We start from the raw sequence: 144,179 nt of genomic DNA, 5'->3' as shown, positions 1-144,179 counted from the left end.
CAAGATACATATTATTCTCTGTTCTGTAACTCTTTATATGAATGGAAAGGTGTGATACCCTTAAAGGTCAGAGCCTTGAGAATGGGCTCTCCTGTATATTTCAGGTTATAGGCAACATTCTTTTACAAAAGGTGCAGAACCAGCATGACTAAGCACCAGAAACAGAGCACAGGGTTAGAGCTAAAGAAACGGATCTAGTCTGGGGTCAGATTTGTTCTTCCTATTATAGCAATGCTGGAAAAGTAGACAGGGGCCAGAGAGACAGAGAGGTGCAGACTTGCCTAAGGACACACAGAAGTCGCGACCCAGGAATTAGATGGCACTCCCGGGATGGCGGGTCTGTCCATTTTACTAGGCTGCGTTGTGTTCACTAAGAAATCAGAGGCAAAATCACCAACACCAGATTGTCTCCAAAATGAACTTGGTGATTCTTCCTGCAATGATCTCACCTGAATTTTTACTCCTCATGGCTTACTCCTTACCCACCTCAGAGCATTTCTGATACTGAGGCTATCAGACCAAAACAAACCAAAAAAAAAGACTTGGGGGAGCTGGGAGGGCCCCTACAAGTATATCCACATCAGGCAGCTTAAAGTGGAAGAAACGGATCACTTGAAATCACAGACTCTGCTCTGCATATGCCTTCTCCATCTGCTACTGTGTGACTCAGGACAATTTTCCTAACATCTCTGTGCCTCCCCTGCAAGTAGACGTAAGCTCATAATGCTACCTTGCTGGATGATTTCAAAATAAAGCATATAACGTGGAAAAGGGCCTAAGTCATGGCTGACACACACAGTAGGTGCTCAGTAATGATTAGCCTCCTCTCATCTCTTCCATACACTCTCTCTTGCACAATAGATCAAAAGATTAAGTGAAGATGTATTGGCCAAATAATCAACTGCGTTTGTCTGCATTTCTCAGCCCAGTTGCTTCACATGATTATTTCCATGAGGCTAATACCTCATTACAATAACACTGCACTCTAATACCAGTGGGCCCATAAACAGAGGCCCAACTAAAATAAAACCATTATAATCACGGCCCAGATTTAATCACTGGCTAGTGAGCTCCACAGTGGTTTGACCAAGAGCCAGGCAACAGTCAAATAATCAAACTACAGAGGCAGGGATAGCAAATCGGCTTAAATTGAAGCAGCGGCAGAGACCCAAACTACAGAGAGGGGGAAAGAGAGATGAGGAGGGGGAGGCGTGGTCTTACACAATGTTGGCATCTCCCCTCCATGGCCTCCCAAGTTAACTGTCCCATAAAATAACCAGGCTTGTTAACGAATAGTAGGCTCATTCCTGAGAGGTACCTGGGTCAAGCGGTCACTTGGGGCCTGCTGGCTGTTGACTCTGCTCTTGGAGCTGAAAGGAACCCCCGGGTGACATGAAGGCAGAGGCACCGTGATCTCTGTCCCACTGACTGCCCATGGGTGCTTTGCTACTTGGAAAGAGGATTCTGAGTCATGGAACCAGTCATGAGAGAGAGGGAAAGAGGTCAGTTTGGGGAGCCTGCAGCTTACACAGTTGGGGGCTCTCTTTGAGAAAAGTCAAACAAAACCATGTCTACAATATATGCTCGTCCATCCAATACCACCTGGAAGGAAAGAGTGGTCACCCCAACCCTACCCAACCCAAGAAGTGTGAGGGAGGGGATGCGGGGTGGAAAGAGCCTGCAGATTTAGCCCACTGCAGCTAAAATAACTTCCTTTTCTGAGGGTTCTTGGGAGGATGTGTACTTACGGCTTCCAGCAGCCATCTTCCTCCATCACAGGGAGTTAACCTGTCTGTAGGAGGAGAAAACAAGGCCAATGCAGAGAGAAAAGAGCAAAGGGTTGAAGAAAAAGAAGATGAGTGAGGCCTGGATCCAACTATGCCTGAAACCTAATTGGACTTCCCAGTTATGTGGGCCAGCAACTTTTACTTTTTCCTTAAGCTAATTTGACTTAGGTGGGGGTTTTTTGTCACTTTTATCAAAAAGAGTCCTAATACACTTGCCATAATATACACTCTTGACTGAACATTTTTGGCATCATTTGGGCAGATGGGTCACCATTGGGCAGCATTCTCCCACATTGCTCCATACTCAAAAGTGGTCATTCTCCCTGGTTGTCCAGTCCTCGGCTGCCAAGTGGCATGGGTGGCATCACACCTACAGCCCTCTGTGAAGTACACTGCCCACACCACAGCGTTTAAAGCAGGAAAAGCCAAGTTGAGGCTACTCTTCTTCAGTCTATTCCAGGCACCTTTAAACTTGCAAAGGTAGTTACCTGAGGGAGTCTGCCAGCTGAACAGGTTCAGCAAGAGGGAGTGGTTGAAGAGTTCCTGCCACCCCCATAGCTGGCTTCCAAAGCTGGTACTGCATGTCTAGGGTTTGCTCTGGAGAGAGACGCAGTTCGTCTGTCTTGGCTCCTCTGTGCTGAGGGGTGGTTGGGGGGGAGGAGCCAGCACCTCTATTCACAGGACACAGAGAAGTGAAGTCAGCTTGATTTGAAGACTGTCCAAGCCCTCTGACTTGGGGCCAGAGGGCACTGGCTCCTGGGGGAAACACATTCCCACGTGTTTGTTTGACGGCCCAGTGCAAATGAAACAGAGCCACTGCTGGCCCCCCGCGTCACCACCCCAGCCTTGTTGGTGACGGCACATCTGGGAAACAAGAAAGCAGAACTGGATGGCATTTCCTGCCCTTTTAACCTGTGAGAGGCTTTCACAGATGTCAGCTCAACTGTGTCCCCCCGCCAAGCTTAAGAACAGGAGGAGGGGACTGGGCAGGGGTAAGTCTCTTCCAGGTTTTACGTGGGAAGACTGAGGTTACAAGAGATTAAAAGCCACACTGCCAGGCCCGTGCCTCAATTTCCTCGCCTCAGCCCTTCCCAACTGTACCTTATCTTGGCCCACTGATCCAACCACCCCGAAACCCATGAAGGCTTGAGCAATCCCTGCAGTGTCCTGCCTGACCAGCTTGGCATGAGGCAGGAACTTTTTCAACACACAAATACCCACACACATGCACACACAGGTATAAACTCATTCCACGTCTATATGCGTGCACATATACACATGCATTCATGCACCTGGGCTTATCACAGACACATATGCAAACACCCATGCAGATACACAACAAAAGATACACACATTCACCTCTGGTGGAGTTAGTCCCCTGGCACGCCGCCTTAGGCAACTTCACAACACGGACCCCTGGAACTGATGCCTGCTTTCCTCCAGTGAGCTGTGTCTTCCAGCCTGTGACCCCCTCCCCTCCACCCTCAAAGTCCAGTGATTTCATCTGGGATTAAGATCTGAGCTGTTCTTTACTTAGAGTCTCTCCCTGAGGCTCCGGGGCTATAGTTCCGTCACAACAGACGGAACAAAATGTGTCACTAACATGTGTGGAAATGCAATGGAGAGGAGGTGTGATCCAGTGGAAAGACCAGGACCTCATTCACTTGTGCCAAAACCAGACAAGAAGAGGATGTGAATCAAAACCCATGGTCCATATTCACCAAAATAGATGATAAATAACAAATAAACATTAACAGATCAGATTTAGCTCTATAATAAAAGAAATACAAGAATCATGAAGTAAGATGTCTATTATTGAAATTCATTACATGAACTCATTCAAAACTACTTATTGTATTATTTGAACACTTACTCTTTGCCAATTGGCTCAAGAAGAGAGCAATAGCACAAAATAGATGGAGGAATACGATCAAGCCTACAAATATATTACTGGATCAGGAGACTCCAGAGACAGACCCATATATAGAAATATACATACTTTTTAGATAAAGGTGACAATTCAAATCAGAAAGGAAAAAGACTATCCAATACATGGTATTGACACAATTGCTCATTTACAACGGAAAAAATAAAATTAGATCCTACTCAATGCCATTCAAAGTAATAGATCCCAGATGCTTTAGACATCAACATAAAAACCAAAACTACAGAGTATGCCCCAGAACAAATGAATTTAGATGTAGCACAGCCAGTGATTGGCAATTAATCCTCATCTTCAGCCCACCAACACCAACCCCACATCTTAAGTCACAAAGTTTTGGGCCCCGTTTCCAGGATCATGGGGTTTAAGTATAGCAGAACAGAACACAGGAGAATATTTTTACAACCTTGAGTTGGGGGAGAAGAACTTCATAAATAAAACACAGAACACAGAAGCTCTAAAGGAAAGACTGACAGATATGAGTACATTAGAATTTAAAGTCCTGTTACATTAACGCCAAGTGAAGTTCAAAGGCAAAGAGCTACAGATAATCCAGACATTTTCAATGGAGAAATCACTAATAAATTTGATTACATAATTTATCATACAGTCATTTTATAGAATCTTACTAGTGCTTACCAAAAAAATGATGCAAAGTTATTTATATACAAGTATGGAAAAATTTCCAAGACATCGGGCTGTGTCAAAAATGAGTCACAGAACTGGCTAGATGGATAAAGAGATAGAGAGATGACAGATCCCATTCACATTTTTTAAGTGTGGTGAAAATTAATACGGAACTCCATAGGAAATGGACAACACTCACTCATAATGAACTTAATGTTAACAGTTGTTTATGTCTGAAGAAGAGAGTGGGGTCAACAGGTAAGAGATAAATTTCATTTTTCACTCCATATGCTTCTGAATTACTGAGTTTCTACAAAAAGAATGCATTCATGCATCTCATGTAATACGTAAGAGACAAAGAAAATCACAACGTGTGGAATCAGTCATCCCAGCTCCAGCGTGTATCGGCTTTGTGAGCTCGGGCAATGGGCCCAGTCAAAATGGGGTAAGAACACCTCCCTCATGATAATGTTCTGAGCACTGGATAAGTTATAACTATTGGTTATTGAGCACCTACTGCATACCATGCTTATTAAATGCACTATTGCCTTTAAAATACAGTATCACACTGAACTGTATTAACAGCCTCATAGCTATTGTTCTGCATATAAGGAAACTGAGGCCCAGAGAGGTGAAGTAATTCGCCCAAGGTCACAGAGCCCTTAAGCAGCGGACTTCTGGGGAAACCTAGATCTTTTCAGCTCTAAAATCAATGCCATTTCCTCTCATTTTCGCCACTCCGGGCCCTTTTGTCTTCTCTCTCAGCGGGGTGGTGCTTGCACTGGGCTTAGGCAACACTCTAGAATAAATCTCAGCCCAGCTCCAGGACAGCCCCCAGCCTAGACCCTGCAGGAAGAGGACCAGGAATTACTGACTCACAGTCGCAGTCTATTGCTCATAGGCAGTGTCTGGAAGCCCCCATCTCCCACTTCCTCTGAAACAGATAATGACAGCTATTTTAGCCCAGAAGGCCCCTGGCACAGACACACGGAATGATAAACCCGGACTGAAAAAAACTTGTAAAATAGCAGTCAGGGACTTGCAGTGCAAACCCCCTTACCCTGCTACAGCCAGCTGGGACCCCTACTCTGGAGACCCACTGCCAAAGAAAGAAGAGGAAGAGCTGGAGATGGAGACCCCAGACAGAACCAGGGCTAATTAGAACCTTTAGTGGCAGAAGCTGAACAGAGGTAATTAGCCGGGAATGGCTAATTGGATACTTGAATGGTCTACGGCAGGGTACAGATTTCCCTCCATGACCCCAAAATTTTCAGTAGACCTACACATATTAACTAACCCCTTATTATCTGCCAGGAACTGTTCTAGGAATTTCCACAAATTAATCCATCTAATCCCCACAACAACTTCATTGTTATCTCAATTTTCCAGGTGAGGAAACTGAGGCACAGAAGAGTTAAGAAAGTCGTCCAAGTTCCCTAAGTTAGTAAGTGACAGACCTGGGCAGTCTGACTTCAGAGTCCGTGCTCTCACCGCCAGGCCACACTGCCTCTCAAACACTTGGCATGCGTGTGGGGAGGGGGTGTGCTCTGCACTGAAATCAGAGTAGGAGCTGAAAGTCAGTAGGAGCTGAAAGTTTATGTAGCTCAGGGAAGTTAGTCTCAAGGCAAAAATGCCCTTGAGGGTGTTAAAAATATTCAGGAGTCAGAAGAGAGTTGGACTCCCCAGGGAATGGAATGAGGTTTCAAACTGATCCTGTCTGGATCTTATTCCAGAAAGGTAGGTGTTGTCTGAGTTATGTTTCTGGAGGGCTTTACCACTTTCTATCCCCCAGGTGTCTTTCGGGGTCAAGAATTCCTAACATGCTCGGGTCCTGGCATCCTCTCATCCTTGGCAGCTGGACCCGTCCCTCCCAGTTCCCCTTTTAGCTCCCACTTCTATTATACCGTTGTCTTTGCTTGGCTGTGTTAGGATTCGAAGGGATCCACCTCACTTCTGCTCCATTGCTCCCAGGGCAAAATACATCTAGAACTGTTAATATAGAAGTCAGGTGGAGACTAGACTGCCAACTGTGTTACTGATATTGTCCAGTTGGAGAACATGGCTGATCCTCCTTGGCTAATGGGATTCCTATGACTTCCCCCTCTGGCCAGCCTGGTGCTATCTGATCGAAGTTTTTATGATGATGAAAATGTCCCGAATCTGCACTGTCCAAGAGGTCACCACAAGCCACATGTGGCTATTGAGCAGTTGAAATGCGGCTAGTACAACGGAGGAAGTAAATGTCCAATTTGTACTTAATTTTAATTTTAATAGCTACATTCGGCTAGTGGCTACTCTGTGGATAACACAGCTCTAGACCTTGGAGCACAACCCATGAAGAAGAGCCAGACACCACGGCGGAAAGAATGGGAATTGCTGCCTAAGACCAATCGAGTCTGTATTAGTATCTTACTGCTGCTGGAACAAATTGCCAAAACGTTGTGCCTTTAAAGGCACGCAAATTTATCTTACAGCCCTGGATGTCAGAAACCCAACATGTATTTATTTTATTGGACTAAAATCATGTTGTCACAGGGCTGCGTTCCTTTCTGGAGGCTCCAGAATCTGTCCTGCTTTCCTTGGCTCACAACCCCTTCCTCTATCTTCAAAACCACCAGCATAGCATCTTCAAGTCTCTCTTTCCTCATCACATCACTTTTCGTCTTATAAGGACCCTGTGATGACATCGGGCCAAACCAAATAATCCAGGACAAGCTTCTCATCTCAAGATCTTTAACTTAATCACATCTGCAGAGTTCCTTTTGCCATATAAGGTAACAAATTCAGAGATCCTGGGGATTAGGACATGGACATCTTTGGGAGTGGGCAGCCATCATTCTGGCCGTGAACAGAGTCCTGTACTGGTATAGCAAGAGATGGACTTCTAGACCTGCCTCTAAAAGCTGTCTCTGAACCCTACTCCAGGGCTGTTTACTCCAATGGCAGCTGGAGTTGAAGGAGAATGCAGGGCTAGCACCCTGCTCAACTCTAGGGAGTGCCTTTTCCCCCCTTTATAAAGGACCGCATGGAGTTTTGCAGTGTACAACATGAGCAGCTACATGTGGAGGCGCTGGGAGAAAGCTTCCATCCTGCATGTGAAAGGAGAAAGAGAGGAAGAGGTGAGCGTACACAGTCACTTCCTTCTCCTGGTCTGCCCAAACAGATTAGATCCTTCACCCCTTGGGGGAAGATTCAGTGAGCAAAAGATAGGAAATTCATTTCCAAATACTTTCTCCTCCGGAAAAGTGGGGCAAAAGTTCCCCATGGAAAGAAACATGAGGACAGAAGAAAAAGTTTCTCCTGAAGGGCTTCATGGCTTAAAGCATTCAGCTGCTAGTTGGCCACAGTGAGATTCCACCCCTCAGCCCACATACCCAACACTTCCACACCCCAAACGCTCCTCGGACTGATGCAGCCAGAAGACCAATAAGTCCAAAAGTCCCTCGACATGGCTAAGAGAGTGTGATTTGCTTTGAAATCAACTGGCCCACAAAAATGTCCTGTGGCGTTGGCCTTTCCCCACTGCGGAGGGCTGAGTGAAATCAACATTCCTTACAGTGCTCTCTGCCTCAGTCCAGTTCACCAGACCCCACTTCCCTTAAAGAAGAGGATTGGTCATTTTAGCCACAGTCTTCCCCTCTAGCCAGTACCAGTAACAAACAGAATTTCTCTGGCTCCATCCCTACACAGTCAGGGGAGCTCCAACCACCAACAGATTCCATGCAGTGAGTTGCCAGAGTCCTCAGCGAGGTCTCAAGTGTGCTCACCAATGTCCCCTCCCAGCCACCAGGTAGCAATGGCCACTCTCTTTCTCCTGCTCCCGCAATGACATCTGGCCCTCCTGATGTCTGGGGACATCACATCCTCTCCTTCTTCTCTGACTGCGTGGCCCGCTGGAGCAGCTCACAGCCTGATTCGCTCTTTGTTCCAGCCCCTCTCACAAAGGCTACAGCGCTGAGCTGCCTTGAGTCCCTGGGGTCTGACGATAGTTACTGACATGGTTTCCTTAACATTTCCCACTATTTTGTTACCACGTCCTCTCTCTAGGGCCCTGCCTTAGACTGTGATGAGTGTTAGGAAGATGATGAAACAGGGAGATGCTAAGCGTGTGACTTGAGGGCAAAAGGAGGGCAACTTGAGTCACATGGACATGACGGACATGACGTCTTCTCTGAGGAACAAGTTTGGAGCTTAGACCTGCCTGAAGGATGAGAGGAACAGCTATGCAAAGTGCTTGGAGAAAGAGTGCTCCTCATAGAAGGAAGAGGTTGTGCAAAGACCCTGAGGCCAGGTTGGCTTTTGTCTTAGGAACAGAAAGAAGCCCAGTGTGTCTGGAGCTAAGTGAGTGAGGAGGAGAGAGCCGGAGACAAGTTTGGAAAGTGGAAGAGTAGAAAGTGATCAGACAATGTGGGGCTTTGTGGACCATGGCAAGGCATCTGAATGACTCCTAAGTTTGGGGACCTTAGAAAGTAAGTAGAAAGGGAACCATTTACTACGATGGAGAAGTGGGAGGGGAAAAGAATAGGTTTGGGATGATTGTGAGGTGGAGTCAAAAGTTCTGCCAATGGAGACAATAGGGACTGACCTTCAGGAGACCGGACACTTGGGATCGTTTGCCCAGTAAGAAAGATGGTCACCCACTGTCTGCCCCCACGTCCCTCCATAAGTAGCCAGATAACATTCTGGATGCAAAAATAGGATGAAACCCACAGATGCACTGATAAATGAAATTCTCACTTGCTTCATTAACCCTAGTCCCTCAGCTAACAAACTACATCCAAAATATTAAATCAGCCACAGCCTAAGTTGAATCATATTGTGCTCCTGCTGAAAATCTTCTAATGGCCTTCCATGCACTTTAAAAAAAACAAAAACAAACAAACAAACAAAACCCTCCATGCTCCTTATCCAAGTGTTAAGGCAATACTAGCAGCTGTATCAAGCAAACACCCAAATCTCAGTGGCCAAACCCAATAGAAGTTTAATTCTTGCATATATGCTATGGCTGAAGGTTTGTGTCCCCACCCACCCATCCACCCAAATTCATATGTTGAAGCCCTAATCATCAATGGGATGGTGCTTGGAGGTGGGCCTTTGAGAGGTAATCAGTTTTAGATGAGATCATGAGGGTGGAGCCCCTGTGATGGAATCACTGTCCTGCTAAGAAGAGACTAGAGTCCTCTCTGCCTCTCTCTCTCTCTCTCTCTCTCTCTCTCTCTCCCACCCCCCTCACCCCTCTCTGCCATGAGAGGGTACAGCAAGAAGGCAGCCATCTGCAAGAGAGCTGGCCCCTGATCTTGGATTTTCCAGCCTGCAGAAGTGTGAGAAATAAATGTCTCTTGTTAAAGCCACCCAGTCTGTGCTGTTCTGTTGTAGCAGCCCAGGCAGACTAAGACAATATATAAAAGCCCAGACAGGTGTTCCTGACCAGTGGGTAGCTGGCCTGCAAGTAATGATTCAGGATTCAGGCTCCTTCCAACTTTTGGTTCCACCATCTTCAATATGTGGCTTCTACGGTGACCATAGTGAAGAAAGAGCATCAAGTCCTGGGCGAGTGGGAGTGCCCTGGGCTTGAACTCAGTCACATGACCACACGAGAGGTGCGAGGGGCCAGAGCACGTGGGGCTTGGAGACCAGGAGGAGGTTGGACTTTGTTCATGGTCTTATCGGCACCTATTATGTTCCGGGCATTTTACAGACAGTCTCTCTTTAAATCTCACAGTAACCACACAAAGTTGGTGTGATGACCGCCTTGTCATAGATGAGGACAATACGACTTAGAGAGGTTACAAGATGTAACTGAATCCCACAGTAAACAGCAGAGCTGGAATTTAAATCCACATGTGTTGGACACCAAAGCCCGTGCAGCTAACCACTACATCACGCTGGGTAAAAGGATAGGATTTTAGTGGTTACAGGGCCTCTGTGTTTTCCCCTCTCCTCCCTCCTCTTCACACCCCACAGCTGCCGGTCCCTCCCCATCCCCCCACCCTACTCTTTCCCTCAAACATCTATGGTATGTGAACAATCTGAGGGCCAGGGCGAAACAGCCTCCCTAGAACTTTACATGAATCTTGCTGCCCCGAACTCAGCATCAACCAGCAGTTCTGACGACCAAAGGGGAACCTTCCTCTCTGTCCCCCTCCTTCACCTCCCCCCCAGGGAAGAAGGGGGAAATTAATCTGATTGGTGAGGTTGAAAGGAAGCCGTTTTCCCCTCCCTTCCTCCCACTGCTCTTCCCCTTCCCTTCCTCTTGGGACCATGTGGCCCACATGGAACATCCATTCTGCTCTCCTACCTCCTGGCAGGCTCGGACCGCACTGGGGTAGGTGGTCCGGAGCTGCCCCTGGCTAGTGGAGCCTTCTGTTGCAGGGTGAGTATTAGCACACCCTTTTCCCGCCCACAAACAGATCCAGGGACTTTCTCCCCCATTGTATCTAAGCCAGGATTTCTTAACCTTGGCACAATTGACATTTTGGACCAAATGATTCTTTATTGTAGCAGCATTCCTATGCATTGTAGGAGTTTAGCAACATCCGTGGCCTCCTCTCATTATGCCAGTAGCACCCCCAGAGCTGTGACAACCAAAAATGTCTCCAGACCTTGACAAATGTCCCCTGGAGGGGAAAAAGTCATCCCAGTTGAAAATCACTGATCTAGACCAAAGCCATGAATGTTCAATCCAGCAAGTAAAACTTGGTGGTAAAATGTGCAGCCTCAAACCCCAACATTGCCGAGGACACAGGATATTGGTGAAGGCCGTAACATGGGTAAAAATTGAAACAAAGCTTCCAAAGTCATCGTCATCCTCCTCCTCCTCCTCATCATCCTTAAATGTTGACTGAATGGATACAGATTACTTATGAATTGCATTCAGTTGCCACTAACACAGATGGACCTTCAAAAGAAAGAAGTTTATTTCCCTCACACACAAAAGATGTCTAGAGGTAGGCAGTCCAGGGTAAATATGGTGAACCCATGGTCACTGGGGACACGGGCATCTATCTGTCTTTCTGCTCTCTCATCTTGCTCATCCGATGGCTTTCATCCTCAAGGTCACTTCATGGTCCAGTATAAATGCCAGAATGCCTGCCATTTCATCTGCATCTGTATAGGCCAGATGAAGGGGGAAATGTGAAAGACCAGAGGGAAGGAAAAACGGTTTGTCCCCTCCCTTTTAAGGAAACTTTCCAGCAGCATCAAACAACACTTGTGATTACACCTCATTTGATATAGCTGGTCGCTTGGTCACACCTAGATGCAAAGGCCCAGTAAGAGAAGCTGGGAGACATCATCTTTCATTCAGGATGAGGTGCCCAGCTGGAAGTCAGGGTTTCGTAATGAGGAGGAATTCCTAACAGAAGCTGGGTGGACAGCTACCGTTGTCTGCCATGGGAAAAGGAAAGTAGGCTTTTTGAGCAAAAACCGTGTGCTAGCTGTTTTAACAGATTTTGCACGCCTGTTCCATGGCCATATAGCATGGGATACAATATGCAAATGGGTCAGAACTGCGTCTGGCCGGCCGCTGCCCCCATTCAATCCATCTACCCAGGGTCATCTCAACCAAGGACCACATGGGATCCACCTGCCTCTTTCCTTGGAAGGGATCTGAACCTTGACTTTGACCCAGCTGAAGTCACAGTGGGGAGAGCCCGAGTCATATGCTCAAGACTTAGGTGTCCTGGCTTCAAGTTTTATCTCTGCCCAGTGCAAGCTCAGGACTCAAGAAAGTAGCTTCACCTCCCCAGGGCCTCAGTTTCCTCACCTGTTAAATGGAGACCTTTGTAGCCCCTGCTGGATTATGAGGTGGATGAAATGAGATGAGGTAGGGTGATTTGTCACTTGTTGTGGGTCACTTTCTGGCTTCCCAGCCTCTGAAATTTCTAGGCCTATGACCCACGCCAGAACAATCAGACACACCTGCCCAGGATTTCAAATCTCCAAGTGAGGATCCACAGAAGCAGGGAAGGGGGAGAATTCATTTTGGCAGCTCTGACCAAGGCCATCTCATCTTCCAGGGCAGCAGTGCCCAGTGGCCACAGGGCAGACCTGGTGTGGTGGCAAAGCCAATGTGAGGGCAGTGCCCAGTCATGGCTGTGGCAGTCTTCTCAGTAAACAGGCTCCATGGCCTGCTTTTGGCTGAGTTCTGGCTACCCCGTATCCCTTATGTTCCCAAGCCTCCAGTTTTCCAAGCCTCATCTCCTAGACTTTCTGGAGATTATGGGAGCTGCCCCATATTCTTTCAATTCCTTTTCTGTTCAGATGAGCTGGAGTTCCTTTCTGTTCTATGCAACAGCCCTGTTTGCCACAACAGTGGCAAGGACTTGCCAGGTGCCTGGTCAGCTGCACGTACGTAGCACAGGCTCACTTCCCTCACAGTCAGTCATCTGGTCATATTAGTTTGCAAGGGCTGCCATAACAAAGTACCCCAAAGTCAAGTACAACACTCCTTTGTTAGGTGCAACCCCGATGCCCAGTTGTTATCTCATAGCTCTGTAATTCAGATGTCTGGTTTATGTGGCCAAACTCTTCTCAGGGACTCAGGAGGCTGAAATCAGGGTATTACTGGAGGTGCATTCCTTTCTGGAAGTTCTGGGAAAGAGCCCCCTTGTGAGCTCAATCAGAGTGTTGACAGTATTCAATTCCTTGCTGCTCTAGGACTAAGGTACCCATTTCCTTGACCTGTGGTCTCCTCTACCTGCAAGCCAGCAACAGCTGTTGAATTTTCATAGTTCAAATCTCTCTGATTTGATTTCCCTTCTGCTTTCTCTTTCTGCTGTTAAGGGTTCATGTGATTTATACAGGGCCCACCTGGGCCCATCTCTGTACCTTAAATTCTAAACTAACTTGAATCGCATCTGCAAAGTCCCTTTGCCTTTAGGGCTGGAACCTTACTGGTGGCTGTAATTCTGCCCACCACACCCTCCTCCCCTAAGCCACTCTGCCATGCCTCAAATTTCTCTCCTTTCTAATGAAACAGCATATAAAACATGGACAAGCTTAATCTGGTTTTACCTCCTTAAATAGGTTGATGGGTAAGTCAAACCTTGAGTTATTTTATAGGGACAGCACTGCACGTGGCAGGAAGGGAACCCAGGTCTCCAGGATGACCCAGAACCAAGAATCTTCAGTCTACAGAACTCAAAGAATAGAAATAGTGCCACAAGAGCCCTTTACGAAGCGAGAAGTGCTTCAATAAAGAAAATCTGGCTTCCCGCAGCCCGAGTAGCTAATAAGGACTGATTCACGGATAGCCAATCAGCTTCCAAGTTTGCACTGCCCCAACCCCTTAAATTTCACCCTAGATGCTGGCTCAGCTGGCTCGGGGAGATACACTTGGGAACTTTGCCTCCTGTCTCACAATACAGCTCCTTAGCTCCTTCTTTTCTCAAGAGATGGTGCCATGATGTTGGCTTCTGTGCATGTCAGGCAGGGAGCCCTTGCTAGGTGACACTAAGACTGTTGATATCTCCCAGAAAATGTTTTGAAGCAAAGCCTGATCTGCGTTTTAGAAAGACAACTCAGGTGGCTACATGCAGGAGGGAGTGAGGGAAAAGGAAAAAAGCAGTCAGGGAAATCGGCTAGCATGAGAGACAATGAGGGTGAAAACCAGGGCGCTGGCAGTAGAAACAGACGTGGCATGGAGAGTGATGGGGAACCCAACTGGAGATGGAGGGGGAGGTGGGGGAAAGAAGGGGGAAGGAGAAAGCAAGACCAGCTCTTCCCAGTTTCTGTTCTTCTCATCTGGTGCCACTAAGTGAATAGGAAGCATAAAAGTGGGGGGGACGGGGGGGAGGCGGGAAACAAGGAAGAAAAGTGGGCTTTAATTTGAGTGCATTTTGCATTTGAGAGGTCTGAAACATATTACCAGGAAAATGCATCCCCAGGCCCCAGGAGGAGGCAGAGGGACCTTGAGAAAACAAAAGCTAAAGCCAGAAACGGTGAAAGCAAGGGAGAGAAAGGGAGGGAGGAGGATCTCGGAGGGAGTGAGAAACACAGTCAAGGGAGGGAGGATAAGAAGCGTCTCAAACATACAGCCGGCACTGCTGGGGAGTCAGGTTCTGCTGGCTGTGCCCACTCCTGCACGTGACTTAAAGTTCCCATCTGCTGTGTAATCTCTGCTTCCAAAGCACGGGGCTCCTAAGCTTCCCTGTAAAGCTGCAGCCCTGCACGGGCCTGCTGTCCTGATTTTGCAGAGATAAAGGCTGCTTTGGGGTTTTATGGAACTCCAGATGGCACTCTGGAATGCCTGCCCACGTGCCTTATGCTTCCTGGGCCCAAGAGGGCTACCACAGCCTGAATTCTCCTCTGTTCCTGCCAACCATCTCCAAACGTCCTCTGCAACAGCCCCTTCCTTATCTCTCTCATTTCCCCTCTTCCTCTCCTTCCTCATGCCCCTGCCTCGTAATACAGTAGAAAGATCACAGGCTCTGAAATTCAACAGACTTAGGTAAGAATCTTAACCAGCTGTGTGGTCTTAAGCAAATCTTCATTTCTGAGGCTCAGCTCCTTCACTCATAGACTGAAATCAGAAATAACCTGTCTCAATAGACCTATCGCAAGTCAGTTGCCTAGTGTACAGTGCAAAGTGGAAATCCGATCAGGGTCAATCCCCAGCTTCCAGCCTGGCACACAAGCCTGTGGATCTCTTCTCAGGCAAAAGGGCACAGCCAAAGGCCCTGGGGCCAGAATGACGAGGGCAAGCACAAGCTTTACAGTGGAAGGGATTGAGTTGCCGTCTGTCTCTGCCACTTCTCGTTGATAGGCCCTTGGGCTCATTATCTATCTACCCTCTCTGAGCTTTGGGCTAGAGAATAGGCAGTAATGGCATGTACTTCTTAGGCTTTCCTGTGTGCCCCTCCAAATACACTCTTCACCTGTGCCGTCTGCTTTGAGCTCTTGGAAGGTGTCAGTAACATCAAAAGAACTGCCCTCTTGCTCTCGTTGAAGTTTAGCTGGGGGAGGTGGGGGGCACTGGCAGATCAGAGGAAGGAAGAAGAGCCACATAGTTTCCCAGGTCCTTCCCTGCAGCGTCACCACTGAGCAGAGTACCATGCACCAGCTGCCGCACCCAGGGGAGGGCTCTGAACACTTCGGCCCACTGCTTGGTATCAGCATGGCCAAGAAGAACACAGCACAGTCAAGAACTGGATGCACAAGGCTTTACTTAAACACAGAAAAGAGTCAGGGCAAGATCAGCTTCCAAGGGTGGGTGTGGGTCCCTCCTGGCCAGCAGGGCTGTCCCGGTGGCTAAAGCAGGGCAATTGGCCTATGGGCACCCCTCTGCCACCGCGGAAGGAACCTGTTCCCTCCCTGTGGAGGACAGGTCCAACAGTGGGGTTGGCCAATTTTGTGTGACGCACATGCTTTAGACAGAAAAGCACTCACTGCGCCTGAAGGCGGGGATGATAATCCCGCACAAAGCCGCCACGGGCCCAGCACAGCTGGGAAGGGCACTTATCTCTTGGTCAGGAAACCTTCCAGGCCCAAGGGGGCCTGTCTTATGCAGCTGAGTGGAGGTTAAAAGACTGGGCCAGAGACTGACTTTCCCAATCGTCACCTCCAGCTGGCTGCTTCCCCTGGTGACAGCTCCTGTCTTTCCAGAGCTGGGGACCTACTCCATTCTTCACACCGTCCTCGCTATCCCCAGGTACTTTGGAAATTAGCCTTTGATTAAACATCTCAAGTTATCTCGTTTCATGCCAGGACCCTGCCCCAAGCTGATAAGAAATGAATTGATTACTACATGCAAAAGCTTAGAAATTTTTCTGGTATAAACACTAAGTGTTACATAAGCGTTAGCTCTTATGTTTATTTCATAGGGTTTCTCATGAAAATTCAATGAGATCACTTTTGTCAAGTGCTTAGTGGTGTGTCTGACACCACAATTAACAACTGTACGAGGGGAATGTTTATTCCTCTTGTTTTGACAAAGGGGAGGGAACTTTTCTACTTAACAGAAGGGAATAATAGTAAGAGGGACCCATTTCATCTTTCTCTTTACCCCTTTCTGTCCTGCGGCAAAGAATGATTATTTAGTTGGTGAGACCACAAAAGGGGCATAGGGCAAGCTCACCCGAGGCCATTTTGGAGTCACTCTCTTGCTCGGCATCTGCCCACCAGAGTCCCAGGCTCTTCCCTCGGTCCCAGATGAGGCACACTGGGGGGACGGTAGTGGGCGGGCTGTGTTCATCCAGCTTCTCTGTCTCTCACTGCTAGACAAGTTTACCTGAATGAGAAGAAGCAAGAAGCCCCATATGATCTAAGGGCCAAGCCGGAGTCTCTAATTTTGCTTGATCATCAATAAAGCTAACACCTGGGTCAGTTTCCCAATAGAATCAGAACCTGGAGCAGAAAAATTAAAATTACTTGTTACCCTTTCAACTAGAAGTTTATTTGGTATCATTATTAGCCTACTAAGAGAGAAATTGCAAACAAAAGAGAAGCTGCATTCATTGCTTGGCTTTTTGAGGAAATAGGCCATAGGAGCCTCTTTGGCAGAACCTGTCCAGCCTGGGGCTTCCCATGCAGGTGGGAACCGAAGAGGCTGTGTGTTCAAACTTAACCTTCCCTAATATGGTCAACACTATGGATATTTGTCATCCTACCTGGCTGCCTAACATCTTTGAACGTTCATCCTTTGTCCAAAGAAGTCCCCCTCTTATGAGGCTTGGTGCAAGGGAGGAGTTACTATAGAAACCAGATAATCTCTTCCCTTGCCATTGGGTACAGGCACGTGACCCAGTCCCCAGCAATTAGACAAATCCAGGCCGAGCTTTGATCCAGGTGCAGACCCCACATAGTCTATTCTAGGAAGGGAGGTGGCAGCTACCTCCAATTTTCAGAGGTATTTGTGACAAATATTGTATCGTTAGTGGTCTGTTCCCAGCATCACCCTGTTAGATGTTGGCAGGGCAAGGGGCAATGTCTGTGACCACTGGGGCTGGCCCAGGGAGTCTCCACCAGACCAATTATACGACAGAATTCTGTTTCTGCACCTGCAGTCTCAAAGTCTGGCCCTCCTGAAGGTTCTGTGTTTACCAAATAGCCTTTAATTTCCATTTTTGCATAAAAGAACCAAAACTTGTTTCTAATGTTTGATGCTAAGAACTCTGACTGATACAGCCATTGAAATGACAGCCCCTTGGACTGTGAACAGCATGAGGGCAGAGGCCAAGTTTATCCTAATCACCACTGTATCACTGAGAGTTTCCTTTGGCTTTTTGTCCCAGGTTATGCTCAAAAACTGTATCAGTCAAGAATTCTTTGGTTGCAAGTGACAAAAATTCAAATCAAATTAATTAAGCCAAAAAAAGGGACTAACTCTCATAACTGAAGTCTTGAGTTAGTGTTGGCTCTAGGGACAGCTGGACCCAGAAGTTCAAACTGCTACAGTGCACAGTTCATCTGCTTTCTTAGTTTTTTTGTTTTTTTGTTTTTCCTTTTTCTCACTTGGCTTTACTCTCAGGCCATCTTTCTTCTCACTTGGTTATAAAAGTGCCACCATTCATATGTCTAGATCTATATCATTCTCATGGTAATACCAAAAAGAAAAGGAAAAAGAGCACAAACCCTTTTCCACCAATGTACACACCTGAGCACCCAAATGGCACTGACTGGCCTTTGGGTTTGGGAGTAAACCTCGGGCCAATCATTGGGTCCAGAAGAAAGAGAATGGCAACCAGTTAGAGTGGATGAAGAGCTCACCCCTGTATTGTAGAAGGTAATTAGAGCTGGGTGATGCCCTGGTGTCACAGTGCACAGGGAGGACTGTTCCCCCAAAAGAAGTGATGCAGAACATGCAGAAATGACCAAAACAGCAGATTTCCACCCCAGAACCATAAGCGGCACAGAGTCTGTGTTCAATAAAAGCTACTAGAATGGCAACTAAGTCTTCTAAGATTAATACATTTCTCTCCTTCCTGTCTCGCTATCCCACGTACACACACAAGGAAGAGGATTCAAGCAGCCCTGGGGCAGAGGGTCAATCCCACTATTACTCAGGGGACAAAGCTAAAGTCTCCTGTTACGTCAGGAGGAAAAGGAAAACCACGAACTGAAGCATAAACTTCCTAATCGTGAGGACCATGATTGGCAGGCAGTGAATACCTCCTTCTCACTCTCAAATAGACCATAAGCTTCAGGAAGCCGTCAGTAAATATCCTATTATACTGACATGAATAAAGTTGAGAAGCGGTGGGCTGTGCTGAGGCAGGAGGGCCTGAAAGAGAAAACCTTGTTTCTGATGTCCTTTTGTATCTCACTCTCACCCAGATACTGAAATTGAACCACCACCATGAGCCAAGGATCATATTCCCCAAATATCTGCCAGACATTCTTGCCATTTCAGCTTTATTGAATTACTACGTAGTGCAGCCTTAGAAATAGAAATCATGGAGAAGCAGGAAATGCATTTATTTCATTAACCCCTCTAGCCTTCGTTTAAAAGGCCTGCTTAAGCCTCTCTTAGGAATAGCTTTGCAACCTCACCCTGCAAATACACTGCATTTTGTTTTCTAGCATCAACGAATCTGATGAGAGACTACCACTTAATTCCTGCTTCTCCTCCAAAGTCCTTTCTTTCCCATTTAGTAGCCCAGATGGAGTGCAGAGATTTAAGATGAGACCATCTTTGAATGTTTTTGTTCATCATTTCTTGGTCTCCTGGGCAGTGTTGGCCAGACTTGCTTTTCACTTCCATTCCATTCAACCAGTCCCAAAAGGGGAAGAACTCACTCCCAAGATCGGCAACAAACATCTGGATGACACGCAAGAGCCCGAAAGACCTTTGGCACAAAACTTGGTGCTCTGTGGAGGGGTTGCACATGAAAAATGCTCAATTGATTGCATGAGAAATGATGACAGGGATCATTCGGTCATAGCAAGCAACTTTGCACGCTTGGATGACAGCCGAATTTAGGATGGGGAGCCCTAGGGTTAGATGGCCTGAGTCCAGATTCAGGCCACGCACGTACCAGCGGGATGACTCGAACCTATGACTTCCCTTCTCCAAGCTTCCATCTCCTCAGCAATATTTACCCTAGAGTGTTTACCTCCAGGGACGATTGAGAGGCAGCTACAAGTTAAAAATGAGTATGGGGGGAGGGGGGCCTGTAACCTACCAGACATCACTTATTATGAGACCCAGACCCAAGAAGGCAAGGGACACATAATTAAGTGGCTCAGCTTGAGGCAAAATTTCGGAGCATCCCTCCCACTTTTCCTGGGAGAATTCCCTTGCTTTCTCATCCTGTCCCATTTCCCAAGGGGCCTATGTTCTCCATTCTTACTCTCAGCACTTAATATATCCCTCCTGAAACACTGATGCCTGGCTAGGGTTTAGCGGCTTACTGTGTGATTCCTCCCAGGGGTATTGACATTTAATAGGGAAGGAGGACCTAACTTCTCCTGGTCACTACAAGCTTCACAGAGTCCAGGGAGACATCCCAAAAATGTCACCATCATGGCCTTTTCCACATGATCACAGTCAAGGTTTGGGAGAATGAAAACGTTGAAATGCAACTCCACTCTTTCCCCATACGGTAAACAAAAGTTACCTTAAAGCGTATCGTGCATCTAAATGTAAAAACTCAACGCTCCCAGAAGAAAACTTAGAATCTTTGCACCCCTGTCTCATTGTCCTGCTTTATTTCTTGGACTCATCACCGTTCATCATATTTCTGTTTGTTTATTGCCTGTCTCCTCCACCCACTACTATTCTGGATCCCAAAAGGACCTGAGCGTGCAATAATGAGTTGTTTCTCTAAACGGGGAGGCAGCTTTCCCCAAACCCTTCATGTCTCTTAGCTCATCATCCTGGTGCCCCAAATGGTGTTTATGAGGACTCAGCCTAAGTGGTACCCACCACCAGGGACCATCTGGACTTCACAGGGATTAAACCCACAACCACAGCCTCTCCGGAGCGAACCAGCAGGCCTCGTTCAGCGCTCTGCATCTGGCTTTCTGCTTTGCACACATCCTTTTGTTTGGGCTCCAAAGCCTAATGGCTGAAGCTTCTGGAACGCCCTAGGTACTGCTGAATCAGAAGTTTTTCAGCTTCAGTGATTCACAAATTCCCATTTACAGAACTTTCTCAGGATGGCTATTTTTAGGGAGCTCCTTTTCTCCGGCTGCCTCCAAAATGAACTGTTCCCAACCCTCAGTTTCACCGCACAGTGAGGTGTTCCTCTGGAAGCCCAGTTTGGGGCCAGGCCTGTGTGATTGCCTGCTCTAGGCTCTGAAGACATGGCGATGGTCTGCTTTTTTGGGTGAGTGATGGAAGTTGCTTTCGCAGTGCCTGACCCCAGGCAGCCCAGCCCGGCATCCCATGTTTCCATGTGGTTCCAAGAAGTCGCTTTGAGCTCTCAGCCCTCTAGAAGCAGCATCCCCTGAGACACAGCAGCACAGGAAAGAATGTGTGGAGCTCTTTGTGGGGGTGCATGTGAATACACAGCTTTTGGGCAGAAGGGACCCAGCCACAGAAGGCTTGACTGTCCCCTCTACTGAGCACTAAGACACAGCAGGTTCTGCCCCATTCCACCTAGAGCAATTAAGGAATCAGTCAATTCTATTAGCTCCGTCTGCTGAGATTGGGTCTTCAAGAACCTGACGCCAGTGTTAGAGGACTGTTACTCTTCAGTCTGTGTGTGTTTGGAGAGTGCGTGGGCTTGGGCCAGGATCTTCATTCCTGACGGTATCTGCTTAGCCTCTGCAAGAAAATGCCGTTTACGGGATGGCAACAGGATGGGGCATACAGTCAAGGAGCCTGACTTGAGGAAAGACCATCCCAGGCCCACAACAGAACAATTGTCTTGGACTCAGAAGCTGGTCAGCCTGGCCTGCATTTGAATCCAGCTCCACATTTAACTGTTGAATGACCTGGGCAACTGTTTCCAACTGTCTCCTCATCTCTAAAAATGGAGATAAGGGAACATAAGGAACATTAAAAGGTGATTTATTAAAGGGTAGGCCTGCCTGCAGCTCAGTCAGCACTTGGCTCCTACTAACAATGATGATTTTTTTGTTTATGCTGGGACCCCCTCATCCATGATAAGCAGACAGAAGCTGTGTCAGAGACATTGTTATATGTCCATCTGATTCCGTTTCAGTCTGTTGATAAATTTCAATAAACTGGCAGTCAGTGGAAATATTCTCCTTTAAAATTGCATGTCTTGGCATGTCTCGTCTGGGGACCACCTGTCAAAGGAAGCAGGCATTTGTAATTAATGGTACTCAAAATCATAAATGATCACAGCCAGTTCATGCTAGAACATAGCCACATATGTTTAGCAAAACACCAGACTCCCTGGATCATGGCTTTCCTATGCCAAAGGACCAGAAATTAACCCCATAAAGTTCTGTTTTGAAGACACCATCATCTTTGTACATGCTGTTCCCTCTGCCTGGAATGCTCACTCATCACATAGCTGGTTCTTCGTCTTCAAACCTCTACCTAACAGTCACCTCTTCAGAGATGCCTTCCCTGACTACTCTTTCTGTAAGAGGTACTCCCTCCCTTAATTCTGACTCCTTCATAGGTCTTATTAAAATCTGTTATTTGGGGGGATTTTGTTTGTTGACTTGGTTTGTCATCCATTTCTCCCACTAGCCTAACTAACCATGAAATATACCCTAACTCTAAAATTCCAAATATATGTGCTAATAAAGCCCCTGCAGTGTTTAAACCAGTTTCAGCTGTATTTTCTGATCTTATACCCGATTTTACAGCTAAAATTTTCCTAACAAATGTATTTTCTCTCTGTAGTGTTATATTAGTTGTCTTTCCTATATTTTCTACATAAATCTTCTATGTGTCAGGTCTTGTATTGGGTGATTTATTTCATTTTAATCTTCACAATAACTCTGAATGTTAGGAATCACTTAATGCTACCTTACAGGTAAGGAAATTACTGTCCCAGAGTTGTAACTAACATGGGTTACTTTTTGTTAAGTCTGCATCCCTTCCTTTAGGAGAGCTGCCCTCCCCAACTCTGATTCTGAGGGAGCTGTCATTCAAGTGTACCAACCACAAGGGTAGACATGTGATCCTGGCAGGCCAATCAGAGCATCTCTGTGACTGGACTCTGTGACAGGGCCAGAGAGAGATACGTGACCTCAGCAAGCCAATCACAGTCCTCTTGGCACGTAAATGCTAGGCTAGTAAGAATCTCTCTGGCTCTAGGACCATACACTAAAAGGACCTCATAACCCTGTTACTACCAGGAGCTCCCTTGCTGCCATGCAGAGAAAGCTTGCCTAAGAATGAAGCCCACATCCAGCAAGAGTGAATGAAAAGGAGGCCGATGGCATCACTTGAATTCCTGGATCCAGCTGTACTTGAGATATACATCTTGGGCTTCTCACTTGCAAAAAGCAATAAATTCGTCTTATTACTTAACGTGGTCTGAGCTGGGTTTATACTACTTGCCGCTGAATAGGATGAAGTGAGCACCATGCAGGAGCTCGATCAATATTAGTTCTCAATTTTCCTCTTTTAAAGGGACTACTCCCATTAATCTCACCTACATATCAGTTGACATATCAACTGTGCTGATCCAGCCACCCCTACTTCCTCACTACCTCTTCTATGTCACATTTGGTCCAGCTCCTAGAACAGGCACATGCTATTCTATCTGGCTGCCAAATTATTTCTTTCCAAAGGGGTTCACGTTTAAGTGAACTTCCCTAGTCCCTTACCCCGCAAATGACTTGCTGGCTAGTTTGCTAACAGCAGCAGGGACCACAGCAAGAATTAAGAGCCTCCAGACCACGCAGGTTGCCTTTAAAGTGAATACTGCCCTGTGAAGAAAGGACTATGGTTTCCCACTCATAATGAGTTTTACTCTTAGAGTAACTTCGTAGAAATTCTCTCCTTCTTCATAGCCCTATTAAGAGTTGGGAAAAGATAGCAATTAACATACCTATGAAGCAGATGAGAAACCCAAGGCCCAAAGAGGCAAAGTAATTTGACTCAATAGCAATTGTCCAAGTCCAGACAGGCAAGTTGCAGTTTCTTTGGAAAGTCAGACTTCCTTGCATTGATCCGTAACACTGCTATGCAGTGCACAGCATGATTCTTTCATGTTTGAGACTAGGGGTGGGATTTGATGTCATTTGATATTGTGACCAGGACCCGGGAACTCCTCAGTCTTACCCTATTATTCATCCCTTTTTCCAAGAGCTTCCTGGAGGGGCTGTTCACACAGAAACAATGGCAAATGGGACGCAGGATGGCATTTTATTATAGGCAGGGCAGGGGTGGCCTTCCTCATTAGGAAACACAGCCCAGTGATCTTAGAGCAGTCATATGAGCACACTGTCTGCCTCTGGGATAGAGGGAGCGCTGGGGCAGGCCGAGGAGGCTGAAGGGGGGGGGGGGGGCAGGTGTGGCTGAGGGTTAACCTTTAGCGCTGACTCTAGTCCAGACTGCAGAAACTGGGTCAAGATCGCTTTCGGAAACCAGAACTGAGAACGTGTCAGCTTGGAAGCTGTAGGGAGAGCCACAGTGGGTCATAAAACCAGGGAGGAGAAAGCAAGGCTACAAAAGGAACAGAGCACAACTGGCATGCAAAGCGGGGCAGAAAAGAGGGCCCGCCATCCTCCTGGACCTACTGTTCCAGTTCCTGGTGCCACCTGCACTTACTTTTCTGAGAACATCAAAGAAATTCCCCTTTTGTGCCTAGGCCAGCTTGAGTGTATTTCTGTTACTTACAACCACTCTGTCATTTACTGAACTAAGAGAATAACAACCAAGTAAAGAAGCAAGGTCCCAGTTCAGGTCAGTTCATGGCAATTTATTTAATTTAAAAATAAAAACAGAAACAAACAAACAAACAAAAAACAGAAAACAAAACAAATTAGTTTCCAATGAAAATACAAACACTTTGGGTGGTTATCCAGCTTTTTTCTTTTTCCCCTATAGGCTGTTCTGGGCTCAAACCAATCAAATGAATGAAAACCAATTTTGACTGGAACCATAAAGCATGTTGCACCAATTAAATTATACCAATATATTATTATAATACCTTTGAAATGCCTTTCAGACCAATAAATAAAAAAAGACAAATTCAAATAAAAAAGTCAACTTTTTATTACCAAAAAAATAGAAATTAAATAAAAGTCACAACATGGATTAAAAAAAAATGTGCAGTCAAGTTTCTCTTTTTTTCTTCTAGGAATGATACCATGCCAGTAAATCCCTACAGAACATTTCCAGTTTGGCAATAAGCAATCAGTCAGTCATTCACATTTGTACTCAAGACAGCAGGCCTGGCCAACACTCACCTGAGTTTCACCCTGAAAGGTGCTCCTTGTCATCTGCAGAAGCAGCACCTTATAACAGGGACGGGAATTCAGAGAGTACTTAGCATTTTCATTTCACCTGGGGTCTTGATGCACTTCCTGAAAACTGATCATGCCTTGAAATTTACCTGTAAAAAGAAGTATAACTCTACTCCTTTGGCAGATGTGTAAACTAAGACACTGAAAGGCCCACGGAGGCAAGGAAAGGACCAGGAGGGCTGACCTCGAACCTCCTGCTTGGTCCACCAGGTCATCAAAGTGTCTCTCACTTGTAATTCCATGGAAATGAATCAAGCATGCCTTCCTTGGATGGGATTGCTGGTAGGGATGATAGGACTTAATCAGGAAGCAAGGGAGCTGCTTTGAGGGTTTTTCCCTCTATTCTAAGTTTTTCCTTGAAAGGACACATCTAGAATCAGAGGATGTTAGCAGAAGGTCAGAACTAGGCAGGGCCTGAGAGACCAGCTAATCCACCCCTCCAGCCCCCACTGAAGGGAAACCACAGTCCCCAAAACATCGCAGGTGCCTAAGGCCACCAGCTGGCTAGCAGCACACCAGGACTCAGAGTCTCTGCCTCTGAGTGGAGGACCGTCTTTGCCACGATCCACTGTCTGGGTCTACTGACAAAAGAGAACATACATGTGTTTTGGGAGTGGGGGAGGAGTAGGATGATTTTCCTTAATAGTATTATTTTTACTTAAAGACTAGAAGGATGGAAAATCACTGAACAGACACAATCACTTGGGCAAAAAGAAAACACGTCAACCACTAGGTTGATGTTATACATAAGTCCTACTGACAGCTACCAACTAGGCCGGCTGCCATGCACGAGGGGCCAGCAGTGCAGCAGTATAGGCTGTTCAGAAAAGGCCGCAGAAAATGAGATAGGGAGTAGGGGGCTTAGAGGTTGCAGAGCATACTCCCTGCACCCACATACCCCATATACAATTTGCTATCTACAGATTTTTTTCCCTTTGAACCTATGTTGGCGTTCAGGAAAGAAGTGGAATTGGATGAAAAGAAATCAAGAAGCTTCCCATGTTACACTACTCAGCTCAGCCTGAAGGAATGCAGAAGCCAAAACCCCAGAGCTGGTGGCAAGGGGAGAAATGGGGCCATCCCCTCAGGGAAAGGGCAATTTCATTCTAGTTAATGTTCTTGGTGCCTGAAGGTGAATTCTTTCTCATCTCCCTATGAACTATTATCTGTTGGTTTTCCCCAGGATACCCACAAGACTAGCTCTCCTGAAATATCCAGGTGGCTATCAGAAGTCAGCCATTCTCGAAACAAGAGTTTCAATTGGCTGGGGCCAGTAGAATCTGAAGTCATCCCAAAGTCCCAAATAAAACCATAAATTCCAAACTCAGTATCTCAAGATGTTCCATTGTGGGAGTGACGGTTTATCACCTGTAATCTGGATGTCTACGAGTTAAATAGCTAGTTATGTTACTTTTTAAGATAAGAGTCCTGTCACACCTCTTTTCTGCCTCCTCCAGAACCACGTGGATGAATCCAGGGAAGTGTTCCCTCTCCTGTACGCTTCCTACCAACCCACTTTGCTCTCTAGTACCTTATTCATTTGAATGGATGGAACTTCTTCCCCAAAGCCTAGGAGTTTAAACCCATGACACACAATACCTTGATTTGGGGAGAACACCTTCTGCCTGACTTTCCTCATCCAAATATCCCACCTACACACTAACTACACGCTAGAAGCAAACTCATCTACCTCTGAGGAGTCTACACTTGGTGGATGGGGAAATCGTTTACTGTGAGTAAGCAGGATAAATGGTTGAGCCAGTTACTCCTTTGGAAACCACAGCATCATGTCCAATTCAAAGCATTCATGCAGGTGAGAGCCCACAAGGCAGCATTCCAGTTAATATTGAGACGTTAAAGAAATCGAAAAGTTGCCCCCTTGCTGGTGTGGATCGATTTCCATTCAACTGCACAAAGACCACAGAGGGCCTCAAGCTCTGTTATATGCCAAAGTTTTGACCTCAGACACCACCATCTTTTCCCCTGTCCACCCTCAGGAGGTTGTGCTGAAGAGCAAGGCAGACACCAGGAAAGAAGAGGTAGACAACAAGAAGCCAAAAAATCACCATGGGCTGACTCTAAGTCCTTAGCAGTGTTCAGAGCATTCTCTCTCTGACCAAGGCCCTGTCTCCATTCAAGGTAGAATAGCAAATGAACAAATGCCACACTGGTGGCATGAAAGAGATAACACAGATCCCACAGGATCTACACTAACACTCCCAGGGCTTAGCCAGGTCAAGGATGGCAACTACGTGGCATGAGTGCTACTGCCCCGCTTCCCATCCCCACGGCAGCCATTACTATTCAATCACAGCACTCCTTCTGGTGTGTCTGGGCTACTTAAACCAGCACACCCAGCAGCCAGTATCAATCAATCACCGATTCAAGCTCATGTAGCTGAAACCTACTTGCCAACCCCATGCAGTCAGACTAAGCCTGCTAATGTGAGGAGAGAAGGAGCAAGCTCTGAGTTCACTCAAAGCAGATGGCCCCAGTCTCTCTTGCCACTCCTCCAGAAGCATGTGGATGACTTCTAGGGAAATGCTCCCTCTCCCATATGCTTCCCCCCACGCTTTAAGTGCTGGCCAACACCACCTCCCCTGGACAGCTGGTCCTCTAGGGATGCTATAAAGCAAATGCCAATTAGGATCCGAATTCTGACTGGCAGTTGGCAGGACTGGCAGAGAGCCCACTTCTCCCTTTTAGCTGCTGGCCCAAGGTTGCAAACTTGGCCAAAGCAAGACAGCACCAATCATCTTTCAGTCTCTTGTCATGGCCAGCTCCTTAGCAGTCACTGCCCCCACTCCTCCCTCGTACCCACCCCAACCCGCCCCTGTGCCTTGGGGAGCTAGTTGAGTTTGTTGCAGATCTCCAGCGCTTTCTTGTAGACCTGAGTCACGTCGTCCATGTCTGTGAGGAGGGAGAAGCTGCTGTCTCCCAGCCGGTTCCGGTACCGCTTCAGGTACTGGGGCCGGGGCCGGTTCTGGAGCCCCTCAAAGTCCTGGATCTGGAGGAAGTTTTCGGCAGAGACACAGCTGCGGATGCGCTGGCGGGCGGGGCGGTTCTCCTGCAGATCAAGCAAGTCAAAGGAGTCGCTGGAAAGGACACTGTCATCGCTAATGACGCTGGAAGGCCGGCTGTAGCTCCGGGAGAGGCCCTCGGCGGGGACACCGGGCTCCAGCAAGGACTCCAGTGTGGGCATTTCAGGGCTGGCCAGGGCCGGGTCTGTAGTGCCTGCCGAGTACTTGCTGCTATGTTTCAAGATGCCCTTCCTGCGGCAGGAGAGGCTGTGGGAAGTCACCCTGGCCGGGTCCGGGGGGCTCGGGGAGGGGATGCTGCCACCCAGCCCTTCGTTACTGTCCAACAGCTCCGAAGACTCGCTGCGCTCCGGGGACGAGTAGTAACCCGATTCTCTCTGCTGGGTCTTCTTCAAGATGCCTTTCTTAGGCATCGTGGCCGACTGTTTGGGGCTGAGTTTACCTGGCACCTCTGCCTCGGGGGAGCTCGGGAGGGGCACAGCAGTCCGGCACAAGTCCTGCTCCATCTTGAGAGCAGGGGGTAAGGCAGGACTGACAACGCCCTCAATGAAGCCAGTGCTGTGAGAGCGATGCTCGCTGTTGCTCCGCTTCTTCAGGATCCCTTTGGGCCGCTTGGAACTCAGCTTGGATGGGCTTTCAGGCGCCGAGTCCTGGCCGGACTGAGCAAAGTCATTCTCTTTCTTGGACTTCTTCAGTGACCGCTGCCGCTCCAGCATGACCTCAGTGGCCCCAGGTTTGGCCAAGCCCTTAATTTTGGCTTCAGCCTCAGCCTGCAGCCCTGTGGAACGGTGGTGCCAGTCGATAATGCGGGCCAAGAGAGGGGACTCAGAGTTGTGAAGGGCATCACAGTCGCAGACACTGCTCTTGTAGCCCCAGTTCACCCACCAGTGGTTGGCGATGTCCTCAATGGTGGCCCGGCGATCGGGGTTCACCATCAGCATCCACCGAATGAGTCCTCGAGCATCTATGGGACAAGCAAAAGGAACAGTACATCATACAGGAGCTTTGGGCTTTGTGACAGGGCTGAGGCTCCAGAAAGGGCTAAGGAGATGTGCTCACTTTAGGAAAAATCCAAATGGTCCAGCCACTTTTGACCAGGAAGCCATTGCCTGTCAGACTGTACATCAAAAAGCATCATGAAGACTCCGAGCCACAGGCCACTGCACTGTCACAGCCTGGCGTGTTTCTCCATGTGAGTGAAGAAATGTCACGAACCGCCAAGCCTTCCGTCAACTCAGATCTTTATAAAATGGGGAAGGCCAGGGAACCGGGAAAGAATCCAGACCCGACCCCAAGCAGGGCCCCACCATTCCTTTGGTGGATATCATTTCACCAAGAGGGAAAACAGGTGTGGGCTACAATGGCTTTCTTCATCCTCCAAAGGTAGGTTTGTATAAACACACAGCACTCAGGTCCCCAGAAAAGCATGTCAGCACAAAAAGGAAATCTGGGTCTGAGATGGTGAGAAAAAGGCTTCTCATCAGAGAGGGAGAGGCAGAGAAGGATGGAGAGGAGCGCATACCTGGGCAGTGAGAGAGGCCGTCCCCAAGGCTGGCCTGACTCAGGCCTTGGCCAGGCTCACACCCACACCCAGAGCTCACCACCTCTCCCCACTCTGACATAAGCCGTAGCCTACCGAGCTGTCAAATCCAAGAGCTGATCTCTACCTGCTATCCATTTACAGCCTGTCTGAAAAACTCCATTTGCAAATTTCTGCTGCCAAAGAATTAGGGGAAAGCCCCAAAGGGATGTTGAGGAGGCCACAGGAACCAACTGACTCTCACAGCTTATAAACTGCCTTTTAAGATCAAACTGTGCTCCCCCAAAGGGGGTTGAATTATACCCTGGGAAGGCGCCACCTCCCCTCAGCCACTTACGCAGGCTAATGAGTAGCTGGCAAGAGTCTGGCAACGGCACCAGGGGTGAACTACACCCCTGAAAAGTAACAGGATGTTCATTCATTCAGTCAATAAAGATTTCCTGAACCCCTGTAATGTGCCAGATACTATGCTGGCACCAGTTAGCTGGTGAGACAAAAAGACTGCCATAGAGGTCACCCTGAAATTCCTCAAAAAAGAAAAACCCTGGTTAGCTTATTGAAAAAAAAAATAGACATAGAAATCTGCATATACCTATGTCTACAGTTTACACATATAAAACAGTCCATCTTTATTATTTAGATTTTGTAGCTGTATATTTGCCTCCTTAGTAAAATATATTTGTAACCCCAAAATCAATACTCAGGGTGCTTTCCCAGTCACTTGCATATATCTTCTTCCACAGAGTGGGGAAAAAATGTGAGTTGCCCCCACGTGTGTTCTCAGCTGAGGGAGAACCTCGGCACCTCCTTCTTGTTTCTCCTCTCATACTGTAAACATGTGTCCTTTTCAGTCTGTTTTGTCCATGCTTTTCATCTATTTGCACTTTCTGTTGGTGATGTGGCTGTTTCAAATAAGCCCCAGTGTGACACTGGTGATTCTAAGGGCAAGAGGGCAGTGATGTGCCTTACAGAGAAAATGTGTGTCAGATAAGCTTCGTTCGGGCACGAGTTACAGTCCTGTTGGCCATGAGTTCGATGTTCATGAATCAACACTGTATTTTAAATGAGGTATCTTTAAGCAGAAATATACATAAAGCAAGGATATGTATTGATTGGTTGACAAAAAATGTGCCCAGAGGCTCACAGAATCCAGCCCTGTATTTCCCTAGGAGTAGTGCTTCCATATTCACTGACTCGGTGTTTATAGCAACCTTATAGAACATAACTACTGCAGATAATGAGAATCAACAGTGTGTGCGTGTGTCTATGCACATGCGTAGCATGCACGTACATGAGGTACATTCTGAAGATGGTCCCCTGTGCAGACCTCTTCTGTACCCACATGATGCCCTCCCATCAGGAGATGGAGTTTACGGCCTTGGCTGCTTTGACCAATAGAACATGGCGGCAGTGATATCATCTGGCTTCCAAGCAGACAGTAAGAAGGCCGGGCAGCTTCTTCCTCCTCTGTCTTGGAGCCCTGAGCTGCTACGTAAGAAGTCCAGGCTCCCTCCTGGAGAGAGAGACCTGAGGAGGCAGCTCATGGGAGAGAGCTCGCACAGAGGTATCCACCATTGGCCCCAGTACCCACTGATTGCAACTGTAGGAGAAGCCCCAAGCAAGGCCTGAAGAGCTCTAACCAACCCAGGGAATCGAGAGATACAGTTAATGGATGTTTAAACCACTGAGTTTGGAGAAGGCAGGCAGGGGATGGGATGGAGTTGTTCTGCAGCAGGAAGTAATGAAACAGCGCCCACGCGCTATACCCCCCGGTGGGGCACCAGGATGGAGAAGAGCAGCCGCCATCCTCATGCACTGACAGTCTAGTGGCAGGGATTTGAGCCTACATGGACCAGAAGGGACTTCACGTAATTCTCTTTCCAAAATGGGAATTTATAGTGGAGAAGCTGAATCCAAACAGGGTAAGGGACTTGCCCAAGTTCACACAGCAAGCAAACAGCACTCCCAGTCCACCGCGTGGAACAACTGTTCTGAAAATGTCACTTGGGAAGGTTTAGGGAGAGCAGCCGAACAAGCAGCTCTGCCAGAAGGCAAAGATCTGGGGAGACGAAAGAGAAAAAGCAGGCAGCTCCTTACGGACAGACAAGGACACAAGCAGAAAGTGTGAGCTGGGCAGGTGAGCTGACCTCTCCCGGCTCAACCGCTGGCCCCGCGCGGGCACACACCTGAGGGCTGCGTGGGCTCCCGGTACTCTCCGCTGCTGATCTGCCGTATGAGGTTTTTGTGATCGAAACCATCAAAGGGCATGGTTCCATAGACGAGGGTGTAAAGCAAGACTCCCAGGGCCCAGCTGTCCACCTGCAGCAGAGACAGGACATACAGGAGCTGGGAAGCAGATTCCGGGATGCCTTTCAAACCATTAGTCTCACAGACCATGAGCAGCCACCCTCAACGACCCCAGGAACTGAGTGCAGCACCTGGCAGACAGGTCCCACCGCAGTCTGACACCTGAGATGCAATGCACCTGCAGCCTGCTTCAGGGCCTGACCTTTCTGTTTCAAAACAAGACCAACAGTTCCAACCTGGAGAAGAACTTTCTTGAATAGATTATCTTCTTTGATCCTCACTATAATTTTGTTAAACATGTAGGGCCTGGGTTATTTTCAGCCCCATCTGACAGATGAGAAAACTGAGGCCTAAGGAAGCTAAATGGTTTCTCTGGAAGCTCCCACCCCAGTGATGGAACTAAGACTGGGACACTAAGGCTCTTGACTCCTAATCCAGGAATCAGTTCCTTCCTGCACCTTCTTCAAATGGATCAGGGGTTGCCAATCCGAATGCTTACAAGAGCCAGGTAGACCACAAACATGAACAAAGAGAGAAGGTGGGCTACAACGAGGAGTGCTGGGGATGCAGACAAACTGTAGAGGGCAGTCACCCGTTGCCTCCTCCGGCAAGTTGCTGCCACACAGGAATATAGGCCCAGCACTGCGAGCATCTTTGGTTTTTCAGGAGAAGTCAGAAACCAGGGTTTTATGTGACAGCTCCCACTTATTAAATGTTTGTTAAATTTTTCTAGAAGGACTAATGTGGCCAAAATGAAGCATGCTTGTTGGCCAGATCATAGGCTGCCAGCTTGTAACCTCGGAAACAGATCATCAGAGACCAAGGCAGCCTTCATTATCCATGACAAATTTACAGTGTCGAGTTTCTGCAACTTTGTAAACTGAATCTTAGGCTCCTCCCCTACATTCTTATTTTAGGAAGACTTCCTCTTCACTGTAGTTGATAGAGGCTCTTGGCATCTTTCTCTTTACCCTCCAGCCCTGCTCCCAAACACTCTTAAATAGATAAATATTTGGAAGGAAACATTTTAATCCACTGAGAGGCTGCATTTAAAGGATCTTGAGTGGATGAATCTCTCCGTAAATAGAACTATCTTTTTTAAAATGAATAATCACGCACAACTCACTCATTTTCAAAATGACATTTTCACATACACATCTCTAACAGTGGCCCTGAAAGCTCTGGGCATATAGAGAAATGAATTTCTCATGAATCAGAAGATGCAATTAATGTATTTCCTTAATCAAAGATGCATGCTGTCAAAAATATACTCAGAAGATATTTACTGCAGAGTTAGGTTGCTCGCTTTCTGTGTTGCCTGTTTTATTATAATACGAAAAACTGAAAACAATCTACCTAAATCTAGGGAAATGACTAAGTACAATACATTCATACAATAAAAAGTTACGTCATCATTAAAGACCATGTTTTTAATAATACCGAATTCAGAAAATCTAACAATATAACTTTAAGTTAATAAAAGGCAGATATACACATACATATATAGTGATCTCAATTATTTTTGAAATACAAAGATCTACATTGGAAAAATGTCTAAAGTCACATAAATATTAAGTGGCTATCTCTCATGGGGGGAGACTGCAGGCAACTTTATTTTCTCTTTTAGATTTTTCTGGATTTTTCCAATTTTCTTTCAGGTGCCCCAGGTATGTATATTATGGTTTTTATAATCATATAAGGAAAAGTTTTTTATTTGCTTGCTTTTGTGGGTTTTTTTTTAAGGTATTCCTAGGTCCAGTTCTTTTCTCCCCCACCAAGCGCCCCCCCACCACCCCCATACACCAGGCAAGCTGCTCACCTCTGGGCCTCGGTAAGGTCTCCCATTGACAATTTCAGGAGAGGCATAGAGCGGGCTCCCGCAAAACGTTTGCAAGAACTTGTCCTTCTGGTACAGGTTGGAAAGCCCAAAGTCGGCAATCTACAAAAAGACACAAGACCCAGGGAGGCCTGTCAGCATGGAGGTCAGTGTCTGCACTGGCTCAGCTTACACCACCCAGACTAAAGCAGCTGAGGCGCCCTGGGGCAGCTCTGCCAGCTGGGTCCCCCTTCTCTCTCCAGCCCTGAGTCTTCACAAAATGACCAGTCGACACAACCGGGCCACTGATTCCTGACTGCAGTCCTTGGCATCATCACAAGTTCTGCTGTATCTGCACACAGCATGCTCTATTACTCACTTAAAATCACTCCATACATAACCTCTGTTTTCACTTCAGTGTAGACCTGCCCTGAGAAATAGCCACAGAATCACATTTGTGATGGTCAAATGAACACTGTATATAAACTATTCATCTGAAAACTGTTCCTCTGCAGCCTACCTAAAATCACACTGCATCCACCCACAGTGGTGTGTGCACCACACCCTGGAAAACCCTGACCTACCTGTGCAATAGACATCACCGCCTTTTATCCGCCCACAAACTCATCGGAACTGTATTTTGGCCACCTCGTGACACTAGAGAAAATGGACCCTGAGCACTGGGTTTGGAGAAATCATATTGCAGCCCAAACCCTGTGTGGCACAGAGCAGACGACTTAGCTACTCTGAGCCTCAGTTTACCCACCAGAAAACAGAAACCCATGATCCCTATCCTGTTTGAGATCACAGGATTATTGGGAGAATGAGAAGAAAAAAATTAATCAAGATGAGTCCATGGATGCAAAAGTGCTTTGTAACGTTCAAGTCTTCAAGTTCCATGCAAATGTTCTACCTGACCTTGCTTCTCTTGTATCACAAACCCTTTGGAATCACTCTCTTTGGTTTCTTGAAGTGTTTTATAATCCTTTAAGGCAGCATTCTTCAGCATGTGCGTGTGTGTGCGCACCTATTCATATATACATGTAAGGTATATATTATACATGTATATGCTTATTATCATATACACATGTAATGTATATATTACATATGCACATACATATCACATCACATATATATGTACCTATGTATATACAAATGTATATTCACCTTGCCTTCTAGACTGAGTCCCCTGAGGCAGGTGGCAGGTTCCACATCTGCCCCTCATCTTTGCAACATCCACTGCTTAGCACCTGCCCTCACCCAAGAAACACTCGTCATCAGAAGAGGCATTATATTTTGAAAAGCATAAGGTAATTAGTCAATGATACAAAATAATGATAAACTTAGTTACCACTTACTGAACAACCTACAATGACCAGGTACAGTTCTAAGCACTTTACAGTCTCTAACCCTATCTACAATCCCATTTACACAGTGTGAATGTACTTCATGCCACTGTACTGAGCACCTAAAAACGATAAAAACAGTAAACTCTGTGTTAGGGATATTTTATCACCCCTAACAGATAAGGAAACTGAGGTTTAGGGAAATGAGGTTATTCATCTCAAGAGAACTAACTAGCCAGCAACAGTGTAACCCAGGTGTCTTTACAGCTTCAAACCACTGCCCAACCTAGCCCCGGGGTGATCTGCAAATTTCACCCAGTCTGAGCCAGCCTTACACACTGAGCCGCTGTGGACTTCTGCCATCCCCAAAACCGACTGCCACCTGAGGCTTCTAAATAGGATGAGTGAATCACATACATGCCCAGCTGAGGCTGTTTTGAATGCGGTGCCCAGAATAAGCCCATCTTGTAACAGGCGTCCCTGAATGAATGGAATGGCACTGAAAGCAGCTGGTGAACAACCGCCCTCAGAAAACACATTCTCAGGGCTCAGATTGCACTTAATTGCCCAGAATTCCATTTTCTTATCAAAGCCCCCAACTGGCTTACAGGAAGTTGGCTGGAAGCTTTATGAAGTGTGCCCTGTCAATCAGAAGAGGCAAGGAACGGCTGCAGCCCTGAAACATCCCGAGAAGGCCCTGGGCTTCGTCCTCTCAGCCCACAGCTAAGGAGGCACTCACACAGCACAGCGCACGTCCTGAGGAAAACACATTCCCTTCCCACCCTGCAATGTCAGCGGCATCTGGAGCACTGCGCGACCCTACACACACACACACACACACACGTGAGAGGCACCCAGCACCACCACGTGCAAATCCCCACACACCCATGCCCACTGGAAGTGCTCCAAGTCTTGGCACACTTGCTTTCTTTGTAGGCCTTCTGAGAAGTGTGTTTATGTTATGGCCCACACCCATCCTCACAGACTGATGTTTATCAGCCTCTCCCAGTAAAACTGTCATTGCCACTGACATAAGATTAATAGAAATCTAGATTAGTCCATGTGCTTGGCACTTCAACGGAAAAGCAATATTAATCAACACACACACACACACAGTTCTCCATCCTTGAGCCACTTAAACTTGGGCTGAAGCTCTAAGAGTCCACTTCGTATGGAGTTTGTAAGAACTAGAAGATGGGAAATGGCCACTGGTCATAAAACTTCTCAAAGCCTCAATTTCCCATCTGTAAAATGGGGGTAGGAGCAGTATCCACCCCTACCGTGTCATGGTGAAAATTAAATGACAGAAAGTATGTGAAATGCTTAAAATAGTAATTGGCACAAAGTTGGGGCTCAATATGTGTGCCACCTTAAATCCACGTAAGTAACTTTATTAACGTCATGATTCTCAATGATTCTGGTTTTTCATTGAAGGTAATTATGTCAGGTTTCTTTTTCAGATACATATAATTTTTCAAAGTGAATTAAACTAAATAAAATTAAGTGAAATAGGATGGAAGATACTGGGAAAAGGCAAAATCGATGAAGAGATAAAAGAAAAGAAATTTAGGAAGTTGGAGAAAGCTGAAATTTGGGAAATAACAATTTTTAAACATAATAAAACAAAAAAACCAAATCTGAGAAGTGGTTCCAACCTGGAAGAGTCTTACGGGGTGAGCTAATCCTGCACCTCACCCTGTAAGTGAGGCACTTGAGGGTCAGAGGACTTAAGCTCTGCCGAAGGTCACAGAGACAGAACAGCTTCAGGAATGTGAGGTTCGGTGCGGTTCTCTAGAACAGAACATCAGCTGTGTATCAAGGGTGACTCTCCACCAAGGAGGCATCCAGCTTTACTTTCAAAGTCGGGTTTTGCCGGCACACTGGTAACCTTTGGAGAAAGATAACTACCTTTTTTTGCTGGTGAGAGACTGTTCTACTGCTCTGTTCAGAACCCCCCTCTGTCCCCACACTGGGGCACTGTGTTCAGCCTGGACTCTGAGAAGGAACCTGGGATGTCAACACTCATGTCCTCAGTTTAAGTTTTTGTCAGCAAGCCTTTCTAGAGGTAGGCCCCACTGGATGAAAATCAGAGTTAGAAAGAAAAACTGGGAAGCGATTATTCACATGTCAAAAGAATTAACCTCACTACAACATGGATGAACTATGGAGACATTGTGCTCTGTGAAACAAGCCAGACACAAAAGGATAAATATATGATTCCACTCACATGAGGTACTTAGAGGAGTCAAGTTCAGAGACAGAAGGTAGAAGGGTGGTTGCCTGGGGCTGGGAGTGGGGGGGAATGGGGAGTTAGTGTTGAATGGGGACAGAGTTTCCATTTGGGAAGATGCAAATGTTCTGGAGATGGGTGGTGGTGATGGTTGCACAACAATGTGGATGTACTTATGCTACTAAACCGAAAACCTAAAAATGGTAAACTTTATGTTACATACATTTTACCACCATTTAAACAAAAGGGATTAACCTTAGATCACTGTGAATAATCACTGCAAGCTCATCCAATGACAAAGGAAGTCAGCTTGCTGATGGGTAACTGCTGGGAAAGGATGCTAATGAGACTATAAGAAATGGTCTGACAGTCATGTGCAGGGTCTAAAAAGAAGCGCAGTCCACTGGACAGATCAGAGGTCAGAGCCCCGAAGAACCTGGGGCTAACCTTGGACTTGGCCCTGCTGGGTGATGGATGGGAACTAACACCAACTTCCTCCTCAGTAAAATGGGAATAATATAACAAAAAGAAGGCATTCATGGATGTACATGTACACACACACACACATAAATGGATAAATGAACAAACAGATGAATGGACTCATTACTGCATGAGTGCAGCAACCTCACATTCATACAGTTAGAGCCTGAGCTGCCCCACGGGTCTTGTTAAGCCTTGGGGGTTTCTGTCTAGTCTTATCCCTGGCCATTCAAAGCTGCTCTTCTCCGCAGCAGCGGGCATTTCCATTGTCATCAGGAGCCACAGGCCGCTTCCCCCAGGTCCCTCTACCCTGAGCCCTGGGAGTGCACCAAATTCCCAGCCCTGTCTGTGGAGGTCAGGTGACCCCGGTGCCTGACTTCTCACCATCAGGCCTTTTTACAGGAGCCTCCTATGGGAATTGTCGGCATTCCATTCTCCCAGAGGGTGGGACGTGAATCTGGCCCGTTTTTATTAATTGCGAATTAATGCTGTGCTGGGTGTCTATTTTAGTAGACATGCTTCTCCGCAGAGTACGGAATGCAACCCAAAGAAGCACATTGTTCTCATTCTTTCTGCCAACCGACTGTGTGAATATTTTTAGAAGCCACACCCTCTCGCCGTGGCCAGATGTGCTCTTTGCAAACCAACATCAGGCAGGGAAGGAGAGAGGCACATGTTGCATGGCTCACACCAAAACGGCAGCGACACAGGACAAGTTCAAACCAGGAGCGTTTTTATAGGCTTTCTGGGCAAAAGCCCTCCACCCTGGAAATACAGGAAATGCACCCACATTTGGAGAGGCATCTCACTGCTCATACTCTGGGGATTGGTAACAGACCTCCAGGGGCAATGGTCCCCTGGTCCAGACACTGACGACATGGGCTCTCAAACGTGGAGGCCAGCTTGTGGCCATGTGTCTGCCTGACTTTGCTGCAAGTGCCCTTTCTCAATATGTTTTCATCAAAATGCTGAGTCAGGAAGAGCTGAGCATATCCAGCCGGAAGACAAATCAACACCAGCTGAAACACATTTTCCAAAACCTTGGAAGTGGGTGTGAGATGATGAAAAGAGAATTTGCCTGGAAGTCAACCATGTGAGTTCTAATCCTGGCTGTCATCCCTTCACTCCAAAATCAAACTGCTTAAGAAACCCTACTGTGTGACAAGCACTGTGCCACATTCTGGGAAAACAAAGACAGAATGACATGCTGGTTCACTGTGTCTGATCTGGGGCACATCAACTTTCTGAGCCATAATCATCAAAACAAGGGGTTGGAAAATGACCCTCAAGTTTCTTTCAAGCTCTAGAATTCTCCGATCCTTGTAGCATTCCTTGAGCGAGCAGAAGGAAGGAACAGCATCAAAGGGAAGGTTTGGATGTGTGTGTGTGTGTGTTTTACTTTGGTAAATGCCAGGAGGAGAAATTCTTAAGGATTAAAAATCCTAAGGGAACAAGATCTTATGGTAGCTCACAGAAAAAAAAATGTGACAATGAATATATATATATATCTGTTAACGTATAACTGAAAAATTGTGCTCTACACTGGAATTTGACACAACATTGTAAAATGATTATAAATCAATAAAAAATGTAAAAAAAAAAAAAAAAAAAGAATCCTAAGGGAAAAAATAAGACCAAAACCTTAATTCTTATAATGTTCTACATGGCTCCTATTTCCCTCCATAATGGACAGGGCCCCCGATGAAGGACTTGGTCCTGGGAGCCAGGAGGCCCAACATCACTGCCCTATTGCTTTATGCAAATAAGCCATTCTCCTGGGCTCCTGCCCATTGTTCCAGCACAATTGCTTTCAGAATGCTAACCATTCTTCTCCTCCATTGGGGAATTCAATGACTCCATAGGAAGCTATGTGCCTTATCACTTCTGGAACTACATCATGGAACTAGAGGTCAAGCTGTACCATAGAACCCAATCCCCAAGTGAGAGGCTCACATTCCAGGCCTTGTAAAGAACTCCACTTCATTTTGAGAGCTCTGGGGGCAGGTGGCAGGAAGAGTTCGCAAAGAAAGTTACCAGAGTGGATGACACAAGCCCTCAGAATGTGCCCCTCAGACCAGAAGCCAATTCTCCAGCCGTGGCCTGACCACCACACACCTCAGGCCCCGGGCACTGTCAGAGCAGCTGGCTTCCTATTCAACTTCCCTAGTGGCCAGCCATGTAAGCAGGTGTCTTGGGTATTAAAAGTTGAGTGCTAAGTGCTTTGACTATATACTGTCTAAAATCCTCACCTTTGTCATCGACTCTCCAGGACTGAGCACAGGGCCTGCTGGCACGGAGTAACTGCTCAGCAAATACTCATTTAAAAAATGACCAGATCAACAACCTCCCCAAGTGATGGAGACTAGACAGTGGAGGAAACTGAGGCTTAGATGCGTGAGTCATTCATCCAAAACACTGCCACTAGTAAGGGGCAGGGTTACATTTCAAACCCAGACCATCCAACTCCAAAGCCACTGCTCTTAACCTTGGCTCACAGCACAGTGCTCAGCACTTGATACAGCTAATCACGGAGCATATCCTTTAGTCTTCAAAACAAGCCTGTGGGCACTGCCGTCTCCCCATTTTATGGTCAAGGAAACAGGGTGAAGTGGTTCCCCCAATGTCAAGCGGCTAGTAAACCACACAGGATGGAATTTTCTAACTCTGCAGCCACTGCTCCTTCTAGAATAATCCAGCCACTTTGCCAGAAATGCAGAGACCCTGAGATTTCACTTCCTGTTCCTAGAAAGGCTACTTTGACCAACTCTTTCCTCCTTACTCTGTGGACTGTATAGAAATATGTGATCATGGTCAACCACTCACTAAAAACTAGGTCTCCCCAACGTGGTTTCCAGGGTCCTTTCAGAGGATGATGGTGACTAATGGTTGCCACCATGATCTGGGGACAGAATCCAAACACAAGGCAGCCCCATTGGTCCCAGCAAGGAAATAGTCTTGTGATGCACTCCCTCAACTGAGAGCAACCACAACAACAAAAAAGGGGATGATGCAAGGTCATTCCCATGCTTGGTCTGGGGACCAGGGACGAGGCACTAACGTCACCAGCAGCCAATGAGAGGGACCCCTGGTGCTGGGAGTACGGAGGCTATTTCATAATGAAACCCATGCAGTGAGCTCTGTTTATTTTGAAACCGTATTTGCTTATTCTGCAGCCATGATCAAAAGGCCATTTGGAGTGCTCTGCAGGAGGCACTTGAACTCCGTTGGCCAGGACAGCTTTCTCCAGCCCTGGCAGCAGCCCGCAGTAATACTCGCCGCCACTTGACGGCACGCTCCTTCCCGACAGCAATCACCACCACCTTTTCAGTCAGCTCCCCAGTTCCAGGGCTGCTTTGGGGGGTGGGAGGGGTGGAAGGGAGAAGCAGGAGACGTGGGGTGGGAGTGACAGAAGTGGCAGGGATAGGGTTCCAACTCCAAAATAACTGGGGACCCTGCTGGCATATCCAGCAGAGTGGTCCAAACTTGGGCTCAGTGGGTCAGAGAGACATGGGTTCAAACCCCCACTCCGCTGCTTACCACTGTGTTACCTTGGGAAAGTTACTTAATGTCTCTGTGCCTCAGTTTCCCTATCAGTGAAATGATGTAAATAATAATATCTATCTCATACGGTTGTTGTGAAAATTGAATTTAAGTGATATTAGGCTAATGTGATACAAGATACAAATGCACTGTTACTGTATTTTTATGGTAAAAACTGTCGACTATGAGTTTCCCAAGGACAGGGACTGTAGTTTGGTCATCTTTGAGGACAATGTCTAGCACGTTGCTGGAGATCGATAAATGCTTGTTGAATTTAACCGTTTGAACTGAGCAGAGGGCTCAAGCCCAGTGACTCCCCCCACCCGCCTGCTGGGAAGGAAGGGCCGCCTTATTTGTATGCTGCAGCTCAGAGCAGCAGAAGCCCCCAACCAGCTGCAGTCCCCAGGTCCGGCATATCAATCAATGAGGCAAGAGCTTTACCTTAATATTACAGTTGTCATCGAGCAGTATATTTTCCAGCTTCAAGTCCCGGTGGACCACACCATTCTGAAATGAGAAGACAGGCAGGGAATTGAATGGGAGCAGTTGGGATAAGAGAGACAGAGAGGGAGAGGAAGGAGGAGGGTGAACAAAGGGAAATCTTTGACAGATTAAAGAAACGCGCCAGCCCCGGTGGTCTTCGCCCCCATCCTTCAGGATTTCTCTCACTGTCATGAAGCTCCCCGCCAGCGACCAGCGGCAGGAGAGCATTAGTCACTTGCTGTGTGGTTAAGGGAAAAATGACTGGAATCCATTCTCCCCCAGAGCCTGTAAAACAGCGGGGAGACTCTTTGTCGGAATGTAATTCCACTGTGTGAAAGCAGTATAATCCCAGGCAGTGGCAAACACTGTCTGCCTACAGACAGGATGCGATTCCCAGGGAATCAGCAGATGTCTCTGCTGGAAACTCAGAATGTGGGGCTCACACACCCGACTTGTCTGTCTGCCTGTCTACCTGTCTCCCCAGTGCCTAGCTCAATATATCCTGGTCCCTGAAGCCATGCAGACCAGTCCCAAGGAGAACAGAAGTACTCCCAAGGGTGTTTCCCAAGCAGCTGGGAGAAAAGGCTCTGAAAGTCCCTCTCTGCTGGGCAGGGCACAATGCGGGGTGAAGGGTGAAGGTGCGAGAGGCCAAAGAGACCAAAGCAGGTCGCTCCATACTGTGTGACCCTTCCATTCAAGCCAACTCTGACAAGGCTGTCCGCTGAGCTGCAGTGACAAGCAGGCAGCCAGCTGCATGGTGAAAAGAAGTCGTCAAGCAATAGGCCGTTAGTCTGTACAGCAGTAACAACAGTCCTGCTCAGTTCTTTTCAAACCCCCACAATCTTCTAAGGGAGTGGGTGGGCACGGGAAGAGAAGAGGAACTGAAAGAACCAGCTACGTGGGGCCGGGCGAGTAATAGCAGGGAAGGACGTTTTTAACATCATTCAGCACAAAGGGCGCTTGCGAAGGAAGCTGCTCTTTCAAGCAAACCAACTGGCTCGGAATTCTTTCTTTCATTCAAGATTTCTTTAGCTCGGAATCTGCATGTGTACAGCTGGTGCTTTACTGCTTATTTTCCTTTCCACCTGACAGTTCCTAGTATCTCCAAAAGCACTGACTGGAGAGGTAGAAAAAAAACATGTACTTCTAGTGCTCCTTCTAATCCAAACCTTCAAGGCTATGTTTTGAATTCAGAAATGCACAAACCAGGGCTCCTGGAGGAAAGATTCAGAAGACAAGGTAGCTGCTTTTGTTTGGTTTTAAGTATCGGGAGCAGTTTGGTTTACACTGCTGCATTGCTCGTCTTCACAGTGAGATGGAGTGAGTCTCATAAAGCCCCGTTCACACAAAGCCCAAGGACTCACACTTCAGATAGTGCAAACGGGGCTGTAGCGCTTACAATGATGGTCAGATTCCAAACAAATGCAACACACTGTGCGATCTGAGTCATCAGTGCCTTCTGAGTCAGCAAAGAGAAGTCAAATAATGTCCACATGGGTTAAGGGTTTTAGACTGTTATTAATGAGAAGATGATTATTCCAGAGTCAGTCTCATCTAACTAGACTACTTAACAAACCGGAAGGCCCCAGGCTGCCACCATCCGAATGAAGAAACTGACTCTGCTTTGGATGCTATGTTGGCTTCTAGTCACTGCTGTCTTCAAAATGAATGATTGTTCCAGGTGTGACAGTTCTGGGGAAAAGTATAAATGGGATGGAAGTCATGACTCAAATGATAAATAATAAATTCCAAGCCATATTTCAACAAATGATCTGTGAACTTCATTCCCTCTTCCAGAGATGAAGGGTAGCTAAACTGGCTGTGTTAAGAGCACGCCCCCTTAGTTGTGTTGCAATAAAGTGTAGGTGTATGTACGTACCCTCCATGGATGTAACTACGCAAGGAAAGGGAAAGAGAGAGGTTCAGAACAAAGGGCCCGCTAATTCCACTTCTGGAATTTCTCTTAAGTAAATTACTCAAATAAGAGGAAAAAAAGTTAAGGCATAAAAATGGCAATCACTGTTTATAATAACCAGAAATTGGAACCAGCCTAAACGTTCAACAATCACATTAACTATAGAGAATTTTTAGTAACACAGGAAAATGTCTGGATCCTGGAAGGGGGAAAGGTTGTTGGTGTAAAAACTGGTGAAATCTGAATAAAATTTGGAGTTTTGCTAACAGCAATGTACTAATGTGGGTGTCTTGGCTTTGAGAAATGTCCTAGAGTCCTGTAAGATGTTAGGGTTAGTTAAACTGAGTGAGAGGTACCTGGGAACTCTGTACGATCTTGGAAACTTTGCTGTAAATCTAAAATTACTCAAAATTAAAAGTTAAATAAATATGAGGAGTAGGAAGATTGGAAAGAAACAAACAAATGTCAACAGCAGGTTACCCTTGGATTCTGGCATTATGGGTGATGGTGATTTTGTTCTTTCTAGTTTATAGATTCTCCAAATATACTACAATGGACAAATGTCACCTTTATAATAGGAAAAGAATCACGTGCTGCCACAAAAAGCGATCCGTAGCGAAAGCTGTGGCGGGGCTGGGCCGTACCTTGTGACAATAGTGCACGGCGGAGACGATCTGCCGGAAGAAGTGTCTGGTCTCCCGCTCGCTGAGCCGACGCCGCTCGCTGATGTAATCATACAGCTCCCCTTTGCTGGCGTACTCCATGATGATCACAATCTTATCTTTGTTCTCAAACACTGCAGGGGGGACGGCAATACACAAACACTCTGTTTACCCGACAAGCTCATTTGTGACTCCAGAGAGCGCGAGAGGGGACGACGGAGATGTCGCTGGGCAGGGGGCACACAAGTCAGGCCATTCAATGTCACGAGGAGATGGGCAAGTTTCCCAGCCAGGTGGTCAATGACATCATCACTGCTGCTCCCAGACATGCCTCTGGAACATTAGGGAAAACGTGCCTCTCTTTTCTGAGGCCCCCACTCTCTTTACCAGGCTCATTTCTCACAAGCCCCTCCCCTGTAGGTGGGATAACACAGAATAACAAACACAGCTACCATTATTAACCATCTGATTATGAACCAGCTACCCAGACCCCAAAATGGGTGGCTGACCTCATCACCTCTTTGCTCAAAAACTTCCAGATTTTCCATCTAGCCCAAAATAAAACCCAAAGTTCCAAATGTGGCCACCAGATCCTCCATGTCCTATGGACCCCTTTTAGTCCTATTACACATCTATTCTGTGCATTTATTCTGTCTCCTCTACTAGAATGCAAATGAGGGTTGGTCTGTTTCATTCATGGATGTATCCCCAGCACTCAATGCTGTTTGGCAATATTTATTAAATGAGGGAACTCAAAGCTTCAGAAATGCATTCTGGACCATTATAGGAAATAATTACATGGCACAAAAGGCTTCTCTCCCCAGCCTTGATGTTTTCTAGCAGTGATGCTCAAATGAGTCCTAGGAGTTCCAGGCAGATACCAGTGGGGGCAGGTGAGGGGAGGCTACAAAGGACAGGCTTCGGGTCCTCAGCTCCACCTTACCCAAAGTCACTCCACTGTTCTGCTTCATGTTTGAGGCTTTCACATAAGATGTCCCTTGAGCAAAGACAAAATAATAATTGTGTTGAAATCCATCACTCTCAAGGGATAAGGTATATAAACCTTTATAGCGTACCCAAGACCCTCCTTCTCTGAAGGACCCCCACCTACCTCCCTCCATCTCATCAGATTCTACTGCTCCGTCAGGCCCCCCATGCCCACCAATGCCGGCCTATTCACTGTTTCTCACAATCACACACACATTGCTGTCTCCCACCTCCATCTCTACCCTCTGCCTTTACTCCTATCTGTCTTACCTGTCGGAAACTCCATCAGTCAAGAACGAACTGAAATACGGCTTCCATGCTGCCTCCCTTCTACCTCTCTCCGTATTAGTGAATACTCGCATCATAGCAGTTTCAACCTGCATGAGTATATTTGCTGATTTGCATATTTATTTCTTCTGCCTGGACAGTAAGCCTAGACTTTGAGAGGTAAAAACTGTAGTTTTGGAATCAGACACTCCAAAGTAGATTCCTGGATTTGCCTCTTACTGTGTGACTCTGGGAGAGTTGCCTGCCCTCTCTGTGCCTGCTTAGTCAACCGTAAAATGTAATATGTAAGTACTTCCTAGAATCGTTGAGAGGATTTATTGGTATCAGGTACATTAAATGCTCAGAACAAGACCTGTACTTATGACATACACTCAATAATATTAGTTATTATTGTTGGTATCTATACGATTGGACCCCAGGCCCTAGCACTGAGTCAGACACACAGACACACTCAGTGAACTGGAACGTGCTGCTGGCCTGGGTCCCCTGCACTCCCACACCTTGTCATTGGCTGCTAGAAGCTCAGGTCCCTCCAGTTCCTTTTTGGCTCCTTCAAGTCCAGCCAAATCTCTCTGATAAAATGAAGGGAGAAGGAGGGCAGGGAGGAAGAGGAGAGGGAACAGCCAGATAAAATTGGCTGCTCCTGCGTCTGCTGGCCTCAGTGTACCCTGTATCTTTGGCTCTTGCCAGGGATTTCAGCCTCTTGTGCACTTTTCATTAACAATAAACTTTGGAAACTGGAAAGGCTGCCTCAGGATGCATGGCTCAGACTGTAAAAATGATAGAGTGACAGGCCCTGGACAGGGCAGCGGGTTTTCTAATTTTAAAAGAAGGTCAGGGGGTTGGGGAGGAGAAGGAAAGTATTTTGGCAGAGAAATAAACAAGGAGCCTCACACGCCTCAAAAGTTTGATGTATCCCTAAAGGAGGCCAAAGCCACTGGTCCCTTTGGTGACTATCAGGAGGTGTGGGTCACTTGCAGACAAAAGGACTGTATCAGTGACCGGATTCGTCCCTTTCTAACTGGCTAACTTGGCTAACTTGGTATCAAAGAGATATAAACATAGATCAGTTCAATATGCCAAATGTTTTGCTAAACAGCTTCCATCAGTGAGTCCTGCTGGTTCTACCTCTAAATAGATCCGAATCCTGTTCACCTGTCTCATGTCCCCAGTCATCCTTTTCTGAACAGTCTCCACCCCCACCTCCACCCCCACCCGCTGCCCCTGCCTGCTCACTCTTGCTCCTCTGCTGACTGCACTTGGAGGGGCTGGGGAACTGTTCCAAATGCATGCTTCACAGAGCACTAGTCTCACAAGACATCCTGGAGGGAAAAAAAGGGTTCCACAGTCAGACACAGGTAAAATATTCAGAAAATGCTAATACTTGATCACCCTGGGAGAACCTGGTCTCTTTAACTGAGTTTTGCAGGATGATTTGGCCATTTCAGTACTCCCTCTGAACTTACTTTGAGCCAGCTGGGGAAACAGGCGGGTCGGCAGCCAGGTGAGAGAACTGTCCACGTGGCCAGGCTTGGCTCTGGGACCCCAGCCCCAGCCCTCCAGCAGGAAGCAGCTGGAGACTTACAGTCAAGGCCCTGACTATAACCCCAGATTAGCTAAATGCAAACAACAGTTATAGACTTGGAGCATCCATGATTCATCAAGGAGGCCATTTGGTGTTACACATGAAGCTTCTTGGGCCTTTCCCAATAATAGCAGTATCTACTAAAGGCCTACTATGTGCACGCACTGTGCCAATAGCATTTTGCATGAATTATATCATATGGCTCTGGTCCTAGGAGTATCCTGTTCTAGAAAGGCTGGGTACAGTGAGGTTAATAACAGCCATGGCCACAAAGCAAGCACCAGGCCTGGACCCGCAGTGTGACTGCGCACTCCACACTCCTAGCCCTTATACTATTATCCACACACATTAACCCTTCTGAACCTCAGTCTCTTCATCAGTCAAATGAAGCTAACAATTTACGGGGGATTCCGTGAGCGCATGGGTCCAGCGCCCTCAGCATGGTGCCCAGGCCGGTGCTCAGTCAATAGAAGCCATTCTCATAATTACTTCATCTGCCTCTTTGTAGCTCAGGCCAAACAAAACCCTAAGACTTTCCTCTCCCTGCCGGCATCACTCTTCTAAAACATGCAGCGGCTGCTGCAGAATCATGGGATTTTTGAGCAGGAAGAACCTTAGAGATCAGCTATTATTTTTCCAGAATCGCCCAGGATTTATAATGTAAAAGAGCAAGGCCTTGGGAATTGGTCCCAAAGAATGACCGGCTTCCGCAGCCTCGGGCCCCAGCTCCTCGCCTGCGGTCAGGTCACTATCAGCGAGGTGGTAGGAATGCGCTCAGCCATTCTTCTGGCAGAAAGGGCTGCTTCCCTTGGGCACTTTTACAACTGGTTATTTATAAGCCCAGAAATCTTGTCTGTGTTTATGTTATTAGTCACTAAGCAAAAGCTTATTTTCCACCAGTTGGGAAGGGTTTCCTTTCTGAAAAATGAAAGCCTGTGTCTCTTGGCCAGACGGTTTGACCCAGAAGCCCGGTGGCTCCAGAATGGTAAGGAAAACTATGGCCCTGGATGTGCCAGGCCTACCAGGCAAATTAAACCCCAGATAGAAACTTAGCTCAGCTTGAGTCAGCCCGCAGCACGGGGCCAGGTCCGTCTGGTGCAGATCCAGGTTTCCAGTAGAGCAACACATTTTTATAAAGCACTCACTATGTGGATGGTACTGGGGATACTAAAGAAGTCTTTACCAGAGTCAGAAGGAGAGGAAAGGCAAGCCCGACAGAGGGGGCGGCATGAGTGAGGGCAGAAACAGAGCACCGTGAGCAGAGCTACCAGCAGAGGGCAGGGGCCAGGGACTGAGACAAGAGTAAGAAGAAAGCGACTATGACGAAACGCAGAGGCCTTGAATGCCCACAAGGAGCTGGCGAGGAGCGAGGGTGGGGCGGGGGGCAATGACGGTCAGACTCATAACCAAATGTCACTGGGAACCATAAATGGATGGAACAAGGGACAGGGTAGCACCCAGGACCCTGGACCCAAAAAATGGTGTAGGGCTCACTCCACCCCAAAAGCCTCCCCAGACAATAATCCCTCCTCCCCTAGAAGGATGATTCACAGTCCTAATAGTTAACGTTTATTGGACAATTACTTCCTGCCGTGGATTGTCACATTCAATACAGGATAGGTATTCACAGTATCCCTACTTCATAAACAGGCAACCAGGGCTCAGATCAAGCAGCAACATGGCCAGTGCCCTGCAAGTACCCCTCTACGTCCTCTTCTGACACTGAACATCTCCCCAAGGACATGTACATAAGCCAGTATCATAGATCAGTCTTGGATTTTGAGTTTTCTAAAAATCGTACAGTATACAGTATATTATTTTGAGTCTGGCTTCATCCATTCAACATATATATTTGTAAGAATAATCCATGCTGTTCCATGCAGTCAAAGACTGTCCACCCTCCTTGCTGGAGAACACTCCATTTTGTGGATGTATCATGGTTACTTTTCCATTCTACTGCTGAGAGACAGCGGTGTTGTTTCCAAGTGAGGGTATTACGAAGCATGTTGCTAGGAACATTCTTGTGCATGTCTTTCAATGCTCCTCTGTACACATTTCTGTTGGGCAGATACCAGTAAGGATTTGACTCCAAACATGTGTGACTCAAAAGCTGATGTTCTTGCCACGACTCTCCACCACCTTCCTCCATCATCTGTTTACCCTCCTTGCATAATACTCATAAGGAGTCTCCTTTATCAGAGAAAACCAGCATCACTACCTTTTCTGAAAATGCTTTTTTATCAGCCTATCTGAAGCATTTATCTGAGCATTTTGCCATGTGATAAAGGGGATACCAATGTAGCATAAGACTGTCAAGGAGTTGGCTACCTAGTTGAATAAAACCAGTACGTACCAAATAAATCAAGTGGATTTATTTGTGTGATACAACCTGTGTGATACACACTTTGTTACCTAGGCGATCCGAAGGGAAGATCGGTGAGGTAGTCTGAATGGTCCTGAGAAGAGTCCCAGAGTAAACAGGCGTGGAACTGAACCATCAAAAATGACATGGGCTGTCTGCACGAGCTGGTTTTACCGTTGTCTCGGCATATCCTAAAATATCCAAATTCTCTCTTTCTTCTACTGATCTGCAGAAAGGCCTTCTTCCTAGACACCAACTTGAATTACTTTTCTTGTTTTCTGTTTATTTTCCATTTCAAGGGAGAGTGGGAATTGGTTGCTATAGTAACAGCTACTTCTCCCAATTAATTCTGAATTTCATCAGATGTTTAGTGTGACAGTCCAGTTCTGTCTTCCGATTGTCTGGCTTTCACAACCACACTAATTACCCGACTCCTAACTATTCCCTCCTGCTGCCCTCGGGGTTAATAACACAACTCGTATAGCTTGAGAAAACGTGTATGATAAAAGCAACGCTCTGGCCTGGGAGCAGCGCTGATGGGTGAGGAGAGCTTGGGATGCGAACCATCCACCAGCCATTTGAGAGCCAAGTACAAGGCCATTTAGGAGGAAAATGGGCTTGGGAGAGGAGAGGGTAGGGGGCAATTAACAGGACACTCCAGGAGGAGCACATTATTTAAAAAAAAAAAAAATGGAGGCTATCTTTCTGCTTTACATGTAATCTCAAGAGAGGAAGACTCATTTGTTGGTTTTAAGCAAAAAGGCCAAGGGCCTGGAGTGGACCCATCAGAATTCTCTTCATGCCTCTGCCTCCTGCCAACTTCATCTCCTAAATTAGTTCCAGGATGCTGCCACCCCTTCCGTGGTGTTGACTCCCCACGTGGCAGCATTTTAATTACTTTCCTAAAACCTCCGACAGAAGTACCATGCCACTCCTCAGGGGTGCTCTTTTATTAAAGTTCAGGAGGACCCTCCTAGAAAGTCTCTTTATTTTTCATTTCAGAAATGGAGTGATCTTTCCTTTGCAAGAAATGTTTGCAGCCTAATGAGGTCATTTAGTCAATACAAGATTCATTCTTCAAGAGTTCCCTCCCCAGAACTAAATTTCAAACACCTCATGGGCTCACAGCTTCATAAAATAGTCCTCTAATCCCTTATGTCTGAAAGCCCAGGGCAGTGAGAGTGAGAAAGTTAAACTTGACTGGCAGCTTTCCCATCGTCAATGAGTTGGTCAAAGTTGATTCAATGTGTTTCCTGGTTTGGACAATGAAAGGCTCTTTAGTTCCCTAACTGTCTTTTCTTAAACCAAAACTCCTTCTGGATGTTGGTTGGCATAGCCAAGGAGAACTGTAGCCAACCAGGCCACCCACTGCCAGCAGTGGACTCCACAGAAGGCAAAGGGAAAGAAAGAAAGTGTATAAGCTACCTGAGGAAGAGGGGGTGCAAAAGGCTAGCCGAGACCCATTCATTAGTGTTTGGGAAGATCAATATCAAATGCTGGGAGGGCAGAGGACACGGCCAGGATGGAGGAGTTGTGTGGGAGAAGGAATCAGGGCACTATGTTGGACCAATCATTGGCCTCCACCATCCTCCACAGCGAACTTTAAAAAGCACGTTCCCCCAATGTGGGCAGCGAAGGGGTAGAAATCTCACCCTCCATGAAGACAGCCTTAGTCTCCCTCTCCTGAAAAGCCCCACAGCGGGGCTTTGCTGCAGTTTCACCCCACCCTTATCACTTAGGGTGGAAAAGCCAGACTTGTGGTTATCACACCTCTGGTTCTAGTCACTGTTTGACCCACCAGGTACAGCTCAGGACTATCTCACCAGCCCTAAATTCTAGTCTGCTTCACTGGGCAACAGGGTGCAGAGCTTAAGAGCTTGACTCCCGGAGCCAGGCTACCTGGGTTCAAATCCAGGTTTTGCCGTTTACCCAGCTGAGTGACCTTGGCCAGTTACTTAAACTTTCTGTTGCCTATTTCTTCACCTGTGAAAATGAAGCTTCTATCCCACACTGTGAGAATTACCCCAGTGCACAGTAGTAGGCACACGTGTAAGTGTCAGCTGTTATAGTCAGGCAGCAAGTCTTCATTTAAGAAAGAAGAACAAACGAAGAAGCAGCCTGGGTCAAATTCAGAATTAGTATGGATATGTGTTGGCAGAACCCACAGTTGAGATTGCATTTGTGCCCTTGAGGGATGGGAGGGTATGGGGGCACGGAAGAGAGAGTGAACTACACCGAAGGGCTCAGCAAAGCCAGAGGTGGAGGCAAGCCTGGCTCTCTTAACAAAGGAGCATTCTTCAGTCCCCAGTGGTGTTCTTGAGCATGGATGTCAAACTCAGAGCCGTACCTACCAGATGAACTCACTGTCAGAAATCAAGGGAGAGGGCAGAGCACAAATTCCCAAATCAAAAAAATCCCAGGCTCTGAAAGTTAAAAGTTACAGTTCATCGAGTCCAATCCCCCTTTCAGTCTCCAAAGCCCCTCTGAAGGGTACAGTCATTGTAAAGACCCCATTCCTACACTTCGGGAGCCTTCCTAAATGCATGCTGTTGACGGCCTTGGCAAATTAACAGAGCCATCCCACTTCATTTCAAAGGACCCTGTGTGACATGGTAATACAGTTCTCTTTCCCTTTTTTTTCCTTTAAAAATTACCTTCAAGTACAAGTGGTATTATTTGAGGCACTGGAAAATACTGAATTCCAGGAAACCCAAGAGGGTGAGGCAGGACAGCCAGGGAGTAGCATTCGTTTTCAGTTGTTTTATTTCTAATCTCCAGCCTCTAGAAAAATGACTTGGGTGTAATCAAATGAAAACAATGAAAATAATACACTTGAAGGTCAAATAGCTAACTTCATAGGAAGCTCATTAGAAACGTGACTGGACGGATTCACATTGCAAGAGCTCATTCGCATGATTATAAGTGAACCCTCTGGTGCTGTGTGATTAGCAGAGGCGGGGGCCTTTGGTTGGATCCAGTCGGAAGAGACTTCATGTGGAACTTGGGAATCTGGCAGCAGAGGGAGTGTGTTAAAATGCTCAGCAATTCGCCATGGGTTCAAAAGAGTAAACACAAGCATAATACACTGCTTTGCCAAATTCAACAAACTGTTTCAAGGGGCTCTGAGTCCCTGATGAGGGCAGCAACCAAATGGCCAAGGAAGGAAACCCAAGCCCGGAGGTATCGCCCACGGCTCACTGGTGACGGCTGCCAGACACACGTTGTTCTCTGGAATTAACTGTTGACAAATGATCAGACCAAGACAAGATTCTAAAGCAGGACTCATTTCCTCTCAGTTGGGGGATTAGGCCCATCTTTCTCAGTCTGGTCAATTAAATTGAAGTCCCCAGGGGTGAGACCCAGGCGTCAGCATTTTTTCTTATAAACACCCCATGAGATTCTGACGTGCATCCAGAGTTCAGAATCACTGGAATGGGCAATCTGGCCTCAATCTTCTCTTCTTCTACCTCCTGATAGAAGTTTCTACTCCAGCCAGAAAGGACCTCTCAGATCCCTAACATCACATCAGGAACAGTCAATGTGGTTTATTGAGCATGTACCCGGGACGATGCTTAGCCATGTTATTCATTATCTCGTTTAATCCTCACAACCTTATCTATAAAGTAGTTGGCTATTGGTCCCATTTTAGAGCTAAGGGAACTGAGCCTCAGAGAGTTTGTCACTAGCCCAAGGTTACACGGTAGCAACTGGCAAAGCAACTGACTCGTTCAAATCTAAGCCCATTTGGACAGTAAGTACAAACTTGTCCTGCTAGAACACTACCTGGAGCATAGGTGCTCACTACATTTTTGTAAAATGGATGAATGACTAAGCAAATGAATGAGAACAGTGGGTAGTATTAGTGACCCACAGACCCTGTTAGATCAGTTCAGCTGTCCCCTGTCTTCAAAGGGGTCTAAATCGGGATCTGCTTGCTGCCTGAAAACCCTGGATTAAGGCACTTGAGCCAGAGAAGAAAAATGTGTGACTGTCTCCCCTGTTAAGTGTTTCCAAATCACTGATGCTCGCAATGCAGCCCTGTTTTGGCTTTTAACCTACTGAGCAGGGGTTTTTCTAATATGGTGGTTCTCAAACTTGAGAGTTCATCAGAGTTGCCTGGAGGGCTGGTTATTACAGAGAACACTTGGCCCACCCCTAGGGTTTCTGGCTCAGTGGGTCTAGGGAGGGGCCCAGTGATGCTGATGCAGCTGACTGGGTCCTGGGTCCCCCTCCGAGAACCGTGCTCAAATGTATTATGACGTAGTTGATTGGGTCCTGCCATCCCCAAGGGGCTGTCTCCCTGGGGAGCAATAGTTTCTGACTCCAGGATCTCAGCTGGGTTCTATGGAAGCATCCTGCACCAGCCCCACTGCCTCTGGCCAAAAGCTGGGAGGGAGGAGAAAGCAGGGGTGGCTTGTCAAAATAGTGATTTTCATCAAGAGGCAAGAATTATATCCCTTTCCAGAAAGAACTATCAAAATTTCAGGAGGTAAAGGTAGCTTGAAAAAGTATATTGTAATGCATGCTTCTAGGAGGATGGGAAGAGCTTTGAACTGATAGTAAACTCATCCAAAATGTCTTCATGATAGGAATTCAGAGAATTTCCTAGAATGCAGACTCTTTGACATCTTCTCATGAACAGCAGGTTTAAGGCTCGTGGAGCTAGGGCATGTGACTCACATGATTATTCAAAGAGACACATTTGCTTGCTATTTTGTTTCTGAAGTTTGAGAAATGCTCCCAAAGGCAAGAGATCATAGCTGACAAATGTCAAACTGCTTTCCTACTTTGTTCCAGAAAGCCAGGCTCACCCTTACCTGAGATGAGGCTGTGATGAAAGGCTGGCCAGTTCCGGCATAGCACAACACAAAGGGCCAAGAAAGAGATGTAATCTTGCAGGGCCAAGAAGAGAGATTTCCAGGACCAAAAAAAAAAAAAAAAAAGGAGTATAAAAGTGAAGGCACCAGCCCAATCTCCCCACGCCCCACCTTTTCACGTTTACGTGCCAGACTGTTACCAGATGGGGTGCTGTTTCCCTAAAGTGCTGTGCAGCAAGATGCCTGTTCGTGGTTTTGCAGATTGAGTCTCCTAGGCTTTCAAAGGGGAAATGCGGGTGAGACAACGCGCCTTTGATGTTTGAACTTGGGTCCTGAAATCAGAACCCCAGGCAAAAACTGTTTTTATCTCTTCCATCCGAGGCAACCAAGTTGAAAGCTCTGGCGGGCACTTCCTTCTCAGCTGTTCTTTCCATATTGTCAATTACCTCCCTGCTGAGAGGATGGAATTCCTTTGACTGGAAACAGGGGTCCATCTCGAGATGGTGCCAGAGATTTCTTTCTTCCTCTTCTCTCTTCATTAGGTTACCCTTAGTATCACACGCTAGAAGGTGTATGTCTATCCTCTTTCATTGACTTAGCATTCAAAGCCAGTTATGGTTTGTGTTTACACAGAGTTGACAAATTTGAGGGTCAATCACCTTCACCTACAGGTCAATAGGAGAGTAACCCCAGGGTCTGGTTGGAGAAAGAAATATTTGAAAGGAATTATTTTTGAGATTTGGTGAACAGAAGCAATGATTCAGTGAAGTCACAGATTTTATGAGCCTGCGGGTATTATGAATAACATACAAATAACTTAACACGTCCATGAACTGCAACTTAGAAAATACTTGACCTATTAGTTTACCGGATGGGAGGCCCCAAGCGTCTTCCTGAGATGTATGCATAACTGTCTTCTAAAATACCCACCAAGGTGGGATTTAATGCTCTCACATATTTAAGACAGTGACCTGTAAGAAGGCCAGGAATTCTCTGTATCACAGGGTCTAGGACAATGCTTGCCCCAGTCAGAGGTCACCGCAGACACCAACCGACCTGCTCAGTTAACAGGAGCACCAGCTGCAGAGTGTCACTGACTGAGTTAGACTCTCAGATCCACCGCTGCTTAGTAGTTGGTGTAACCCTGGATAATGCGCTTCGCCTCTAAGCTGAATTTTCCTTACCATAACATAGGGATGTTAACAATTAGTACTTCACGGATATAAAGATTAAATGAGATAATAACGTGCACATATCCTAGCACAGGAGAAACATTCAATAACTTCTAGCTATTATTAGGATTATTTTCAAGTGTCTTAAATTTAAATTTTAAAATGTTACTTCTCTCCTCAAAACCAGTGACTTTCCTCTATTCCAGTTATAAAATCCACACTCTCTCCTTTAGCCAATATGGTCAAAACCTGGCCCTCTCCAATTTCCTCTCTCCAATTTCCTCTCTCCTGCCACCCTATTGGGTCCCTCAGCCTCACAGGCCCTTTGTCACTTCTACCAAAACAAGCTGTTTTCCTCCTCTGAGCATTCGCACATACTCTTCCCTCTGCCTGGAATAAAGGACTCCTCACTCCATTCAGGTCTTAGCTCAAAAGTCACTTATCTGTTCACTTGCCTACTCACTGAATGTCAGCAACGTGAGCCCAGCGTTTGTCTTATTCATCTTTGCCCTCCTAGCGCCTAGAACAGGACCTGGCACATAGTTGGTACTTAACTAGGGGGTTTTTTAAATGAGGGAATTAGTTTTTCTCTGAAACTAGCTATTTCACTATCCCCAGATCACACAGTCCAAACTGGTGACTTCCCCTCATGAAACCCCAAAGGTCCGAAGCATAACAGGGTTAGGTGCATCACTGATTTGTCATGTTGCTGCTGCTGCAGAGTGTGTGTGTGTGTGTGTGTGTGTGTGTGTGTGTGTGTGTGTGTGTGTGTGTTTTAAGTCACAAAGGTCCTTGTTGAAGAAGAAATTGTAAACTTCATTTGGTTAAAGTCCAGTCACTTAAATGCCTGGGCATTGATTTTTCACCAAGCAAATTAATGCACTTCTGCACCAAGACTCCTGATTGGCTTGTCAAACAATCAACCAGCTTCCAGAGAGAAGGTTCCTCTTACAAAATAGGTAAGAAGACCTATGTGCCAGGGCCACCAACTAGCCAGCATAAGCTGAATGCACCTAAAAAAAATCATATGTTGAGGTCCTAACACCTAGTTCCTCAGAATGTAGCTCAATTTGAAGATAGGGTCTTTAAAGAGGCAAGTAAGTTAAAATGAGGTCATTAGGCTGGACTATAATCCAATATGACCAGTATCCTAAGAAGGAGAAATGTGGACACAGGCACATACAGATGTGAAGACACAGGGAGGAGACGCCAACTACAAGCCAAGGAGAGATGCCATATTTTTATTTATTTATTTATTTACTTTGGGCGGGGGGAGGTAATTAGAGTTTTATTTATTTTTAATTGTGGTGCTGGGGATTGAACCCAGGACCTTGTGCATGCTAGGCATGCCCTCTACCAAGGCCCCGCCCAAGGAGAGAGGCTTAGAAGAAACCAACGCTACTGACACCTTGGCCTTGGACTTCGCCTCCAAAACGGAGACAAAATAAATTCCTATTGTTTAAGCCACCCAGTCTGTGGTAGCAGCCCTAGCAAACTAACACACCTAGTGAGTCACTAACCCTCCAGAGCCTCAGTTTCCACAACTACAAAATGGGAACACCTGGCCTGCCCACCTCCCGTGTGTGCTGTAGGGATCAAATGAGACTAGAGGTGGGAGACCTTTGTAAATGACAGAGTTCTACACATGACGTTAGGATGTCTAACTTCACTCTGGAAGTGGCATCTTGGGGTCCTGGGTAGTGAAGCAGATAAGAGTCATAAGACCTGGCAATTGTGAGGTCCCAGTTAAAGGTGTAAGAGCTGAAATAGTACCTTGGTCACTGCCTGTTCCTAACCCCAGAGGACGGGAGGCGAGCTGCCCTCCTCCACAGTTATTTAGTGGATGTGGAAAAGAACTTGCGTGGGAGAAGGGAAAGAGAACAGAACAGAAACTGGAAATCTCTAAGAAATTGAAAGAAAAAGAGAGCCACATTTAAGTCCCTGGGAATTTTCTGGATTAAAACAATTCCTTTTTATTTGCATGGTACTCTTAAGGTCACAAAACACTTAAAGGTGGTGGGTTTCTTTTTAACCTGTTTGAGGTCAGGAATCCCTCTGAGAGTCTGCTAAAAGCTAAGCATTCACCCCCTACCTAGAAAAAAATAACCCATGAACTTAACACATTATACACCAACATAGTTCCATCCTGCAACGACAAAAATGTTCTATATCCACACTGTGCAGTATGGCTGCCACTAGCCCCATGTGGCTGTTGAGCCACTTGAAATGTGGCTAGTGTGACTGAGGAACTGAATTTTTAATGATTTTATTTCAATGAATTTTAATTTAAATATCCAACTGTGGTTAGTGGCTTCCGTATTGGGCAACATAGTTATAAACTATTTCAAAGGATTTACAGACCCCTGCAGCACAACCATGAAATACCCTTGTCAATGGACCCCAGGTTAAGAACCACTTGTGATGATTATGGGGTCTTCACCACAATGACCTTTCTGAGCTAACCAGTACTTGTATCAGCTCATTTTATCCTACTGACAACCCTAGGTGAGGGGTACAATGTTTATCCCCATTTATAGGTGCAGTAATTGAGGCACTGAAAGGCCCACCATCTTGCCCAGAGTCTCATGTCTGGTGTGAGAACTCAAGCTCTTTCTTGACTCCCAGTTCTAAGGGCTTTATGAACTGAATCCCAAGCTCTCTCCTGAGGCCTTGGTAGAAATCATTTCTAGTCACCCAAAGAACTTTAATTCATGCTGGTACCCATCTTTAAACTTATAAGCTAGGGCTTCTCTTCTTGAGCCTTCAGTAAAGGCTGGACTGAGGCCAATTTGTTCTTGATAATAGAATGTTTTCCCATTGAGGGTCACCTCTGGCCTTTCCTTGGGTGGGAGACAAATTCCTGTTCCCCATTCGGCCTGAAGGATTCCCAGGGCCAAAGAGGGCATGATGCTAGTGAGGAATTCACTCATCAAGTCGCTTCTCGATGCCAGACTTCAGTGACCAGACTGACTCCCAAATAAAGCACTGGATGTACAGTCTCTCTGCCTCCCTGGTAGAGAAGCCTCCTGCTTGAATGAGGCCAAGAAATCTCAAATACAGCAGAGCTCACAGAGCACATGACCCACACTGGTCCACGCTGTGCACAACCACCTTCATGTTTCCGGGGCGCTGGAAACTTCATAAAACTCACTCTCATCCTCTTATCTGGTATCTTGACTCACTTCTAACTTCTAGAATTTCTCCTAGAATTTCTCCTCAATTATCAGGCATATTCAGGTTTGTTTTTATTAGCCTAGAATTCTACTTTTGCCAAATCTTCCTCAAAAAGACTCCTTCAAGGGCCAGCCTGGATGCCATGTATTTCCATGGAAACTTCTAAGCTTGGGCCACCACGGTCACAGAATGTGTCACTCGCAACATATTCTGTTGTGTTACAGCAGGTCTATTACAGCAGGTCCTGGGTGGGGCCTGGGACTCTGCATGTCTAACCATCCCAGTTCATGCTGACGCTGCGGCTATAGGCACTGCACTTTGAGACCCACTGCATGACATGTTTGTGGAATGAATAAAAGACTGACTGAATGAAAATTTCCGTTAAAAATCCTATCCCCAAGGGACCCACTAATGAGCTTTGGAAAAATCAAGATAAAAGATATTACCAGCACCTACTTCTAGATGAGGAGCAAAAATAGAAACAGCAGGAAAAAAAGAATAGCCAAACCAGCAGAGAACCAGAAGAAGGAAAACCTGAACTATCAGAAAAATTTTAGAGTTACTATCTGCTTTCCTCTTGGCCTTTGCTGTGTAACATGACGCTCAGACCAGAAACTTAAAGTAGGTTTGCTTGTCTGACTCAACCGTATATTAAAAAATATTCTGCAGAAACATTTTGACTCAATAAGCTCAAGACTAGGAATTTTTCATAAGAAAATAATCAGAAATGAATGTAAAAAATGATGTACAAGGAGAGTCACTAAAGCCCTGTTTATAATAACCAGAAATTTGAGACAATTTATATATTTGACAAAAGGAAATAGATTCAATAAATTATGGTATGTCTATAAATAGAATACTATAAAACTTTTTAATATGTCCTTATAGAGGAATATTTATTGACATAGGAAGAGACGCATGGTATAAAAAGTGGGGGAAAAAATCAAGCTAAAACCAGTATAAACAGTATGGTCTAACTTTGGATAAAAAACACATACAGATATAAAGAATAGATAAAAATATAAATATGCTTAGAGAGCTATTTATCAAACTGAGTGTTAGAACAGAGTTTTTTTATTTTGACAGTTATATTTCAATCATTTCTGCCATAAATACATATTGCTTGTGTAATTTTTTTAAAGGATTCTTTTTAATGATAGGCTGTGGGAATTTTATACTCGCCATTTCTTCCCGTGGCGGACCAAAGAGTTGAAGCATGAGCACTTTTACAAGCTTTTCCCTCCCTGCCCTTCTACAAACACCAACAATTTGAACTACACTTGCAAAGCATCTGTCACACCAACAGATCCCTCTTTCTCAGTATTGCTTGGACCTGCTGGAAGCTAATTCCTAACTCAAAGAGGCCAACTTTGAATAACTTATGACCCCACCCCTGAAGCCTCAGCTTTCGGAAATGACACTGACAGTGGATCCACCATTCCTTGGTCACTCAGCAAACTGCCACCTTCCAGAAACCGTGGCTGTCTCACATACTGGCTTTCAATAAGGTGGGTTGCTTAGCAACCGCCAAGGAACTGGGAAGACAGAGGAAGGCACCTGGCAGAGCTATTTTATGGCCAAAGTGAGCTGTGCTATACGTGTGTGCTTGCACTCAACGTAACCAAATAAGAGATCACACCCGGCTATTTTTGCATCATGAAGAAAAATACTTGGCTCCTGCCCAGAAGGGCAATTACCTAAAGATCTTGGCAAGCCCCATGGTATGAGAAATGGTAACGGATACGGGGGTGAAAAAAAAATCACTGACCTTCATAAATACTGATGATATGAGGATGGTTGAGGGATGACATGATCTCAATCTCTCGTCTGATGTGAACCATGTCTTGTTCATCCTTAATTTTGTCCTTACGAATGGATTTTATAGCAACCTATAAAGTCAGGAAATGAAATGTTACTCAGAGAACTAAACAGATGCAAATCAGTCATTGGGAGAGTTTGGAAAATAAATACAGATGTTACATGTTGGCAGAACCGACAATAACCAAAACAAAGCTTTGAAATACCCCGTCACGTCTTTCATTTATAGCAAAAACACCCTTCTCCAGACAACAGAAAACATCAGGTTTTAACAGCCTGGGGTTTGGGATGGTGGGATTTTTTTGTTTTTTTGTTTTTTGGTTTTTTTTTTCATAAAGCAGGGGGCTGCTTCATGGGGCCAGATTCATTTACTCTAGGAATCCTGATCTTTTGAAAAAAGAAAAAAGGAGAGCTCAGTTTACAGGGTGTTGATGACTAAACATGGATAGGTGAAATTAGCATCACTCAGCCCCACCATGCAGCTGCCACAGCGATGGCTAGAAAAAGCTTTATTGCATGGTTTATCTCGAGACCAGCTCTTGGGTTCCGAGTCGCCGGCCTATGCTGTGCTGATGCCATTGCTCAGTAGCCAAATCCTCCCCACATCCCTCCTTTCACTAAGGTACCTTTGCTAGCACGTGATGTGACGGAAAGGCTCTGCTAGAGAAAAATCAGTCAAACAAGGAAGCAACAGCTAGATCCCCTGCTCAGCCCCAGTTGATTCCAAAAGCTCCATGCCAATGTCGTCTGCAAATCCAAACTGCAGAGAATTACCAGGGCCAAGGCACAGAGCAATTACTCAAAAGAAACACATAAATAAAAAGGCATTAAATGACAATGGGAATCTAATAAGGGAAAAATAGGCTTGCCAATGGATTCATCTCTGCTCATAAACAAGCTGGTTGGTAACTTAATTCGCCTTGGCTCTAAGGAGGGCAAAAACTCCTTTGGTGGGGGAGTTATCCACGAGTAACAAGGAAGCCTGCCAAGCAGTCTACTGCCAGCTCTGAAAGCCTGCTTAGTTCCCTCCAAACTGATCTCCTTGTGACCTCAGCTCTCACATTAGCACCCTTTCCTGGATGACAGGAAGTAAAAACCACCACTCTGGATTCCCAAGGCTTGAAGTGCTCTGGAGAAAAAAGTCCCTGTTATCAGCAGCCCAGGGCCACACCTCGACTATCACAGGGTCAAGCACAGGCGGCCCGGCAGGAATGCACTCCCATCTGTGAGCATCTGCAACTTCAGACTTGCACCAGATCCCCGTGCAGCACTATACATGGAAATGTTTCTAAACTACCATCTGTCCACCTATGACTCGACAAGAATTGGGAAGTTCTTCTTACTCTTGTTTTTGCTATCTGCTGATGAAATCAACTATCGGGTCCCTGTATTTCTCCTTCACAGAACCTTCCCCGCTTGTCATTAAATCCATATTGGCATCATTCCTTAACTCTACACCAGTGGGGCTCTTACTCACTGCTTCGTCTCCAGTGTGTCACGCAAGGCCTGGTGTGTGGCTGGCCTGAGAAAACATGGAGTGTGGGCAGGCAGGAAGGTAGATGGAGAGGAAAAGAGAAAAGGCAGGAAGGAAGGCGAGAGGGGAGGGGTCGATGGCACTGGGTGATATTGGCCAGACCAAGGAAGTGACAGTGGAATTGGAGCAAAAAGAACAGGAACCACTGCAGTCAAACCACACTGCCAAGCCAGGCACGTCAGGAAGATGACTTAAGACTTCTCTGGCATCCTACCTCCGTGGGCAACAGAGAAATAGAGAAGGCAGATAGGAAACACAGGACGCCCTGCTGTAAGCCCAGGGCCAGGCAGCATCCTCCCTCAGCCTGCGGGTGGACCACGTGGCCGGATGAAAGGAGGCTGCACAGAGATGAATGAGCTTCCGGACTCAAGGCCCCTTTTCAGGAGGGTGCCAGGCCCCCCAGCTACCCCAGGCCCTCATGACAACCCCATTCAGTACTCAGCAAGAAAAGCCTGCCTTTGCTTACGTCAAATGTAAAGATATGACTGGAAGGCTTTATTTCCTCTGAGTAGGGCCTACGATCCTGGGAGGCTGTTCTTAGAGGGAGCAGACAGTGAACACACACAGGCCGTGGAGGATGTGGGTGGCTCTTGGACCCACTCCTGCATTCCTCCATGAACCAAAGATGGGCAAGGGGAGAGACCACCCCTTTGATTATGCAGCCAGCTGAACTTGGCCTTGGCAAGGTCTTATTGTCAAGTGACAATAGAAATCAATTCTTTTCACCATCGAGGGCTCAGGAGAGGGTGGCAACATTCTTGGGGGGGTAAGAAAATAACCCACTTGTCAGTTCCCCCCCACAGTGGAGCAAGAGGCCAACGGTCCCATGGTGTATCTGCCAGGGGGCTGCTTGCAGCCCAGTCTGAATAGGAAAGTGCCCACATTCTAATAAAACCTCACTCGGCACTGAGGAAACTGAAAGGGCTCCACAAATGTTAATAACCATGGTGGTTGTCCTTCCACAAAAGCTTCCCTCTTCAGACAATGAATCTTCTATTGAAAATGTAAAAGAGGGCTCATTCTGTCCCCTATTTCAAAGGGGTGGTGGGAAGTCAGGAGGAGACAAATGCTAGAAATCACTTAGAACTGTGCAACTGTCAAAGCCAGAGGGAGACATTCAACTCCCAAGAGCGGTGAGATAGCTCGCCCAAGGTCACAGAGCCAATTACTGGCCAACCACGGGAACAATAAGCTAGAAATACCAGCAGGCATTCGTGAGGCACTTAATATGTAGTACAGACACCGTGCTAAGTGCTTTACATGCCGTGACCTTACGTCCTTATCACTCAAGCTTCAGCTCCATGGTCCCTTAGGGAGGCCCTCCCTGACCCCTCCAGCACATAAGGCCACTCCAGGCCTCATACTCTCTCTATACCGTTCCTGCACCATTTGAAATCATCCTGCTTCTTTGTCTGCTGCATATTCAGCCTGAGGCCAAGTCCAGTTCCCAGCATGTTTCCATAGGACCCAGAGAGCTGAGAATGGCTGTCACGTTTTTGAAGCGTTATTTTAAAAAAAGAATGAGTTCTACACATGCAACTCCTGTGATATAACACAGGGCCTCCTTTGTGAAGTTGCAGGAAGAACTGAGCTAGCACGCAGTGAAGCAGAGTGGCATGATGGTTAAGGACATGGCTGTGAGTCCTGGCTAACGCCACTCAGCAGCTGTGCCACCTTGGGCAGGTTGCATAACCTCCCTGTGCTCCAGTTTCCTCATCTGTCAAGTAGGGAAATACAGTACCTGCCTCACGGGTCCCAGGGAAGATTAAATGGCTTAGAACATGCCAGGCCCAGGATAAGTGCTCAATAAATGTCAGAATGTTTCACCCAGAGAGAATACCCCATAAATAGGGCTTTCCTTCCCTCCCTCCATCCTGGGAACACACTTGAGTTCCTCCTGATGGAGACCACATTTGTCCCCCAACGACATAAAGGGCAGGAGAATCTCTCTCCAGGGTCTAAATTGTACTCGCATCGGAAATGTCAGGAAACTCTGAGCAGCTGGGGCCCACATGAGCATTAGGGCTCCTGATTCTGAGACCAGACAGGAGGATGAACAAATGGAACTCCAAAAGCAACCTCAGGACCATTTTCCCCCTCCTGCCTCTGATGGTTGTCAGGTGAACAGGGGATCAAACGTTCCCACTTAGAAACAAAATTCTGACTCAAGATACCCACTTCAGCCTTTCTGGATTTTGACTGTTCGTTCATACACTGAATCCTTTAGAGCTCCCACCAGGTACTAATCACAGGGCCGGGATGGCATGATCCAACATGATCCTGCACCAGACATCAAGGTGGGGGCAGAAATGAGAGGACAAGGACAAGAAGCAAAAATTACACAAATAATTACATCCTTGCCCTTGTGGCCAAAGGCTACCAAAGAAACACACAGAGATGCCCAGTATCGTGGAGAAAACCTCCTCTCCAGTTTTCCTCAGCCCTCACCTACATCTACAAAGAAAGAGGGAAGGAAAGGACCCATCAGGAAGGGATTACCAAATGTCTGAAATCAGATACCCTCAAAAAAAAACAAAACGGGTCTAACTTGTTCTTGCACGAGTCAGAGAGGTTCCACTCTGCCTTCAAAATGACTGAAGCTGGGAACCCAGGTGTCTGAGCCCAGCATGCTGCACAGCCACTTCCATACGTGTTCCTAAGTCTAGACGGCACCGTGTGCCTTATAAAATGGTCTGCTTTTAAATAAGGCCACCCTATCGTTTAATGATTAAACCTTATGCAGCAGCAGGTCTGGCTGTGGATCTGCGAATTCTGCCCTGCGGTGCCTGCCTGTTTAAGAGGCAAATAGCCCAGCCAATTCCTACTCCTTGTGAAATATAAGAGGCCCAGCCTTCTCTTCTGTGGTGGTGGTTTTTCCTTTTGTGAATAATCACAAAAAAACACCTGCTCTGCAGCCTTCTGGGTGTCCTTTTCACAGTGTGAGTGCTGATAGCTCAGGGATCTGGGCAGGGTTATGGGGAACAAAGCAGTATGATGAAAGTGCACGCTTTTGCTGGCAGGGTGACCTCAAGCAAGCCTGAACCACACAGGTCTCAGTTTCCCCATCTGTAAAGTGGGGTCAACAAGTCCTAACTCTTGGACCGTTGTAAGGAGGGAAAACTATTACACGGTGACTATAACAAGGCCCGTCAAAGGGTCCTCGGCCACATTTAAGGGGGTGATGAGTCCACAGCACATCATCCCATAGGCCTCTCCCCCCGCCCCATTCCTTCCACACATGCTCCCTTTCCTGGCATTTACACAGAAGCAAGAGCAGGTTAAAATTAATATCCAGCCTTCATGCCTACACAGAGCGGGCCCTGCCTGGCCTGCTTTGGGGAGTGGGGGAAATTCCAGGCAGACTGTGTGTATGTGAGGATCCAACCAAGTGAATCACTGCCCTCTTCCCTCCACAGCCACCTCCCATGATACTCATTTATTGACATACGTCAGCCTGAAGAGAGGGTTCCAGAACAGTGAGTGCCTCTCAAAGGGGTCCTGAGTGTCTTGCCAAAATGAAGATTCTGAATCCAAAAGTCTCAGGTGGGGCCTGGGACTCTGGCTTTCTAGCAAGCTCCCAAGTGACGCCGAGGATGTCAGTCCAGGGACCATACTTTGAGCAGCAAGATCTTAGCGCTCTGTCTTTGGCCCTGACATACCAACATTTTTACAGCAGCAGCGATATTCTTAATAACAGTAGCAAATATGCATTATGTGTTAACCAGGTGCCAGTGGACCTTATCTCATTTACTCCTAACTACAACTCCATTGCACAGGGGCACCAAGAAGGTAAATACTGCCCAAAGTCACATAGCTTGTAAAAGATGGAGCCAGGACTTGAACCCAGGTGGGCTAAGCCTAGAGGCTACTGATTCTTGAGGCCACGGATTACAGTGGGAGGGACAGCAAACATGGCAGGTGACAGAATCTCTCAAAGGATCCCAAACAGTCTCCAAAGCCCAGTGCGACAGGCCTCCTCCCAGCAGATGAGTCATTTACAGGGTCATATGTGAGTCCCAGAAGGCAGGACTGGGGGACTGAGCAGCAGGGAAGAAACAGGGCCATAAACACAGCATTAGCATCACTTAGTGAGAACAAGTCTGCGTTCTAATCCCGGCTTTCAACAGGAGCTGGCAGCTTCCCCGCCATTCACAAGGTGTGATCTCACACCCCGCCACGTTCCACGGGAGCTGCAGGGCACTGAGTCAGAGGCGGCTCAGGGATCTTTTCTTAACCGATGGGCCCGGAGGCCACTTGCAGTGGGAATGGTTAGCCAAGTCAAGATGGAAGCCAGTGTAAGGGTTCCTGCTCTTGTCTGGTTGGTTGACAGTCAGAGTTCAAGCGAGGCAAGGCACAGCTCCAAATGGGCCCCACAGGTCTAAAGCTCCCCAGGACCACCAAAAGGCTTTCACTCAGAAAGGCTGTACCCGGCCACCACCACGGTGATGCCAGCCAGGAGACCGCCTTGCAGCCAAAGCCCCTAATCTGTTAAATGACCCCCAGCTCTTTGTGAGGAGTCTGGCCAACTCAGGACAACATTCTAGCAAGTTGCCGCGATGTAACGAGCCCCACAGGGACCCAAGCCAGCTCTGCCGTGAGGCCCGTGGGCCTCTTCCTCTCCAGCCTGCTGATTCTTGTCAATACAGGGGTGTTTTTTCAGACAGAAGCAGGTTGGAAGCCAGGAATTGTATCAACAGGCTCTGAGGAGAGGCACCTCGATGCCAGGAAGCACGGCATGCGTAAGAAAGAGCTTTTTCTTCAAAGAACAGCATCCTACCATCTTGTAAGAGGTTCAGAAAATACAATCCTGTTAACTCAGCTCTCAATCCTCAATTTCCCAAAACTCCCCGTGAAAGATGGTGTTTCCTCAGATGATACCAATTTTCTTTTCTCTTGCCATGTAAAAATGTGTTTTATTTCCAGAATTTAAATAGCAAATCAGATTTTTATTTGGGCCAGGGCCCGCTTCAGAGGACCTCAGAGAGGCCTGGGAAGTTGTTATCTACATGTACAGTCATTCCTTGTCCTGCACCCACGCCTCTTCAAGGGCTGAGTGAAGACTGTCATTACTGCCCATGGCGGTGCCACAGGGGAAGTGGAATTAATGACTAAGAAATCACAGGCAGATTTACATTCTCTGTACAGTAGTGCAGTTGTAAACAGGAGATAGTGGCCACAGCTGACCGGGCAAGAACCAAAAGAATGGGAAAGAAAGGGCCAATGGAAAGTTCATGCCAGTGGCCACAACAAAGCAAGCCGCAAACCCGCCCTGAGTGTGCAGTCAGACTCAAGGAGAGAGCACTTTGCCAAAGGCCGGTCAGTGTGCCACCTGCGTGAGATACCCTAGCTGGGGAGGAAGGGGGAATGCTGATTGTCAAAATGCAGATTCCAGGGCCCGCCCCAGAATCTTTTTTTACCACCTTCCCAGGTGATTCTGCTACACTCTGAAATTCGAGGACTGTCACCTGAAAGCAGAGTCAGTGTGGCTGTGATGGCACATATTCTGTAACTTAAATATTAGGCAGTCATACTAAATGCTAGGTGATTAATGAAAATTAATGAACTGCCCATCTATGAAGAGGGGAAATTAAAACAAACTACTTCCTTGAGGGGACCCAGTGACCTGGATAATCTGCACCTGGAAAACAAAAGGTTTGTTCCCAGGGGACATTTGGCTTGTCCTAGCCTGAGGCAGGCCCATGGATGCCTTGAGGTCACAGAAGCTGGCTGCTTATGGGTTACTCCACGCTCCGCAGGCAACCTGGGGCTCCCATGCCTGGTAAAAGTGAAGGTCTCTGGAAGAGGAGAGAAATAAGCTCTGGAGCCCACGTCCTGCCTGCACTGTGAGAGGGGGTCTGGGTGAGGCTGCAAGGAGCCTCCTCTTACCTGGATCCTTGAAATCTCTAATAGCCAATCCCAAGGCCCTTGACAGGAAAAGGCCGCTGGTAGCCCAAGAGATGCTACTCGGCCGGAGTCACAAAGACAGAAAATGCAAAGCTCGTTCAGCTGGGACTCGGATGGCCCAGCAAGGGTTTCTTTCTGGACTCTCACATTCTCGAAAGCCAGATGCAATACCTGCTCAGAAACCTAAAGTGCAAGCGCTTTTCCTCCAGGTTACAACCGTCCTGGGGAGAAAGGGGACAGACCAGGGGGCTGAGGCTGCTTGTAAGTTGGACGGCCTCAGGTGGCAGCATCTGGTCGCTCTGACGCTTGTTTATACCACAGCTTGGATAAGCTTAGGGTTGTGCAGCCTGATTTATCAACTTCCAAGCCCAGCCAAGCCCCAGCCAGAACTGCTCAGAAAGCCACCCTCAGCACCTTGGCGCTGGCTCCCCCGGCACGGGGAGGTACTCGGGCAAGCACGTCACAGCCTCAACGTCCTCGTCTGCAAATGAGGATGACAAGAGTAGCAACCCCACAAGGTCGCAGTGGGGATCACACAGACTGTGTATATGGGGAAGGGCGGAGAAGGCATCATCAGCATCACTGTCACCAGCAGATGTCAGAGCTGCAAGGACCCCAGAATGTCCTACGCCAACCTCCTCATCTTACAGATGTGGAAACCCAGTCCCAGAGAGGTTAAAGTGCAGGCCTGAGTTCATGAAGTTAACAGCAGCACTAGAATTGCAGCAGGAGTCCTGAGTCCCACTCCAGTCTGGGATGTGTTATACCCTGGGCAAGGATTTCTAACCAAATTCCAAACCACAGCTAGCAACAGGACTGAAAATGCTAGGGGGGAGGGGACAGTTAACACTTAACACGGAAGGCAGGCACCAGTGCAGCAAAGTCCCCAGAACTGTTGCATTATTAATAAACCAAGATGGGGAGTGACAGCTACTCCTAAGTGTGCTGGCAAATTAGGACCCGTTTCACAGCATGAATTATTTCATTTCCATCTAAGGCCAGGGAACTGTCTTTACACAGACACTCTGGGGACACTGTTTTTCAGTCCAATTCAGTCCAAACCTTATTCCAATATCTGAAACCTGATTTGATATCACACGTGAATAGGAACACCCAGGAGGTTCTTATCCCTTTGTTTCTTAATTCACTGAAAACATTGCTTTTAAATATTAACTTCAGGCTGCCACTGAATCACTGACCTTGAGAACAATGAATAAGGGACACAAAAGCACTAAGAAACAAAATTAGTTTTCCAAAGGGAAAGGAAATCAGTCAACTGAGTTCAGTTGATGCAGGTGAGCAGAACAAAGGAAAGACAAAGTTTTTAATTTCTTAAGATGTAAAATACATATAACACGCACAAAAATTTAAGGGCATTGCTTTAAATTTTATTTCACATTTTTACCGTGGGTGATTTTATAGATAAGAGAAAGAAAATTCTTCAAAAGTTACTTTTACGCTGACAGAATCCCTTTCAGTCAGGAAACTGATTAATAGCCATTAAGGTGTGCACAGACACACCAGACGGGGAAGGGACAATAGCCCGGGCTGCATTCCCGCTGAGGTCTCATCCATCATCTCCTCACAAGCAGCAGCTTCTCCCTTCCAGGGGAAGCTTTCATTGTCCATTACCCAGAGAATTAACAGGCTGGTCCCTGTTCCTCAGCCCCTCTGCACAATTCATCTGGATGCTTGTCAGCCCACTAATGACCTCCCCACAAACCTGCCAGGGACACTGTCACAGCAGCACCTCTGGCTACAAATGCACAGCCCCCACCCAGCAGTGACAGCCTGACCCTCAAGGAGCATGTCAGTCCTGGGAGGGAAGTTCCTGCCACCCCATCAGGCAGGTTGCCTCCATGAGCCTTACCTAACACCTGTCATGAGGAGATTGGGGCTGGGGTCTGTGGTCATTACTGGGACCCAAGGAGCAGGCTGGGTGCGTTCGTGCCCCTGGACGTTTGTGTCTGCCATTTTCTCAGCCAGGAGCCCTCCACACCCTACTGTTTGCAACTAACGTCCCCAGCCGACCACCTCCTCTGCATCCAACCCCTGCAATGAGCCCCCTTATCGCACACATAGGTCCTCTTTCATAACCTCCTTGCCGTTTCTTAGAGGCTTCCTTCACTCAGAGACCATTTCTGCTTTGTTCACTGCAGCATCTCCAGTGCCTAGCAGGTGACTGATGTTTTGTACATGCCAAAAAGCTGTTGCTGAAATGGACCCCAAGTACTAAAAAGGACCTTTATAAGACCAGAAAACAATAATAGGACATCTTATTCCACCTAACCTGAGCCCCAGCCACCCCTGCCACTGAGTCTTCTTTTAACTTGCTAATCTCTCAAGCAATGAATCTCTACTTGTCCCCAAATCACTAAGCCTGAACTTGCTTATCTTTAAAATGGTGTCATAACAGCGCCCACCACAGAAGGGCCAGGAGATCGTTCACGACAAGAGTTATCATAATAATGACCAGTTATCAAGCCCTTACTCTGGGCCAGGCACTGGGCACCATCCTGTTAAACCTCTCAACTGCTCACTCATTAAATTCTTGCTAAAACATTCTTATTTCTGCTTTCTCAGTGAATTTAAACTGAGTCTGAGGAGGTTAAGTAACTGGCCCTAGGGCACACAGCTAATGAGTAGCAGAGCTGGGTCTCGCTAAACCCAAAGACTCTGAAGCTCTGGACCAACCCTGACAAAGCGAGTAGCACAGTGCCTGGCATTTGGTGGATGTCTGATTAGGAGGGGAAAAAAAAGCTGAATCAGAATCTCTAGAGATCCAGGCCCCACCAAAGCCATACTGCCTCGTCCCCACCCTAAGTTTTTTTTGTTTAAGTCACTCCCATCTTCAAAAGCCCATCCACTGGCATTCCTTGCTGCTATCTGTGGGGTCAGCCAGTGCAGTTAGCCAAACAACAGAATAGGGCGGGAGGGTCTGGGAAGCATATCCCTAAAATGATAGGAAATCTGCTCTGCATAAAGTGCTGATCTGGGTCCTGCAGAACACGGACCTACCCTTCAAGTTGCTTACAATCCCACTGGAGAGGGCAGTGGACAGGCGGGCTCCTCCCTGCCCTGTACCCATGCACACTTCTACTAGTTAGGAGCACCCTGACTCTGCTCCGGGCACCACGCCTTCCCCACTGATGCAGTTTTACAGGGACTGTCAGTCAAGGTACTTCACCTTCCCTATGCCAATGGGTAGACGCATGACCTAGAGCTTAGCCAAGGAGATGTTCTTTCTAGGACTCTGAGATGCCCCCCAGCAAAGTGGTCTTTTGTGAGATCGCAGACAAAAACTGCTGAGAAGTCCTTCTGTGTATCACTCTCCCACTTCCACCCCTGAGACTCACTCACGCTCCTAAGACTAGAATTGAGCCCCACTTTGCTCAGAGTATTAATCTTCCCATCCCTGACAAGAGCCAGGAGAGAGTCTCCCCTGTCACTATTGTTTTTCCATTTTTTTCCTTCCAGTTTTATTGAGATATAATTGACATACAGCACTGTACACTTCGGGGGGATAGGGGAGGTAATTAGGTTGTATTTTTTTTTTTTTTAATGAAGGCACTGGGGATTGAACCTCGTGCTTGCTGGGCACATGCTCTGTCACTGAGCTATGCCCTCCCCTTCCCTGTCCCTTTTGCCCACTCACATCATGTGCCTTCCACTCTGTCATCTCCTCCATGAGATGGGCCTATGACTATTTCACTTGACTGGTACTAGTCGAAACACCATGTCAGGACCCACCCAGATGTAATTTTTACAATAATTTCCCTCCACACACCAACAAAGCCATAGTAAATTATTGTGGAGTGTTGTCCTTTTTTTCTGGCTGATTGGGGGTTCAGTCAGCTCATTCTGACCTATCTTGCAAGAAAGATACAGGAAGTCTAGCTATATTCTCTGCCAAATAATGTTTGCACCTGTAAAATATTTACCTGTTGTTATAAACTGAATTGTGTCCCCCTCCAAATTCACATGTTCAAGCCCTAACCTCCAATGTGACTGTATTTGGAGACAGGGCCTTTAATGAGGTCACTAAGGTTAAATGAGGTCAAAAGGGTAGAGAGTCCTGATCCAACACGACTGGCGTCCTTAGAGGAAGAGCCATCAGGAGCCTGTGCTCACTGAGGAAAGGCCATGTGAGGACATAGGGAGAAGCTGCAGCCAGGAAGGGAGGTCTCGCCAGAAACCAACCCTCCCAGCACCTGATCTTGGACTTCCAGCCTCCAGGGCTGTGAGAAAATTAATTTTTGCTGTTTCAGCCCCAGGCAGTGGTACTGTTATGGCAGCCTGAGCACAGTAACACACCTGTCATCGTTCACCCACCCAAACGACAGTCAGCACATAATCTAACAAGGGAAGGAGTCATCCATGGTCAATACCAAGGCACAGCAAGCAGAGACAGGAACCCAAACAGGCTCACTCACCCATGTCCCCCAACATCTAGGAAAGAGTCTGGTACCATAGCAGACATTCAATAAGTATTTGTTGAGCTGAATTGAATCAAACATGATGAATCTCAAGAGTCGTAATTTTTATAAGAATGCTCACCCATCCACCCACTGCCACCAACCTGGGCCAGTATCAACAGGCTGTTGAAGTCAGATTCCCGATTCCACTCTGGCCCACACTGATGGCGTACTTGCAGGTGAGACCACGGACCCATGGTTGCAATACCATCGTGTGGATATGACTCCCTACCGCGTATACAATGCCATCCCACTTTATTTTACTCTCCTCACCCATGAGACAGGGGACTTATTTTGTAGGAGAGGGAAACTTCTACTGAGGAAAGGAACAACCTAAGTCCCCACAGGTCATAAAGGCAACACCTCAAGTTCCAACCCAGGTAACTGGATTCTGGGGCCAATGCTGGGCCACTCCTGTTTCCAAGAATCATCAAATCTATAGAACCACAGGGTAGAGAAGAAGCACCCCAAGTCCTGGCACCGTGACGCTCCCTTCCTCTGTCGCTCCTGCCTTGGGGGAAACGAGCTCAGAAATCGAACTGTTAAAATGTCGTGGACAATCTGGCCGAGGAGTGAATCAGAACTCAAGCGTGCAGTTAAACGAGGACACCCCTTCCTGGACCCAGCCCGCCTTTATGGCAACACTTCATAAGAACCATTCTCTCACAACAAAACTGTCAAATCCAGCAACCGCAGGCCAGAAACATCCCAGCCGAACCCCGCCAAGCTGCTTTCTGATGTACTGTCCACACACATACCAATATTCCCCAGATGTTCTCTATGTAAAACATTTGGTTTGAGACACAGCCCTCCTTTCCCCCAAGCTCTTACATTTGTTTAATGGACTCATACAGTTCAGCTAAAATATCCTGGAGCCGACATCTGAAGCCAGCCAGGCTCTGATGCAAGCATCCCATCTGCAGAAAAGACGAAGAAGTAAATAAGACAGTTCTCCCCAAGACTGATGCTCACTGCATCTTTAAGCAGGTCATAAAATGTAAGCTATGTACAGATAATAATGTAAGTTGCTTTCAAGTGTGTTTCTGAGTCCGTTTCAGTATTAATCCAAGATGGATATTCAAAAAGAGGGTGGGTCTGGTATGACGGAGAGAGGGGGCCACATTCTGCTTCTTCCTCCCTCAGAAAAGAAGTTAAAAACACCTGTCATTTGAGCAATCTAGATGACTGAGGTGAAAGTAGGTTTTTTTCCTGGTTTTAGATTTCCACATGTAGCAATAGCTCCTTTATTCTAAAGCCACTTATCCCTTAAGCCACAATCAGACCATAGGTGAGATGGGGCAAAATGGGAAAAGCACTGGACCTTGAGTCAAGAGACCCAGCTCGGCCACATATCAAGTGACCCTGGCCGGGCCCCCTCCCCCGACAATGGCTCACTCTGTTACATGAGAAAATGGAACTTCCCTAGATTCACCGTCAGGCCCCACTCATCTGTGAAGACTGTATGAGTTAGAGAAATCAACTCTTAGAAAAGCCACCCCAAGAAATGGCATGGAATCCATCCACCAAGCCCCTGAAGATGGTCACCCAAGGCTTCCCTGCTGACACAGTGCTAATAAGCTTGGTCGTGACAAACCTGTAGGGAAGTGGAAAAGTGGAACTAGAAAGCCGTGGAGATAGGCTCACTGATAGAATCAAGGGAGGACAACTCAGTTCACCTTTCATCTTTACCTTTTCTGTGTATTGTGAGTTTCCAGTATTGAGCATGCATTATTTATGCTATAGAGAAAAGAAAATGTTATCATTTAAAAGGGTCACAAAAAGGAATGGAAGCTGGAGTAGGAGCAGATAGACAAACTATAAAACAGCAGGTTTGAAAACTCCAAAATAAGTTCCCGAAAGATGTCAAGAAAAAGTTTAACTACCTTCAAGGTACTTTGTTTTAAGAAGGCAAGAAAGTGTGCGTCCACTGGAGAAAGATTTCCATAAGAAATGGCTGTAGATTTTTTAAAGACGGTTTGTAAATGGGGGAGCTTCAATTACCTGGAAAAACATATTTAGAGTTCCCTATAACTTACTAATATCTCCACTTAACCAACGCATCAGATTAACCAGAATTCTCCATTTTCTTGACAGAGGTTCATGGCAGGTTGACCACTAAGGGCTGTTGGCTGCTCTCTGCTTTTCCCACACCCCTCTGTTCCGCTGGCCAACAATCTACCGCCATCCCAGCCCAGCCAACTGCCCCAACATGGTGGCCTCTACCGTCCCTGGGACACCTCATCTTCCAATAAGCCCAGCAAATCTCATGGCACAGTTGTAACTTCCTCCATTCAGGGATAAAGATCCTCAGATTTCAGGTTTGTTTACTCTCATCACTGCCAAGGAAAGGCAAAAAGCAACGAGACATACAGAAGACCGCTATACAGGGCCCACTAGTGCCCAACATACAGTGTATGCTCCAAAGCTGCTTTTTACAACTATTATTATGAACAAATAGGCCATACAGAGATGTGTGTAAGTAAGAATCCTACAGAGAGACCTTCAAAATACAAGTCTGAGAGGACAATGTCAGAGGACAAAGTGAGATGGGGCTTGGGAGAAAAGGAACAGCTGCAGCCTCTTTTGAAAGAGGACATTTCGGGTCACCCCAGTAAAAGAAGTCCCTCCAAATGTACTTCTGTAGCCCCCAGGGAATCAATTTTGCAGGATGGAATTATTTCTCTGAAATAAACAGACACACAAAGGTCGCTACAACTGGGGCCTAAAAAGAAAACAAGCCGGCTGCCGATTTACGGGCAGCCGCTGATGCAACAGAGCAAAAGGTCCCGGCTCACGTCCAGCGGGATGCTCTGGACGCACCAGCCCTCCCTGTAGGAAGCACGCTGGGGACAAGGTAGGGGAGGGGCCTCACCTTCCTGTGGGCAAGGTGCCAGGTTGACCAGGCCTGGATGGGGACACATTCAGGAGTGCAGCCGATTGGGCCTCTGCAGTCGCATGCTGCACTGTGGTTTCAGCTCCAGCCGTGTGCACCTAGGGGCCTACTTCAAAATGGTGCTGCCCAGACCCCATCCCCAGGGAGCTTCCAAAAGGTCCCTAGGTTATTCTAATGCTCATCCGGGACTGAGAACCAGCGGTGTCGTGGGAAGAACCCACAGTGGATCATACAGACCTGAGTTTTTAACTCCCAGGCAACCTTGATTACTTGAGCAGATCAGTTACCCTTTCTGAGCCTCAACTTCTTTAACTGCAAAGTGGGAATAATGGTCACTTCACGTCACAGTGTTGCTGACACAAGATGATGCAGATAAGTGGCCTCAGTGAGGGTGTCCTGCACACACTCAGCAGTTATTCTAGAAATGTTCCCTCCTCTCCTCTCACTCCCCTTGTTTTAAGGTTCTCCCAAGTGAGTCCCGAGTTCTGGGCATCTCCCAACTCTACAGGGTTTCCTGCCTTGCTAAGTGGGGGAAAAAAGGCTGGGGAGGGAGACACAACTTTCTTTACGTTGAACCAACCCACCACACATACAAAATACACACACTCAGAACCCCTACTGGGTGAAACAGGCATGTTCTACAGCAAAACTATATAAAAAATGGAGAGTCACAAGCAGCAAAATGAGGAAACACCCAGCTTTTAAGATTTGCTTTGCTTTTCCCATCTAAAGGAAGACCTCTGTGGGGTGCGACTCTAGCTCAGGAGGTCCCTGCCTGTGCCTCTGCCCACCTCCCATTAGCTGCAAGCCTCTTACCTGTGGCAGCACAGCACAGAGCTGGCACCTAGCAGGCCCAAGGAAAGGTCTGGCAAATGAATGAATTATGCTCCTTGAGGCCAGGGAGGGGCATCTGCAGAGCAACAGAGCTCATAATGTCCACCCGTGTTAATCCCCTAAACAGGCATGTCATAAATATCCCTGATTTTTGATTCTGAGCAACTGGCAGAAAACGATATAGAGGCACATCCAGCATGAGGGGTGGGGAGGCAGTGCAGGTGGGGGGCAGCAGCTCAAAGTCCAGTGACTGTAAGCAGCGGCACTGCAGCATTTCAGGGTTTGAGTTCCACTTATGAGTAGTGCAAATATGGGCAAGTGGCTTAATTTTCTGTGCCTCAGTTTATCCGCTGTAAAACAGGGACAATGCTGTGCATTAAATTTAATGTGCTCTTAAAGTTGCCACGAGGATAAATTAGGTCTGGGATTCAATGTGCTTAGACTACCACCTGGCACAATTCCTGCTATGTCATTGTTTGTAATATTATCACTCCATGGGAAACTAACAGGCAAAGAGACCTCAAACTACAGCTCCATTACAAAGGCCTGGGGTCTTAGGGCCCTCTAGTTATCACAAGAGAAGGTGTGGTCTGAATCAAGTGGGGTGGTGTATCCTCAGATGAACACAACTAGCTTCCCAGGGCTGTGTTTCCCAAGTATGGACCACGGACCAACCCCCGACACATTCCCTTACGTCGCTTGGTTAAAATGCAAAAGATTCCCAGGTCTCCCTAAGTCCCACCCCAGCCCTGCTGGATCAGGGTCTCAGGGGTGGGTGCCAAGGATGGTGCATTTTAACAGGCACACCCAGGAGATTCACACATCCCCGCAAAGCTAAGCGCCATTAGATCGGATAAGCTCATGTCCATTTGCTCATTATCATACCTGAGAGCCTCGCACCACGCCTGACACATACTAAGTGCTCAACAAATACCAGATGAATCCATTCAAGAGTCCCAGCTCTATAAATATTCAGTCCTTTTTTTTGAAGGCCTGCTATGTGTCAGGAGCATGCAAAGCCATGCTGGATCATTCATTCATTCTAAAAATCTTCACGGTGCTTACTATATACCAGGCACTGTTTTAGACACTGGAGATGCAGACACGATGATGAATGAGGCTGCTCAGAGATCATTACAGATGGTGACAATCGCTATGTACGCAGCTAGTAAAGCAAGGACAGGGGTGGAGCATGTCACTGCCGTCATTAAACTCAGTGAGAGCAGCGCCTTCCTTCAGAACTTTCTATGATGATGGAATGATCTTTTCCGCACTGCCCGATGGTGGCCACTAGCCCGGTACGGCCGTCGAGCACTTAACATGTGGCTAGTATGACCAAGGAACTTAAGTTTTTAATTTTAGGGACTGAAGCTTTTATTTTTATTTCATTGTAATTAATTATAACTTTAATAGCCACGTGTGTCCCTATGAGATAGTGCAGGTCAAGAGGCAGAAAGAGATAAGTAAACTAGAAATTACAACACAAGGCAATCGGTGCTACAGAGGGGAGGCGGGGTAGAGCACGCTGTGTTATCAAATGCCTCTCACCCAATTACCAGATGCCCTAACGTTCTCTGGCTCTGGGAACTGAAAGAACGAGATCAGGTACGAGGCGCTGTACTGGGGATGGAATTTTTATAGGCCATGATCAGCTGGAAGCGGTATGCAGCCCAGCCAAGGCCCGGAGACTGCAGTTCAAGAACACACCACCGTCCACAAAGCCGGCCCACAGCTGCCAGCATCATTCTGCTGATGGTCACTTTGTCCTTGGCTAGAACGTCCCACTGGGCCCTGCACGGATTTTATGAGATTTTTTCGCTTCAAGCCTAAGTACGAAGACAAGCCTCCTAAATTCCACCGGAAAATTGGTGGCTAATCCAAACATTTCATAAAATTAGAACTCATTGTGGGGCTGAAAGGAATTCAGGCTGTGCCTGCCGCCACCAGAGAAATGCAAAATATTTGTTATAATTTTTTCCTTCTTGAGCTGTTTTAAGCAGCAAGTGCTTTTTCAGCTTGAAGTTAAAGGGGAGAGTGGGAGGTGGGGGAAGGAAGGGGAGAGTTTTTGTTTTTGTTTTGTTTTCTCTGTGGTTTCCAAAATGCATCACCAGATGAAAAACTGAAGAATCCTGCCTGACTCCCTAATCCCTCAGCTAGCAGACAGAGATAATAAACTTTCCCAGTCTCAGCTGTATCTTGCCTTCATAAAGATGGTGTTTTTCCTGGAAAATGGTACTTTTGCTTCTTAATTTTCTTCTTGGGCTTTAGCCCCACAATAGTTTATATCCTGAGATTTCATCAGCAAGAGAGATACTGCAATCACTCGTTCAGGCGTGCATGCGTGCAGGGCATGAGTATTTGTCTGCTGGGCCCCGTGCTCAGCACTTGGAACACACCAATAAACAGAACTGATGAGACTCCGTGCCCAAGTAGAGCCTGCCTTCTTTCTAGTGAAGGAAGACAAACATGGGAGGAGTCAGTGACTGCCACTTTGAAGCAACCTTGGGACAATCCCCGAAGATTCACCAAGTGCAGAATCTGGAAGGGGCTGGAATGTGAGCTCCAAATCAGTCCCAGAACTCTCATTTTACAGATAAATTAGTTGAAGCCATAGCAGGGACATACCTCGCCCAAGGTCACACAGATCAAGTTGTGGCAACGATGGGATTGGCCCCCAGGTCTCCTGACAACATACCCAGACCCCTGACACTCCGCAGCCATTCCACAAACATGTACTGCCTCCTTGTTGGGCACCAGGTGCAGAACAAGGCACCGGGATGACAGAAAAGACACGGAATAATTGGGATCATGAAATAAAGTTCCTCCAATTGCTATTTTCTCAAGACTGGAGATGACGTCTCCGAGCAGTAAGTCTGGGTTCAGTGGGAGCCCACCACCCAGCGTATGGGTGAAGAACCAAAGAGGAAGCTGCAGAAGCTTCCAAGGATCTGCACCTGTGAGAGGCAGGGAGCCCAGTGGTTATGACCTTGACCCTGAAGTCAGACAGCCCAGCCCTAGATCCCAGCTCAGTGACTTTGGGCAAGTCCTCTGACCTCTCTAAGCCTCTCCTTCCTTGTCTGCAAAATGAAGGCACTAATAATACAGGCTGAAAGGAGAGAAAGCATGTAAAGTAGTTAGGACACACTCGTCACTCAGTAAATGCTTCCTGCTATCGTGACCGTTAGGGAAAGCATCCTCCTCCAGCTCTGGTCCTTCCTACACATTCAAGGAGGTGGATACAAGTCAGTGGAGATTTCCACTCCATTCTCTCCTCTCTAGGATTTCTGCCACCAGCTGCCTGCACACCCACTCACACTGGTTCCCTCCCCGAGCATTCCATTTGATTCTGCCTGGGAAACAGACACCAATTAACCATGAGGAAGATGCAAAGTGGGGTTCTCCCTGGAGCCAGGGCATCACTGCCCTGCCTTCCCATCTAAACACTTTCACGTGCTGGGCTCTGAGCTCTCCAGGTCAACCCAAAAATCAGCCTCTTACCTCCCACAGCTTCTGCTAGATGGAGAAAGAGTTCATTTTCAAATTTACCAAGCGCTATACAAGGCAGAAATGTTGTATCAAGGACCACTAAGAGCTTCTCAAAGTTTGCTGGAATCTCTTTTAATTGATACTGAGAACGTCAAGGCTGCATAATGAATGTACTTGATGTAAAGGAATGAAATTATAACAGAGTAAAACAGAAAAAAAAAATACAATGGGGAATCAGACTCCTTAAATGGATCAGCAAGGAGGGGTTAAGTGTGGACCACAAAGACTGAGGATCTAGAAATGACAAGGGGTAGATGAATGTTCTAGAACCAGAAGGTGGTTGAGCTCCTTTGGGGGAAAGGCCATATCCTGTACCCTGTTGTCCCCTGCTGCCTACACAGTGCCCAATACAGAGGAGAAGCCCAACAGATATCTGAATAAATATGCTTAAACAGGCTCCCTGGGAGAGGCAGAAGGAACATCGACCATCAGAAAAAAACGTTATCTCTACTTCTTCTTGGAAGCCATCTAGGGTCGTAGCCAAGAGCTCAGACAGACATGAGGTTCATTCCTGCCACCACCATCAGGTAACAGAGAGTGTGTCCTGGGGCCTCAGTCCCTCTGCAGTAAAGTGGGGGTTGTGACAGCATCTCTCTTCTAGGGGGAGTGGGGTCTAAGAATGACAAGGCATTCAGTGAGATGATGCAGGTAACACACCTACCCCAAGGCCTGGCCATTACAAAGTGCTCCATGGAAGTGAATTGATGGAGTGATTTCATCTTGAACGATGAAAGAGTAGTAAATCTATTAGTCAATTCTTCCCTTTAGATGAGGTTGCCAAAAACATGCCTTCCCCCAGGAGAGAGCCCCCTCTTTAGACTCTTCCTCATCCCCGGAGGCTTGCCTCCACCCACCCATCCCCAGGACGAAGGAGCTCCCTGGGTGCGGAATCCCCCCATCACTGCTAAAGCCACCGGGAGACCCAAATGCACAGCGAAGAGGAGAGGCAGCCACAGGTCTCCAGCCTCACCTGGACAAAAAGCAAAGCCCCCTAGACTCTAAGTACCTAAGAGATGAATGAAGATCCCTCCAAATTGCCCAGCAGAATATGAGTTTGCCTCCCTCTGAATCCCAAATAATCACAGCTAACATTTGTTGAGAACTGGCTACGTGTCAGGCACTGTTCTTGGCACCGTCCCTGACAACCTAGGAGGCAGGTTCTATTATCGCCCTGTTTTACAGATGAGAAAACTGATAGGTTCTTTGAAAGTGAGAATCTTCTGTCTCACACACAGCCTAGTTCAGAGCCCACCTCACTGACGTGCTTAAAAAGCAGGGCCTGCCTTGAGCTGAACAGGAGTTCAGACTCTCCTTACACTGCACCAAACAATCTGAAAAGGGTTTGGGAGTTAAAGATACTTCCACTTTCCCCAACAAAGAAACCTTTTGCCAAAAACCAGGCAACAGGAAACGAAGCCTACATTTCACCAATTTCATTCAGCAAATCCCAGGGTCCTCTTCCTGTGAGCTGGCAGGGACCTTGGAGAGCATTTTGTCTCAGCCCCTTGATTTACAGGTGAAGAAAGGAGATTCAACACCAGGTACCTACTCTGTGTGGTGCCCTGTGCCCAGGCCGCCCGAGGTACAAAGACGGCTGAGTCCCAGGCCTGCCTCTCCCAAGAGGGCTCCTTCCAAGACTAACACTCACTGTGGGCCACACACTTTCCTAAGAACTCCATGTACACCCCACTCATTTATCCTCCCAACCAGTTCCATTTCACAGATGAAGAAACTGAGTTGAGCTGCCTGTCTCAAAGGTACCCAGGAGTTTGGGAGGGGGGCTCTCCAACGCAGGCACCTGGCTCCAGAGGCAGGCTCCAAACCACCTCATGCTCCCTGTTGGATTCCTAGACTGGAGCATCCACTTCCCTTCTACCCTCCTGTAGAAGACAGAGATATGAGATCCTTTGGCAGTTGGGGCAAATCGTACACGGACTGAGCCCAACTTGCAGTGACATGACAACAGCCAGCAAGGACCCCTTCTAACCTGCACCCGTAAGCTGCCTTTGTGGCTGTTGAGCCACGTGAAAGACAAGGAGCTTGACACCACTGGGAGGGGATGGGGCCGTTAGGAATCACCAAGACAAAGAATCGGCTCTTTTTTTTTTCAATTGAGATATAGTCAGTTTACAATGTTGTGTCAATTTCCTGTGTACAGCACAATGCTTCAGTCATACATGAATATACATATATTCGTTTTCATATTCTCAGCTCCTTTTTCAAACTGGGAAATCGTTCTTGGGCCACACAGATGCAAGTTGTGCCCTAAGCCACCTGGACACCGCCCTTTCCCTCCCCTTCCAGGGAAGGAGGGAGCCTACCACAGCGGCCTCTTAGCACATTCCCACTGGAAACCTCAAGCTGCCTCTAAATACCTCTAATGAAAGTAAACGAAGTGGAATTCTTTTCTCATGTTTAAAAGGCAAATCACGATGGTGTTTTTTCCAGACATACATTAACTGTACTCCAGTTGGTTTACAATTCTTTAAGTACCTGATTTACGACCCAGGGTGAAAATGTTTTGAAAATCTTGCAAATGCATTTTGCATCTAAAGCTTGCCGACTCTGCAGAGCTGGTCACCAGGGATTCTCAGATGAGGGGCTGGAGTCTCCGGAAGTGTGGGAGTGACCTAAGGAGGCTACAGAGCTCCAAAGAACTGTGGGGAGCAGCCACCGAGGGTGGGAATCCGCTTCCCTCCTCCTCCCTCCAGCCTCAGGGCAGAGCCGCAATGGAGAGGCACCTGGCGATGCTGAGCTCTGCACAGCTGTCCATGCAGTGAGGAGAAGGGTGACCCGGAAAAGGAGGAGGAGAGGGGCCCAAGGGGCCTTCCCTGCTGCCTCCCACCTCCACAGAACTCTCCCCTCCCAGGACTGCTGCTGCACCCCTCTTCATGCAGCTGCTCATTCATTCATTTTTTCATTCTTACTGAACACCTACTATATTCCTGGTACCAGGCTACAGGCCAGGATGCAGTAGTGAGTAAGATAGGGGCCCTGTCTCGCTTCTATTCAGGGAGGAAGGGGATGCAGACAAATCATCAAACCCACATGGTTCACATGCTCTGAAGGAAATGACACAGGGCCAAGAGGGGGGAATAAGGAAGTGGGAGTTTGGACACCTAGGCAGGACTTGAAAGATGTAGCAAATCCAGAATTCGGTCCCCATGCAACCCACGGGAGGGCTTGAAGCAGGGACAAGACGACCACCAGCTCCTTGATGCTAGTACCTCTCACCAAAATAGTAATCCTAGCTCTCGTTTTCAAGGGCCTACTCTGCACAGGCTCTGCATTGGAAGCTGCCAAATCCTACTTCTCTTGGCAGTCCCACTGGGTAGGCTATCGGCAGCCACACTTTCTAGATGAGAAAACAGAAGCTCGGAAAAAACGTGCCGCTTCCCCAGGATCATCCAGCTGCCGAATTGCAGGGAGGACCTGGAACCCAAGTCTGGCTGATTCCACGCTGTGACTCCTTCCTCCGCTCCTCATTCACACACTCCCTTCCACGTTCTCAGATTACTCCAGGTGTGTTCACTGCATGGCCCCACTAACTTCTCTGTACCTCGATGGCAGACTTGTCCTCACCCGCTCTGAAATGTCCCACTGTCCTGGGCACTTGAGGAAGCCCTCATTATATACACCTGCTTTATTGCGAGATTGAAAGGAAACAGGTGCCAACCCCAGTAGAGGCTGCGTCTTTATCCTGGGAATCTTCAGCCACAGCGTGGTGACGAGTGGTAGCGATGGAGAACAGTGAGAGCCGCCATCAGGGCTGCGGAATGGGCGCCCAGGGCACCCAGCCCACACGTTCCCACCCCCTGGAGCCGCCAGCCCGGGGGGGCTTCTGTGGGGCCAGGAGACCAACCTTTTAAATTCATCCACCTAGAGAGGGGCCTTTTCCTAATAGGCACAAATGTGCCTAGACCAGCCATGGCTCTCGCTGCGTGTACTGTGCTGTGCACCTACTATATGCCAGGCTTAGGGCTAAAGGCTTACCTACATCATGTCACCTTACTGAATCCTCTCACCCATAAAGAACTCCATGAGGCCCCAGTAAGAATTCTATGAGGCCCCGGTGAGAACCCAGAGATTTAGAAGAAATGAGACCACACGGCTGTCAAGGGGTGGGATGGATCGGGGAGCCCAGCAGTCTGGTCCCAGGGCGCAGTCTTGACCGTGGCACACTGGACAAGGCTTTCCACTCCTTACAGAACACGGGAGCTCTGAAGCTGGAATCTGGGGGGCCTGATAGACACAGGTTTCTGCCTCCATCTCCACTTCCCAACCTCTCCCCAAGCCTCAGTTGGTTTCCATAGCTTTATGGAGACAGAACTCACATATCATACAATTCACACATTCAAAAATGCATAACCCAGGGGTTTCTAGCGTATTCACAGAGTTGTGCAACCATCATTACAATCAATTTTAGAACACTTTCATCACCCCAGGAAGAAACCCCGGCCCCATAAGCAGCCTCTCCTCATTTACTTCCAACCCACTCCGGCCCTAGGCAACCACTCATTTATTTCCTGTCTCTATGGATTTGCCTACGTGGGGATATTTCAGAGAAATGAAATCATCCAACATCTGATCTGTGACTGGCTTCTTTCACTCAGCATATTGCTTTCAAGGTTCACCCCTATTGCAGCACGTAGCAGTACTTCATTTCTTTTTATTCCTGAGTAATATTCCATAAATAAAATTATGGAATTGATCATAAATGTTATCCTCTAAAAGGAATGAACACACCACACTCTGTCTGTCCACCCATCAGTTGATAGACATTTGGCTTGCTTCTACTTTGGGGCTCTTAGGAACAATTCTGCTACAAACATTTGTGTGCAAGTTTCTGTGTGGACATGCGTTTGCATTCCTCCTGGGTAGACCTAGGCGGAGACTTGCCCAGCCCCAGTTTAACATGCAGTTAAAAGTTTACCGAAGAGCCTCGCCGTGAAATCAACATCTGGCCACTCCTGGGCTGTTTCCAGAGAATTTTATCGATACAGCCAGACTCGACTCACGGGTGGGTCATCTGGCCTACCTCCCCCTATGCCGGGGCCTGGGATCTTCTCATTCCTGGGCTGTATAGTGTTGTCTGGGCCAGCGGGATGATAAATGCATTCTGCTTTAAAGCAGATACTTCACAAATCATAACTTACAGATGCTCCAGGACTTTCATGTGGGAAAGACAAATGAGACTTAGGCTGTCTGACTCCAGAGCCACTGAGGACAGGAAGCCATGGCCAGGAAGTCTCTCTCCCCCTAAGGAGTGCAGGAGTAAATGGAACAGAAAGGGAATTCGTGCAGGGAAAGGTCTGCCTGTCTTTGCAGACTCAGCTACGTAACCCGCCATACATTTCCAGCCATTGTCTTTTCTTGTCCACAAGTCTCAAAGCTCCTTGAGGTCAGGGATGGTGACCCACAACCTCTATGCCTCCTAAATAGTCCCTCGCTCAAGGTATTCCTTTCCATTCCATCCCACAGGCCTTTGCTCAGGAACTACTATGTGCCTGGCACTCTGCTAGGCACCGAAAGTAGGTCCAAGACAGTTAGACGGGGCGTCCCAGTGGACAAGATACCTCAATTCATTCCTTATGTCCTGCAGCTTCGCAGGAGGAAGTGAGACCACGTCCTGGAGTGGGGTGGGTGCATATCTGTCTGCAGACAGAAAAGTAAACCTGCTCACCTCTCGAGGCCCCCCCAGGGATTCCAGAATCTGAGGCTGCTTAAGGAACAAAGAACTAAGTGTGTGTCCAGGTGGAGAGTTCCCTGACCTGCTTCATTAAAACATGCTCCTGGCCGAGGAGCAGACATCTCTCTCCCCCAACTCTGTTCGATCCTTTTCTTCTCATACCACAACTCTTGCGAAAACCTCCCAGCAGGCCTCCCCGCTCCAAGCCAGCACCCCAGACTGATGGGCTCAGAGCCTCACTATAATCAGAACCCAGCTCAGCCCACCCAGAGGACGGGAGACGGTCAAGGTCTCTGCATTCACACTGCCCGGGTCCAAACCCTGGCTCTGCTGCTGCCTGTGACCTTGGCAGGCTAGTGAACCTCTCTGTGACTCAGTCTCTTCATCCAGAAAATGATATGATTACAGGTTTGTTACGAGAATTAAATTAGTTTAATGTACCTGGCATGTTATAAGCACTCAAGAAAATTAGCTGCTATTATTATTATTATCGCTATTAAATATTATTATTATTGCCCTTATCCCATCTGACCAACCTTGCCTCCCACTGCATCCCGGCATAAGCCCTGCATCCAAGCAATCTGGCCCGCTCACCCTGGACTCTGCCCTCTTCCTGAAAGGCTCCATGTTTCAGTCTCGGGAAACCCAAATCAGGGGCCATCTTCAACAGCCCTTGCCCTCCCTAATCCCGCAGTATGCCACGTCCCCTTCTCTAGCCCCTTCCTGAATGACGCAAAAGCCCCAGGAGAAGAATCACCCATAGCTAGTCTTCTGGCACACAAGCGAAATTCCACGCCCAAATCCCAAGGTCACCCGCTGTGCATCGTAAAGAAAGTTCTCCCTTTCTCTAGCGGCGATGGGTCTCAAGCTAGGTAAGACTTGTTTGACACTGTCTAGCTGTTTGACCCTGGGCAAGTTACTTAACCTCCCCAAGCGTTGTTTTCCCCATCTGTTAAATGGTTCCAATGAGAGTGCACACCTCTCAGGGTTGTAGTGAGGATTAAGTGGGAGAAAATGTGTCTGTCAAGCACTTAACACAGCGTGACACACCCCAAACTCTCAAAAATATCAGCTGGTAGTAATAATAGCAGCGGCGGCCATACAGGGAGAGGTGCTCCTGTCCAGGACTGAGCTCAGTTTAATGAACTGAGCTTCAATGAGCTACGTTCCAACTTGAAAATCTCCAAAAATAATCAGTTTCTGGGTAAAAGAGGTACCCCTGGCCTAGCGACTGCTCCCCAGGTCTCTTCCACCAGACTATAAGTTCCTCGAGTCTTATTCATGTGTATGTACCAGAATTTAACATGGTGAGAAGCAGATGGTAATAAATGTTTGCTGACTTGAGTAGAATTAGTTCAATATTTGTAAGTACACTTTGTCTTTGCTACTAGATTACAAACTCCTTAAGAGTGAGGATCATGTCCTACGCTAGTACAGATTTATTAAATGATTGATGGAAAAATACCAAACCAAGAATCAGGTGTCTTAGACCCAACTCAGTCACTTACCAGCTGTGCAACCTCAAAAAAGTCACTCAACACTTCTGTGCCTCATTTTTCCCACTTCAAGGATAAGGAGTTTGGACCGCATGTCTGCCGAGGTCCCTTACTCCCTGAAACCAAGTGTGGGCCCTAGCTGCAACGTGGACCTCACCTCAGCCACCGTGCAGATGACAGCCATGCACCCCTGGCTTGGCAGTTCACTATTTTGCCCCCTGATCCGTAGTTTTTCAGCACCAGGCTATGAATAACTTTGAGCCAGTGTTTAAAATACCCATTTTTGGTCAAATAGGTTCCACTGCTGCGTGAGGATGCCCCATCACCCACCCAGAAACACCGTGACAAATTGGGGGCCCATTGTGCCCACAAGCCCTGCCACTCCCATGACGGACCCCTCCCAGAGACCTGCTTCCTGCTCATGCCAAACCGTGCACTGTTCACCAGAGATAACCCGGTGCAGAGGGAATGCTGAACTTAGCCCTTGATGGGGCGGTGATCGCATCACACCTTTCCCCAAAACATTGTTTGCTTTTGCTCTTGGTTTTTTGGCAATGCTGGGTGCAGCCTGAGGGTCCAGGGAGTTTGGCTCAAAGATAACACCATGTTATCACACAGAGGCTTGCTCCACTGCCCTGCCCAACACCGTATTAAAGCAAAAGTTGTGCAATAAACAAAGCCCAAATTCAAGGCTTTAGAAATGTTCTCAGCTCCTAGCAGAATCTGGCTGGCTCTCTGGGCTTCCTAGGGGTGCACTTCCCCAATTAACCTGCAAAGTTGATTATGTCCCCACCTCTCTTGGATGGACACAGGGTTAATTGTCCAATGCATCATGTCTAATGGTCTTAAAATCTATATGAAAGTCCAAGTGAGAGAAAAAACATCTGCTGAAAGAGGGAAAAAAATTTGCTAATTTCCCCCTTTGAGGCTTTCCATAGGTTATTTTATTCAATTCTCACAAGTCCATGAAGTTGGTACCATTTTACAGATGAGGAAGCAGAAGTTTCTGAAAGTTACAGCTTGCCCAAAGTCACAAAGCTAGTAAGAGATTGGTCAGGACTTGGATGTAAGCCAAGACTCTTAGCCCTCCTGCAAGACTGCCTCATTGTGGGGTTTGTTAATCTCTGGAAGAAGCCAGAGATTGGAGATCGGAGTCCTTTCTCGTGGACATGCTTAAGCAGAGGCAGCAAGACCACATTTAGGATTCAGAGAGGAGGATGCCTGGATCAGGCAGAGGCTGGACCAGCTGACTCTGTGTTCCTGATTCTACAACTCTCTTTGGAACTGCCTTTCACAGAGCGATGATGCTGCATGGTGCGTTTTGTTTGATTCACTAGGCCCTTCCAGACGTGCAATTAAAAGCCACAGCACTCTCATTCTTAAACACTTCTCCAACTCAGGAGTGCTGATTTCACAGCATCTCATGCAGCCTGATGCCCAGCACCCGACTTCAGCCACCGGTACTGGCAAAGCAGCTATAAAAGGCACTCTCCCCTCGGGAAGTGCTCTAAAAGGCGTGGGTACAAATGAAAATAAAACATCTCTTCACAATCCTACCCAAAGATCTAAAAGGCAGAATTGAGACAGCATGCTCTGAATTCTCCTTAACTGCACCTCAAAAGCAGGTTGTGAATGTTTAGTGCATCCTTGGAACCAAAAGAAAACTACGAAAACTTCAAGTTTTTCATACTTTAGATGAAAATTTCTTGCTGCTTTTGACAGCTTCTGAGTCACCACGTACTGTACAGGCAAGAACAACTTGCTGACCAATTTTGGGGGTGTTTGTTTTATTTTCTGTTCAGTCAGGCACAGGGAATTTTCCACCTGACAAATTCTGTTTCTCACTCAAGTTTTAACACCATCTGCGAGCACTGTGCTCAGCAGGAGGAGGACTCAAGACCAAAGAGGCCTTCCCTTCACCCAATCTCAGTTTTCCCATCTGCTTAATGCAAGGTTTTCACCAGATTTTGCTAACATCTTAAGCTTATCTATCAAGTCGATCGCAGTTTGGTGATTGCCTGTTTCTGGATGTGGATATGCTACCAGATTCAAAATCTTTGCATAATTTTTGAGTAAAACAAGGGATGTAGCTGAAATTAATAGCACAATGGGAAACTGCACTAGGTCTGGACAATAACGCAGCCGGACTCAAATCTTGTAGCTGTTACATGAGCCTCTTCCGTTCTCAGGGCGCCCTCTAGTGGCCATTCGACTAAATCCCGACGGAATGTTTCAGAGTCTCTGCAAATAAAGGGAAAGACACCCACAAAAAGAGAAAGGCAGGCTGCTGTCTACTGATGCAATCCCCTTCACTCTATCCTAGTCGGTGGATCAGAGAGATAGACAAATACCTGAAGCCCCAGTGACACTCAGAAAGATGTCACCCATGAGACAAGCTTTCATTCTTTCAGTTAGCGGCAGATCCCAGCCTTCAGGATCTGTATCCTCTTACAGATCCCAGACACACCCTTACCACTCAACCCCTCACAAGCTCACATCCTCAACCTGCAGCTCAAACCGCGTCTGTTTTTCATTATTCCGCTTTCCAACTTCCCAGTGCGATTCTTCAACAGCTATTAAGACAACATGAGCAAGGAGCTAGGCTTAGATTTTGCTTATTCAACATCCAGCCTGGGGAATATCACCTCAGAAGAAAAGCATGAATGAAGCGCACGTTTCTCAGCCTCCTCTCCCACAAACCTGAAAGTATGCTCCTCAAAGGACATCTCTACAACCATCTCCTCCTGAAGCACCTGCCCCAGAGTGCACTCTCAAATGCTTGCTATAGAATTTGATAGGAGACAACTTAAAAATACAATGTATAATGTCTCAAATTTCCAATTAACCCGTAACAGATTTTTTTAAGCTATAGGATAAAGCTGTATCAACCCAAAGGGTGAAGCTTAGGTAAGGGAGTAATCCAGGTATCCAAATACACAGATGCGAAAGAAAAATACCAACACCAACCTACCACTTCATTTTGTTTTTTCCCTGTGGTCATTTGTTAAGTTTATAAGCAACCCTGGGCCCCAAAACATCCCCAAAAGTGCACATAATTAGTTCCTGACTTTGGCCCTGAGTCGATTAAAATCCAACTGACATGCTTCAAATCAAAGAATCATGTTAATTTTGTGCCACACACCACACAAAATCTTTCTGCAACAGTCAGTCACTTTGAACCCAACCTTCTAGCCACAAGCAGTGTGGATTTCAAGATCCTGTTCTGCAGAAAGGAAAATGACAACAAACCAAGTTTGGGACAATGTAGAGACCCCAAAGCACTAAAGGCTCTACTTGGGGCTGTGTAAATGGTCTTAGGAACCTGGCAGGGTTTCTTTTCAGCTGTCACAAAGAGTGGGTCGGCTGAGCCAGACCCCTTAAGCAATGGAGTAGCCCTGCAGCCAGGGCCTGAACTGCAGTTGAGTCTGCAACTCAGTGTCTGTGAGGCTGTCCATGCCCTGGGCATTTCAGTCCTCCCAGAAGCCAACCCAAACTGTCACAACCCTCAGGCATGCAGCAGCCTTTATTTTTGCCCCCTAACCTCTCTTAAAAACAGGCAGGAACCGGCCCTCCCTTGCAGCGACAGTAGCATCAGGGTGATGGGAGGATGCGGCGTTGGGGGTGGGGGGTCTCATTCATCTACAGGACACTGGACTTGGGGGACCAGCTCCCAGCTGAGGATGTGGGTCTGTTTGGAGTTAGAGCAGTAAGGCATTCCAGGACATGAATGCGTGCCCGCGAGGGAGACCCCAACGGTCCCGCCGCTGCAAAGTGTTTGCAAATCATAAACACTACTTTGCTGCTGGGATCAAAACCCCCAAAATATGCGCAGACAGGATGTAACAAGTGTTTCGGGAGAAAGACACGCCTGAGCCACGGGGAGCTGGGGGGAGAATGAGGAATCTGTCCGGGGGTTCCCGGGAACCCCTCTCCAACAAGAGACCCCCTCCGCGTCCCAGACCCCGTGCCCTCGGTCCCCAGCCGCGTCTAGCCTGCGCCACCCGGGTTTTTCCCCAACTCACCACTCGACCCGAAAACCTCTCGGTAGCCCTCTTGACTTTGCCGTAGGTGCCTTTGCCCAGGGTCTCCTGCAACTCGTAGCGGTGCTTCAAGTTGTGCTTGTGGTGATGCCGCTTCACCCCGTGCGGCTTCCTGGGCTCTGGGGCCGCCGCCGAGGGGGCTGCGGTCGCCCCGGCCACCGTCTCCAGGGGAGAGCCCGGCGCCCCCGGCCTCAAGTCGGGGCCGTCCCCGGCAGCGGGCGCAGCAGCCCCCTCCATGTCTGAACGCGGGGCGAGCCGGGCTGGAGAGGGCAAGACCGGGCACAGCGCTCGGGTTCTCGGGGTCCCCGCCGAGGGAAACCGGGGCGCGCTCAAGGTCGCCCCCGCAGCATTGGGGAGGCGGCCCAATCCCGCCCGGGCTGCGGCTGGGTCACTGGCGGCGGCGGGGACGGCACATCTGGCGCCCCCCGCGCGCACAGTCCGCGCACCGCCCACCGGCCGCGGCGAGCTGCGGCGCGTCGGGCGAGGTGGCGGCGGTGGCAGGGGAGGCGGTGGTTTTCGCGGGAGGGAGGGGAGAGGGGTGGCTCCGAGCGCAGGAGGGGGAGTGTTACGTGGGGCGCCGCGCCCCCCTCCAGGGGAGGACGCGCAGACGGGGCGGGGGCGGGGACGGCGCGCTGGCCGGCCCCCGGGGAGGGGGCGAGGGGCGGCGCGACTGGGGCTTCCCCCACCTCCCGGCCGCCTCCTGGGGCCCCTGGGCCACCCCGAGCTGGGAGGGGGATGGGTACGTGTCGCGACTCGTCCTTTGTGCGGCGCAGGGTAGGCCGCAGCGGAGGCCAGAGGGCTTTGTCCTCACTCAGCCGGGACTGGGATCGCGGGGTTCCTAGCCCGGGTGCCCACTCCCCGGGCTCTCCCGCCGCCGCCGCCGCCGCCGCCGCCGCTATCGCGGGCCCTCCACCGCAGCCGCCGCGGTCTCCGCCTCCTGCTCCGGCCGCTCGGCCTCCCTTCCTGCTCGTGCCCGGGCGGCGGCTGCTCGCCGAACCCCGGAGCCGGGCTGACGAGGGCACTCGGAGCCGAGAGCCGCCCGGGGCCGCTCGCGATCCGGCCGGGGGCGCCACGGGCTTGAGCGCCCCTTCATTTTCTTTTGGGTTTCGCCGCGGCCGCCAGGCCGGAGACGGGGGAGAGGCTGGGGGAGGGGAAGCAGGGCGGGTGTTGGGTTACAGGCGGTGAGTCACGGCTCCCCTACCCCCACCGCAGTGCGCACCCCTTCCCGCCCCGCCAGGGCTGGCACCCGCTCCTTGCAGGCCCCCACCCTGAGGGCTGCTCGCCTGGGGCAGTTGCAGGCCCTGGAGAACCCCAAGAGGGACGCATTGACCCCAGCCCGGTGCCCTCCCAGAAGAAAGGCGAGTCGGGAGGAAGGGAGGCCCGGAGGCTGAACCTGGGGCCTGCCGCCCAACTGCCGACACCATCCAGGACTCCAGCCCCGGGAGTCGCTGGGAGAGGAAGAGAGTTGGGGCGCTAGTAGCTGCAGGATGGAGCTGGGCGCCCACCCTGCCCACCGAGGCTGCTTTTGGAGGTGGGCAAACCAGGGACTGTGGGAGGAGCAAGGCCCGGGGCCTGCTGGGCTAGAGGCGACGTGCAAGCCTCTTGGCCTCTAGGGCCTTTGGAGTTTTCCCTTAACTGAAATGACCAAATCCTGGAGATGATGCCAGACACCCTACCCCTACGAGCGAGGGTCAGGCAGGAAGGGCCAACCACTGCGGCGAGGCTGCGCGGGTTCTTCTAAGAAACTGCAAGATAAAATAAGGAAGAAAGCGAGAGAAAAAGAGACTTTAAGGAATTTTTTTTTTTAATAATAGTAGTGCAGTATACCAGACTGGGATGGGAAGAGTGAGGTATGAAGAATGTCTGGTGCGTTCTGCACATCGCCTAGTGGTTCTTTACTTTTTCACCCGTGCGCGGGGTCCACCCTCCTCTACAGCTCTCAGGTTCATCCCTTCTGCATTCCTGCTGTCTTCACTCCTGTCTACCCCTTATCACCTTACCTGGACTCCAGCTACAGCGTGTCCTCCCTGTAAACCCCCTCCCTGCTACCAGAGTAATGGCGTGTAACACCACAGTCGTTATATTCCCCATTTGTATGCCTCTGCCACACTCCTGTGCTTGGCATTCTCTGTCCAGACTTCTCTTCTACTGGTGCTTGACATAAGCGCCTCTGCCCCTTCCTACCTTCCTCAGGAGCACACTGGTTATTGCATTCTACAAACACAAAGGCCATGTTTATTCAATTCCTGTTCTGTCCTCCACACTTGCAGGGCCTCCCTGCCCTCATCAAGCAACTATTCTACTTTTATACAAAATCAGTAGACATTGTGTGTGTAGATTAAAAAGTCAGAGTGAATAACATGCAGGTGGAGCCTGGCTCCCCCAGGGGTTAGGCTGTGTGACCTTGGTCAAATGACTTAACCTCTCAGAACTTCAGTTTCCTCTTCTTACAGTATAGATTAGTGGATCTACTTTACAAGTAAACAAGTTATGTTTGTAGTGGTAATTAAAGCTGTTCGAATATTTTCTGGTTCTTTCCATCCCCAGGGACATGGTAGCAATCCACTACTCCATCCTCTTGAAATTAGATGTGGCCATGTGACTTGCATACACCAGTGGAATGAGAGCAGATGTGATATGCATTGCTTTTGGGCAGAAACTTTTTAGGGCCAATGGGCAAATGCCCATATCTGTCAATCCTGAAAATTCAGTATTGGCAATCATATCTTGACAACCATGAAATACAGAGATAGAGCCTCCTTCATCCAGCCTGGACCTCTGTAAAGATGGCAGAACTGTCCCAGCTAACCTACACTGAAAAAGTCATGTGAGCAAATGTTAAACTTGTGTTAAACCAGGGAGATTTGGGGGTTGTTTGTTACAGCAGCATGACCTAGCTTATTCTGGCTGATAGTGTTGCTCCCAAGTGCCTGGGACTTAATTAGTATTTGTTGAATGAATAGCAGTTACCATATGCTGATCCCATTTTGACAGTAAACCCTGTTTTCAATTGAGGAAACCATATCAGAAAGGTTAAGTAATTTGCCTGAGGTTACACAGGTTGTAAATAGCAGCACCAGGATGTAAACCCTATCTGTCTAGTTCCAGAGTTTGTACTCTTCTTCTTCCACATGTGCTGTGCTACCTTTCCTTAAATGGGAAAGATGGAAACACCCAGTACAATGCCTGGCACACAGTCATGCCCAAGAAAAGGGAGTTCCTCCAGAATGAATTCCTATAGCATTTATAGTTTGAACCATACTTCAGCACAATGTTATCATGCCTTGTGCTCAAGTGTTTTCACATAGATAAAGTGTTTCCTCCAACACGATCCCAGGCTCCTTGATTAAGAGTTTGAATTCTGGAGTCAGACTGCCTGGGTTCAAATCCCTGTTCCACCACTAGTAATTGACCGTTTTGGCCAGTTCTGTTCCCTCTCTGCCCCTCAGTTCTCTCATCTGCAAAATGGTGATGGTAATAACATAGTTGCTCTTGGCGGTGGTAATAATATGTCCCAGGGTGTTGGTGTGAGGATTAAGAGATATAATATATACACTCAATAAACCATGGCTATTAATATTATACTTACTTTTCATCTTCCTTGACTCCTACTAGAATTCAGGCAATTATGAGCAGTTTACTCATACTTCCTGATTAGACCCTGATTTCTGGCTTCATTCTGGATATGGGACCGATGTTGTAACATCTGCAGTTGGGAGCGTGACATCTACACTGTCCCACAACTTATATTTACACAAGGCTCATTACTTGCTCTTTATTACACTTTCTATTTTGAAAGCAATTTAAAAGAAAGAAAGTGTGTTTACTTTCTTGAGAAATCTTTGTTCGGAAAACATAGTAATGCCAGTTAATGTTTACTGCTGTCTACTGTCTGCCAGGACCTTTATATGTATTACTTCTAATCATTGTAAAATTGCAGGATGGGTGCTATGGTCCCCATTTGGCTGTTACCACTGAGTCTCAAAGAGGTTGAGTTGCCTGTGATCAGGCTTTGCTCTGACCCCTGCTCCAAGCTGCCTGACATCTCAGCTCACATAAGTGAATGCCTGTGCTTTGGCTGACACTAGTCTTTCCTTTTTCTAGATGAGGTTTTAGAAAATTACCTAAGGTTGTGACCTTTCTAACTCACGTATGTTGTCTGGTAAACATTTTACAATAAAAAGCAACCCAGCTTAATCTGGCAAAAAAAAATATATTCATGCTTCTCCTTCCCCACGTGAGCTGACAGACAGCTGCTCAGCTGGGCATATATTTCCCAGCCTATTGTGGCCATGTGACTGGTGATCTCTAATAGGATATGAGCAAAAGTGATGTTCATGACTTCTATACCAGGGTGTTTAAAACTGAGTGTGCCTTGCCCATGTTGCCTAGTTGGAAGCAGAGGACACCAAGGCCCCAGAGGATGGGGGAGTCACTAGATTAAAGAACCCTGTGTCCCTGCATCACCTTGAGGAATAAAAGCTACCCTCTGACCAGGACCCTGGACCAGTCCATGAGTGAGAAATAAATTTTTTTTGTGTTAAGCCCCTGAAATTAGAGAGTTTCTTTGTTACAGCAGCTAGTAGTGCTCTAACTAATACATACAGCTTATACTGTCTGTATTTGACATGGAAGAAGCAAGATGGAAGACTGCAGCAGCCATCTGAAGGGCTGGAACCGAAAATGCTACTTTCATGTTCTCTGTCCACTTGCCTATTTAAAGAGAAAGCTCATTATTTGGAGCCAGAGTTTTCCCTTTAATTTTTCCTAGATTACATGTATCAGAGATCAAACAAGAATAGTATTCAGTAGTCACAAAGCAGTAAGAGACAAATGTAGTCAATCAACAATATTTCTTGGGTTTTTTCCCACTACAGACCAGGCATCTGGGGCTGAGAATGCTCTGTGGCAAGACAGGCCTGGTGTCATCTTCCAGTCTGTGGGTAATAAATACAATTTACAGCATTCAGCTGACCTCCAGTCACCAAACTTCTTAGAAGAGTCCAGGCTATTGGAATGTGTAATATATACTTAAAAAGTAAAAATATCTGAGTCCGTTTTTTATCAAAAATCTGAAAAGAATATGAAAAGGAAAATATATATGTACAAATGAATCACTGTGCTATACACCAGAAATTAATACAACATTGTAAATCAACTATACTTCAATAAACATAAATAAATTAAAATTACTCATGGATGTAGCTCAGTGGTAGAGCACATACTTAGCATGCACAGGGTCCTGGGTTCAATCCCCAGTACTGCCATTAAATGAAGAAATAAACCTAATCACCTCCCCCACACCCCCCTAAAAAGAAAAAAAATTACTCATAAATCAAAGCAGAAAGCTGTATTTCTTCCCCTGATAAATGGCTAGAGAAGCAGTAAAAACAGTGGTTAAGAGCATAGACTCCAGAGTCAAAACCAGCTGAATTCAAATCCTGGCTCTACCACTTTCAGGCTGTGTGATCTTTGTGTCTGTTTTGCTTCTCAGTTTCCTCATCTTTAAAATGTGGACACTAATAATATCTAGCTCAAAGGGTTTTTGTTGAGGATTAATTAATTGAGTTAATGCAAAAAAAAAAAAAACACTAAGAATAACACGAGATGGCACAAGATAGCACCCAATTAATGTTGGCTGTTAATATTTTTGCCACCTTCCCATTGGTGTTACATTTTGTGCATAAAAGCATACAAGAGAAGTCCTTTTCATGAGGGCTGACAGAAGACACCAGGAAACACAATTATCAATAGAATCAGTTGATGTTACAAGGATTTAAGCAAAATAACCCAGATTAAGATCCTACTTTGAATTCTTCTCAACTGTTTGGTGATTGAGGGGGCAGAAGTTTCCTGTTGGGAAAAGCATCACTTTGGGTATCCACTGTAGTATGGGGACAACCAAATGGGACAAGAGACAGGGCTCCCAGCCCCCTCTGTACCCAGAGATGGTACTTTGGGCAGGTGCCTTCGCCTCTCTGTGGAATCATGTCATCAGGTGAGATGCTCCTTGGCACTGACAATTTGCAGGCCCTTTGGGGGATTTCAGTTTTATGTTCCCTGCACACTCCCTCTTTTGCTCCCTTCTTCGTGCAGGTGTGAAGTGAATGGCGCAAGCAGACAGTTGGTAGCAGTTCCACTTGCTTTGTTTTCTCTGTCCTAAACTTTATACTGAAAAATAAGATAGCTTCCTCCTGTGGGAATACAACAGTGGGGATTCGTTGGAAGGTTCTGTTATCGAGAAAAGAAACTGAAATGTGATAAATTCCCCATCAACAGGGAGAGCACTGGCAGGACTCCAGAAGCAGAAAACAACACCGTACCACCCTGGAAAGAGTGGCTGCCAGAAAGTCGAGAGAGTACCCATGTCACGTACAGGGATGTCATGTGGGAATAGCTCTGGCTGGCTACAGTGGAAGAGCCTTTGGGTTTCATTGAGGTTAAATGAGTGTTGGAGGGGGTGGTTCTGGGCAGCAGGGGGAAGGGGGAGATATTAAGAGCTCTTCTCTACATTTCGCTCCCTGTATGGCTGAATGTACTCAGTCGTATTAGCTAAGTGCTTACCGATCATGATTCTAGGTACTGGAGATACAGAAGTGAACAAAAACAAAGTTCCTACCCTCATTAGGTTTACAGAGAGACAAATAAAGGTTAGGTAATGGTAAGGGTTCCAGGAAGATTAAGGCAGGCTAAGGAGGTGGAGAATGATGGTAAGGAAAAGACTTTCTGATAAAGTGACATTTAAGCAGTGGCTCCAAGGAAGCGAGAGAATCTACAGTCCTGGAATCTGGGGGACAATATGGATACCTGGGGGACGAGCCTCCAAGGCATAGGGTCTAGTAAGTGCAAAGGCCCCGAGGCAGCAATATTCTTGGCATGTTGATGAAATGATGAGGAGGTCACTGTGAGTGGAATGAAATAGGAGAGTAGTATGAGTTGAGGCCAGAGAGTTAACAGGGGGCCCAACCCTGCAGGACTGTGTAGAGTGATGTGAGAACATTGGGTGGGTTTTATTCTGAGTCAGGCAGGAAATCACTGGCCAATTCTGATTACAGCAGTGAATAATCAGACTTTGGTTTGAAAGTCTCCCTCTAACCACCGTACTGAAAATAGAATTGAGGAAAGAGGGAAGTGATCTGCGGAGGGGAGGGGAGGGGTCTCTGACAAAGGCTGAGGAGAGGCACCTACAAGAATTACAGTCTCAGTGCCATCTTTCCTCCACGTGGTCACCATACTTCATTCCTAAAACATACATCTACCTGACCCTGTATCTCCCTCCTCCAAGATTCTACTGATCTCCTGTGGCCTTTGGAACCAAGTTTAAACTCCTTAGCCTGACACACAGAGCAGCTTGATACGGTAATGAGAATTAGCATCAGCAAGAACTGGATTAGAATCCTGGTCCTACTGATCACCAGCTGTGTGACTTTACCCAAGTGACTTGATCTCTCTGAACTTGGTTTCTTCTCTTTCCTTCTTGCCCTGGATATTACTACCTGCATGTCAGTTCCTTGAGGGCAGGTACTTTGTCTTGTTCCCTCTGTATATTCAGCGCCCAGAATAATACCCAGCACATAGTTGATACTCGACAAGTGTATGTGGGGTCAACGAATGAGCTGATAGAGGGAAAAGCATCTGGCATAGTGGCTGGCACACAGCTGCCCAGCAAATGCATCTTTCTCTTGTTAAGTAAGGCTCTGCTTTCCTTTCTCTGCGTGGTCTAACTCTCTGATTGGTATCCACACCACCTCCTCCCACTAAGGGCTCATCGTGCCAGGGACAGTTCTCATTGTTTCATGTCTCTCCACCTTTGCATGTGCTATGCCCAATACCCAGGACACCCCCTTCCCTGTCCTCCAGATGGCAAACTCCTCCTCCCCTCAGAGACCTAGCTTATGACATCACCCCACCTCTGATCCTGTGCCAGACGGAACCAAAGGCTCAGTTCTCTGTCCTCAGAGCACTCACTTCCTGGGTCTATCATAGCACTTACTTCGTGGCATCACAATTGTTTGATTATGTGCCCAGCTCTGCCCAGTTCCCTGAGAGCTCCAGAATAGTCAGTCTAGAACAACACCATCCAATAGAAATATAATGTGAGCCATGTATATCATTTAAATTTCTCTAGCAGCCACATTAAAAATGAGCTAAAAAATAAGAGAAATTAATGTTAATAACGTATTTTACTTAACCTAGTATATCCAAAATATTATCATTTCAATGTGCAATCAATATGTAATCAATATAAAAACTCATTGCTAAGCAATTTTACATTCTTTTTGTACTAAGTCTTCAAAAAACCTCTTGTGCAATTTACACTTAGAGTAAATCTCAATTCGGAGCTAAGTTTTCAGTGGTTAAACTGAAATGCAACCCTAGCAAAACAATAAAGTTGTATTTGACGAGAAAATATTTTCCACTGCTCCAAGGTTTTCAAATTTAAGTTTCAGTTTATTGCATAATATTAAAATTTTACTTCCCCAGCCACATGTCCCCAGCCGTACAGAGATGGAGCTTAGTCTTCTTTCTAATGGAAGTATAGATCTGGCTTGTAATGGTTGCCATATAAACATTGGACAGATGGACGGGTGGACGGATGGACGGATGGATGGATGGATTTTACTACCTTTACTTCCTCTCTAGTTTACCCTTCTGTTTCTTACTCTGGAAATGCACACTCCAGGAAAGAAAGAATGAACTTAAGGTAAAGATGAATCCATTGAAATCTTCCTTGGACTCCACTTTTTCAATCTGCCCCACTGGGCAAAGTTCAAAGCATTCAAGTTCTACTCTCTCCCCCATGTCCATGCAGCTCAGCAACCTAGCCCCTTTAACTCTTTGCTCAGATGTCACCTTGCCAGTGGGGTCTTTCCTGACCATCCTGTTTAAAATTGCAGCCCACCTTCTCCTCCCCCATCTCACCACCAGTGCTCCTGACCCCCTTTTTTCTTCACTATTGCATTAACTATCGTGTAATAGATAGTCTACTTTGTTGTGTCTGTCTGGACAAGGCAGAGATTCTTATCTGTAATTATTCACTCATGAATCCCCAGTACCTGGTAGAAAATAAGTGCTCAATAATTATTTGTTGGCTGAATGAATATGTGGATAAGTAGTTTGCATTCTAGCTCTTCCATCTGCTAGGTCTCTGACCCCAGTAAGTAATTAGAGATTAAACTTCAGTTCTCTAATCTGTAAAATGGGAACTGTATTAATACTTACCTTACAGAATTGTGTGATATGATCCTACAAGGTTCATCCTTACCTTCTAGGACTAAAGAAGATAATGTCTATTAAGTGTTTAACATAGTACCTACATAGGCTTGTGATAGGCACTCGAAAAAATATTATTAGACTTATTTTATAAGTTGTAACAACCATGTAAAGCAATTACAATTTCCCAAGGAATTCTGTCCCAAACAACAATAACAAAAAAATTAGATCAGGGAAAAGTAGTCTTGAGATCTAGATATCCTACATAATTGCCTATATTTACCTGTCCTGTTTTTATTAGTATTTCTAACTATGGGATACGGGTCCCTCGACCCTGCCCTGGCAAGATCCAGGACAGCTCAGTGTCAGGCCCCTGCATCCTTTATGTTTACTGTCACCAGGGACTTGGGCTTTAAAAGCAGGCACAAGAGGGAGAGCATTCCAGGCGTGTCACCAGCCTGCCTGTGACAACAGAAGCATTTGGCCCACCTGCACTAGAGCAGTCACCCAGGCCTCAGATGGCCCAGCGCCTGGCAGCCGGTCCCCACTGGAGCCAGGCTGCCAAGGCAGCCAGCTGGTGAGGGATGCATTAGCTGCCTTCCCAGATGAGGCATGCGCCCCACATTCTTCTCAAGGGTCTGCTACTCCCACTCCCTGCCCAGGCTCATCCTTTGAAACACTTAATTTACCAGACAGATTTCCAATCTCCCCTTCCCTTCATGATGCTCTGCCTCCACCTGATTCATTCATTCATGCAACAAATGTTACTTGAGCATCCATAAGAGGCAGTCATTGTGCCAGGACTGGGGATACAGAGTAACAGAATAGAGTCCTCTGCCCTCAGGAAGTTTCTAATACCTTCCACTGGTATCTTGCTTTACAGTTTACACAATGCCTTCACACAAAAGGTTTCTTTTCATTCTCATAATGATGTTTTACTTGGGACTAGAGATTTTTATTTTCCCCACCTTTCATTCGCCGTCCTAAGAGATTGAGTACTTTATCTAAGCTCTCACGGCTCACAAACAGGGAGCCAGGACTCAAGCTCAGGTATTCTGGCTACACCGCGGCTAGTATCCAAGCAACGTCACATCGCGCAAACAGCAGTTCTATGAAAGTCACAAAGTCAGCTCACTGAAAGATAAAGGCCATTTGACTGCATGTCTAATGGCTCCAAAAAGAATTGCATGTTATGTATGGGGAGAAGCAAGACTGACTCTCCCCAGCAAGACAGAAGGGGGCATCTGGGAAACTTCCAGAAATTTGGATGAGTTGGGAGCCTCGCCAAGTCTGTCCCTGGCTTCTCCCATGCAAGCATCCCACTCAGGATTCCTGAAACCCCTGAACTCAGAGCCCCAAGTGCCGAAATTACCAGAACGTGGACAAATGCACATGCATTTGGAGGAAACACATGCACAGCTATGAGCCACACCTCTTCTCCCCCAACCCCGAAGCGCCATTTCTCCCTTTAAACCTGAAGTTCTCTGGGAGAAGCTTCCAGGTGGCTTTATGAGAAAAAGCCTTTTCTCACAGCACCACCAAGTGGCTGGTTCTGTGCCCACTAAAATCTCTATGAAACAGGCATAAGAATCTAGTCCCCTTCCGAGCGAGCCAAGGCACAAAATATCTGATGACCGGGACTGAGAGGAAAAAAATGGCAAAAATGGAAGTGGCGTGGAGAAATTCGGGGAAGATCCAAGGACATGGATGTCCTCAGGACCAGGAGGAGCCAGGCAGTCAAAGCTCTTTATCAAGAAGCAGGTTGGCAGAAATCCATGGGAAGGGCTGCAAGTGGCCAACCCTTCCCTTGTTACAGACAGGGAAGCTGAAGCCTAGGGAAGGCCAGACTCTTCCAGCGTGATGTAAGGGTGATGATGCCGTCTGTGCACAGCGCATTACCTGTATGACATCATTTAATCCACTCCAAGTCTCAGAGGCATGACTGCTCCCCAGTTTCACAAACAAAGGTAGAGCAGGGGCCCGAACACTGTGGCCCACCACCTGTTTTTGTGCCTTACACAAGCTAAGACTGGTTTCCATGTTATTAAGTAATTGGGAAAATCAAATAAGAATAATATTTTATGATATCTGCAACTTATATGGAATTCTGATAAATGCCATAAAGACTAATTGAAACACAGCCATGCCCATTTATTTATGTATGTGTGTGGCTGCTTTTGAGCTACAAGAGCAGAACTGAGTAATTTTAACAGAGACCGTATGATCATCAAAGCCTAAAATATTTACTGTCTGGCAGGAAAAATGACCAGCTCCTAAGACAGAGACTCGGAGAACTTGAGGAACCCAGGGAGAAGTGATGTGATGGAAAGAGAATAGAACACAGAGTCAGGGGACCAGGTCTGCCACTAACTGTGTGATCTGTAAAATGGGAGATAACAATACTCTTTATCATAGATACATTGTCAAAATAGAAAAAAAAAAAAAAGGCCCTGGGGGGGGGAAGCAAGTTTGTGAAAGCCACTTGTAAAATACTTCCTATGTGGTCAGTTGCAGGGTCTTGAGGTCCTTTTTTATAATGGGATGGACTGCACGGAGCTTTCAGCCTCCAGATTGGAGTAGAAGGAGCCAGAGAAAGGACAGGACCAGGAACCTGGGTCTGGCTTCAGCTTGGCCTCCTGCTCTTTCGAGAAGAGCAGCCACCTCGATGTTCTTTTAAAAGGGCAGCTGACTGGATTCTCTGCATCTTCATTGTGCTGGAAGGGCATTTGGGCAAATTAATATGTCCCTGGGGTGTTTTCACCCAGCAGTCAGCCCCCCTTCCAGCCTCGCCCTCTGCTTCTCACCAGCCTTCTCCCATAACAGCGGGCTTTCTCTTCAGCGGCAGAGCCAGCCTCTCCCATCAGACATGGTGGGTAATGAGTGGACTCTGGCCCAAGGGACTTGTCCCCACATTGACAAAGAATGGACCGTGGGCAGTCCCCCAGGCCGTTAGGGAAGAGAGACAAGGTCTGCTGTGAGGCAGGAGCCAGTGAGCTGCCTGCTCCACCTACAAGCACCCACAGCAAGATATAGCAATTATCCAGAGAGTTTGGATCTCCTAAAATGTCCCAGCAGCTCTCACCAAATTACTTGGGTCCTGGACCTTTCTGCTGGCTCAGCACTTCACTTAACCGTGTAGCTCCTTAGTAGCCAGCTGCATCTACCTAAAACAAGCCCAGCCAAAGTCAAAGGGAACAAAGCACAGAGGAAGTCCAACATAGCAGAAGCCACGTATATGGAGAGCAAAAGCTCTGCATTTGAGTTAAATCCCAGCTCCCTCTGTTGCTAGCTGTGTGACCTTGGGCAAACTGCTTGATTTCTCTGGGCCTCAGTTTCTGCATCTAGAAAATGGGAACAATACCTAACAAATAAAACTTGGGGAGGATTATATTGAAGTATGTCTTGCATCTGACACATAACAAGGGCTCAATTAAAGGGAGGTATTTTTACGTTTTACTGTTGGAGTAGTAATTTCTCCTCATACATCTTGGTAGCCCCTTGCCCTTCAGATGAGAACTATGAAGAACCACTTGCTAAATGTGAGTGAAGGAACTAACAAGCAAAGAGCAGCATGCTTCATACAGTCTTCCTGAAAACATCCAAGAGAGGTGCTATTGCAATATTTTGTCAGTTTTCACATGAGCAGCGTGAGACCCAAGAGCCCACATCACCCATAGAAATCTGGAGTTTAAGCCAAGGGTTTAAATTTTGGCTTCTGTTTGGGCCTCTGTTTCCTCATCAATTAAACAGCTATAATCATCAAACCTGTCTCACTGGGTTACCAAAGGCAGCCAGTCAGAGGAAGGAATATGAGAACATCACTTTTGCAGCCAGTAAGTGTAAAGGTTCACTCTCCAAGGAAAATACTTAACAAGGCACAGATTGTTTGACTTTAGTCAAAAGGATGAAACTCTAATTATAGAATTTCAAGCACACCCAGATGAGCTTAAGAAACATCAGTGCATGTGAAGAACTTCCCATCACTTTCACAAATGCGTGCCATGTGGCGATGTTGGCGGGGTGAGCTCGTGCTCTAAGGGTGTCTTCCTGGATTTGTAGAGCCCAGCCTTCACCGTGGTTCTGGCCTCCTGTGTGAAACCTACAGACAACAGAGTTGCAGAAACGGTGGACCCCACAAAATACATCCGCGCTGCTTTAGCAGTATCCGGAATAGTCCCCATTAACAAGCACCCTGTCAGAGTTACCTGTTCATCTATTTGTTCTCCCCTCTAGACTGGGCAGGGTCTGGGTCTCCTTTTCACTGTGCATCACTACTGCTATTACTGTGCTTGATGCAGTTGGTGCTAAGTAAATATTGAACTAAGCTGAGCTAAAGCCCAGGTGTGTAACTATAAAGGAATGAGACTATTTTTTAATACATTAAAACACATAAATCCAAAATAAATCGTGTTTATTTCCTGCCTTTGGCTTCCCTACACTCCACCCTACTCCTAGGCTGGACGAGGGGAGTCTGTGTCTTCTTACTGTCTGCAATACTCCATCTAAACTGCTAAGGCCACCTTCACCATGCTGTATTAGGGTGATCTGTTTATGCATCTGTCTTCCCTCTTGGCACTGAGATTCTTGAGGGTGAGGACTGCATCTTATTCTTACTTTTATGTTCTCTGCCTAATAAAATGCTTTTATTTATTTATTCAACATTTCCTGAGCATGACTGATGGCAAGCACTGTACTATGTGCTGTTTCTTTATTTCTCCCATTCACACGATGTCCCAGATGATAGCAAACTTGTAAAGTTAGAATGATAGATTGTGCAAAAAATGGCCTACCATCATTCTCCTCCTTGTATCAGTTTCCCCAATCTTTGAACCTGGGCTCAGTGTGACCAATAAAATGCAGTGGAAGTGACATCCAACCAGTTCCAAGTCTGGACCTCAATGGACCTTTATCTACTTCTACTCTGTCTCTTGAGGCCTTGGACAGTTGCCACAGAACAAGCCTAGACTGGGTCAGCCTGTTGGAGGGTGGGAGGCCACATGGAGCAGAGATAAGCCAACCCACATGAGGCCATCCTAGACCAGCCAGCCACCCAGCCATCTTGCAGCTGACCACAGATGTATGAATCCAGTAGGCATAAGTCATACCTGGTCCAGATCAGAGAAACAGTCAGTCACACACAGTGTAATGAGCTAAATAAATGGCTGTTGTTTTAAGGCACTAAGTTTTAGAGTCATTTATTACACAGCAAAGGCTAACTAATACAATTGGCAACACTGACATGCATAGGATGGTAGTGAAAATTGCAAGAACCATGCACAGACTCTCATAAGAACAGAGTGAGGCAACAACCTCATCAATTAAGTCAAAGACCCCAGTACTGCCTTTTCCTTTTTGTTCTCATGCCAAAGACTGGTCATATGGTCTGCAAGATGAGAAGAGACCACGATGGCTCCAAATACTTTATGAAAATAAGCCAAATAGGCAAACAGGTATTTCATTCCAGTCTCCCAGGGATTTAACCTACTAGCTCTCAAACCCTGAGATAAATCATGCTCTGCCAAGAAATGACTACTGTGTATCCCCAAATTAGAACGTTTCAAAGAAGTGTTCAATGACTACAACAAAGTGCCAGGGAAGCCTCTTATTCTTCTTGAGGGAATGAAGCCAGTCTCTTTGGAAGTGACTTGAATCTTGGTAAGGATATTTGTCTGTTTTTCTGGTTAGTGATTAAGGACTCAGCATTTCTAGAAGGGAATGAGAACCTTGCTGTTGTCTCATCAAGTCTTGACTCCATTGGTGAGAAGGCAGAGCCGATGAGGGCGGGGAGATATACTTGAGTCAAGGCTTCCTCTCTTTCCCCTGAAATCACACTAGCAAGAGGGGGGCCTCCCCCACCTTTGCAAAGACACTTCCTCAAGCCCTCTCATGGCCATCAGGGAGCTCTGAACCCACCCCTCCTTTCCCACCAAGGCTACTATGAGGCCATGAGCACAGTAAAGGCCCTTAAGAGCCCTTCTATGCCCCCAAAATGGCCAGAAGCACCAGCTAGCCCTCTCCCAGGGCCCTTGCCCCCCAAGTAGCCCTTGAGCTCAGGTGTGGTGCCTCCCCCAAATCTCTTGCTCCCCATCTGTGAGAAGAGTCAAAGAGGGACCCAATTCTGAGGACAGCCCGGACTTCCCAGGCAACCTAGGAGTCAGGTCAAGATCTTTGGGCAAGAAGGGCAAATGCCAGGAGGGGCTGCGCCCACAGAGCCCACCAGCCCTCCCTGGAGTCATGCAGTGAGAAAAAGGAGTTTCCTATGACCCAGGTCCTCACTTCCGTATTCTCCCTGCCACCCCACCCCCACCCTACATGTGTCCAGTTCGGTCCCCTCTCTCAGGACCTGCTCTGACATCGGAGGCGCTCTCTGGCAACAACAGCAGGTCAGGTGTGGAAAAGTGTTGCCGCTCCCAGGGGTATTTACATTCCAAATAGAGGCATTGTAGAAAGGCAGCCCCGAAGAGTGCCTTTAATGGCGTGTCAGGCAGCGAGTGTCACCCTGCCCTTGCACTAGACCATAATCAACTTTCTTCTGCATGTCAAAGTAGGGTCAACCAGGGCCTGTCGGGTCACTGCCCATGGCTGCTTCTGAGAAGATCTAGCAACACTCAGAGGGAGGAACCAGCTATTAGATGGGAAATTGGGTCCCAGCAAATGAGTCCACCCTCCACCCCACTCCCCAAGTCTGCTGAACCTTCCAGAAAGCAGCAGTCAACAGCCTCTGTGGGTGGTAAACAGCCCCAGGCTTGAAAGTTTAAAATCCTGTGTTCTGCACCCAGCTGTCTCCTGATTTGCTGTGTGATGTTAGGCAAGACAAATCTCTCTGAGCCTTGTGTCATAACTGGCAATAGGAAGAGGCTGGATTAGATGGCTCCAAGTTCCCCTCCAGCTCCAGTGTGCTGTGATCTCCCTCTCCCTTCCCTCCCTTCCCCTCCCCCTGTCCTTCACACACCCCTGCCCCAAAAGAATACAAATCAAGACAGAGGCAGAGAGGCTTCTGGGAACCGCAGTAAGCCTGCGGCTCACATTTGGTGAGCCCTGGCCAGCTGTCTTAGGGGCTGAAAGAGCTTCTCTTCCCGGGTCACCCAAAGGTCCTGGCTGAGATAAAGGGCCTGCCCCACACTCAGCGTTGCAGCCCATCTCCGGGATTAAGCAGGGCTCCTCTCTGGCTCTCTGGTTTCAAAACAAAACTTTTGAAAGAGAACTACATTCAGTGGAAAATCCCCCAGTAACAAGCCTCCTGGGAGCATTATGGGAACACCATCTGTCAAGCACTGGTTCGCACAACCTGTGACCAAAAACAGACTTTTAGTGTCAATACCAATCAAGATCATCGCACCTTGCATATTTAGACAGCACTACTGACCTTTCAAAGCCCTTCATCTGGGTTCAATTTGGCCTCACGCAACTTTTGAAAGTAGGCAGAGCAAGGGACTTGCAAACAACTCAGTCCTGTGTTACAGCAGAGAAATTGAAGCCCAAAAAACAACAGAGCTGGGAAAAGAGACATTCAGAGCTGGAACTAAGCCCCTAAGCAAAGCTCAGTGAATTTCCCCCACTCTAGTGCATCCCAAATGCCATTTGCAGACAGCTGCCCAGCTGGCAGCATCACAACCATCTGGGCCCCACCACGAAGACCTTAGAGGTCCTGGATGTAACCCCCAAACAAGTATTTTTTTAGTTTCCCTAGTGATGCACAGACTTGGGGGACCACTGCCACAAACACTATGCAGTGTTCACAGAATCTGGGGATCCTGGAAACCCCAGGCTGGAGAGGTCGTCAGAGCTCCTTGAACATAAACACCAGCTCAGTGCAAAACCCCCTGCACCTCAACACATGCTCAGGAGACAGCTTCTGCCGCAGTGAGAGAGGCCACAAACAGCATGGGCTTGAGTGGAGGGGGAGCTTCTTTCTCAGGTCACAGCATACAAAAGAGGGCTGAGAGGGCAGCTCCCTGGGGTCGGGGACACAGGATTCTTCTCTGCTTTGGGTTCTTTAGGGTGTGTGGCAGTTTGGACCTCCCTGGAAAGAGACTCAGAAATGGAGGTAAGCAGGCAGGATGACACTTGTGGAAAAGGGTACACGCTCAGCTGGGCAGAGGGAGGAGTTAGGCTGTGATGCAGTCACGGCCAAGGCCTCAGCCAATGCCTTGTGGTGCCCTGTAGCTGCAACGGCTTTTCGGAGTTGTCCAAACTGAGGTCATGGAGTTGGGCCTTTAGACACACACACACACACACACGCACACGCACACGCACACGCACACACACACACACAGAGACTGGTCATTGGATATGATCTGTGCGTCCCACCCCTCCATCCCTGGAAGGCGTGTGACTTCGGAGCAGAAGACTCTCTTCAGCTGAGGGCAAGTCTCTGCAAGGGCTGATAGCTGAGGGCTGGCAGCTATGAGAATAAGCCCCTCGGTCCTGAAAAGATAATCACAGCACAGCATCCACTATGAGGTGGTTATGTGTTGGAATTGTGCCCCCCTTCCCCCAACTCCACAAATTCATATGTGGAAGTCCTAACCCCCAGTACCTCAGGATGTGACTTTATTTGAAAATAGCGTCATTGCAGATGTAATCTGTTAAGTTTAGATGAGATCATCCTGAAGCAGAGTGGGCCCCTAATCCAGTATAACTGGTGTCCTTATAAAAAGGGGGAATTTGGACCCAGAAATGCACACAGGGAGAACACCACTAAGGCAAAGACTGGGGCGATGCTTCTAAAGCCAAGGAATGCTGAAGACTGCCAGCAAACCATCAGAATCCAGGCTGGAGGCACGGAGCAGATCCTCTCTCATGTCCCCCAGGAGAGACTAACTCTGCTGACACCTTGATTTTGGACTTCTAGCCTCCAGAATAGCAAGGCAGTAAATTTCGGTTTTTCAAGCCACTAAGTTTTTGGTACCTTGTTATGGCAGCCCCAGAAAACTAACATGGAGATGTTGCCTTCATCTACATGGTCCAAAATGGTTTACCGCCATGTCTACATTTCAGCCAGTGAAAAGGATAAAGAGGAAGGGGAAGGCAGGCAGACCTCCTCTGTCATATCCCGTCACATCCCATTGGTCATAACTGGATCATATGGCCACATTTGCTGCAGGGAAAGCTGGGAAATGAAGTCTTTATTCTGGACAGCCAAGTGCCAGGTAAAAACTCTATTAAAAGAAGAATTAGACCACAAATAAAGTGAAGTTAATCCCTTCAAGGAGCTCAAGTGAGCTTAGGGAGCCATACGTAAAAACAAACACTTCTCTTAGACTGCCTTACCAAAAGGTCTCCAAGAAAGGAAAGAACAACGGACAGTGGGAGCACAGGAGCAATTTGGCCTCACTCTGCCTGAAAGCTGGGCAGGCTTCCTGAAGGAGCTGACACAGGAGCTGGGCCCTGAGGGACAGAGAAGACATTCACACAGTGTAGCCAGAAGAGAAGGGGATTGCAGGAAAGATGAAAGCATGCTCAGCGGGCAGTGTACGAGGAACTGTACATCCATTACTTCATTTCATCCTCAAAACAACCCTGCAAAGCAGCCTCTCTTCTCTCCATGTCACAGAGGAGGAATCTGAGAGCCTAAATAGAGAGGTTAAGTAACTTTGACAGGTCTCTTGGCAAAGGTCACACAACTAGTGTGACTAGGAGAGCAGGGACACAAACCTAGGTCTTCCAATTCCAAGCAATGGCTTTATCTGTAACCCAGGATGTGAACTGGGGCCCCAACCCTTGAGCTCTATATAGGACTGCTGTTGGGAGGCACAGACACAGCTAAGAACACTAATCCTGTCCAAATTGTGGGCACATTCCCAGGGATTCATTCATCCATGGTCTCCTGTCTCTGCCTCAGAAGTCCTGGGCCTTTGTGAGTGGTCTTGACCCATCCTGGCATCAAACTGGATTTAAACCCTTCACCTGTTTCCTTCATAAGCAAGTAAAATGTTCAGCTTGGAGAAGCTGGGGGTAAGGGACAAACCACTTCTCCATGACCATCTCTTAGTTTTCCCCAATGTTCTCACCACCTAGCTCTCTTTCAAGTTCCACCACTTTCTTTGAAGTTCTGGTGAGCCAGTAAACCCCTGTTCAAATCTCCCATTGACAGGGCAGGCCCATAATTTAGTGTCTTATTCTTAGCCTTGCAGCTCTCCATTCTGTACACCTGGAGTGAGATGTTTGCAAACTACATTTCCCAGGCCTCTTTGCCAGCTGGCTTCCTGCTCAGTTCCACCAATAGGAGGTGCTGGTGGGAAATCAGAGGGCAGGTGGGAGGAATTGAGAAGTTTCAGGCTCTGGCACTGGGAAGGGTGGAATTGCTGGGGCCTGCTGTGGGGACAGCAGCGGTTAGGTGATCTGGACTCCAGCCACTCTGGCAGAAGCAGCTCTATTTCAGCAGTCCCAGCCCAGACTGAGGTGGCACTTCATAAAGTGACTCATATCTCACCGCAACAACCTCCCCAACAGTGCAGTGGCTCCTGCCAGAGGTGCCAGCAACTCGGGGTGCCCAGCTGTCTTCCCTTCTGTTCTCCCCACTACCTCCTCCTTCTCATTTTTGTTTTTCAAGCCCTTTCTAGATCTTTACAAAAATGCCCTGCATTAAATTCCCTCTATCAGAAATACCTAATTTTATAAAAAAAATTTCCTGACTGAACCTCTTCAAGCTCAACATACATTTTAAGATTTTTTTCCCTTTATCTTTTGGGGAAAAAAATGAAAATATATTTGACGATTTCCCTTTGCCTCCAGTGAGTCACACTAAGATCTGCGTACATGTTTCTCAGAAAGATTTGTATTGTTAAAACAAATGGAACATAAACTACTTGGAACATTCCTATAAGTAATAGTCATCCAATAATGGGGCCATTCTTGTTTAATATTAATTTTAAAAACCTCAGAGAGACCCATTAGAGCTACCTCAGTTGAAGTTTTGGAGTTATGATCTGATGGCATCCCTCCAATAGTATTTTCCCCAGGAGGCTTTATAAAAATGTCATCTCCCTCTTTGAAGCAGATACCCATCTGCAGACAAAACTCTCTAGCTATGCCCCCATCTAAGGTGGGAGATCCCTTCAGACAGACCAAAAAGGAATACATGTCCCAAGCTGAGGACAGACATGGCGTGGTAATAGCTGAATGTTGGTCCATTTAATACTAAAGGGCTGGAAAAGTGTCTTTGAGTGGTTGTTACATCTCCTAGTGTCCAGAAGCTTCTTTGTTGCTTATTTGAAAAGATCAAAAAGTCGTGCCAAGCCTAGAAAAGGGAGCCACCCTTAAGTCTGGTGAATTCCTAATATTCTTAGTATGATATCCAAGGGGTCTCACCCCCATCAGTTTCATCAGTTCTCACAAATTAACAGGTTCTCCTCCCAAAAGGAATTCTTCTCCTGTCAGCCACTAGGACAACAGTTTTCTCCAGGTTTTATTACCATTTTAACTAGGTCACCTCCACTGCCCCAAGCAAAGTTCCATAAAGGGGGCTGTGTCATGAACACCCAGGCCTGTCTAGACTGCCCTGTGGTCAGGGAACAGCTGTCTCACCTGAAGACTCCCCATCATACAAGGGTCTGGAAAAGGCACAATCCTGTTTGATGAGACTGATCTTGCCGATTCTCTTGTACTGAGAGGCATAAAGACACAAGTTGGAACTTCAGTGCAGGCTGGAGGGCAGGGTGCGTTTGGGGGTGAAGGGGTTTGGCTGTCATTTGAATTGGGGCTGGGATTGAACGAAGAGAGAGTTGGAGAACCAACAGATGAAGTTCCAAGACAGGCTCAAAAAGTGCTTTAAAGTGGGACCCAAGAATGACCCTTATGAAAACCAGAGCATTCTAGCCCCCATAAAAGCTGGGGAAGGAAACATAACCTTCCCCTCTTCTCATACATCTTTCAAATAACAGTGATTGAATCACTCATTCCTTCATCCATTCCTTAATATTCAGAGAGGCAACAAATGTCTTACAGGCAATAGTGCCTAGCGGTTACACTTGCCTACTCTGGGTCAGCTAGACCGGAGTCTGATCTCGGCCCTGGCTCTTATCACTAATGTCTTGAGGAAATGGTTTAATCTCTCTAAGCCTCAGTCTCCTCATATTTAAAAAATGGGGGTAATAATGCCTCCTTCAAAGGGTTGCTGTGAAGATGAAATGAAATGAGTGCCAGGCACAGTGGTTTTAAAAAATCTGATCAGATCATGGCAGTAAGCACACTGCCTGTACTTAAGGGATTATTAAATGCTATTGACCGCTTGACCTGTGGGCCCCATGATCTCTCTCCAAAAACGCTGACCCAAGCAAAGCCAACTGGATTTTGTCTTTTTAAAATTTGTAAGTGGTACTCAGAAATTCAGGTCCTTCTCTGTTGGTGTTTGAACTAAGAAGACAGGTAAGAGCTGAGGCAGCTCCTGTACATCCCGTGTCCAGAGAAGCCGAGAATGTCTATGGGAAGAGGGAAAGAAGAAAAGATTCAGCAGAGGGAGAAGCAGAGACTAGAAGCCATTGAGAGGGTAGGGGTGGGGGTTTGGGGAAAATCAAAGGAGGAGTAGGGAGAGAAAGAGAGCACATACTTGGTTTTCATGAGACACTCCAGAATCCTTCCACCGAACATCCCTTTTGCTTAGACTTCTTGGTGAGCCTGATCTAAGACATCTTCTTTCAAGTCTCCCTTAGCTCATCAACTCTTCTCCCATCCCTCTGGTTATAGGCATCCTAGGTCTTCCTTCTACAGGTGAAGACGTGAAGTTTAGAGCACACATCTCGTAAGCATGAGAGTCAGGACTCAACCCTGATCACTCTGTCTCCCTGGGGAATGAGCATGGCTCCAGGAGTCAGGAGACCTTGGGTGGAAGGGTAGTTCAGCCCCTCACCAGCCACAAGACCTAATCCAGCCACTCAGTCTCTGAGCATCCCACCTGCCTGTTCTCTGAAATGGGAATAGCAATGTCTCCTCCTCAGCCCTCCAGGGGTGTGCATGAAATACTCTATGTGAACACACTTTTTAAACTGCAAAGCACTGCAAAATACTAGCCACTTATTTATTCACATATTTTCTGTATCTGTGCCTGTCTTAGGAGATTTTTAACTTGAAGATCCCATGTCTACTTGAATGCCCCCAAAAGCACCTGAAGTCTGCTGGTTCTCGGAAAATGTTAACTCCAAGCTGAGAAATCACAAACGTTTATTTTTCTAAAGCAGAGGATACAGATTTCATAAGGAAAGTAAATATGCTAAGAAATTACTCAATTTCTTCACTCACGTTCCCAGATGTTCTTTGGAAACACCGTGGATGGCATTTGGGGTGATTAACAAAGGAGAAATAATTTATGTGACTGTCTGTGTGTTGTTTCTTAAAGTAGCTATTAAAAACACAAGTGAATAGCATGTGTTTTTCCATTCTCTGGAAAGCAAGAAATACAGAGCTGTTTTTACTCAAATTTTTCCAAAACAAATCACCTTTTGTGATGGAAATTGTTGCCCTAAGGAGAGAAATTTTCAGAAGAATTCTGAGTGAGTAAAAGGAAACAGCACCAAGTGGGAGTTCGATCTCATGAGAACAAGAACCCGGGCCGGTCGGCCTGGATCCGTTTGCAGCCCGTGTCGCTCAGCGGTCATCTGTGTGGGCGCTGAAGGCAGACAGACCTGGGTTCAGATCCAGCTGTGCTTGCTAACAGAGTAGGCTGGAATAGCTCGTCACTTCTGTAAGCCTCAGCTTCCTCTTCTGTAAAATGAGTATGAAATACTTTCCTCACAGTCTTCTGGAAAGATTGAATGAGTCTGTGTATATAAAGTACCCACCCTGTTGTAAACTTTGAGTATGTCATCATTTCTCGGGTTGCACTGGACACGTTTAATCCCATGGAACATATCACACTGCCCCATGCAGCATCTTCTAGTCTAAGAACCCCGCTCTTCCAAGTGATGCCTGCTAGGATAGTCTGGTCCCCAAAACTGACATTTTAGGCCTCTCATCCTGATATCTAACAGAACAAGGATTGGACGTAGAAAAGTAAAATGATTTTTTCTCATTTTTATTTATTGTTGAAAATGACATTGCCCTATAAGCAATACAAAAAGATAACCTACAGAATGGGAGAAAATATTTGCAAATGATGAGACAGACAAGAGCTTGATTTCCAGAGTATACGGACAGCTCAGACAACTTAATAACAAAAAAAACCAAACAACCCAATCCAAAAATGGGCAGAAGACATAAACAAGCAATTCTCCAGTGAAGACATGCAAATGGCCTCATTTCAGCACTTACTTCTGAATCCTTAGAGTAAGGATGGCTTATGCTTTCTAACCCTTATTGTAGAGGTGAGAAACCAAAGTGCTGAGGGGGGTGAGATTTGTCCAGTCACCCAGCTACTAAGAGGTGGAACTGGGATACGGCCCCAGTTGTCTGACTCAGAGATCTATCGTTTTGTCCACTAACTATAGTCAACTGCTTCCAAATTCTAGAGACCTAGACTAAGAAGATAATCTCAAACTTGGAAAAAAATTTATTACATACAAAATTGTTCACCCCAGAACTAGGTACACTATTAGAGAAATGAGCACAACCTAAGTGTCTAATGGATCACATCGTGCCTTACCCAGCCTAAACCCTCAACAAACATCTTTCAAATGAACAAAAGGAAATAGTTAAAGAAATTATGGGGGACCCTTCTTGACAGAGTATTAGATGCCCTTTACTAAGTGCATTTAAGGAGAGTTTGTGATAATAGCTTAAGTGCTTATTATAAGGTTATAGGAAAAATAAGGGTACACAATTATGTGTTCTATGATCCCAATTATGTTCAAACACATTTCATGTAGACAAAAAGAACATGAGAAAATATGATATTACAGCCACTGTACTTGGCTGTTAGTTTTAGACTAGTGAAGATTTAATTTTTTCTTCTTTCCTCATTTTCCAGATGATCAGTTAAAAGTTTAATTGCTTTTATAATAAAGAGGAAACACTTTGTTTAATTTTTTGTTATTTTTAACAGCTTTATTGAAATATAATTGACAAAATTCTATAGATTCAAGGTGCACATCTTGATTTTTTAGGACCTTACTTAATTTTCCCCCCTCAAGATCTATTAAGGCACAACTTACAAATAAAAATTGTATATATTTAGGGCATACCACACTTTATTTTGTTTAAAGAAAACCTGACTTTCAGAATTCCAGTCTCAGACAATGAGGACATGGAAATGGAGCACACTGGGAAAACTGGAAAAGGGGCCCAGCTGAATGGCCAGGCCAAAAGGCAGGCGCTGGTGATGGAGGGGCAGGGGGAGCTGCTCTGGGACAAAGGCTCCAAGGAAAAAGCACAGTGGACAACACAGGCAGCAGCAGCAAGGGAGAAGGCTGTTTTTCTGGGAAATGCGGTACAGAAAGGACCTGAGGTTAAACAGGAATGGGCAGCTGCACTAACCACACAGAGTAAGCAGACAGGTGTGAATTGGGCACCTACCTCATGCTACTGTTCTCTTATCAAGCATTTACTATGTACAGGGCATAATTCACATTACCTCTTAACCCTCACTGACAGGCTGTAAGTTTTATTATTTCCATGAAAAAAAAAATAACTGATTGGAAACCATTTTAGAGGTGGAAAATACCAAAGAGTTGATTGGCACTAGGGATTTCCAGTCCTAACTGTATATCACAAACTCTGGGATACTTTTTTAAAGTATGGTGACATCACTTGACCCGGTCACTCAGCTAGCAAAGTGGCCAGGCTGATTCAAACCTTGTACCACTAAGCCATACGGTCTTCTCAAGGTATGGCACAGCATCCAGAGTTGGGGCAGCACCTCTACTTCTCTAGGTTGATGGAGAAGACCTTGCCTTCCCACAGACCCCCACCCCCAGTGACCCCAGACCCAGCACCCAAGCCTACTCTCACCAGCAGTCCTGAATTTGTATTGTGTATTTATTTACCCCATGCACACACAGTAAACTCATAGTTACGGAATATTAGAGTCAAAAGTCGTCTTAGAGAGGACCTGATTCAGCTCTCTCCTTGACGAATGAGGAAATTGACACCCAGAGAAGTAAAAGGACTTTCCCAGGGTCACACAGCTACATGGTGCCTCTAGTCCTAACTCTGACTTAGCTCTGCTAGAGCTAGAACCCAAATGCTTTGGCTTCCTGTCCCCTTTCCATTTTTCCTCTCTAGGCTTAAGTCTCCCAAGTTCCATTTCATTCTTCCAAGAAGAAGAAGAATTAGTCCCACATGGGAAAGAAGGCAAGCTTTTCTGTTCCTGAAAGATTTTATTTCCAGTATTCAAGGGATTATTGCAAATGACAATAAGTAATATCAAGTTATTAAAGCAACCCCATGAAAAATAAAAATGTCATCTCTCAGAAACTGGCTCCAAAGTCGTCCTTCAGAAATTTGGTGGGGTAGGGAGGGGAGACAAGAACTGGGCAGGAAAATCACAATTGATCCAAACTGAACACATGAAAGGTCCAGCACTCAGCCAAAAGAGGCAGAAATAGCCAATTTCTTTCAATTACCCCCATTTTCCATCCCCTAAAGTAGGAGACTGTCATTTTATTGGCTTGTCAACCTTTGGGAAACTTGACCTTGTTCTTTATTCAATTATCTCCCCAGCCTCAGCACTTAGCCAGAGAAAAGCATGTGGTCCAGCTAACTTATTTTCCCACTGGGGTTCCTCTGTTTACACTTCATTGCCCAAGGAGCTTCTCCTTTCTCTATTTGGTTACTTTTTATGTCCTGAAATCCCTGAAGTCTGTGCTCATGCCACCACGCCAAGCATGTGGACTTTGGAGTCAGCCTGAAGTTGGGTTTTAGGCCCAGCTGAGTCATAAATTCTACAGGTTGCCTGGAATATTTGAAGTCTCTTAGCCTCAGTTTCCCAGTCTATAAAATGAGGATAATAAAATTACACATGACTTTTGTGAGAAATAAATAAGATTATGCGTATAAAGTGACCGGCATATAGTAAGCCCTCGCTCGGTAAATGCTGGTTTTAGTCCACATGACACATGTATCAATCATCCTTTAGCTCAGGATACCCGACTAGTTAACATTCAGAGTACCGTAAAAGATGCCAGGTACACTAAGACTTAGAGGACACAAAGGAGAATTAGTTATCAAAAAATAAATAGGAAAGTCATCTTCCTTTTTAAAAAAAAATCAGAATTGGTAATCCTCAGAAACAGAAATGGAGATGGAGTTGGATAAGAACTCAAGGCACTGAGAAGTCCTGTAGAAAGAAATCTGTGTCCCTTGCTTAACTAAGCATTTTCTTACTTATTTGGCCAAGAAGCTTTTGTCAAGTAATACCTATTATTTCTCTCACCCCACCCCGTAAAACCCTGCATTTTCTTAACACATTTTTGGAATTGTTGTGAACTATTTTAAGAGTATTAATGGGTATCACTGGTCAAGTTGACCCCTATGCGTTACGTGTTTCAATGACTTCGCGCTCACACATACCTAAGAGCCACTGTTGCCCATGTGAGGCAGCAGTCTCTAAGGAGTTGCCCAGCATTACAGAGGCAATATAGGAAGAATGTGCACCCAAGTCTGCCCAATGCTGAAGTCCGTGGCCTTTCCCTGTTTCCATAGGCCCTCCCACTTCTAACTGATTTCTACCTCCTTCTTCCCAACCCGAGCTGCAGCTAGCCCTTCTCTCTCTTTAAGTTCTGCTAAATCAAACATTTTACCAAAACTCCATGATCAAGCAATGGAGACAGTTTGCCTTTGGTAAGCAAATATACACTGCCCAGATTTCACCTACCTCTGGATCCTTCTTTCACAGAACATCTCATGGTCCATGCTTCCAGAAATATTTCATTGGAGCCTCTATTAGAAGTCACAGTGGAGAGGGAATTCTGGTTGTTTTAGCACAGTTGAGTCCTGAAATTTTTTAAACATGTGATTGAAGTAGAAGTCAGGGACTAGGTTCTTACCCAGCTCCATCTCCAGTCATGGGTATGACCTTGAGCAAATCCTCAAGACTATCCTCTCTAGATTTCTGATGTACTGGCTATGCAATGAACAGGGTATACCCTCCTGCCAGCTAATCTTTGAGTATCAACATGCACATGAGATAATCTGGGTTTATTATTTTGTAAAGACTTAGATTCTGAAGTCCACCTGCTTGGGTTGGAATCTTGCTATACCGCTTACTGTGTGACCTTGAGCAAGTTACTTAACCTCTCTGTTCCTCAGTTCCCGCATCTGTCAAATGGGATTAAATCAGAGAACTGCTTTGAAGGGTAAAGTGATTAGAAAAATGTCATGCACATTTTAAGCCCTTGGTAAGTGTTAGATATTATACTTAGCATTAGTCTTGTTGCAAAGTGCTGCCCAAGAGCTTACAAATCCCCCAATTCCCTGGTTTCTAGACAGAGCTGACTTCTCACCCACCAAGGTCATTCCCTCCTCCCCTTCTCTCCTCCCTCCTCCTGACTCCCTCCAACTCCACCTCCACCCCCTTCTCAGCCTTAGAGTCTGAATCCCTCAAAGAGGAGTCTCCAATAAGCCTAAATGGACACCACCCTGCCTGAGGATAGAAAGGCTGACCTCTCACAGCAGGACCAGGCTCACAGTGACCAGTGGAGCCACGCAAGGTCGGGGGCTGCAGCAGGGTCAGCAGAGAGATTGGCCGGGTCGCCAACGCATTCACTAACACCTGGCACCTGCCTGTCCGCCAGCCTCGGGGGCTCCAGGGCTATTGTGAGAGAGGAGCCCTCCTGCTCTGCGAGGCTCAGCCACCTGGACCCCACAAAGGCGCTGGCCGCCCAGAGCTGCCTCCAGAAGGGACTCACACCAACGGCGGGGGCAGGGAGGGAGGGTTTCACTGCTGCAGCTGGACCAGGGAGAAGCTGGGGGGCGGGTGGGGAGCAGGAGGAGGGGATAGAGATGGGGGTGGGGAAGTGGGCAACAGTTAAACACGCTGGGATTTTCACCAGGAGCTGGGGCTTTTTACATGACAGTTAAGAGCGAGTGCTGGGAAGCAGGTGACCTCAAACACAGCTGCACTGCTGTGCCAGCTTACTGCATCCCCATGTCACCCAGGTGCTCCGTGCCTCAGCTCACTGAAAGGACTAAGTAAAAGGACACATGGAAAACACTTAGCAGACATGGCAATAAACTCGCAATAAATCTCAACTGTTACTATCAGCAATTCTTCATTTATGCCTCACAATCCTCTGAGAGAGAAATTATTACCATTTCCATTTTCACAGAGCACATAAGTTTTGGAGCCTGAGTTCAGATGCAGCTCTGTCCCCAGCGTCCACGCCGTTGCAAAGTCACCTTCTGCCCTGGGGTTTCAGACTGCCCCTCTTTAGCACATTCTTCTCGGGAAGAGACAAAAGCTGTAAAGTTTGTCTACTCGGGGAGTATCTGGGATGTGCCAGGCACTGATTACAGGGTTCAGGATGCAGTGGGCAGCAGCAGAAGTCACATCTACCCTTGTGGAGCTCTTGGTCTGTGACTGAGACATACAGATCAAGCCAGCAGGGGCGAGAAAGTGTAATTTCTACATGAGGTGAACGCTCCAAAGCTGTGCTGTCCAAAATGGTAGCCACTTGCCACATGTGGCTATTTTAATTCAATTTTGAATTAATTAAAATTAAATAAGATGAATAATTCAGTTCCTCAGTCACATCAGCCAAGTGCCCAGCAACTGGTAGGGCTAGTGGCTACCCTCCCGCTCAGCACAAATACAGAGCATTTCCATCATCACAGAAGCTTCTACTGGAGAGCCGTGCTCGAGAGGAAAGGAACCAGAACTATGGGTTGCAGGGGTTAGGACACCAAGAGGTTTCCCTGAAGAAGGGGCATTTGAGCTGAAACCAAAGGATGAAAAAAATCCAGTGGTAAAGAAGGTTGGGGAAAGGCAGGAAAGAACACCAAGCAGGGGAACCAGACCCTTAAAAGCCTGTGATGGGAAGGAACCCTGTGACTAGAATGCAAAGAGATGGAGTGGTTAGGAGTGGAATCTCTGAGGAGCCGGCTGCCTGGGTCTGAATCCCAGCTGTGTGCTATTAGACAAGTTACTGGACTTCTCTGTGCCTCACTTTCCTCACCTGTAAAGTGAGGATAATAGTACCTTCCTCCCAGGGTTGAGTATCAGCAGAGCCTGGCACAAGTTGTGCCCTGTATGGAAGTTTGCTGTTTTTCTCCTGGCATAAGATGAAGATGGAGAGGCAGGCGGGAGTCAGACTCTGCATGCCTGGTGGGCCATGGAAAGAATGTTGGTCTGTAACCCAAGAGCTATGGGAAGCCTGAAGGGTTTTAAACACGGAGGGCAGAGGGTGACTGGGCAGTGGAGCATCCCAGCCATCCGAAGGCAGCAGCCACCACTACTCAACACCATCCAGGCTGTGGAATGTGGGACAGTAAATCCAGTATCGCCAGGCCTTCCAATTTTCCAAAAGAGACAGGAAATTCAGATTTTTTTTAATGAAAATCTTCTAACTTTTAAAATTAGGCCTCTTACTCCCAAACATTTTAATATCTTGAGGGTCAACCCAAGCACCTGCCAGGACTTCTGGAAAATCCCACAATCTGTGACTCCCCAAACTTCCATAAACCAAAGTCTGTAACTAAAGCCACCTCACCTGGTGAGCCAGGTGGCTCCAGGAAAAAATCAGTGTATTTCCTAGAACCAAAGTGGCACATCAGGAGTCACCAAATTAAATCTGATCCAAATGGCTACACAAGCAAGCTAGAGGCCCTCAGGGCCTGAGTAAAAGGGCCCAGTGATGAAAGTATGCGCAAGCTGCACCACCCTTTTATTTTTCTTTTTTAACCTTTTGGTGGTAAGAAAAAATACATGTGAAAACCAGTATTCTCTTCACTCTGAGGTTGTTAAATGAATGTATTCTCAGCCCCTCCACAGAGTCCATCAGTCTGTTCAGCCCAAAAATATAAGGAACAGGTGTTCATTTGGGGGAGGGGGGTCCTGTGGTTCCTGTCATTTCCTGGTGCCAGGTTATAAAGCAAAACCACTAAATTAGGACACAGCATTGGGTGGACGAGCAGGAGAGGACGTGAAGAGTAAAGACTGGTTTGATGAATAAAAACACGGGAATGAAAACCTTACAACTGAGCGAGAATCGGGTATTTGAGGTTCTCATTCTTGAGATTGTAACCTTCATTAACCATTGTTTTTTCATAGAAATTTTTCTTCTAAAAATATTGAATGTATACTAAGAACTGGGACACAGAGCCCTGGGCCTTATCCTCAGGTAACTTAGTCAAGCAATTGGTTATTACTGTACCTTCAGATTAAGCGAGAGATGCAGCGAAGCCCTTGCTCTATGTGGTAAAACATGTGTTACAAAGACAACAAAGAAAAATGTGACTGGCTTGGCATCTTATTAACCACCCACCTTCCCTATCCACTCCCCTAGTCGGGAAGGAAAGGTGGGCCTTGGGTTCCTTAGGGAAGATTTTATGAATACCAGGAAAGTAGAGACATTGTCTGTTGAGACCGGCTTCTAGCCCTTCCTTCGAGGGTCAAGGGTCAAGGGTCAAGCTCAAAAACCTGTACTTTAGAAACACTAGATTGCTCTCTAAGAAGGAAGGGGACTTTATCAGGTGAAGTATGCCAGTTTGGGTTGGCACTGAAGAAGCTGGAGGCTGGAGCTGAGGCTGAGGGCTGCCAGCAGAGGTCCAACCTCCTTTCCACATTCCCGCATTGCCCCATCCCTCCTGTAAGGAGATGATGGAAGGCCAGAATGTGGGCTGGCTGAGGCTGCCCACATGTCTCAGTCCAGCCTGGAAAGCAGAAGATACAGAGACATGATACAGAGACATGATACAGACACAGAGGCAAAGCGCTTCCCGAGCTTAAGTCAGGGCTATCTAAATCAAGCAAGGGCAGAGTTATCAACTTGCAGTCAGTAGATCGAATCTTCCAGGGGCTCCCTGAACTTGGACAAGAAAATAATTTTATCTTAATTTTCACCAACCTCTAACCGAAATGAAGAAGGCCCTTCTATGGGGAGTGTAGGCAACAAACCCCAGGGGCATGAATGGTACCTCTGATTTTGCCACAAATTATGACCATAGATATTCTCATATCACATTTCATTTGTGGCGGAAACCTTGAAAGAACATTTACACGCATCATGGCATCAGAACCGTGGTAGTTATTAGACTCGCTGCTGGATCCTGTTATCTAAGGCATGAATAAAGAAGCACTTACAGTACTTTACCATTAACTCATTTTTTTCAGTGGGGTCCAAGGCATAAAAAGATGAATGGCCCCTGGACTAGGGGATATAAGTGTGACCTGTTGCTTAAATTTAAAGGGCGTGTTTAAAGTAGGCCAAGAAAAGGGGCAGGGGAAAGGCATTTCAGACTGGGGAGCAGCATTTGGAAAATTGCATGCTTTTCAGGCACTGTAACTGTTAGGTGAGGCTGCAGAGGGTGTCTTAAACTGGGGAGAACTGAGGGGGTTCAAAGGTTGGAAATGAATCTGGAAGTCTGTTCACCTTGGGCCTCCCCATTACAGAGGGCCCCAGATTCAGGCTTCTGATCCAAATCATCAGATGAGATTGTATCACCACTGAACTTTTCATGTATGTATTGAAAAGTGTTAGTTAACCAAAACATTTTTTAAAACCCCAATTTCCCTTACCCTATTTTAATGTCTTCATTTTGCTTCAATGCACCTCTGTGAAGTGAGGCTGGCCACGAGGAAAGGATTTACTGGAGGTGGAGAAGAAGACGCGGTCAGTGAAGTAAACAAGGGCCAGATCAGAGTTGTGACTTGATCCTGAAAATTACAGGATTTTTTTTTTTGAAAGTTTTTTTTTCACTGTCATGCAAGTGACCTAGTCAGTATAATGCTCATTTGCTAATTTCCCTGCCAACAGACACCCCCTTTCTCCCGGCAATGGTAGCTCAGATTTCTTTTGGAGTACCACCTCTGTACATCTCGTAGAGATAGGGGTAGGAAGTATGACCCTCACCCAGTCAGTCAGGGCACAGAATTCCCCCAACCCACAGTGACTGATTTAGAAGTAAGCCTATCACAGTAACTCTATCCTTCTGACTTCACAGGGATTGTTTCAGGAATGGATGTTCACCCAAGTTGGTCCAATCAGAGTGACTCTTGGGATTTTTGTAAGCACTGTTGGTAAAAGAGGGTCTTTTTTAGGCTAGATTGGACCTAGAAGGGTTTAAGCCTAGAGAAGATGGCTAAAATAGCCATATAAAGCCTGAGAATAATGCAAATAAAATGGGAAAGCAAGAAAGCAGTGTCAAGAGATGGAGAGAGATAGAGCCCTGATGGTAACACTTTACCTCTGGGGAAAGCTGGACCAAATTTATCCTGGACTTTTCAGTTAAACTATTAAACTGCCCCCCACCATTTATTTTTATTTTTATTTTTTTATTTTTTTTTTGATCTTGCATTTGTTGAGTTGGTTTTCTGGAACTTGCAACCAAGGGAGCCCTAGTGGATACGATCAGATCCGGCTTTAGGATGGGCATGCCATCTGCTGGGAGGGGCATGGTCAAGGGGATCCTGCACTGGAGGCAGGAAGCCCCAGAACTTCAGAGTTGGAGACTGGACTAACCCACCTTCCATAAGTAGGGCTGCAATAACGGACAGCCACACGCTGCCAGTGGCCAACAGCAACGATTCATTTCTCACTCCCCCTGCTTGTTGGCTGCAGGTTAGCTCTGGCTCTGTGGCTCCACTCCAAATGTCTTACCCATTCCAGGACCCAGGCTGAGGAGCTGCTCCTTAGTCTCATCGCAGAAAGTAACAGAGCAGGAACTGAACTGCACAGGGGCTCTTAAAGCTTCTGCACAATGGTGGTTCTGTCACATCTGCCCACATTCCATTTGCCAAACCAAGTCATTGGCCAAGCCCAACATCGATGGAAGTATCAAAAGCCACGTGGCAATGAGCAGGCATATATAATCTTCTCATGAGAAAGGCAGCAACTAATCAGAACGATAACAGGATCCACTGCCAAGACTTTGGAGGTGATCTGGTTCAAGCACTTCATTTAACAGATGGAGAAACTGAGTCCTGGTTAAAGGAACTTGCTCACAGTCATATGGGTCATCAGTGGCAGGGAGAGGGCAAGGACCCAGGTTTCCTGGCTCCCAGTTCAGAGTTCTTCCTGTGCCCCAGCTGGTCCCCTGCAGTTGCACTTTGGCAAGTGAGGAGAGATGTTCACGGTCCTCTGTTTTTCCTCTTCCATTTACTCACACAGTATGTCTCCCCACACTGATTGCTGGATGATGGTCAGGGCAAAAGAGAGAATTCTCCAGAATTGTTATTTGAGCTGGTTTCTCCCAGTCATTCAGTAAGAACAGAGAGCCAGTTAGGGGTGCTCAAACAGAGCCTAAGGAAATAGAATTCTGCAGCATTTTTGGACTTTAAAATGCATTTAGATTTGGAATTGGGGGCCTGGGGCTCCTTCCTTTTATTCTGATTTGGATTTTTTTTTACCACTTTTTCATCCTGCAGAGGAGAAGAAAAAGTGATGACTCTTGACCATGTAGAAGGTGTCAGACACTGAGAGACTGGATATATATGTAACCTTTATTACATGAGTTTCCCTGGGTCATTAGAAATTTTTAAAAATATTTCTCAAGTGACGTGTCTCTCTCCTCTCCCTACCCTCTTTTTGTAGCACTCCTGAGGATACACAAAATAAAAGAGAAGGCCTGTCATCACATGGTACAAACATTCAACATAAAATATTTCAAACACCTAAGTGTATAAACTGACTGTAGACATTAAGAGCTTGGAGAAGTCACAGTCTGAAACACCCATTAACCTCAGTGCCACCAGGACTGGTCTTCCAGGTCTGGGCAGGGCATTTGGGTTTGTGCCGAGACTTCCATGCCCTGGGATTCTATTGGCCCCGAAGCCACTTCCAGCAGAGATGCCCTTAGCAGAGCTGAGGAGCCCTTGTACCCCAGACTGAATACTAGAGCCAGGCAGGAACCTTCTCCAGCCTCCCCAGCTGGACCTCTAAGTCTCCAGTTGGGAAAGAGAGGGGGGACTGGGCAGCCAGTAATGGTTACTAGTTAAGGGAAATGGATACATTCTGTACCCTTCACTGGCCCTCAGCATATCTTTGCCTCTCTTCCCAGTATCTCCTCTACAGTTCTGTTGTCTCATTTTAATTTCTCCCAGAGTCACCATCGATTCTCTGAGCGTCTCTCTTTACTGAATTTTTTCATCAACTAGTACATTAGCTCATCGAACCCTCAAGATAAGCTCTGTGTGATTGATACTATTATCTCCACTATGCAGATGAGTAAGTGAGGCTCAGAAAGGAAACTGATCGATTTGGGTCACATGGTTGTGGAGCCAGCATTTGAAACCATATCTGGCAGACCCCAAAGCCATAGCTGCTGAGATTCATTCATTCACAAATAGGATAGTGTGTCTACCATCTCCAAGTCCTGTGTGAAACTGGAAATAAATGGTAGACAAGACCCCATCCTCATGTAGTTTATTCCAAATTCACTCAAATGATATTGTCTGAGCTCCCACCAAGTGCCTGGGCCATAATGGTTTATAAACTACTAGCAAATGTGGATAATTCCCAAGCAACTAACAGTGCAACTGGCTAAGTGCTACCATGATGGTAAATCAAGGGGTAGTGAGTGAGCGTCACCTTCTCTACCACTTGCTTCATACTGGGTTTGACAAACCTTGGAATAAGCCTACTCACCCCACTCTCTCTAATTCTAATCATCCCCTTACTTAGCAGCTCATCAAAAGCAAGGACCTGCAAGGGTTTAGGACATACTGGCCTTTGGCCTATCCTTTGAGCTATAGAAAAATGTACTGGAGCAGTGCCTTAGGAGAGAATTAATTTCCCTCCACAAAGCCAGGCCGTATACTTACAGCTCAGTAACAGGAGGGTGTGAGGAGAAAGCCTGAGATGGGTCTGGAGAAATCCGGAGATGGCTCTGCAGTCAATTACTGATGGTGAGTGAAAAATGAGGTCAGCTCCCCGACAGCAGGACCAAGAGAAGTAGCGAAATACCACAGAACTCCCATTCTCTGTGGCCCCGAGAATACAGCATCTAAAAATAGATACACAATACCACTGGATCTGCTGTGGATTTCACAACTGCTGGCCCAGCACAAAATATCTGGCTTGGGCCAAGTCAAGATGCAATGAAAACCAGCCGGGAAGCTGAGCACGACGAAGATCAACATTCACCAGGACGACAGCAACCCCTCTGTCCGTCAGGCCTTGACCGTGAAAGCTAAGTTAGCCAGTGCCCCAAGTTCTTGTTCAACTTGCTCTGCAACTTACAGAAAGCTTGTCTTGCAGGCCAGGGACTTTCTAAGACATTACTTCTCAGGGACACTGGGGTGGAGGTACTGGTGGACGTTTGCCCTGAGAACTGGAAAATTCGTTAAGAAATGTCCATGATTTCAGTGCAAGGAGAAACACAGCTACAGGCGTGGGTTGTGGGTGGATGGGATAAGAAAATATTTTAAAAAGAAAATAATTACAAACACATGAGAAGGAGAAAGGGTATGGCCCAGGCTAGAAATGTGTAAGAAAAGAAAACGAAAACAAGAAAAAATTTGACATTAGATTTGTGGGTTTAAAACCAATTTTGAGGTTGACAGTTCTTCTCTACTGGCAAATACTGAGTTTATAATTTAGGAGATAGTATTTACTGAGTAGGTACCATGTGCCAGAAGCTGCTCTCAACCCTATGTACTAGCTCATCTAATCCTCACACCCACCTATGGGGCAGGCACTAAGAATATTCTTTGTTTTTTTAGATAAGGAAAGCAATTCGTGCCTGTTAAAGCTTGAGCAGGCCTTAGTAATTATCTTAACCAGTGGTTCCTAGGCTGATTTGTACATCGGAATTATCTAGGAAACTCTAAGAATCTGGGGCCTTATTCACCAGCCTCAATCAGAACAGGGAGAGGAGTGGGTCCAGGAATCTGTGTTTACAGAGCACCCCAAATGATCCTCATGTACAGCCAAACCGAGACCAGAACGCTGGGCTTGCAATATAGCCATCCGATCACACACTCCTCACGGGCTCCTGAATGCTGGAAAGGTGGTTTCTTTCTCTCCCACTAAATCACTAGATTTGGCATCACATTCACCCAACTCTTGCCCAAACCCTTCAACCCAACTCAGTGCCATTAAATAAAATTTTGCTGAACACCTGCTGTGAGCTACACACTGTACTTGGTGCTAGGAATCCCATGGTAAGCAAGACTAACATGCACCCTTGTGCTCTTAAGAGCTTAAAGTGCAGCAGAAAAGAACCATCTTTTAAAACGTAACCAGCTCCTGAATGAACTGGAATCAGTAGCAATTTTCTTTTCTCACCGCTGCTTCTTCAGACCTGCTCTATCTTCCTATTCCTTGGAAAGCTTAGGTATCTTAGATGGATCCTCTATTTATTCTGGCCACACTTAGGTATTAAAGAATAACCTCACCTTTCTATCCCTTCCATCAATACCATTCCAAAGGTAATTTGTAAAGACCCATTTAGTCTAATGGCAAAGTGCCAGTCTTTCATCCAGTTACAAAGTTCTCCCCCAGCCTCGTCTTGGGACTGGCTCAGGTTCGGAGGCTGCAGTGGAGAAAGGGATTGTATGGGCTGCTTTGCTGATTCCTGCGCTTCTCCCCCACCCACTGCTTCATTAGCAGGAAGGAGAGATGGCCAAGGTAAAGAAGGTGAGAAGGTCTTATGGAGCCAGGGTCTTCTGCACTAGCTGAATGTCCTCACTAACGCAGATGTTCAAACACGGCTTCTTTCTCCCCTGGGGACTTCCTCTCTACTCCCTTCTGCCAGTGATGGAAATGGCCTCCTGTCATTCCCTGATAAGGGCCATGCCTCCCCTGGTGACCTCTCAACCCCTCGCTTCCAGCCTTCTATCCTATTCAGACAGTCACCTTGTGCCTCACAAGATATCTCTTGGATGAGGACCCCTCTCAAAATGACTCAAGTCTGGCTTCTCCTTCTAGGGGGAACATATCCAGGCTCCCATTGCCATTGGGAAGACCTTTCAGACCAGCATGGTCCTTCCTCTCTTTCTCACCAGGGCAATTCCAGTCTGACTCTCTTTAGAGTCCTCCAGGCGTACTTGTGCAGCAGTCACTGAGTCCCTTCAATGCCAGGGATTTTTCCAAGCGATTCTCGGAAGCCCTCCTCATCTGATTTGGAGGAAGGAGAGAGGAGCACGCCCCTCCCTTTCCCAACTTTGGCTACTCACTCTCCAGTCTCTCTAGATTGCTCCCCACTCCCACTCCACTGTTTGTCCCCCATGTGTCTTAGCTTATGTGGGTGATGAGCTAAGAGTTTTTTAAAATAAAAACTGGATTTCACAATCTCTTAGCGTGTACTACACAGATGGTCTCAACCCTTGAGTACTTGGCCAAAAAACCAAAAGTCAAATTTAACATCCTGTTACACAAGAAATTGCAAATTCAAAGTGCCAAGGGGGCATACAGCAAGGATGTTTGGGGCCAGCTCACTAGTTTATTGCGATCTTTCCCTCACAGCCCTCAGCTAAGGCACCAAGTCCCTCCTTCTCTAGGCCTCAATAGAGACTGGCTTTCCAGAGAACAAATGAGTAGGTCTTTGCTATAGTTCATGATTCATCCATCTCACTCCCCAAAATAACCACTGCTATGCATTTAACTTTATACACACATGGACTCTATGTACTTCTGTCCCTATCTTTAAAATCATGGATGGTAAATTCCTATGAGTTTACCTATGAGATAGTCTAGGACATCACTAGAATAATGATGATGATGATGACAACAGTGACATTGATTATGTCCTTTAACAATGATGATAATGATTAGGGGTGAAGGAGCAAAGAGAAATGATTGGCTCATATCTTTTATCTTTTCTAACTATTCATATATTTTCTAGCCTTCTAGGTACAACCCAAAAATCAATCCCTTCCGTCAATACTGTTCCAAAAATGTAAAATATTTTATTGAGTACTCCCTGTGTGTTAGAGTACATTGTAGTAGCCAGCCTCCAAGACAGTCCCCAGTGACCTTCATCTTCTGGTATTCACACCTTTGTGCAGTTCCCATCCATGTCCACCCTGAGTGGGGCTGACCTATGTTACCAAAAGAACATTGTGGAAATGATGTGTGACTTTTGAGGCTAAGTCATCTTTTTAAACTGCAGTTTCTGCCTTGATCTCTCTTTGAACATTCACGCAATAGAAAGTCAGCTGCCATGTTGTGAGGACCCTCAAGCAGCATATGGGAGAGGTCCACATGGCAAGGAATTAAGGCCTCTTGCCAATAGCCAGCACCAACTTGTCAGCCATGTTCTCAGGCCATCTGAGAATTGAGTTGTCCAGCTTCCAGGAAGGCTTCAGATGAGTGCAGCCCCAGCTGAAACTTTCACTTTGACCTTATGAGAGACCTTTAGCACCCTGAACTCCTTACTTATAGAAACTGTGTGAGATAATAAATATTCATAATCATTTTAAGCTGATAAGTTTTGGGGTAATTTGTGACACAGCAATAGATAACTAAAATATTATGGTGGTTAAAACTCAGTGTCTGGGTTCAAATCTCATCCCTATTACTGATCACTGTGTGATCTTGGACAAATAATTTAATGTCTCTGAACCTCAGTTTCCACCTCTGAAAGAGGAGGAAACAAGAACACTTGCTTCATAGACTTGGCAAAGACTAAGTTAAATGTGATGAGCCAGTAATGCACTTACCATCAGATCTGGCAAATGGAATCAGGGTGTGTGTACGTGTACACGTGTCAGCGCACGGACAGACACGCACACACATACACACACACGCACACACATACACACACACGATGCTGAAGAACAGAGTGAAAACACAGCAGAGAGGGTCCAGGGCGATGGGCCAGTGTTCTGGGGGAAGGTTGATTCTGAGCATTAGCTTCTATTCCCAAACCATCTCTGACTCATGCCTGAGCCCCAGAAACAAGGGGGCTGCATTGAAAGTCATTAAAGGAGCTGTTTTACTGAAATAATTGCAAGACTCTGAGAGTCCACAGTGGCATTGACGCAGCAGCTCAGACGGAAGTAGACAAGCCACCGAGAATGGAGAGAAAAGCAGAACATGGGGAACATCTGTGGGCAGCTAGCTGCAAGGACTGCATGAACACAGGCTTGATTTGGGGCGAGCTATTCAGAAACCATTGTGGATAACTCAGAACTGGTCTGTGGTTCCACAAAATACAAGGGGGAAGGAGTAGACAGATATCCTTTGGGACAACTTGGTGACGTCGTTTTTCTCCCGCATTGAAATGGCTTGGAACACATGGGTTGTACAATCCAGGCAGAAGAATTACCCTTTTGCAGGGACCCCAAAAGTTTCAGTCACTTAACCAAAGGCATCAAGGTGGTAAATGGCAGAACTGGGATTTGAACGCAGGTCTGCCTGGCTCCAGAGTGCACATTATTTCCTCCAAGCTGGTCCTGTCTCCCCTCCTATCACTCCTTCTCAAGTATTCTTGATCTTCTTGATCACATCTTGAGTTCCCAAACATCTGTGTCTTTGTTCATGTTGTTCCCTTTGCTGAGTGTCCCTCCCGACTCCCTCCTACTCCTGACTCCCGCCCCTGAAAAATCCCTTTCACATGAAACTTCTTCTTGCTCCATCAGAAAAACTGATTGTTCTCTTCTCTATGTTTCCATAACCCTTCATTCACGATAGATCATATCACCTTGTGAGATTGGACATTTGTCTCCCTGACTAGATAAATGATAAAATTTACTACCAATAATTATAGCTAATACGTACTGAACACTTACTGGATACTATTCCAAAGACCTAACATTTAGGTCATTTCATAACAATAACCTGTAGCAAAGGTATTATTATTATTATCGCTGTTTTACAGACATAGAAACTAAAACACAGAATTGGATCAACTTGCTCAAGGTCACCCAGCTACTAGAGGGCAGGTCTAGGATTTGAACTCCCCAGCTCAGGTTTTTAAGCCTAGGTTACAAGGCAGAGATTGTGCCTTATCGGTCTCTGCCTTCCCAGCACCTAACGCAGGGTCTGGACCTCAGTGTATACCCAGTAAATAGTCATTGCATGAATGATGGGAGAAATACCTCATCTCTCGTTGTGCACTGCTGCATCCCCATTTCCAGGTCTGGTGCCTGGACAAATGGAAGATGTCCATTCATATTTGTTTTTTGGTTAACTGACTAAATCATTTCATTTTCAGCTCTGATGCCCTGTGATGATGGGGCAGGAACACAGAAATGAAATCGTCCTCCCAGGTAACAGTTGCCACAGCTTTTGATTCCGAAACCTCTATTCTTTTCTGGGGCCATCACCACCAACAACGATTTTGAAAAGCCTAACGGGACCCAAACCCTGCCAAGTGCTTGGACTGACTCCCCGGTACACTGGGGAGCCCAGTGAGCGAATCCAGGAGGAACTGAGCAATGTAGCCTGTGAAGTTCATGCTGAAGTTATTTTCCAAGGCAGCCCCAGGGGCCTGGTCTTGAAACAAGCCAATGTTTACAAAGAGCAGACTTAGCATTCTTGAGCCACGACTTCAATAAAACAGTAATAGTGAGTTGAGAGAATAAGGGCTTCTAAGCCATTATGTGTGAACCCTTTGGCCAGCCAGGCAGCTTCAGTGTAAAACCTAGCCATCGCAAGTGATGAGGAAAGATGAATTGTGAGTACAGACGAAAAAGGAGGCCCGCTCGGCTCTCTCGGTGTTGGCCTTTTCTGGTTTTGCTGGAGGTGCTGGTCCCAGCCAGACCCACATAACGGCCCATTTTTCCTAACCTGGCTTTGATTGACCACCACGGTCCCAGGAGCACTTTTTTACCTGCCAGGTGTGCTGCTAAAGTGGACAGAGGAAAGGGGAGACTCGGAGGAAAAAGAATGGTGGGGTATGCAATTTGGGATTATTTTGAAATAAAACAACATAGACCATAAAGTTAAATTAAATAATAGGCCCAGCCCAGGGCTGATACCAGATGGAATTCTTAGTAGATGTGAGTTACGCCTTCCTTCAGCTAATTACAGAGACATCAGCCCTGGTGATGGCTGTTCCTGGAACGTGTGGAATACACTGCAAAAGGAAAAGTCTAAGATTCTCAAAGGCTGCACTTGGTGTCCCACTCAGGGCTAATACTCAGCTAAATGTCCCATAAGACTGTACTTGCTGCTTACAGTAAGCATCCATCCCAGCCGGATCCCGCCTCTGCCTTCCAGTTATGACATATTTTGAATACTGTATTTGGTTCTAAATATTCATTTATTTAAGATGTATGTGTTGAGTACCTACTAAACCCCAACAGGCATGTGGCATGAGGACAAATAAGACTCCGTTGGTTAAACCACTCAGATTAGCAGCTTGTTTGTTACTTCATCATAACTAACCCACCCCAACTGGTAATGAAGGTGCTATCACAGGAGAGATCTGTGGAGATAAACGAGTAAGCTTTCTGGAAACCTGGGGGAAGAAGAACCTGGAGACAGAAAACGCAAAGGCTCTAAAACAAGGAAGGTGTGTGAGGTGTGGGGAGCCGTATCTTAGGATGGAACCCCCAGAAGCACACCCTGAGGCAAGGATTCGAATGGAAGTGATTTATTTGGTAGTCGACCCCAGAAACACTGAGACGGGAGTGAGGAAGTGAGACTGGGAAAGGGAGGGTTCCTTCATGAGAAGGTTAACCCTGGGGCTTGTTCCCACTGGGCACGTCAGGAGACGGTGTGGGATAGGCCTCGGAGCTGTTCCCCTGGGTGCAGGGAGGCTGGGGTGCCTGCCCTCCAGCATTGGCTACTGGCTGAGGCTGCTTCCTGGGTGTGAACTCCCAGGCAGGCCAAGAGCTGTGGGTGCCTGTCCCTGCCGGGTGCCCCAGGCGTGAAGTGGGATGGGGAGGGACAGGAGCTATGGGCGGGACATGAACAGCATCTGCTACAAAGAGCAAGGAGACCAGTGGGGCTGGAGAGCCACACGTCTACACGCATACGTGTATGTATTACAGGAACCACCCTCCAAACCACTGGCAGCATCCCCAGATGTGAGTCAGGTTCTTACCCCCTCATCTGGACTATGCAACTCCCTCCTACCCTGTTATCCCAGCTCCAGCCTCGCCCTGATCTAACCCATTCTTCCCACTCAACCAAAGTGGGAAATAAAACACGAGACCCCAGCAATGACACATCCCTGCCTAAACTCCTTCCACAGTTTCCATCTCTGTCAGGATAAGCCCTGGGCTCTCTGGGTTGGCAGACAGGACCCTGTGTGAGCTGGCCCTGCCCGACTCAACAACCATCTCCTCCACCCTCCGTCTCAGCAGTGATGGTCCGGCCACAGCAGGTGGCTGACCACCCTCGCTGCCCGCTGCTCCCTCAAAGCCCTCTGCCTTTGCAAACGCTGTTCCCTTGGCCTAGAATTCTAGTTATGTCTCCCCTCCATCTTTGTTCACTTTGTCAACTTTTATTTGTCATTCAACAAATATTCACTCGGGGCCTACCATTTGCCAGTCCCATAGGAGACACAGCTGTGAGTAATCAGACCAGCCCTCCTGCACTCGGTGAAGCTTACTGGGAGGGCAGGAACAGAGACCAATAATAAAAAGTAAGCGGGAAAATCAAGCTGCAGTAAATGCAGTGAAGCAAAAATAACAGTGTGACATGACAGAGAGCGATGATTACAGGTGGGAAGTAGTGTGATAATTTTGATTGGGTAGTCAGGGAGGACCTCCTGAGGAGGTGCTGTTTGAGGTGCCTGGTTTGAATGTCAAGAGACTGTCAGCCATGTATGAACAGAGGCAGTGCGTTCTAGGCAGAGGGGTAACAAGTGCAAAGGCCTTGAGGGAGGAAGGAATTTGGAGTGTTGGCACAACTGAAAGAAGGCCAGTGTGGTGGGACGTAGCAAGCTGGAGAGAGAGGTAGGAGATGTGCTCAGCAGGTAGGGGCCAGGTCATCACGGAGGGCTTTGCTGGCGGTGGGGATGGTGATGGACTTTATCCTACTATCTTCAGTTCAGGTGACACCTGTCTGTGTGTCCTTCTCTATCCTCCAGAGAAGACTGAGGGATGGAGTAGCCAGTTCTCCTATGCCCCTTTCATACTACAAATAATCCTCAACACAGAGGACCCCACAGATGCTTCAGCCATCTATTCTTGGCCTTGTCTCTGCCTGGCTGTGTGACTTTAGGCAAGTTATTCACCTCTCTGTGCCTAGATTTTCTTCATAAATGTCTGTTCTATCCTCTGAGTGGTACTGAATTAACAGCCTCGCAGGCAAATTAGGAAGGACAGTTCAAATTTCTCCCTCCAGGAGAGTGTTTCATAAGTCCTCACTTTGGACCACAGTCACTGAGAACCTGGGTTCTGAAGGCAGACAGGCCTGACACTGCATCCTGGCTTCATTGCTTTCTTGAGCAAATTACTTAACCTCCCTTAGCCTTGGTCTTCTTGGTTGCAGAATGGAGCTAATAATTGTCCCTACTGCAACGTGTTTTGTGAATGATTTTGGTGAAATAAGGCCTTTAATCACTTACTATAATCTTTGCTCAAAGTGAAGCCCAATATATAATCTCTAAAATTTTTCAACCAATCCTTCCAAGGCCATCTGGGCCTTCTCATTGCTTCCTCTCCATGATGGCAAAGATTTGCATCACAAGAATCCCCATCCACCCTCAAAAGTTCACCCTGAAATCCAAGTGCTGTGAAAAGACAGGAGGTCCTAAACTAGGACACAAGTACGTCTCAGTCGATGACAGGCTCTCTTACTTAAAGCAAGTCCCCTCTGTCCTCTGGGTCTTACCACAGGACTTGAGGCTACTGCCTATCCAAAAGGCCTGTGGCAGACAGAATAACGATCCCCCAGAGATATCCACATCCTAATCCATGAAGCCTGCGAATGTGTTACCTGACATGGCAAAAAGGCTCTGCAGATGTGATTGAGTTGAAGACCTTGAGCTGGGGAGATTATTCTGGATTATCTCAGTGAGTCCAGCATAATTACAGGGGTCCTTAAAAGAGTTCAAGATGCACTGATGAAGCAGAGTGTCAGAGTGAGGCTGTTAGATTCTGAGATGCTACTCTGCTGGCTTTGAAGAGGGATGGCAGGCCCAGGAGCCTCTTGAAGCTGGAAAAGGCAAGGAAACAGATGCTCCTCCAGAGCCTCCGGAAGGAACACAGCCCTGCTGACACCCTGATTTAGCCCAGTGAGACCAACCCCAGAGAGCATAGATCTGTGTTGTTTTGAGGCCCTGCGTCTGTGGTCATTTGTTACAGCAGCCATGGGGAACCAAGACAAGGTCCCTCTGGGCACATTCCCCGAAAGCAGTTCTCTGCCCGCCTGCCCCCCTGCCCCTAACACACGAACCTGAGCTGGCACCAAAGGTGAGGGACCTGGCAGGTAGTTCAAGCTCTCGCAAAGGGGAGAAGCATGAACACAGAGCTTTGTTACCCAGAAGCCAGGGGTCACTGAACCTTCATTAGACCAGAGCCAGATGGCACTGAAACTGAACCAGGAGCTTCAAAATCGCAGCTCTCCCGGGAGCCCCAGAGCCTGGAGAAGGTCAAGGAATTTATGATCTTTCCAACAAACACTTATTATGCTTTCCACCCTTACTCAGAACCAAAAGATTTTGTCCCAACCAGATCCATCCTGGCAAACACAAGACCGTCCACAGGAATTTAGCAGAGCCGTGGCTCTTTTGCCTCCAACGTGAAAAGTGCTAAAGAAAAAAAAGACGACAGCCTCCTTTCACCATCACTAATAGCGCTTCCCTCATCCTCTGTCATTACCCTGCTGTTACTGTTGGTTTCACGTGTTTTTCCCTTTTTCTCCATAAACAATGTAATTTGCCTTTGCTTTTGAGAAAGTTCCTTGGAGAAAGTGAAAAAAAAAAAAAAAAAGCTGTTTTTTGGGATCCCTTCCCGTGGTTTAAAACGGCCAGGCGCCAGATTTTTCTGGGGAAAAGTTCCATAAACATTCTGCCACGCGGAGAGCTCTCGCCTGGCACCAGGAGCGTTGTTTTTGGCAGCCAGACAGGTCGCCAGGGGCACACCTGCTAAGGCAGTTCTCCCCCATGCTCAGTAAGAGCTGAAGCTGATGGAGCGAGAGAAGGAGCTGGCCATGGCAGGTGGGCAGGGCGGAAATGAGAGCTGGGGGCTGGGCTGGGCTGGGCTGGGGGCTCCCCGGCCTTAATGGGACACACCTGCTGGAAACAGCCTCACGAGGGAGCTCTGGAATCAGCCGGGCGCTTTATAAGAACGAATACGTGCTTTGAAACCATAGACCAAGAAACAGTGATAATCAAGAAAAGGAGTCTTGTGTGAGGAGAAGGGAGGGTGGAAGTGGGTGGACCAGGAAAGGAATGGGAAAGAGAGACCTTGGAAGGAAGGAAGGGAGAGAAGGACGAGAGAGAAACCATCAATGTTGGGATATACATACTATTTTCAGAATTTATGACCGGAAAAAAGATTTCACACACAAACACACCACCCCCAAACTCTGACACATTTTGAGAGATCCAGTGGTCCATGTAGCTCACTTCAGTTCAAGAGCTTCTCTTTTCTGGGACACCTGAGACGCAGTGGTGGGCGGGGCAGAGGAGGGCAGCCAGTCCCCCTCTCCCTGGCTCACCCCCCATTGTGGAGGCCCCGGGATCTGTTGGGAGCTGCTGCAATGGAGCAGGGAAGCAACTCTCAGCCTCCGAGTTCGCCTTCTCTTCACAGGGCTTGCAGTGGATGGGGGCTCAGGAGAAATGCTGCCCTGAAAAACTAAAACCCAAGTCCCAGACATGCCCCTAACTACCAACATGTGCCCACTAGAATAGGCTAAACAGACCTCATCTAGAAAGCTGCTAGGTGAACTGCTGGTGTTAAATGCCCAGCAGAGCATTCGGGACCTCACTAAAGTGTTTGGGAAGCTGGGGAGAGATGCTCATTTAAGGTAATGAAGCTGGCGAGCCTTGGCTGGGTGGATTACAGGGAAGATAAGGAGAAAGTATGGAGAATGGGAGAATTCTGTGATTTTCCACAAGGAGAAGAGAGATACAGAGGTTTACAAAAACAGGTTTCATTGCCTTCATCTTTCCCAAAAGCAGAAGTCAAGATAATGGGGTTATTTTATTTTCTTCTGGGATCATTTTATTTGCATGTATTAGTCTGTAACATATACATTGATGTTTATATTCGACAAATCTTTATTCAGTGCCTACTATGTGCCAGGTACTACAGTATGGTTGGGGACACAGTACTTAGAAAGACGGACGTGACTTGCAGACCACGAGATACATCAGGCAAACCAATAACTACATAATTACTGTAGTTCATTGTATCTACGATGGCATTGCTTGTAAGTGGCACCATTGTTTTACATACCATTAAAAAAACTACCAATGATACTTCTGAGACGCATTTAGTTGTAACATACATCCTGATTTCAGAGATGTTAAAGTGTTTAGAAACACATAGAGAGAATATCAAAGAAATAGAGTCATGATTCATTACAATGATGGGAAGAGCTGAGACAGAGAAATCCAGGATGCCAGATGACTTTGTATCAGAAGAATCTGACTTATCCTAGAGAATCAAGGAAGATGTCCATGAGGATGTAGTGCTTGAACTGAGGTCAAAAAGATGACTGAGTGTTGGCCTGGTGAAGGTGGACGGTGGGAAGAGTATTCTAGGTAGAGGGACCAGACTGTGCCAAGTTGCTGAGATGGTGAGGAGTTCTGCATTGGCAGGAAACTGAAAGGTTAGTGTGCTTCTAGTGTGACCCTAGAAATCCCAGTGTGATTTTGGATTGTACCCTCAGGGCAACTCAAGGTACTGTAGGTTTTGAGCAAAGGAGTGATAAAATTAGATGTGTCTTGTTAAAACATCACTCTGCCTTCTGAGGGGAAGTGAGGACATCAGGCAGGAGGCAATTACAAGGGCAAGCAAGGATGGTGGTTTGGACCACAGTCACGGCACGGGAATGTAGGAAAAGTTCTTGAGAAATATTTAGAAAGATGCATTAGTGAGATCTGGTGACTGGATGTAGACAGTGAGGGAGAGGAAAGTGTAAGACTCATGTTTCTGTCATGAGAAACTGGATAGATGGAGAAGCCATTTACTCTGCTACAGTTCACTGGAGGAGGAGAGGGTTTCAGAGGGGTAGATAATGAGCTCATTTGGGGGCACAATGAATTTAACAAGTTTGTACCTTTCATGGGTCTTGGCTGCAGTCAGCACAAAACAACTCTGGGTTGGAAAGATACCTGGTGGTTCACTGATTCATCAGAAAGGCTAGAGACCCAGTCACTGAAAATATTCAGACTGGAAGGAAGCAAAGTTCAAGTGAAAACAGCATGTTGGGGATGCTGTCAGGGGCATCGCCACCCCTGGACACTTGCCATCTCAATCCTGGACAGTCAATTTCTTCAATATCACTGTAAATAACTTCTGATTTTCTCTGAACCTCAAAGACTCAGAGCTCTAGGCTGAGAGTTTGTGACTGGCTGAGAACTAAAAGAAAGAATATCTGTGCGTCTTCCCCCAAATAGAAAATGCTTTCCAAAGACAGACAGCCTGCTGTGAGATCTTTAGACATCCAGAAAAAAAATGCCAAATATGCATGTAACTAGAGCTAGTCCAGAACCCAGGAGAGAGGTCTGGGCTGGAGATGAAACCTTGGTGTTCTCAGCCTATGGAGGTGACATGCTGACCCCAGGAACAGATGGCATCACCCAGGAAGAGAACATAGAACAAGGAGAAAGGACCACCCATGACCAAGCCCTTAGGTCTGGTCGAGGAAGGGAAGCCCACACAGACCCCAAGAGGGAGTGGCCAAGGATGTGAGAAGAAAGGTGGATGCCAAGGAAGGGCGTGGACACCTGTCATGAGCACAGCTGTGAGATCAAGGGAGATGAGGATGGGGAGATCTTGGAGTTGGAAACCATTGGTGACTCCTGCAGGAACCATGTGCACAGAGTGGAATTCAGATAGAGGGGACTGAAGGAAGATAAGGAAACAAGCTTGGGTAACTCCTTCAAGAAGTTTGCCTGTGGGTGGAGGCAAGAGTTGGGATGGGCACTGGAAGTTTTCTTTTCTTGTCTCTTCTTTTCTCTGTTTTTCCTGAGTAGAAGAGAGGGGAACATGTTCAAGGCTTGACTAGACAGAGCCAGGGAAGGAGAGGCTGAAGATACAAGAGAGGAGGAGGATGAAGAGCGTCTCATGTTGGGCGGTTGGATCATTCACTCAACAAATACCACTGAATACTTGGCTACACATTCAAACATGACAGCCCAGTGGTCCAGAACACAATTGATAGAACATTCGGATCTTGATTCTACCCCTGACTGACTAGCTAAGTGACCAGATTTTATACTTTTGCAGTTGGCTTCTGGGCGAGTCTGGCAGAATTAGGGGCCAATGGAGATGCATGGATGCTGAACCACTGGAAATGCCCATTTGTCTCCTAATGACGCACGAGATCCTTAGCGCTCTTTTAAGATACAACCTCATTGTCCCTGACTTCCGGGACACCCGATCAAGTGACTTCAATGGCAAAAGACCCTGCCCCAAATCAGCAGGGGCCCCCAGGACTCCAAAGGGGTTTCTAAAGCATAGCAAGGCACGTTCAGTGGCGCGGCTGAGCCAGAAAGGGATTTGCCTGCTCACTTCACTTTCCACCTCTGCCAAGGGGCACCCCGAGGCCACCACAGGCTCTGCATCAAGTCATTTCTGGAAGGAATTTCCAAAAAGAAAAATGTTCTGCCACTGCACAAGGCAGAGATGGGCAAACCACCAGTGTGTGGCTTTAAGTGTTTCTTCAGAATTAAGCACTCGCCCCAACAAGAGCAGGAGCTGGCTATGACGCTGGATTCCAAACTACTTGGGGTGGTTTGACATGCTGCCCACTGCAAGCACGTGACCCTAAAAAAGCTGTTTCAAGGCTTTTTCCTCCTGCTGGATTCATTTAGAGAGGTTTGAGCCCCCACAAAAGAAACTTGTCAGCTGCACACACCACCCCGTTCTCACCCATTCCCCTACCTCACCCCCTATTTCTGATTTCTTACTTACAGAAGCCTACTGGGAGTTCTTGGCTAGTTCATTCCAATTCTCTCCTGACAGGGGCTCGCAGAACCTTAGAGCCAGAGGGGGGCATCAGGAAAAATGGGGCCGAGTCTATTGTGCAGATCACGGCTACCTCCAAGTAGAGTCTGGACTAGAACCCACAGCTTCCGGGACCAATCCCCCTCTGTCCTCTGCACTGCACTGCCCTCTTCTGGCAGTGGAAGGAAACTGCCTTTCTGGTCTGCGTCTATTCAAGACTCCTTGCGGCTCTGACACCTCTTCAGAGCAGACTTCTCAGCAGAGACTCCAGGAACTGGGGCTGGCAAATCTCACTTGCTCTCTCTTGCACCTGTTCTTACCTTAGGGAGCCTAGCTCCTCCCTGGGAAGGACGGGAGGCAGGTAGACAGCTGTGGAAGAAGGTAACGTCGAGCTGGAGCTGGCCCTAGTTCTTAGCTAGCAGACCCCCTGTTCTTGGCAGGGGAAACCACGTTGCTCGATGAGAGAACCCAAAGATCTTCTCTGATATGAAATGCTGTGAAGTTGCAGGCCTTAAAAGAGCTTTACAAGGAGCCCAAAATTTCCGTTTCTGAGCATGACAGTTTCCATTAATTCATCTCGTACATGGCAAGGGTCAAAATCCCAAATGCTTTGACAGCCAGACAAGAGTTCTAAGTGGATGGAGAAGTAGAAGTGGGTGAATCATGGGAGCTGAGAGACTCTAGAGGACACAGGCCCACCCAAAGATGCTCAGACTCAAAATTCTAAAGCTGCGTTTTGCTGACCAACTGCAGGCAGGCTCATCTCACAAGACTCAAATTTTCAACTCCCTGCTGTAAGGTTAATTTTTAAATATTTTCTGAGAACCTTATTGTGTGATTGGCACTGTTCTCAGCGCCTTAGATGTGGTAACGCTGTTAAGGATCACACAATACTTTGAAGTAGGTTTTATTAGCATCATCCCCATTTATAATGGGAAACTGAGGTATGGAGCCCTTCAGTAGGTTTCCCTATGTCAGACAGACAGACAGTGGTATGGCTAGGATTTGAACTCAGAGAGTCTGGCTCCAGAACCCAGTTTATTAACCATCAGTATTATACACACAGTACAAGTATGTAAAGTTGTATCCTGGCTGTATCGCTATGGCAAAGAGAATGTGATTTTTAGTGGACAGAGAACAGTCATTAGAGACAGACAAATGTGTCTGGATCCTGGCCTTAACAATTACTGTAGGATGTCAGGGCAAATTAATGAAGCTTTCTCAGCTACAGTGACTGACCAGCAAATCAGATACTGCTGTTCTTACTCCCTGGGAAAATCACCAGGATTAAGTAAGACAACAAATGTGTAAAACATAACACAAGACATAAAACACAGAGACACAGTTATGGGTGGCTGCTACTTACGCTAATGTCTAAGCAGTGTAGGACTGAGCAGCTCTAGGGGTCAGTATTTGCCCTTCTGAAATAGCTAGACATGGGAAGGGTAAGGCCCTTAGGACTCTCCAAGCTTCTAATAACAAAAGATTCCTACTAACAAAAGATTCCTATGAACAAAGAGAATGATTCCTTTATCATCTAAGTTTTCAGAAGGAGCTAATGGAGGGGAGGAGTATACATGTTACAAAAGTGCTCATGTCACATAAAAATACACTCATAGGTCTTTTAAATAATGGATTTTCTCGGTTTATTTCAATGGTCCTGCTGGGTTTATGCCTCCTTTCTGAAACACCATACCTCAAAATGAAGAAATCATTCCTGTGATCCCCAACATAGACACTAGATGGCGCAAACTTCTCACTTCAAGCGGCATCTCTGGTTCCTACAGCCACCAACCAGTCCTACAGATATGGGGCTACACCCCAACTGAAAGTTCAAGAGTTTGAGCTACTTAAGATTTGTTACTGGTGTATCTAGGCATCTTCTGAAAGTAAAGAGACTTCGGATGAGGTTATACAAGATGTCAGCCTAGCCTGGCAGCTATCCTCAGTAACAAATCTAACAAGGTACTGGCCCCACCCCAATAAGAATGAAAAGATTCGAGTGCCTACTGTATGACAGACACTGATGGGAGCTAGGAAGACAGCCGTGGCTAAGACAGAAGTCATCCCTGCCCCCCAAGGATTTGCCCACCCTCTAGTCCTTTTCCCCTTAGGCCTCCTGCTGCCCACAGGATGCTCCCAAAGATTCATATATGATGATAAAGTCGAGGAAAGTTGGAGCTGGAAGAGAAACTGGAGATCATTTTAGCACCCACCCCACCCCAATCCCCCTCACTTTACAGATAGGAGGACATACAGGGGCCCAGAGAGAGAAGATAAATTATCCAAAGCAACACAAGCCAGTAAACCAGAGCTAAGAGCAGCTTTTCGATCCCAGGTCCTTTTCTGCCCTGCCTCTAATCCCTAAAACTCCAGCTGGGGACTTCCCCAAGGAGAATAAACCAGGACAATACCAGTGAATGAGACAGACCTGTGTTCCTAAAAGAGACTGTGGGACTGTAAGCATCTTAACACTGGGCAGCTACACCCGATTGGTAATAGGCATTTCAACAGAACGTTATCAGGCGTTTAAACACAGATAGGCTGAGGTTTCCCCACAGCTCGTTGCCCAACAGGTTTGTTCCTCGCTGCTCATGACCAGCATGCTCAGCCTGGCCAAGGGGCCACTCTCCCTCCCAACCAGAATGCAGTTCACTGCCTGCAGGAACTCATCTGCCTTGATTGCTTCTGGGCACTTCAGAAATTTGCTTAGCGCTGGGGTAGAGCCAAAACAAATAGTGGGAGAGAAGAGAAGGAAAGAGGCTCTGCATCCTTAACAGCTAGTTTGTGAGCTTGGGGGAGCAACTCCCTCTCTCTGAGACTCAGTCCCCCATCTGTAAATCAAAGGTGGTAGATTGGAATCCCTCTTCAGTCTTAGCTCTGTAAGGCCCGCCAAATGGCTAGTTAGCTATCACTATCATGAAAAGTACTGAATTATGTGTAAATATGGTACTTCGTGAACTATAGGGGATCATCATTTGTTTTTTGATCTGTGCTATTTTAAACAATAAAAGTTTGAGTTTACCACCTCACACCTGTCAAAATGGTTGCTATCAAAGACAAGAAACGAGTGTTGGTGAGGATGTAGCCAAAAAGCCCTCATGCACTGTTAGTGGAAATATACAGTGGTGCAGCCACTATAGAGAACAGAATGGAGGTTCCTCAAGAAACCAAAAGTAGAAATACCATATAATCCAATAATTCCACTTCTGGGTATTTATCTGAAGAAAACAAAACACTAACCTGAAAAGATATATGCACTTTACGTTCATTATAGCACTATTTATAATAGCCAAGATATGGGATAGCCTAGATGTCCATTGATAGATGACTGGATAAAGACAATGTGGCATATATATATAATATATATACAATGAAATATTACTCAGCCATAAAGAAGAATGAAATATTGTCATTTGTGGCAAGACAAACATGGGTAAACCTGGAGGGCATTATGCTAAGTGAAATAAGTCAGACAGAGAAAGACAAATACTATATGATCTCACTTATATGTGGAATCTAAAAAACAAAACAAATGAACAAACAAAATAAAACAGAAACAGAGTCATAGAACAAACTGGTGGTTGCCGAATGATGGGGGTGCAGGGAAAAGATGAAATAGATGAAGGGAATTAAGAGGTATAAACTTCCATTTATAAAATAAATAAGTCATGGGGATGCAATGTACAGCACAGGAATATAGTCAATAATATTATAACAACTTTGGATGGTGACAGGTTTACTAAACTTATCGTGGTGCTCATTTCATAATGTTTAAGAATATCAAATCACTATGTTACACATTTGAACCTAATATAATATTTTATGTTAATTATAACTAATTTTTTCAAGTATGAGTTTTCCCTATGTGTTACTTTTCTCCTGAAAAAAATTTAATTACAAAATATTTCTGATATGCAAAAAAGCATCAAGAATATGGAGAAATGGATATATGATAAGCAAACATAGCCAAGTATTCATTGTAGTATCTCAGTGGTAAATCTGAGTGTTCACTGGATAATTCTTTCAATTTTTCTGTTTGAACTTTCATAATAAAATGTCAAGGACAACAAAGGTACTAAGAGTAATATAATGAATGCCCACATAACCCACTTAGCCTAAGAAATCAAATAACCTGAATTTGGATATTCAGTCTCCTAGCCATTTCTTGATACTTTTACTACAATATATAGTATTATTTTGCATGGTTTCTTAATTTCATATGTAAGTTTTCATACTATGCATTTTCTTTGG

General features: G+C 46.8%; 1 protein-coding gene across 3 annotated transcripts; it reads right to left on the bottom strand.

Moving 5' to 3' along the window:
• Positions 1-24,134: 24,134 nt before the first annotated feature.
• NUAK1 (NUAK family kinase 1) lies at positions 24,135-91,820 on the bottom strand. Of its 3 annotated transcripts, none has more exons than XM_045506951.2 (8): positions 90,650-91,820; positions 60,207-60,327; positions 44,997-45,050; positions 44,036-44,187; positions 41,435-41,500; positions 33,401-33,520; positions 31,461-31,593; positions 24,135-28,698 (listed from the first exon to the last, which is right to left on the bottom strand). In XM_045506951.2, exons 1-8 carry the CDS (start codon positions 90,902-90,904, stop codon positions 27,545-27,547), a joined length of 2,055 nt encoding a protein of 684 aa, XP_045362907.2. In that variant the 5' UTR covers positions 90,905-91,820; the 3' UTR covers positions 24,135-27,544. The 3 variants fall into 3 exon arrangements, with proteins under 3 accessions (XP_045362907.2, XP_074231243.1, XP_074231242.1); XM_074375142.1 differs by lacking the exon at positions 90,650-91,820 and adding an exon at positions 46,565-46,650; XM_074375141.1 differs by lacking the exon at positions 44,997-45,050 and having other exon boundaries at positions 90,650-91,818.
• Between the last annotated feature and the right edge of the window lie 52,359 nt (positions 91,821-144,179).

The sequence above is a fragment of the Camelus bactrianus genome, chromosome 12 (assembly GCF_048773025.1).
Source record: "Camelus bactrianus isolate YW-2024 breed Bactrian camel chromosome 12, ASM4877302v1, whole genome shotgun sequence".
In the NCBI taxonomy this organism is placed as follows: domain Eukaryota; kingdom Metazoa; phylum Chordata; class Mammalia; order Artiodactyla; family Camelidae; genus Camelus; species Camelus bactrianus.
Note: the sequence above shows the minus strand (reverse complement) of the source record. Positions and strands in the feature narration are given on the sequence as shown.

What these genes read in the sequence shown, in the direction of transcription:
- NUAK1 (XM_045506951.2), bottom strand. Translation starts at nt 90,904, where the DNA reads ATGGAGGGGGCTGCTGCGCCCGCTGCCGGGGACGGCCCCGACTTGAGG. An exon ending in AGAGGTTTTCGGGTCGAGTG is followed by an intron (nt 60,328 to 90,649) that starts GTGAGTTGGGGA and finishes CTGACTTTATAG; the next exon opens with GTTGCTATAAAATCCATTCG. An exon ending in ATGACAACTGTAATATTAAG is followed by an intron (nt 33,521 to 41,434) that starts GTAAAGCTCTTG and finishes GTCTTTTTGTAG; the next exon opens with ATTGCCGACTTTGGGCTTTC.